Raw genomic sequence first — 144,179 nt, forward strand, 5'->3', positions numbered from 1 at the left:
GCTGTTGCTGTTAAACATTGTCTGCTTCACTGGGTCAGTTTAATGATGAAGGGATCGATCCAATATGTCTAGAAGGTTGATACGGTTAGAAATGTTATGTTATTTTACCATGTAAAAGTATTTTGTAGTATTTTCAAAATACAAAATACATTATTTTATTTTGATACTTGTAGCTGCTGTATTTTTTGTATATTTTGATACACGTAAAATTGAGGTATTTGATATTTTATTTCAAAATACATTATAATGTATGGTAACACTTTATTTTGATGGTTCATTTAAGTATTCTGTCTGCTTAATATCTTTTGATAGTGCTCTTTCAACGGACATTTAACTGACTATAATATTCTCTGCAACTCTCACATGGTCGCCCACTGAAGCTAAGCAGGGCTGCGCCCGGTCAGTACCTGGATGGGAGACAACAGGGGAAAGCTAGGTTGCTGCCGGAAGTGGTGTTAGTGAGGCCAGCAGGGGGCGCCCAACCTGCGGTCTGTGTGGGTCCTAATGCCCCAGTATAGTGACGGGACGCTATACTGCTCAGTGAGCGCCGTCTTTCGGATGAGACGTTAAACCGAGGTCCTGACCCTCTGTGGTCGTTAAAAATCCCAAGATGTCCTTCGAAAACGAGTAGGGGTTTAACCCTGGCATCCTGGCCAAATCTGCCCACTGGCCTCTGTCCATCATGGCCTCCTAACCATCCCCATATTCAATTGGCTTCATCACTGTCTCCTCTCCACCAATCAGCAGGTGTGTGGTGTGCGGTCTGGCGCAAAATGGCTGCTGTCGCGTCATCCAGGTGGTTGCTGCACACTGGTGGTGGATGAGGAGCCCCATTCTTAACTGTACACATACCCTAGCATAAATGTTACTTGTAATTATAACATATAGCTTCATTTATTACCAAAAAATTCATGAATACATTTATACATTTTTTAAACATTTTTTTTCTATATATATATCATATACATGTATGTTAGCATTGCATGTGCATACCTCAGCATGTCATCTACAATATTTTCCAAATCGTAAGAGGTTGTAGGCAACATTAGCTCAAACAATGATTTAGGACGCTGATGCATAATATATAGGGCACGTATTATGCAAATGATAATGCAGAAGTTGTGTCAGGCTCCCACAGTGATGCTCATTGATTTAAACTGTTGCAATTGACCTTTTGCTTTCCCTCCTTGGTTGCTTGTACTTGCTCAGACAAGCCTCGCAGAGCATTCTGCAACTGAGTGTGATATTGCTCATATATACAGTAGTTCTCTCACAAATACACACATAACTGTGATTTAAAACCTTCATGTTTTTCTTTCTTTTATGAAACACAAAGATTTTTTATTATTTATTTATTATTATTATTTTGTAAGTTTTAGGTGACACGGGGGCTCAGTGGTTACCTAACTGTAAGAAGGTCGCTGGTTCGAGTCCTGGTTGAGTCAGTTGGCATTTCTCTGTGAAGTTTGCATGTTTTCTCCGTGTTCGAGTGGGTTTCCTCCAAGTGCTTCGGTTTTCCCCACAGTCCAAAGACAAGTGTACAGATGAACTGGATGAACTAAATTGGCTGTAATGTATGAGTGTGTGAATGTGAAAGTGTATGTGTGTTTTCCAGTACTGGGTTGCAGCAGGAAGGGCATCCACTGTGTAAAACATATGCTGGATAGGTTGGTGGTTCATTCTGCTGTGGCGACCTCTGATGAATAAGGGACTAAATTGAAGAAAAATGAATTTGAAGGTAAATAAAGTTTTAGTTGTATTTGTCCACACATTAAAGGGCACCTAGGTTACCCCCTTTTCAGGTCTTTTGCGTCTCTAGAATGTGTATGTAAAGTTTCCGCTCAAAACAGATTTTTCATGATACCTTTTACAAGATCCTGTTTTATACATTTTTCCACCAGGGGGTGGTTTTGTCGTACTGTTCCTTTAAGGCGAGTCCTCCACGCCTACTGTTTCTACGTGTCTTCCCGCGTGCCTTAATCTCCTCTCTCGGCTGCGTCAGACAACAGACAGATACAGGCTAGTCTCCACTGCTGTATGGATATCTGTTATGTTATTGTACAAAATAAACCTGATTTAACATCCACAAACCGGGATTGACGCGTCTTCCTTTATAATTGTTCTGACACGAGGCTGTGCTGATGAAGTAAAGCTGAAGTAAATCGCTGTAATTAATTACACACGTGCACTGTTTTAAAACATTTTAAACATGTGAAACTTACTCTTGATCACATTTGATGATGATTGCTGATCCTAGCGAACTGAACAGACCTTTTATTCCCGGTTGCTTGGCGCACGTCTGGTCTTTTTGACATATACACGTGACTACCGTACTGGGACATGTTAATGCGCGCAGCTGTCAATCAATTCGATGGGCGGGGGGACTGCACTCCTACGTCAAGTTGCAGTCGGTCTGAAAACCTCTCCAATTGGGCCACCGTTTTTATGTTGTTAAATTGAAAGAAAAGGACTGGGTGTGTTTATATCACCCCGGTATGATGATCTATACACTATATATACACATATGTCTTTCCAAATAGCTTGAAAAGTAGATTTTTCACCATAGGTGCCTTTTAAAAATAAATAAGGCCAAAAACAACAATGAATGCCACTGGCTTTAATTCAGCATATTTTATATATTTTTGTGCTCGGCAGTAATTTTAATATTTGACATGATTGTTAATACGAGTAATTTCCTTTGTAGCAGATGTAGGTGTCTGTATATTCTCCTGAGAATGAGGGGTGAAATAAAGTTTATATCACAGCATGGACTCCTAATTAAAAATACAATGTAAATACGATTTGGGTTTCTGGTGTTACTCTGTACCATTTATCCACACTTCCACATACTCACTGTACATTAGAGAAGCGTATTGAGATCTAATGTAGTCCTATTTTCACAGCTAATGATTCGCACTATGAGGGAGTGCTGTTTTTATTAGCGATTTGCTGTTGAACTAGATGTATTCTGGGGGGGTGGGTGAAAGCTTCAGGGGGGAGCCATTTTAGGTTGGTAACATGATTTTGCGTGGCCCCTGGGGGCCAGAGGAAATGGTTTCCGTTTGGGAGCAAACACGTGGCAAACTACTCATGGCTAGCCTGAGGCTCTAAGTCTTTATGTAGCATTCATCATATCTGTGAGCCCACTGACACCATGCATCATAACAAATAAAGCAACTACAATACACCACAACAGATATACGGGGGGGGGGGACTGAAATTGAGTGTAGAAATAGTGATAAAGCTAAAAAAAACAGGAGAGAAATCGAGATTTAGAGATGAGTTATGGCAGTGATGAAGAGTAAGAGCGAGGACAGGCATTGTTTTCAGTCATTTATTTCTTTAAACAGTTTTATTTAGCAAAAATCAGACAAAGCGAGAGGAATTATGAGAGGAAAAACTGAGTGAGAACAATAGATTGGAGGCCTGTAGTCATATGTTTTCTCACACTGTTCCTTCCTCTCAATGCTGTGTGTAAACCGCAGCGTGTGTGATTCAACTTACAAAACTCTGCCCTTCAGCTCCTCTGAATATTGATGATTCTCAAGTTTTCTACCATCAGTGAGGCTGATTCATTGCTTCCAGCGTCATAACCAAACAGAAATCATCTTTGATCTGCACATTTTGAACAACATGTCCCAACATAGATTTTTCTCGCTGCTATTGGTAAACTAAAACCGATCTTGTCTCTCCGAATGCTGTTGTTGCAGTAATGAAGCAGTTCATGGAAAATTTAGATACTATCCTCATGTGCTTGTTTATTTTATTCCGATGAGTGCTAAATGATTCAAACAACCATGTACAATTTAAAAAAGCATGCAACATTGATTATAATGTAGTTTAGATAGCTTTGTTGATTATAATAATAGTGTCAATGATTGTAATCAAGGAGGTTTATAATACCTGGAGAAAGCTGTCCATTATCATCCCCATTCATGTCAACTGCAGCTGCTTAACTAATGCAGGGAAATATGCAATTAAAAAATCTGTCTTTGAGTCTGTCATTTAAAAGTAAGAAAGTGATATTATGGCAATCATGTTTTGTTTCATTATTTATTTCATTAAGAATAAATGGGTGTAAATTAAAAAAGAAATTGCAGTCAGATGATGTAATTACGACAGCTTCCAGCAGGGGCTAATGCTAAATCTTGAAATACACACCTTACTTTTGGATGTCCCTCATATTTGATACACAAGGATCAGTTCATGGGTCTCTCTGTATAAGAGCTGATGGTCTGAATGGGGTGTATTAAAGAGGACCTATTTTATCCCTTTTTTTAAGAATTATTATATGTCTTTTGTGCCTCCAGAATGTGTATGTAAAGTTTCAGCTCAAAACACCCATCAGATGATTTATTTTACCTTTCAGAATATCGGAATTTTCTACTTTGAACACTAGTAGTGTTTGTTGCCTGTGCCTTTAATGCTAGTTTACCCCACCCACTGTTTCCACGTCCCTGTCATAGTGTGCCTCAACTCTGCCTCAGCTGTGTCAAATAAACAGCACAGTGACAGACATAAAGGAAGCAGATCTCACGTAAAGTATGTGAGAAATGCTACAGTAAGTATTTTACCATTGATTATTTGATGTGTTTGTTGTGGAGTTGCAACGATGAGCTACAAAGTTTACGCACACACAAACACAGCGAATACACACACAGTGCGCATGTTTAAATTTGCACTGTTTTTGCATGCCAAAAGTGACAGGATACACGTTAATATACACTGCTGTATGGATATTTATGTTAATGTACAAAAAAATTCTGATTTAATGTCTACAAACCGTGATGAAAGAGTCTTCTTCTAATGTCAGGAAATAAAAAAAAGAGACTTATTTTCTTTATATTAAAATAGATATATTTATTCAATTCCGGGGACCGGAATTGAAAACCACTGCTTCAAGAAAAGGTGTTAGACTGCTTGGTACTACAAACTGATTTTTCATATCACATAATATGATAATGTAATTTCTTAATTATGAATACACAGGTTTGTTGAGCAAACAGTTTCACTTTTTTCTAAACCCACAGAACAGTTAACCATAGATTCCTTCAAATCTTTCCTACAGGGTTTTGCAATTTTTGAAGAGGTATGAGTAAAATAGCGTCTATGAAAAACTTAGCTTGACATTACTTTCATGTTTTGTGGAATGAACCTCCAACCTATCCAGCATATGTTTTGCGCAGCAGATGCCCTTCCAGCCACCATCCATCACTGGGAAACACCCATACACTCTCATTTACACATACACTATGGCCAATTTAGCCTACCCAATTCACAAATAGAGCATGTCTTTGGATTTGTGGGGGGAAATTGGAGCACCCAGAGGAAACCCACGCAAACAAGGCGAGAACATGTAAACTCCACACAGCAATGCCAACTGACTCAGCTGAGGCTTGAACCAGGGACCTTCTTGCTGTAATGCGACAGCCCTACCCACTCTGCCGCCACGCTGCCCTTGTAAAACAAAATGTTAAAATAACATTATGTTTATCACAGACCGTATTTTACTCATTAATTATTAATTGAAAACATCCGTTATTAAACCCCATAGGAAAATCTTTAGGGCCCACTAGATTAATTGCTTTGACTTCATTCATGCACAACTTTTTATCTAAAGTATCTTGCATGTTCACAGAAAACAGCTTACTTCTGGGATTAAATAATAAGGTGAATATTTCACCCACACTTGCAAGAATAAGGATATTTTGGTCCATGTGATGAATTTTGTCACCAGGAGGGCCTTTGAATGTCTGTAGAGTTCCAAGAATTATTTTCTGAGTTTAAGAAAAAGGTTAAAAACCCACTTGCCTTTCTTATCTCAAAGAATAAAAACAAGCACCTTGTCATTGATAATCTTTTACTATGGTCTGGTCATTTGGTCTGTTCTGAGCTCATTGAGAAATCTGTTTAACACTGTGTGTTTGGACCTGATGAGCCAAACTGCACTCAAGTCAGTGAGACAGATCGGTATTAAGCGGAGCGCTATGGGAATTGATGCTGCAGGGACTGTGCTGGGGTCAGCGTGAAGCAGATTTTAAGTGATGTGATGTGGGAATTGCTGATCCGCACGGGCCACATTAGCGTCTGCCCCTGAGGCTTCAGCACTGTGCTCAAGGTCAAGACACCGGACTGAGCTAAGAGCTTTCAAAACATTCTGTCTTACTCTCACATGCCTTTTTTCTTGTTACTGTCTCACTTACTTGTTCCTCTTTCCATTGCCTCTTTGCAACTTCACACTGTCCTCCCTATGTTTCCAGTTCATGTTATCCTTCTGTCCTCTATTACTTGAGCACTGGATTGCTTAGACTCTAAAATCAGCACTGGCTCATTGTGAACACCTACCCTTATGTACATTTCTTGAGAGCGTGAATTATGTAGCCAGAGCTACATATGGCTGCATTTCATCTATAAAACAAACAATATTGGGTGTTATGAGGCCACCCACGGCTTCTGCTTCTTTTTTTGCAATACTAGCTGACTGCTTACCTTCATGTGGACAGCTTTTCCACTGTTACCAGTTTGCACAGGGGCTCGCCGTTCATCGGCAGACATGAGATGCAGAGAACAGTTGACAGCGATGACAGGATTCAAGTACGGCGATTGTCGGTGGCGCAGTGGGTAGTGCTGTTGCCTCACAGCAAGAAGGTTGCGGTTTCAAGCCTTGGCTGGGTCAGTTTCTGTGTGGAGTTTCCTTGTGTTTGTGTGGATTTCCTCTGGGTGCTCCAGTTTCCCCCCACAAGTCCAAAGACATGTGGTATAGGTGAATTGAGTAAGCTAAAGTTGCCATCTCATTATGAGTGAATGAGAGTGTATATGTTTCCCAGAGGTGGGTTGCGGCTGGAAAGGCATCCACTGCGTAAAACATATGCTGGATAAGTTGGCATAATATGCAAATTTTTACGAGATGTGTAATAAGTCTCTGATGTCCCTGGTGTGTGTATGTATATGAAGTTTCTGCTCAAAATACCCCATGAATAAAGTTTTATTACTCTTTGAAACTGCCCCTTTTAGGTTTTGATCTAAATTGTGCCGTTTTGGTAACTGTTGCTTTCAAATGGTTTAAAATAGCTGTTCTCACTAAGGGCTGTTTATGCAGATGAGTGACAGATTGTCAATAGTGACCAGGGCTTCCGCCCTTTGATTACAAGTCCAAAGGGAAAATGTTAATCAAAGTGCAGACTCTTTTTATCTGATTTGATTATAAAAAATATATAATTAATTAATCATTACCATCAGAGGCTGACTAAACCCCTTATAAAAGTGATTTTTTGCATAAAATATACCCCTTTAAAGTTTATGTTACAAAATGTACCTTATATGCTTTTTTGGGGGTGTCACCTTTTATGTAGTGTGTAATGTAGCAGATATGAAAAGTCTGCTAAGATTTGAAGATGAAGGTTTTTCAGATTTTTCAGTTGCCGGCAAAAACCAATTCTAAATGACCTGATAAGTAATTTCAGTATTACTTTCAGCATAAATCTATGCAACAATGTACATGTTGCCAGTCTTTGATCTTCATTGGTTGGCAGCTAATACTTTGACTCCCTTTCAAACACAGTAGCTGTAGCTGATTTTGGCTCAATTTGTCAGCATGTCGGGAAGATGCTGTAATCTGTGCTGTGAAAGTAAATCTACTTTGTAAGCATAAAACCCGACACCATTGTTACAGTTTGTAAAACTGTACTGTATATGGAAGTGATGAGAAAGCCTCCAGAGCTTGAATTTGTTATTAGCATTCAGATTGTGCTGTCAACAGTTCACCAATCACAACAGACTGGTCCATCTGACCAATCACAGTAGAGTAGGTTCTCGGAAGTGGTTTTGAGAGAACAGATCCTTATATGAACGTTTCAGATGTTGTATAGGCAAAAATGTGATGCTGCTTAGTATACTATGAGAAAATGATACCTTGAAGGAATGTAAACCTTTTGTAGAACCAATAAAATAGCTTAACATGGGCGCTGTTCACTGAAAGTTTCTTTGAGGAAAAAAAGTTTATTGTGCGGCGAACTGAAATGCTATAGGAGTGAAGATGTAATGGAAAAGTCATACTGGAGATAGTATATATATTCAGCCCAGATATAAGTGTTATACATCGCCTCTCTCAGTTGTTACTAGAGGACATGGCTGAAAACACATTTTGCTTCTTTAGCACCATAACCTTGCTGTGCATCTGCTGTGTAATCAAATCATGGCTCTGTCTCAGTCTCCAGTGCAGAGAAAGCAGTGAGCCATCCTCTCAAAATGTGAGAGAGATGAGAAAAAAAGATGGTAGCCTCTAATGGAGACTGGGAAGGTAATATTTGAAAGGGCTGAGCCAATGTTGGGGAGTAATTAACTAAAAGTATTGAACATTTTTCCGTAGTGTGATAGCAGTTCAGTTTTTCCAGTGACTAACTTTTCCCAATAATTGTGAGCAGATGCTACAAATGCTGTTGCTAAATTCACATTTTGTTGTACAGCAGAGCGAGCTGATGATCAATCCTCTTTGTCATGTAATATTTATTGTTGAAATGTATGATTCATTGTAGCATTTAACTGTAGTGAATCAGACAAGTAAATCAGGGAGTTAGCTTTAGGAATCAAGAGTGTATAAAAAGACCTCTGTCAGATGCATACATGTAAATGTACTGCTTTGACTTTAGCAGTCCTTTGTAGCTTATTTTATATGAATAATTAAATAGTTAACCTAAAGATATTATATTTAGCTAATAGCTCGTGAGACTACATTTTGTTTACTCCTTAACAGTGTAACCTGGTGTTTTGCTTCCCTGATTTTCCACTAGTAATCTTACATCTGTTTACTCTAATGATAGCACTCTTTATAGATCTTAAGGGGTTTGAGTAAAAAAAAAAATATATATATATATATATATATATATATATATATATATATATATATATATATATATATATATATATATATATATATATATATATATATATAAATTGTAAAATATCAGTATATGAGTGCTGGAAAACACTCACAAGCACTAATAGACTACAGATTCGCCATTTCATGGACTACAACTCCATACATGTACTCCGCTCACCCACACATGTTTCTGATCCTGACTGATTGCACACAAACTACCGGAGGATTGTCGAGGACTGATTACGCTCACTATTTAAGCTGCACGCACAGACACCTCAGGACTTAGCTTTGCTATATTGTAATGTTTTCGTGTCTGAGTATTTTCCTGTCTAGTCTTCTGTGTTTCGAGCCTCGCCTTTGTTCTTCCATGTATTGATCCTTAGCCCCATAGCCTGACCCTGCTTGACTATTTTGGATAACCCTTATTGTACTGTTTTGAAACCTGCTATGATCTCTGCCTGTATGACAATCCTGCTAAATAAATGCTGCATTTGCATCCCCTATTCTGGTGTTCATCATCGTTAATCCACAAATGTTACAAATAGCTTTTAAAAACACTATCGGTTGGTTTTAGGGAGGGGTGGATGGAGGGAAAGGTCAGTCAGTCAGTCAGTCAATAGATAGCAGCCTCAGGTGGATTTGCATGAGAACAGCAGGCACAAATGGCACTTGCGAGTCGCGACAGAAATTTAAGATCTGAAAAACATACACAGCGGCCTCTGGTGGATTCACAATGAAAAAACAAAAACTGTTAAAAAAAACGTAGCTCAATAGGTTGTTTTCAATCACGGTGACGGTTCTGGTGATTCGCAAAATTCAGATGGAGGGCAGGAAGTAAAAAGCTGAATGGGAAACATAGGGGAATGTCCTTATTATTGCAATTGATACCATATTTCAAAGGAGATATGAATAGAAAATGACCACAAATGTTAGGCATGATCCTTATAACATGAAGAGGGCAGAGTTTTCTACTGAACTAAAATATATTTGCCTGTCATTGATGTGGTACATACTGTATAAGCTATTACGTTACATGACAAAATACTATAGTAAATACTATAGTGTTTGAAAGCATACTATAATTACTTGAATTAAACTGTCGTAGTAATTATATTGTTGCTGTTGTATGACACAACTGTTGAATAAACTAATTATTCAATAAGCTTCAGTTGTCTAAGTTACGCTACAATTATACACCATTGCAATGCACCAACATAGTTTACACTAACGTTACAGTGTTTATTACAGTTTTTCAGTTTACTATGTATTCTGTTGCATTCATTAACAAAGAGTTGCAATATACATTTGACTATGTAGTTCAAAAAAACATGTTTATTATAAATTAAAAAATTTTCTCCATGACGATATCTTCCAGACAACACAAAAGACACAACAGACGCATAGTCTACATTGTTTATTTATTTTTGCAAGGGGGAAAAATGGTTCACAATAATAACTGTCTTGTTTTGTCTCAGGGGCATTTCTTTTTTGTTCGATCGACAAATTTACCATCAACAAACATTTACCGCTGCTGCACATATAGATGTTAACATTACAGTTGTTTATTCCACCAAAACACCAGTAAAGACATGGGTTATTCCAAAACAAGACAAATATTTCATTACAGCGATTACATGGCAGGGTACGTTTTTTATATTCTCCTGGATTTTGGTGTGTAGTGTGGGGGTGTTGTATCTGATTTTTATATAACACATTAACATATTTATGCACATAGCTTTAGGCCGGTAATCCTTGTCGGTGCTGTCAAATAAATTATTGCGTTCAAAAAAAGTTAGTCCACATGGAAGTATTAAACGAATGTGTATTGCATGCCACATTTTTTATGTTTTCCAGTCAGTTTCATGAACTTTCCTTCTTTGTAAGTCGATAAGAGCTGTTCGGCATTTCTTATTTTGCCTATACAAACAATTATAAACAACATAAAACAGAAACATTTGATGTTTTGATAGCGATTCCTATGTAGAAGAATCATTTTCTGCCCTCCATCTAAATTTCGCACGCATTCAATGATATCATGTGAAAATAACCTATTATTGGCAGTTTGAGACATAAAAAGAGATTTTATTCATCATGGTTTAAAATATTTTAAAACTACTAAAAATGTCAAGTGACTATTCAAAATCAAATGTTGTCTGGCCAAAAATCAAGGTCCTGTAATTATCACAAAACACAGGAAACTGTTAATAAATATATATATATTTTAATGATATTTATGTTTCATATAATACTAAACAATGCTGGAAAGAGTACTGAAAAATCATGAGCAAAAGTATACAATTTCTAACAATGTAGTGCAAGTAGAGTAAAATTATCTGTTGTAAATATAAGTATGAGTAAAAAGTAGATCTTTTAGAAGTACTCAAGAGTAGTGATAAAATGAGTATTACGCTGTAAAAAGTTGCGGATGTATGTAAACAAAAATTATGTAGTGCCTTAAGTTATTGCTCAGCAGGCACACAACGGCATAAGAAGCTAATATTAGGTTAGATTTAGGTTGTGATGTCGGATGACCAAAATTCAATATATAGCCAGCATCTGAGGACAACATTATTTTGATCTTAAATAATGGCGTGAAATGACGTTAATATTTGGTTGATTTTAGGTTGTGTTAGAAAGTAACCAAAATCCAACATCGAGCCAACATCTTAAACCAACATCATATTGACGTCAAATACCAACATTTATTCTTCAGGTACATCTGATAGATGCTAAAGTGGTAACGCCTACACAACGTCAAACTATAACACCATTAGACATTGATATCTGGTTGACTTTAGGTTGGATGTTTTCTATTCCCCATAGACAAGAAAAAATAAAGTATCGGCCGCAGGTTGAAGGAAAGTAGTAAAGTAAAAGTACCAATACAGCAATAAAAATGTACTCAAGGGAAAGTAAAAGTACACATTTTTAAAACTGCTTTAGTAAATTACAATTCCTAAGAAAAACTACTTATTTACAGTAGTTTGAGTATTTGTAATTTGTTACTTCACACCACTGATACTAAGCTATGAGATTACAACCTTTGAGCTCTCAAATCTTCCGCTGGTTTGCATGACAGAACGGCGCTGTGAAAGTGAAGCAGCAGCTCTTGTCTGATGTTGCTGGACAGATGTTTCAGCATGTTCTGCGCTCTCAGATTCTCTCCAGTTCAAAAGGGAGCACACTGACTGTTCGCTACCGCTTTTCAGATGTCAGTTATCCTCCCCTCATCTCCTTTTCTTTCTCCTCTTATGTCTTTTGCATCCAACTAGCTCCATCTTTCCCTCAGCAAACCTCTGTCATTTCGCCCTCTCTCCTTCAATACCTACTGTATGTAGCTCGGGTTGCTCTGATCGCTGTATCTCTTTTTACACCAACCTGTCAGCTCTCACCGTTGCCGTGGCGACACACCATTGTCATGGCAACCTAGATGAACTGGGGGGGGGAGGCAAAGCAGGACCGAATGCAAAGAAATATGAAAGAGAGAGACAGGCAGAGTGTGGAGAAAGTCGCCAGTCTTTTCTCATTAAACGATAAAGGCAGCACGCGGCTTCTAATCAGCCTTCCACTGCCAGTTTATCAGCACAAAATATCAGGCCGCCATCTCCTCTGAGTAAATAGCAAAGGGCCAGTCCATTTGCTTGTATAATGGCCACCATTATTAATAGTGATGCCAGTATTAACTCGCACCGTTGTGCCTTGTTTTCTTCACAGAGCAAGAAGCGAGCAGACGGCCGAAGAAAAGCACTCATCAGGTCTGGTTAGGAATCTTTTATTTTCCATTCCCCCGTATCCTGTTGAAGACAGAGGTGGCAGGGGTTTCAATCGGCCCTTAACAAGAGAGACGGGATGCAGGTCAGTGGTTCTGTATAAATACATTTAACCCCATTACCGGCCGGTGTGAACGTGAATACGGGGATACTGATTCAGCAGCCAGCCTTAAGTCCCAAGGGAAACCCATCACGCACACACATAAACGCACATCGCCTTACCTCTGTGCCAGAATAAAGTGTGAGCCAGGCATGGAAAATCAATGTCAGATCAATTTTGCTTATTTCCCACAGCTGGAGCGGCACACATGGCTCAGCAAGCTTGCTCTCTCGCTCTTTTTTTTCCTCCTTACTCTCTTTAAAGTGGCCACTGTATGTTGAAATAGTGCCCTAATAGAAATGCATTAAAAAAACTTCCGAGCCGTGTACTTGAATGTGTGGGGGAGAAATAAAAACAGATAAGCTATTACAAAGATTGATGGCAACACTGAAGGAATGAGTCTATTCGCTGTCTGGCTCGCTTGAAGTTATGCACAATGCTTCCTCACAGAGCTGCTTCCCAACAAGGTCCTTCATCACAAAAACACCTTTGCTTGCTTATTGTGGTAGGACCTCTGCGTGACATTGGATCAGGTCGCCTTGAAGACTCTTCAGTTCTTCTCTGATGTCCATTTGAAAAGCATGACGTTAATTGAATCCATGCGTCTAACGAGGTCAGGACCATCTAGCTTTGATATGTTAACAAGGTCATCTTGAAGGACAGCAGAGCTCATGGGTTCAGCTCATTTTGTTAGCAATCAAGAGTCCTGAAATCAGCTCTCATCGGGTTCGATCTGAATACCATGTGAAAGTATGCATTATAGCCTGGTGTATATTGTTGTGCATTTTTATGAACATATATCTGAGTTTCTAGCCATTTTAAAGCTTAGTGTACTGGTTTAAAACATTTATCCCAGTATCACAGGTAAGGCTTAAGTGTAGTCCTTGACTACATTGCTTGTTTGAGCTGTCTTCACTGAAAGTATCTAAAGTGCCATATTTTAAAATATGCTAATGCAATTGTTTTGTCTTTTGTATATAGAAACAGCCTAAATACCCTAATTTAACAAAGGCCTAGTTCTTGGTTAAGCTTAACCATGTCATTTCACTCGGCAGCCATCTTTGAAACACAGTATGCTCGGGCATTCTGTCTAAATAGGAAAAAATCTAATAATATCTCTAAAACTGTTTGCCAAGCTTATGATTACATTACATATTTGGAACCACCAATAAAATTAAACAGCATCTGTCCCATTAGTTTTGTTTCTAAACGTCCGAATCAAACAAAAATGGCATATTTGTAGGTTGCACAAGCTAATGCGCATGTGCACTCGAAAGAAATGAAATCACAACACCAACCTCATTTATGGCCATGTTACATTTTCCTCTGGAAAATGCTTTGCTAGATTGGACTTCTGAAGTAATCCACAACTTGGTCTTGATGGCGAATCTCTTCCAGAAATGACAGCCACTCTTTGTTTTACAAGTTTGTGGGAAATTGAGTAGTTGCTGTCATGTGACATGGCTTTAACACGTGTTAGTTTCATACAAATTACAAAACCAGAAAAAAAAGTTATCCAAGTGCACTTGGTTAATTAAAAGTACAGATTTTAAGCTTAATTTGGATATATTTCTTATGCCTGTGAAGCAAATATTTGCTGAGATTCCAGTTTGTTTGTTGACCACCAAACTGTTGTAAAAGCACACATGGTTAGAAATGTCAGTCTATAACAATCGATGATTGGCTCTTGTACTAGTAGGTGGGGCTTCATTCGCCATGTTGACCATTACAATTTTCCCCATTCTAAAATATACGAGTGAGCATTGTACTAAAATTTTTTGAATTTACTTTTTTAAGTTTCTAACCTTTCACATATAGATGTGTGTTTTTAAGACAGTCCTTGTTCACACAGATATCCACAAAACCAAGCAAAAAACTGTATTATTCATGCCAGACCAGTAATTGATGATGTCACTTTATAAAGAAACATCCTGATCATAAACACCTACAGTTCTGTAGTCCGCCATTGTTGTTTTGGTTGTCAAGTTTTTGCACATTTATTTATTTAACATGAAATATGCATGATGTACCATTTTCATAAAGTTGCACTTTGATCTTTGAAGAATTTTCAGGAAAACAAAAATGTGAATATAAATTTCAGACTTTGATGTCTCGGCAAATCGAAGCACAGTTTGGTATACTGTTGAGATCTCTTCTAAAGAAATCCTTGATGAGACAAGATTCTTGTTCTCTGGAGAAATATCTGAAAAGTCTCTGATAAGAAAAGTCTTATTTGTTCTTCTTTCAATCTCATTGCTATCTAATGAACAACTAAGCATCAGCCTCTGGTATTTTGGTACTGACATGAAAACAATACCTCAGGCAACAAATAAACAACCTTGGGCAACTCATAAGAGCTTTCAATAGATTCAGTAATTAAATGTCAGTGTGTATACTGTGTATATACTGTACACCCACCCACACACACACACACACACACACACACACACACACACACACACACACACACACACACACATAAACATAAATAGTGTTATACAGTTTTTTATTTATTTGAATATATATTAAAATATAGTTCATTCCTGTAATAGCAATTTATGCATCATAACTCCAGTCTTAGGTTTGACATGATCCTTAAGAAATGTTCTACTATGCCGATTATTATCAGTGTTGAAAACAGCTATGATGCTTGATTTTTTGGGGGGAGGAAAGATTAATTTTCTTCAGGATTCTTAAATTGGGAAATTGTTCGAAATGACAGTGCTTATTGTCTCTTCATTGTCACTTTTGATCAATTAAATGCGTCATTGCTGAAAAAAACTTCATCTCTACCTCAACATGTTTGAAAGATTTTTCAAACATGTATTGTATCATTGCACCTTTTAGTATCTGTGCACCACGCAGACTTGTTGAAGAACCTATCAGACATCAAACTGTTGTATTTTTCCACACAGTTGAGTGCATGCATCGTGTGCGGTCACGTCTGCTTTCTTACGTAGTTGGGTGGAAAATGACAGCTTGAAGTATGTTGAATCGGATTTGTTTGAATCCTCCTTGGTCCTCGGCTGGTGATTTTGTTTCCTTTTATGGGTGGAGAACGTCGGAGGCCTCTGCATGTCGGGGAATGGAAGAAGGGCACGGTTTGTTTGGACTACAAGAGAGGATGAAAGGCTTCGGAGGTCAAGTGGTGTGTTCACACCAGAACTCCACTGCAGCGACTTATGATAATCTGCAGAGCGTGAAAAAAGGAGCAAGAGAGGGAGGAATAGGGGTAGAATAGATGGGGAGAAAAAAATAAGAGTGCAAGAGAGAGAGAGAGAGAGATCTGGCAGGGTTCATTTTGTGGGGGCTGCTGTTGCGAGCTCACTTCTGCCGATGTGCTTTGCCTTTTAATGTGGCTGTCTTGAAAGAAGACAAACTCCCTGTTTGCTACCCTGCTTTGTAGGGAGGTAATTATGTTTGCACGCACAAAGGAATCGCTATAATACTAAAATACACCAAAAGCCCATTCAAAAGCGCCAATTTATCCCTTCTACACCCCCTCACCCACACACATTCGCAAACACTCTCACATGCCATCTTTCATTCTCTTCATAACTCTTAACATGCCAACCGTCTGCCATGCTGTTTGCCACTGAACGATTTGGCCAGTTTGTGCCCACTTAAGGTTTTTCCTTCTTTTTTTCAGCGTTCTCTCATTTTTCTCCTCCGATGAAACATGAGTACTTTCCGGTCATTCCAACCAGCCGGTTAATTACAATAAATTAAGCACTCTGATTTAATTAACCTTTTTAGAATTGGTTTGATGGCATTGCAGTGGGTGGGTTTTTACATCCTGTTGACATTGTACGCAGCAGCGAAGGACATCGTTCAGTTTTGCGTGAGGACCATTACAGGGCCACATGATAATGACATGGCTGTGAGAACTGGAGATGCTTCTAGTCATTGTTGTGAAGAAAAAGACACCAAGATTGAAACACATCTTGCAGCACATTCAAGCTGTTTAGAAAGAGGGCGGTCTGGGATTCTGTTTGTGCAATATGGTTTTCATTGATATATACGCAATGCAGCAGTGAGCTGAGCTTTTATTGATTACATATAATGTATTTACAGCAATAAGCAGCTGTAAGTGAACAGATTTTTGAAAATGTCCCATGGTTTGGACAAAAGTAACTTGATTATAAAACAATATAAGACTCAACTGAGTGAATTCCATTCAATACATGAACAGGGCTTTACAGGTTTATTTCTGTGTTGTTTAAAAATAATTTCTTTACTATTATATTATTTATATTTTAGATTTAGATTTTTGAGTTGGTTCATTTTGTTAGATGCTTTTGTTTTGTCTATAAATCATAGTTCTATAATTCACAGCTCTGCACAGTTTTGCTTCAACCCTAATCAAACAGCTCATCCAACTCATCAAGGTGTTCAAGACTATTAGAGACTATAAGGCAGGTGGTTGGAGCTAAACTATGGAAAGCTGTGGCCCTCCAGGAATTGTGTTAGAGAGTATTGCTCTAAATGCACATTAGGGTAATGTATTAAAAACACCAAAATGTTACATCATACATACTGTAAACTGTAATATAAACAAAAATATGTAATATAACTGTACAAACACTTAGTTTGTTTGAATAATATTTCAATGTTGTTGTTTTTATTATAGTTTATTTTAACAATGGTTTATGTATGCAACTCTTTAGCTCATAGTGGCAATGTCTGCCTCATTAAACAAACAAAAATTATGTAAAAACACTTTTAAAAAGCAGCATAAAATAGTATGAAAGGCCTGTCCACAAAAATAGTAATTATGATATTAGATAACATCATACATACTGTTTATCAGAAACATGCTGGAATTTTGATGCCTGCCACTTTAAATAAGAGTTTAGATGCAAAACCCTCTAAATGCAGGTGGCACAGTGATTAGTGCTGTCGCCTCACAGCAAGGTCACTGGTTCTTGCCTCAGCTAGGTCAGTTGGCATTTCTGTGTGGAGTTTGCATGTTTTCCCCTTGTTCACGTGGGTTTCCTCTAGGTTCTCCAGTTTCCCCCAAAAATCTAAAAACATGCACTAAAGTTGAATTGGCTAAGCTAATTTGTCCGTGGTCTATGTGTGTGAATGAGAGTGTATGAGTGTTTCCCAGTGATGGGTTGCAGCTGGAAGAGCATCCTCTGCGTAAAACATGTGCTGGATAAGTTGGTGGTTTATTCCTCTGTGGCGACCCATGATTAATAAAGGAACTAAGCTGAAAATAAAATCAATGAATGAATGCCGATTGTTATTTTCTTCTAAATTAGCAATTTTCTCAGACTCTTGTGTGTAGGCTCAGTAATTTTATGTTTATAGTGACAAATAAGTTCTTTTCATTGCCTTTAAAGTAAAATAACTGAACATAAACATAGGAGTCTGAAAAAAATGCTCATTTTAGAAGAAAATTTCAGACGGCATTTAGAGGATTTGCATCCTCTCAAATGCTCTTACTTAGGATGAATCCTGAATCTGATTGACTGTCAATGTTTATCATTATCAGTTATTAATGATAGGGCTGTGCGATTTGGGAAAAATATTTAATTGCGATTTTTTTTTTTTTGACAGATATTGCAATTTCAATTTGATTTGAGATTTAATTTTATAGTCAAGCTTCAGCTCAATAATCTGTATTGTAGCTTCTTACTGCTAAAATTCAGTGAGAGGAACTGAAAAGATTAACTTATTTTAGTAAACAACTCAGAAATTGTACTTTGCTTGCTATTAGATTGAGTGTCACTGGCAGTACTTTTAGTTGACTTTTTATCAAGGCTCCTCATATGGCTGTCTGTGGTGCTTTTTTAGGTGCTGGTTTTTGAATTTCCTCTAGCTGTGGCAACAATTCTGCGACAGCTTTTACAAATGACCAGGTTTAGTTTGGTGTCTGTGACTTTGAAACCAAGATATTCCCATAATACTGACGTGCTGTTTTTTAAAATATATATAATTCGTCTATTAATGCTTCTGAAGCGGCAGATTTCAACATCCGACTCGTTCGTGCTTTCCTGTTTGTTTATGTTTTTTTATTGTGGGCATTCCGCATAGTTCACTTGCGCAATTCTGATTTCGCAGAACAAAAGTGTGCTCACTCAAATGGCTAGTAATAAGACTGTCAAACAGACGGCAGTCACGCATAAATAATATTTCATATCGCAGCCTCTTGTGATTAGCTACTCGCAATGTTTCAAACTGGGTTTTCAAATCAATTTTAATTAATTGCACTGCCCTAATTAATGAGCTTTTTAGAAATCAGTCAAAATAGATTCCAATTTTATTAACGATGTGACATGCATTCTGATATTCTTTCATATTTAGAGAGATATTTAGAACTGTTTCTTTATTATTGTTGTGAATGAGCCCTGAATGATGAGAAAATTTCGATTTTTAAGTGGTGTTTCCCTTTAAGATGCTCAGTCTGCTCTGCTTTGTTTTGATTTGTTTTTTTTTCTGTATTTTTGATAATTAGACCTGTGCATAAATTTCCATTCTCCGACATTCAACCACTTGTAATCTCCTAACAGGACATAAACGATGAGGTATGTCTCTGTGGCTTTCACGTGCACATGGGCCATATATTAAATTACTGACGTGAACCTGTCTACTCCTGTTACACAAACATACCATTTTGCTACTTGACTGTGACACAATTTGCATCAACTGCCACACTAAACAGATGAAGTCTGTTGTGAGAGCTTAATGAATAAGGCTGTTCTGTCTCATCCCAGCCTCCCCCTCTGATATCAATCTACAGCAATAATATCTTCTCATTTACTCAGAAGGATGGCTGCGGGACCCCTCATCTGTCGGACGGTGGGGGCCGTGCATCTTCCTCCCCCCACGTGCCTGCGCGAGGATGATCTATTCTAATCACATCAATTGCACATTACTTCACATCCCATAATGCATCACTCCTCTTTAGCCAATCCATTGCATATTTATCACATACATGCTTTGTCAAAAGCACGCGTTCAAATGCAACGATAGCAGGCTTGTCTGTGGGTGTTTGGGATCCAAAAGTGCAAAAAGCACAACCTGTATGTCCACGCTGCGAGCAAAGGGGTCTAAAGAGGGCTATTGATCGGTGGCCGAGTGACGGATTGCAAAATAAAAGCTTGACAACCTCAACCCAACACCCTCCAGTGCCACCTGATCTTCAATCAGTCGAACCGCGCACCGCAGGACGCCACCAGCTACAGGCGTGCGAGCTGCAGGTTTTATTACCCCCCCTAAGAACAGTCGCAGGTCTAATTGGCAAACTGCGTTCCAATATGCATATATCACGGCAATGAATACTTAAGCAGGGTTGTATTTAAGAGACGCCATGCGCCCAGAGCTCCCCTCTCAAAGCCGAGACATCAGCATTGCAGATTTATGCCGGGCCACTGTGAGGGAAAACATAAACACGCGATGCATTTGATGAAATTTGTCCATTAATGTAGCCCGGCGAGGGGGGTGGAGGCCCCTGAGGTTCATCATCAGAGAGAATCTCCAGTGATCTCCAGGCTGCTTGTTGTTGCCGTGGAGTGTGTGTTGGCATGGCGACAGCAGCGTGGTACATGCACCCCTCCTGCGGCTAACAATAGCCTCACCACAGTCTAATCATGACTCAGCCGCTAGGCACGAAATTAAAGAAAAAAAACACAAATTAGTTACATGAGGAAGAGGGGTAGAAGGGGAAGGGTGGCGATTTCATGTAATTCAGACGATGGCAAGAATAACAGTGCACAAAAAGCCATTATGTTTGTTATTGTTGATTCAGGCTGCATGCTATCAGATGGGGGAACAGTGCCAATTATAAATGCTTCTGCGTAGTCTCTCCATTTCTCTCTCTCTCTCTCTCCTGACCACTCTGTCTATCCGTCTCTCTCGATGCAGATGCTTTTTATGTGGCAAAATCCAATTAGTGAGCGGTTTAGTTATTTGATAAACACACAAAAAGCAGGAAAGTACACTCTTGCTTTCTCTCGCACACTTATGTTGGTGGACATTTCCGTTCCTTCTTGTTAGTTCAGGCAGGTTTATTTTAAACCTTCTGTGTGTTCTGACTTAATCTTGCATTGGGAGACCTTTCAAACTGGTGGCATAAGGTCTGAGCATCCTCTTAACCACTTTGATTTTACCATGGACCGCCCACAAGGGCATATGACTGACAGGTAAACTAACTAGTCATGTTTGGTTCCAACACGCTTCGAGTTTAAGATGTGACCATTTGATTTAGTTCAATTCATGTTTATTTTTATAGCACTTTTTACAATTTAGATTGTGTCAAAGCAGTTAACATAGAAGTTTTAGTAAAGTCCAGTTTTCAGAGTCGAAGTTTAGTTTAGATCAGTGTGGTTTAAATTTCCCTACTGAAAGTACAAACACTGAGCAAATCCATTGACGCGCAGCTCCACAAATCCCAAACCAAGCAAGCCTGTGGTGACAGTGGTGAGGAAAATGTCACCAGATTACCAGAATGATGTTCAGTGGTGAAAAGAGAACTGAAAAAACATGCTTAAGTAAAAGTACCATTACTTACCTAGAAATTTAGTACAAGTAGAGTAAAAGTATCTGTTGTAAATATTACTCAAAGTATGAGTAAAAAGTAGACATTTAAAAAGTACTCAAGAGTGGTGAGAATTACGCTGTAAAAAGTTGATGCATTTACAAGTAGTTTGTGAATGTTTGTAAATGTAACATTCTGTAGTGCATTTACTTATTGCCCAGCAGGTACCGAACATAATAACACATTAATATTAGGTTAGATTTAGGTTGTGATGTCAGGTGACCAAAATTCAATGTTTAGCCAGCGTCTAAGGACAACGTTATTTTGATGTCCAATAATGACGTCAAATGACGTTGATGGTTGGTTGATTTTAGGTTATGTTGAAAAGTTACCAAAATCCAACATCTTAAACTAACATCATATTGACGTCAAATACTGACATTTATTCATCAGGTATAACAACCAAAATCTAACGTTTGATAGACGTCATAGTGGTAATGTCCATATAAAAGTCAAGCTGTAACGTCATTGAACGTTGATATTTGGTTGATTTTAGGTTGAACGTTGGACATTGACGTCAGCCCGTACGTCTTTGCACGTAAAGACTTTGGACATCTTCTTGGACACCTTTAATGCTTCCAAACAGTTTGCTGCAATTATAAATCACCCATGTCTTGAAGTACTGTAGTTCATCAAGATGCAATTTAACTTCTATGTGCGATTTAATTGGACAGGAATTACAGGACTGGTTTTTCTAATTCCTGTAGACAAGAAAATATTAAGTAGTGACTGCAGGTTGAAGGAAAATAGTGAAGTAAAAGTACCAATACACAGAGGTGGGAAGTAACGAGTTACATTTACTTCGCTACATTTACTTGAGTAAAATTATTGGGTGACCTGTAGCCTACTTTTTGAGTACATTTAAATTTGTGCACTTTTACTCTTACTCAAGAAAATTATTAGAGAAAAATCAGTATTCTTACTTCGCTACATTTCGCATTCCATAACTGTCAAATGATGATAAAAATGATCCATATGTTTTGTTTGCAAATATAGCGAGGGGCTGCAATGGAGAGGTTATGTCGCGTGAGGTTGCTATAGAGAGGCATCTCCCACTTTCGGTTACGGCACACGCGCCTGTATTGAATGATGGTTAATGAGGGAGATGTGCAAGTTATACTGCAGTCACGCCATGGCAGTCTGTGCTTCCGAGAAGGACGGTCATGCTGTCTTTGTCGTGAGTTTATCAGACCTGGTCACCCGGCCTCAAATTCAGTCTGTTTTCACTCCAAGATGTCAGCAACAAGCCTGATAATGCGATGCACGCTGTACTTTGAACTGACATCGCAGCATATACATGAATTCCAGCTCTAACCTGAAAAAAGTAGTGGTAAATGTCATGAATTATCTCAATTTGAACCTATCAATGGTAAATTTGCAATATCGGGTGGTTGGAAAAATCCACCCCTCAATGACAAAGGTCCAGAATTTGTCCCATAAATGAGCTCATTTGTCTTATTTTGACTGCTATGCTATCATAAATAGTTAAATTAATCCATTAAAAAGGGCTTTAAGACCAAGGAAAATCCTATATTAAAATTTATGTCAAAACTAAATTTTGTTATCCATGAATTTTAAATCAAATCAAATGTACTTTTTTTTACAAGAGAGGCTAGAAAAATTGTGAAGCTCTTTTACTAATAGTATGTTTTAATTTTTTTTATTATTCAAATAGCCAAATTCAGACTGAAGACAGTTGAATGCTCTGGCTAGTTTGTAGGCTACAGGCTACAATAGGCTAAATCTTTTAATTTAAAACTTCATCAGATCCCTGTTTTTTTCTAATGATTTTTAAACTAATAAAATTGTATTTTAAAAAAAAGTATTTATTCATTTTTCTTTATTCTAAATCTTTAGGAAATATTTTGGTACATTAATGTGTCATTATGATGACGACCAGGCTAGCTACGGCCCTGCTATGGGATAACCAAGTAGCTGTTTAATGAAATAACAGATTTTTCCAGTACACATAGTCATTCACACTGTTAATCATCAAAAATATTATTATTTTATAAATACTTTTTAACATAAAATCATAAAATGGTGTTTATATATATATATATATATATATATATATATATATATATATATATATATATATATATATATATAYACAYATATATATATATATATATATATATATATATATATATATATATATATATATATAATGTGTGTGTGTGTGTGTGTGTGTGTGTGTGTGTGTGTGTGTGTGTGTGTGTGTGTGTGTGTGTGTGTGTATGTCTCAAGTCATATCTAGCTGATGAACAAATACCTCTATTAGATTAAACCAAATGCCTCAAGCAAAACTCTTGTATGTCTTTGAACAAGTTTATTAGTGATAGCTAGTTATTGAACAATTTGTTTCATTTGAATATGATTAAGGAACAACAAGAATGCAGAATTTGACAAATCACAGAAAGACTTTTTTTATGTGATGTGAAACATCTTATGAATTAGACATTCATCTGTTAGACATGACATCTGAGGCTGAGACTAGTGTAATAATAATTGTGAGTGTTTTTGGGGGCTTGAATTTACAGGATTATTGAAAATAAAACCCTAGGATGCAAACAAGATTTTTCCATCAAAGAGTGCCTGCATCCCTAGGCTCACTCTTTTTTATCTTTTATTCCTCTTCTTTCCTGTTGTCAAAATTAAAGTACACAGATTTTCCATGTTGAACATAAAAACACAAACATCAGCAACAAAGTAGTTAACCAAACTATTTTTAAATCTTACACTATATCTGATTCAACATTCTTTACAGCTAAATTTACACTGACTGTGTTGTCACCTGCATTTACTCAAAGATGTAAGTACTAAAATTTAGGTTGATAGAGGCTCACATATTACTTGTATTACATATATTTGAGTCAACTCCATATTCTATTTGTGATTTTCATCTGTAACCATACTGACTGTTGATGCACACTTTTATCCATAAATTCTTACCAACAGAATCATATAGACTTCATTAAAGAGTAAACCTAATACACTGAAAGCGTTTGTAGAATAAGTTCTTGCTTTTGGTGACAGACAGTGACAAGAATTCTATTCGCACAGCAGGACTACAATTGTGTGGAATATATTGACAACTATAACTTCAAAATGATAACTGAAAACTTCAAAACAGAAGTTATTTAAATTGATATTAATATTTAAATGTAGATTAAGTGTAGATCTCTGTCAACCATAAAAACTACTAGAAAATCAAAAAAGTTTTATGGATTTTTCTGATAAAGTAACTGATATAATACAATGTCTGTTTGTTTTCTGCTGAAAATGTGATGAATATTAAAACAACAAAACATCAAGTAATATAAAAATAATTGTAATAATTTGGTCATCTTCGTGTCATTGCAAAAATTATGACCTTTGGTCACACTTTATTTTAATGGTCCATTTTAGTTACATTGCATCTACATGCACACTAATTCTTTATTAGATTTAGATTATAAGTAGACTGTTAGGTTGGGGTTAGGGTTAGTGTAAGTTGACATTCACTTGAAATGTTTCTTATAGTCAGTTAAATGTCTGTTGAAGAAGCATATCAACAGATATTAAGCAAACAGTCTACTAATATTCAAATGGACCATCAAAATAAAGTGTTACTTGACTTTTTTTCTCAATAAAAATATACTTTTTTTGCGGTGGAAAAATCCACACATAAGTCATTGACAACCAAAGCTAATACTCTTTTTATATTATGCAGAAATAAGACATACAGGTTTCTGAAAGTCACAAAGGTTTTGGATGATGACAGATTTGTCATTATGGGCTGAACTCTCCAATTTTTCACATGTTCTTTGTACCATATTCTTACAATAGGTGTTTAGTATGTATTTTGAGCTGCTAAAATGTCAGACTGCACACAAACCATGAGCTCTAACAGGACAAAATACTTGCGTGAAAGCCTGGTGTTCAGACACAATCCGAGCAGACATACTAAACTCACTCTCAGCGCCACAAACACAATATTCTGCAATCACGCCAAGCAGAGCATCTCGCCTTTGCCTACTCGCGCAGAGTTCGCTCCACATTAACTTCCTCAGGTTTCATGTTAATGAGGGATCCTGTTCCCATTTAATAGCTGGCTGTGCTCAAGCTTGCACTGAAAATCAATTTCCAGTCATTTCCACAGAGCATGTCTGCTGCAGTCTCTTCAGGAGTAACAGAGGCCCTACCGACAGAGAAAAATCCATTACGGAGAGAGAGCGGGAGGAGGAGATATGTCCAGACAGAAAAACAGGGAAAGGGGAATCATCGATGAGAGAAAAGAAGCTGGGAATGAAAGGATAGCGAAAGAAGGTAGAGAAAGAAACGTTGAACATTTATCAACCAGCAAGCCAAAGAAAGAAAGAAGATGGTGTGCGGAGAAGGAGGAAAGAACAGAAAAAAGAACAATCAATTGCAGATCTGCCAGACGAATGGGATGTTCGGAGATGTTAAAGGCACAGATAAGATGCTCAGATTGATGGGAGGAGGACAAGAATGAAATTCTCTGGGGAGACGAGAACACAATGAGGAAAGGGAGAAAGAGAGAGAGAGTCCTGCACCTAATGACACATAATAGGCCCGTAACACTTAACAGCAAACAGTTCCATTCCACAATGCGGCCACATAGCCGAGGGCATTAAATATTCATTTCCACCTCTTGAGATGCCGGTAAGCTGCGTCATCAGTTTGACAGTTGATCATTATAACAGCCTCAGCAGCAGGACACTGGAGAGACAGCCGCCATGAGAAACACACTTTCACTTTAGGCTTTGAGCACTAGCCTTTGCTTAACTGCGACTTTGTCCGGCAGCCAAACATTTTGCAGTCATTGAACCGTAAAACAACTCTAAACAAAGTAAAGCTAGTGCAGTGGAGATTGGAGAACAACCAACAATTTCTTACTTACTATTTGACATTAAACTAACAGGAACAAAATAGCTGTTTTATATTCTAATGCACAGTATTAAAAAACTTGGGTGACACTTTTCAATGTTGTTACGAATTATGATGCATTAATATGTAAACTAAACATTGCTTTATTATGAACTAATGATGAGTTAAGGTGCGGACTAATCATGAACTAACTTTAACTACAACATGATTCACAAAATATCATTTGTAAATAACGGCTACCTGAATTTTTTGTTGGTACATGTTGTTAATTAATGTACTAATTAAAGAATTGATTAACTTTTAAGTTTAAGCTTAATGTAATCAGCATGAACTCATGAGCTGTTAATGTATAGTTATGTCATGACTTTAGAGGGGCACATCAGCATGAACTCATCCTTAGCTACTCATCAACTACTGTGTTTGAACTGTTCATGTTGATGTTGACAGAACACTTTTCTATTGTTTTTCAGTGTAAACGCACTAGTTGGGCGTACATAAGGAGTTCATGAGTAGTCAAGGATGGGTTAATGAAAAGTAAAGTCATGATATAATTATATACTAACATACCATGAGTTCATGATGGTTAAATTAAGCATAAACTAATGTGGTAATTAATACACTAATTAGCAAACAATCATGTACTAACAAGTAATTAAGGCAGCCGTTAAAGTCAGTTCAATTGTTTAGTTGACATTAGCACATCATTATTCATGCCCTGTTATTGTAAAGTGTTACCAAAACTTAAATGAGATATCTAAAAAACACTGATCAGTATAAGAGAACTAACAGATTTAAAAAGTAATTGGTGTCAATTTGGCATCTGGTGGTAATTTTTTTAATTACCAGAACAGTTGCTATATTTAATAGGCAGTTAATTTTCCAGTTTACACTAGCTTTGTTTTTATTTACCTATCTTTATGATATAAAAAACGGTTGATGGAAATGCCAAGATGTGCATAGATATTGAAAATGGGCATAAAAAACGTGCATAACTGAGTAGGATAAACTTTTATTTTATAAGAAAAGATGTGCATAAACTACGATGGAAACACTTTTACCAAACAAATTCCAGTATGTGCATTAAAATAGTCATGTGATATTGTTATAAGAGATCATGTGATGATAAAAATGTGTGTGAATGGGCAAACCACCAGGCTGAGCACATCATAAAACATCTAAAATGCTGTTTCGGTCATTCTAAAATGCCAGTGTTATAATATTATTAATGACCTCCAGACTTGTCAACAGCATCTGCGTCTGATACTTTAAAATGCCACCACACGTTCATTGCGTGTCGGCATACTGCTTCTAAGGCACAAGTTATTTAATAGCATCTCCTAAATTCTGTTTTTACTTTTGATATTTGGCACCAGTTAATGAGGAAGTGACAATTTTGTTCTCTTTGACTACTTTTATGGAAATGCTGCTTTAGTCACATGTCTTATATGTGATATTCCAGTTATGCAAATTATTTAATTCACATTTTCGGATGGAAACATAGCTACTGACTTTGATAAGATAGTGAGCTGCTCCAGTGACAAAAGCCTTGTGACAGTAGGTTGTCCATGAAGCCCAAAGGGATGATCCTTTCAGCCATACAGTAGCACAAAATGTTTGTTGTAACAAATCTGTAATTTTATATTTCATTTTTATTTCTATAGCGCTTCTTACGATCTAGATTGTGTGAAAGCAGTTTAACATAAACAAATTGTGGAGCATTCTAGCTAATGTGGGATTAATTAATTACAAATGTGGGAGAAGACAGGATAATGCTGAGAATCTCAATTTCTTTCCATACCGATTCTGCATAACTTCCAATGAAGGGTCAATATGACCTTTTTAAATTTTATACGGTTCCTTTTACAGCATAAATGTTGTAATGTAATTAAAATATAATCAGTTAAATAGACTTCAGCATTCATTTAGTTGTTGATGAAAAGCTGTTTACATGCACATGCCCTCCAAAATTAACAGGCTAGAGCAGAAACTCCATTGAAAATACTGAAATGAAATAAATAAAGACACGTTGTGGGAAAATGTCATTTAATGCAGTGATTATTGTGCAATCTGAGACCCCCTTTATATTGTATATCAATCAGGCAGTGGAGATTATTGTTCTTTAAAATAACATTCCTGAAACGTGCCAATCGTTTGACAGGTTACTGCAAAATTAAAAGTCCTTCTGCATAAACCCTATGGGAAATTGGTTCAGCACTGCAGCTGGAATTGCTTGCAGGTTTAGTTCTGGACAGGGTAAGGATCTAGCATACAGAATCTCCGTATTTAAGAGAATTTTGACCGAAAGTTCACTCTGATTAAACCTCTCATCGACAGAAATAAGGAAAAGACTTGTTTTCATTTATTTAGATCCTATGGGGAAAACATTGTCAAATTGGGGACAGAGCCAAAGTGTGTAAAAGTGAAAGGTGTAATGTTTTAGGGGTGTTTTTTTTTTTTTTTTTTTTTTTGCAGCAGGAGTTGGGCCATTTATACAGATACATGGCAAAGAGAATGAAAAATTTTATTAGAAGCTACTTCAGCAACTTTTTGTTCCTTCCCTGATTCATCACCCAATAAAAGCAGTTCCTTAAGGCTGACAACATTATGAAATTATGATTTGGCCAAAAATTATGAAATGGCCAGCCAGGATCCTGAGCTAAACCTGAATAAATCTCTGCAAAATCATTGGCAACAAAGTTATGGCTAAGATAACCACTACAGTCAGCAAATTGTAGAAGAGACTAAAAAAGAGCTGGCGACATAAAGAGCCCACCTCAGGGCTCCTAACTTGCCATTGCTCTGTGCACCCTTTCCCACCACTTACAACACTTCTGTTTGAAAGGCTAGTGATGTCCTGTGAGAGACCGATGATGTTCTGGGAGAGACTAGTGTCCTGTGAGAAACTGATGATATTCTGTGAGAGAGTAGTGTCCTGTGAGAAAAAGATGATGTTCTGTGAGATACTAGTGATGTCTTGTGAGAGACTAGTGTCCTGTAAGAGAATGATGTCCTGTGAGAGACAAGTGATGTCCTGAGAGACTAGTGTCCTGTGAGAGACAGATGATGTTCTGTGAGAGACTAGTGATGTCCTGTTGCTGTAGATGTGCTGAAGTAATTTAAAGCTTCTACATCTCCTACTAATCTCTGACGGTTGTAACCTTTTTTACAGGGGTTGACGAATGGCTTTGGTTATTTTGTAAAACACTGCTTTACTAATGTGGTATAGCCACAACTAAATATTACATTACTTTGGGGACAAGAGGTGTTTAAATTGTTTAATTTTGAAGCTGTGAAAAAGTACAAGTACAGTATTCACATCAGTTTTATATGTAACGTGTATGCAAAATCCCTCTCAAAGATTATCAGAACTGAGGCACATTTGAAATAATTGATGACCATATGCAAATATTTTTCATAAGGGCTGGATAAAGAGGGAAGTGAACTCATTAAATTAAAATTAAAGTGCAAATGTGGAAGATGAGGGGTGACTCTAAAATTAGCACAGGATTTTCTGTCCAGCGCTTTATCTGTGCAATGAATGAACCTTTGTCGCCGCAAGAGAATTCGTAATAGAGCAAACTAAAATTGAGGAAAGCAATATTAACAGTAGACTTGGTTACGCTCATCATAATCAGTCTCACACACCTCTCATTTTGGCTCTAATTAGTTAAAATAGCTCCATTATGGTTTAATAAATATCTATGTTAATATCTAGTGTCAGTATGTGTGACTTCAGGATGTGAGCTCAGGTTTTGTAAGGACAAAATATGTGTTCAGACTCACTGTAGTGCTTTTAATGTATGTTTATTCAATCATTTTCTTTACGGCTTTGTCTCTTTAATAATCAGGGATTGCCACAGCAGAATGAACCGCCAACTTATCCAGCATATGTTTTATGCAGCGGATGCCCTTCCAGCCGCAACCCATCTCTGGGATACACTAACACACTCTCATTCACAGTGCTGTCGCCTCACAGATAGAAGGTCGCTGGTTCAAGCCTCGGCTAGGTCAGTTGGCATTTCTGTGTGGAGTTTGCATGTTTTCCCAGCGTTTGCATGGGTTTCCTCCAGGTGCTCCAGTTTCTCTTAGTGAGGGTTTAGGTGTGCTTTGCACTCACACAAGTGTACCGTGCCAAAGCCCAAGTGAACCGTGCCCGATTCAGAGCGCTCACACTTCTCAAACGATCCGGGAAACAGGCCTGGCCACGGTTTGGATAGCATAGTGTGAGTATGCCCTTAGACTTTATTGCAATCTTTAGCTCAATGGACAGTGAATTTACTGAATAACACAAGACATTCAAAAGTAGCAAAAACCTTTCTTTATAATCTATATACACCATGTATAGCTCTGGGCTTAGAAAGTTCTCAAAATATAATTTTATCCTACATTTTTAAAGGAAAATTAAGCTGTAGGTTATATAGGTGGCTATTAAGTGCAACGCTTCTCTATAAAAAAAGTTGAAAAAACAGCAACAAGTTCTGAAAGAGATCAAACCTCAGCTAGGTAAGGAAAAGTACTTCAAAAGTAATATAACACATACTTTGCATAAAAAGGAAGACAATTAGTTACTTTTTTGTGGGAGTAACTCAATATTGTAATGCACTACTTTCAAAAGTCACTTTCCCCAATACCACCTTACTAATTAAAGTTAAGTAACTTCAATTAGGCTGCATTTAACTTGGGGAAAATATGTATACAACAAATGTGTATTTATTTATTATAGTATATTAATATTGTTTTCAGATAATAGCTTGCGGTGTGATGCGATGGTGCAGTAGGTAGTGCTGTCGCTTCACAGCAAGAAGGTCGCTGGTTCGAGCCTCAGCTGGGTCAGTTGGCATTTCTGTGTGGGGTTTGCATGTTCTCCCTGTGTTCACGTGGGTTTCCTCTGGGTGCTCCGGTTTCCCCCACAGTCCAAAGACATGCGGTATATAGGTAAATTGAGTAAGCTAAATTGTCCATTGTGTATGTGTGTAAATGAGAGTATATGGGTGTTTCCCAGTAATGGGTTGCAGCTGAAAGGGCATCCGCTGCTTAAAACGTGCTGGATAAGTTGGCGGTTCATTCCGCTGTGGCGACCCTAGATTAATAAAGGGACTAAGCCGAAAAGAAATGGCTTGCAGTTTTTATTATTTACTTGCCATCCATTTATTATTTTCCATCTATAATCACATTTCAAAAAGATTTAGTCAGATTAAATATTCTTATTTAGAAGATTTAAAGCCAAGGTCTTTAAAATTGTGTCTGTCACTTTAGTTTCATTTATTACTCACTAAATGGAAGGTGAAGTTCTTTTAATTTTATTGTAAGCTTTAGTATGCATGCTTTTTGTATACTACACATTTAGTTGAACTATTTAGCTTCGCAACATGTCAACTAGCAGTCATTAGACAATGTGCTTTCTGCTTAAAGGTTTGTTTTATTTATGGTTTTTCAGAGACTTTCTTACTTACTCCCAGAGCCGTTTATATCGAAATTGATATTTAACCGCACCACTTTGGTCTTTCGTATCTATTTTTTTGGGGGTGGGTAGTTAGCCCAACGCTCAACCCACAACCTGGAGAACCAGGACATACATTTGTACACTATGGACAATTTAGCTTACCCAGTTCACCTATAGTGCATGTCTTTGGACTGTTGGGGAAACCAGAGCACCTAGAGGAAACCTCCGCCAACACGGGGAGAACATGCAAACTCCGCAGAGAAATGCTAACTGACCAAGCCAGGGCTCGACCAGCGACCTTCTTGTTCTGAGACATCAGTGCTACCCACTGTGCCACTGTGGCACCATTTTACAAACCCAACATTCAACTTTCACTTTGCTAATAATCTATAAAGAAGACACTAATTCCCAAAAAAATATCTAAAGGGGGCCATAAAATTTGCATCCTGTGCACAGTGTACATAGAACCCTCAGTAATCTAGAACTGCATATTCCAGGCAGTAATTATCAAGAACAGTAAGAGTACTTGGGCTGCTTCCTCTTTAATGAATGTAGAGAACTCAAAGTGAGTGTGTCAGTGCACTTCCTGGCTCACAGCAGGAACTCAAGAGCCAGAGCTAATGCAAGTGCATGTACTTTATGTGTGTGTTTGAGACTGCCTCTTAGAGACCCCTTTACACAAGTGTCTCACTAGGCCATTCACACTAGTGTTTCTGAGCCAGAATCTGCAAGCCATCGACCCTGCTGTGTCCTAGCTTAACCGCTTGTCTGTCTGCATCTCACTAACACTGCTGCAATAGAACCTGCTGTTGGGTATCAGGCATTAGTCTCTAAATATGGACATGTATTTGATCCCTAGACGTAATGATATCTGAATCTTTCAAACATTGTTCACATTTGTGACCTTGAAACCTCAAATATGATTCATATTATCTAAATTTGGAGTTCTAATATTGTGCAATTTATAAAAACCTGGTTAAAACCATACCTGCCAACACTCCCATCTTTCTCAGGAGTCTCCAGTATTTCAGACCCATCTCGCTTTTTGTCATTTCTCCCGGAAAACTCCCGGAATTTCACCCCTTACCCTGGTCCTCAGATTTTTGGAACAAAAACACCCCCGGATCGATGAATATTCTGATGGCAGCGGCTGTTACTTGGTGAGCAGCGGCACCCCTTTCAGGCCGCTCCGCTCCAAAAATGATACATTTTCATATGAATGAAATCATTTGATTGTGTGCAATTTAGCCACTCTTTTGACAATACATAAAATTGTTGTTTTCTCATGTGATCAGACTGGTTAAAAACCAGTAAACGGGTTGCGCCTGACTATGTCACACCAGGCTAATAGTGTTGAGAGTGAAGAGAAAAAAGTTTAGAAAAGTCACATTGGTATACAAAGCTATGTTTAGACTTCAGCCAAATCAGATTGTCTCAAATCAGATCTTTTCAGACAGACTTTCTATTTAATTTCAAGTGATGGGGTAAGATTTGTGTGTCCAGACATAGCCAGCTTATCTGCATATGGCCATGAATGAGACAAGCATTCGAAATGGACAGGAAAATTGGAGTAAAGAACAGTTGTTTTGCAGAATTGTTTCAGCATTGAACTTTTCTTATGCAGTAAATGGACACTCTGAACCACACCTGGTATTCATATTGTGATTTGTCGTGTTGTAGTTATTGCCAGCATGTTGTGTCACCAGTTTTGAATTTGCCACTCTTAACACGACTATATACAGTTAAAGTCAGAATTATTAGCCCCCCTGAATTATCCACCCCCTTTTTATTTTTTTTTACCCAATTTCTGTTTAACAGAGAGAATTTTTTTTTTACACATTTTTAAACATTATAGTTTTAATAACTCATTTCTAATAACTAATTTAATTTATCTTTGCCAGGATGGCAGAGCATAATATTTTACTAGATATTTTTCAGACACTTCTATACAGCTTAAAGTGACATTTGAAGGCTTAACTAGGTTAATTAGGTTAACTAGGCAGGTTAGGGTAATTAGGCAGGTAATTGTATAACAATAGTTTGTTCTGTAAACTATTGAAAAAAATAGCTTAAAGGGGCTAATAATAATGACCTTGAAGTAGTTTTTTTTTTTTTTTTTTTTTTACTGCTCATATTCTAGTCGAAACAAAACAAATAGAACTTTCTCCAGAAGAAATCATCATACTCTGAAAATGTTCTTATTATTTCCTGATTAAATTCAAAGGGGGGATAATAATTTGATTTCAACTGTATATAGTGTGTGAAAATATTATGCCACAAGTATTTACACCTGAATAAGTAAATTGATTGTTTTAAGTTTTATTTGTATCTTTTGGTGTAGTGTACAGGCCCATAGCCAGCCTGGTAAAAGGGGTAATTCATTTTTTTTTAACGTAAAACTTCACAATTTCTAGCTCTTGTAAAAAAGTGCATTTGAAAATTCATGGAATCAATAGCCAAAACAGTATTCAAATCAATTTCAATATGGGCCATTTTTGGTGCTTCCCACCTTTTTATTGGTCATTTTTTATTTCAAGAATAGGGTTCAAGATTTAGAATAAGAGTTATTTGTAAAATGTTTTCTCAATATAAAACAATACAGTATAGCGAAATATGACTTCTCTTTAGTCAAATTGTATGTTTTTTTGCACACTGGATGTTGGACTCATGAAAAATATGCGTTAGCACTGAGCAAAACTGATTAGCTGAAGTCACACCAGAAAGCCTTTTATGGGTTATTTTCCGTATTTATAATGGCATAGAAGTCAAAATAAGACAAATGAGATCCTGTATGGGACAAATTGTGGACCTTTGCCAGGGTAGGTCTTCTGAACCACCAGAATAAGAATAAGCATTCTCAATTTAAAGAAGAGTGTCTAGAACAGTATACAGTACAGTACTGACTTTCAATCTTTGCCGGCAAGTTTCCATTTTGCCACAGTTCTTCTGGATTTAGTCCATCTCAGTTTGTTGTTTCTTTATGATGATGGTGAGATCAGATCTGTGTGGAGTGCTGGCTGCTGGTATGTGTGGCATGCCTGATATTAAGCAAATACTCTCATGACTCTCTCATTGGCCAACGGTCCAAATGTGTGCACATTGTGTCAGTAAATGCATTATATAAATCAGGTTGTAATATGTGGCAGCATGTTTCAAATGATGAAAAAAATGCTTTTAATACAGAAAATACGGTAAATATAATATAGCACAGCATTATCTTCCTATAAAACACTAGGAGCCACATTGTTTCTTAAAATCCAGAATTGTTACAACAAAGGTGCTAATGAAATGTCACAATAGTCTCTTAGACCTTTCCATGTACAGTAACACTAGACAGTAGAGCAAACATGCCCTTTAGTGCTGATGTGAAACTGCAATTTCTTGCCTAACATTACAATTTTCATTCATTCACTCATTTTCTTCTGGCTTTGTCCCTTTATTTATACTAAACTAAGCTGAACTTAGTCTCTGAAAACTGGACTGACATGTTCAGCTGCTGTGAAACAATTTACATTATAAAAGCGCTATAGAAATAAACAACAATTGAATTGAATTGAATTGAATCAGGGGTTGCCACAGAGGAATGAACCGCCAACTTATCCAGTATATGTTTTACACAGCGGATGCCCTTCCAGCTGCAACCCAGTACTGGGACACATCCATACAATCTCATTCACACACACTACAGCCAATTTAGTTTATTCAGTTCATCTATAGCACATGTCTTTGGACTGTTGGGGAAACCGGAGCACCCAGAGGAAACCCATGCGACCACTGGGAGGACATGCAAACTCCACACAGAAACGCCAACTGGCTCAGTTGGGACTCGAACCAGCAACCTTCTTGCTGTGAAGCGACAGTGCTATCCACAGAGCCACCATGTCGTAAAATTACAATTTTGTTCATGGAAAATATGTCAGAAAGACAATTTCAACCAATTTCAACAAAACCCATCATAATTGAATGTGAAGTGAACCTTAATGTACTAATAGAAGCATTTGACTCATTCACTTCCAATGGGAGTGTGCTGTTCTTGGAAATGTATTTTCAGTGAGTCAGAGTCAGCGACATGTCCATCATAACACATCAGCCTTGAGTCTCTGTATCCCAGAATCCCCTGTGCTCTCATTCATTCTCTTACTGTGCCAGTGAGCTAAACTCCAACCCCCCTAAGCTGAAATGCTGTACCCCCCTCCCCTCCTGAAACTCACAATTTTTATATATGCTCTAATATAGCTGGCGTACAAATATTATGTGGCTGTAAAAAGCAGATGAAATGCAGCATGACTTTATTTACCCAAATAAAATGCTGCAACGTGTCTGATTAAACTCGTAGATCAGGTTCGGTTCTCTGTATTCATACTGGTCTTCCGCTCTCTTTGCACTTGTTAATTAGCGTATTAGCGAAGCTCCAACTATAAAGGCTCGTTCTCCATAACAACAGTCATTTAGCGACAGGACCCTTGTTCTATTACAAAAGAATAATAGATTCACAAGGACACATTTCCGCCAACATACTCAAGATTCATGCCCCAGGTATGTATCTGCACGTGAGAAACCCAGACAACAGACATCTGGTGCCATAGACATCCCAAGGCGTCCCTTATCAGCCGTTTGCAAATGCTAAAGCACCGCTAAACCCTTTTCGGCTGTTGAGAATCTAATTTCCGACTTGCTTCAAAAATCTCTGAATATCATTTTTTATATTGTATCATTAAATTCCATCCTAACACACATTAACCTTAAGATTATGTTCCAAAATAACTGTACGTTGTATTTTGGATGTTGGTAATGCTTCCAAGATTCTTAACTAACTTAACGAGCAAGCCCTTGGGCAACTATAGCTTAATTATTCATTCATTCATTCATTTATTTTCTTTTCGGCTTAGTCCCTTTATTAATCAGGGGTCACTGCAGTGGAATGAACCACCAACTTATCCAGCATATGTTTTAGGCAGCGGATGCCCTTCCAGCTGCACACTCTTTCACACACATACCAATTCAGTTTATTAAATTCACATATACCGCATGTCTTTGGACTCTGGGGGACATCGGAGCACCCGGAGGAAACCCACACGAACACGAGGAGAACATGCAAACTCCACATAGAAATGCCAACTGACCCAGCTGATGCTCGAACCAGCGACCTTCTTGCTGTGAGGAGATTGTGCCACTGTGACACCCTAGTTTCATTATGTAATAATGATATATGTTTCTGTTTTACTGGTATCTTACCAGCATGACTACACCCGTCCACACCAGCATCACCAACTTGTAAATAAATTTTTGTCTGAAAAGAATTTTTACAAGAATGCTGATCAAATGGTTTTACACTTTAGCCAACTGTGATTTTTTTTTAATTGATTTTAATTCATGTTAAATGATTATTTCACCCAAAAAAATTTTATTATGTTACTTAATACTTACCCTCAAGTCAATCCAAACCTCAGATACCTATATCACAGCAAGAAGGTCGCTGGTTCGAGCGTCGGCTTGGTCAGTTGGCATTTCTGTGTGGAGTTTGCATGTTCTCCCCATTTTGGCGTGGGTTTCCTCCAGGTGCTCTGGTTTCCCCCACATTCCAAAGACATATCCTATAGGTGAATTGAATAAACTAAAATGGATGTAGTAGTGTATGTGTGTAAATGAGTGTGCATGGATGTTTTCCAGTACTGGGTCACAGCTGGACAGACATCCGCTGTGTAAAACATACTGTATGCTGGATAAGTTGGCAGTTCATTCTGCTGTGGCAACCACTGATGAATCAGTCCCTCTAAGCCAGGGGTCACCAATCTCGGTCCTGGAGGGCCGGTGTCCCTGCAGGGTTTAGCTCCAACTTGCTTCAACACACCTGCCTGGATGTTTCAAGTGTATTTGATAAGACCTTGATTAGCTTGCTCAGGTGCGTTTAATTAGGGTTGGAGCTAAAATCTGTAGGACACCGGCCCTCCAGGAACAAGTTTGGTGAACCCTGCTCTAAGCTGAAGGAAAATTAATGAATGAATAAATGAAATTAGAGAGCTCCCTCACCCTTCATAGACGAAAAAATTGGAGGCAGAAATGGAGGCAGAAATATTGGCTATTCTATGTGACTTCAATGGTTTAACTGTAATCATACTTTTAGAACACCGTGTGCAAAAAAAAAAAAAAAAATGTGTTCACTAAAGTTTTGTCTTCCTCATCAAAGTGTCTGGGTTTTTTGAGTTTGCAGCATAACACGCAAGTGCATTTTAGGGTGAACTAACCCTTTAATTGATTCATTCATTTTCTTTTTGACTTAGTCCTGGCTTAGTTCCTTCCAGCTGCAACCCATCACTGGAAAACAGCCATACACTCTCATTCACACTACAGACAATTTAGCTTACCAATTAACCTATAGCGTATGTCTTTGAACTGTAAGGGAGACCGGAGCACCTGGAGGAAACCCACACAAACATGGGGAGAACATGCAAACTCCATTCAGAAATGCCAACTGACCCAGCTGAGGCTTGAACTAGCAACCTTCTTGCTGTGAGATGACAGCGCTACCCACTGCACACTTAAATTTATAGAATGCACATTTGAGTTAGATGTCAATATTTCATTACTTCTTGATCATTTTAGACCAAAACAAATTCTACTTCCTTCAAAAAATTCCTGTCACATTTCTCTCTCTTTTGAACTAAACAGATGATTTTTTTAATAACTTGGCAGTTTTAGCAGCACAGAAAAGGTAGAATTTCATTGTCGTTATATTCATATGTTTGTTTTAAGCCTGACTCACATTGTGCATTAATTTAATAATTCTTAACAATTGTAGCTTGTCAGACTCTACGAATATGATCCCACATCACACTTTAAGATCTCAGTTGTCATAATGTTAGTATATTCGGTGGTTGACTGGTACCACTACTGCTCCTAATAATATTTAGTTATAATTTTAAAAGGTAAGAAAAAAAAATAGAAAGACACTTGGTTTTGCTGCTGCATCTACAGAGTACATATAGCGTGTGTTTGGAAAAAGTAATATATTTTTTATTATTTTTGTCTCTTTTTCTTTTTATTAAACAATTGTATTTGTATTGCTTTAGGTGATATTAACCAAACTTCTTCTCTTTAGTGTAATATGTTTTGCATACCAATGAAGCATTTTTGCAGACCTAGATGAAGCTGATAGAAATGCAAAGACCTGTTTGTCTAAAATTAACTTCCTGTGAGCAGAAATGTGTTAAAACTGAACAGAGAATATGTGCAATTGAGAAAGTCTTATGCTTATAACGTTGTGCAGAGTATTTGTAGAAAAAGAGGAAGTTTGTATGGGTGCAGCCAATGGAGGACTGATTGACAAGTGACAAATTCCACTAAACTCCACTTGTTAATATCAGCTGCATATAAAAGCTGGACTCAGAAAATTAAAATTGTTGAGCACCTCCTGAATGTAAGTCTTGCATTGCATTAGGGATTACCAAAGTTCTGTGAATTGAATTATTCATTTGTATCCAAATTACTGATTTTTGACATTGAAGAAAACCCTCTCATGACCTTTTTTATTGAACATGCATGAAATTGATTTAATATTCCAACAGGTAATATTGTAGATGTTACTCTTCCTCATCCTCACAATCAACATTCTCACATTCTGGCATTTGAACATTCTCTTAAATCCCTAAATATATGCATCAGTTGTTATTTTAAATGTGAGCTTGCATTTATATTTATTTGAAGGCACGTTTTTTATTTTCACTTATTCCTATTTTTCTCTTTCTTGAGGTCGAAGTAGCCTATTTCATAACACCGATGTAACATTATGCAAGTCTAACATAAACAGCAGTGTAATTTCAGGGCATTTTGCAAGAAGCATGTTTACAACAGAAGATACCATTTGATGTGAATAGTGCTTTGTGCCTACAGATTCCTCCAAGTATTGCTCAGTCAGCACAACAAAAAAGTATAGTTTAGCTAGGAGAGAAGATAGTGTGTACAGAAGTTTACCACTTCTTAAAGTAGTGGATGCAAAAAACACTAAACCACTGTTGCTCATAGGTTTTCATTATTTTTTTCTGTGCATGTGTGTGTATGAAGAAACAGCTGAAGTGTTTAGAGTGATGGACAGAATAAAGCGATTTTTATGAAATTGGACATATTAATTCAAAGTGAAGGAGCTTAAGTCAAGCAGAAAAGCTTTGCTTAACTAAAAAAGGTGCTGTGATTGTCAGTTGTTGAAAGTAAGACTTTGGATTTGAGTCTACCCATCTTGACCGTATTCATGTTTTTTCTTGTAATAAGTCTTTACTGCATGATGTGGTCAAAACCTTCGTAAAATAAGATTATCAAACGCCTACATTTGAAGACAAAGATGTGAGTCCAAGCACATGTTAACCTTGTGATTTTTTTTCTAAACACTGCCTATTCTGTTAACATCTGCCTCCTCACTGAACATCATTTATGAGCATTTTGATTCTGTCATACTCTAATTCATCACTCAATGCTTCTACTTAGCAGACCTTGACAAGCGTTTTAAAATCCCCCCACGTTTACATAAAGACGCGCATTTATACAAAGCAGAGCAACCTTGAGTTAGTGAGAAGCGTTATCCCTCCTTCATAAAGACGTCCTATTCAAACTAGTTTTTTTTCCTCTCTCTCTTTCTCTCTCCACATTTTTGTGTGTTAGATTGAAGTACATTGAAGTTGCATTTTCTGGGTGGATTCCAGAAGGATGACAAGTGACAGAGAGAGCGAGAGATTTCAATGTGCAACAGCATTTTGTACTTACACTTTTATTATTATTATTATTATTATTATTATTATTATTATTATTATTATTATTATTATTATATTTCAAATATGTTTTCAAACGGTGCCATCAAATGATCGTTTCACCAGAATGCATTCACCTATATGAAGCTGCACTATTATAACAAATGCAAAGTCATATTAATATTTGAGTGTTTAGTTGTTTAAATGTGATGCAATATTAATAAAGGTAGCAGTCAACCATTTTCAGTCAGTCAGATTAATATTTGCAATGGTTTACTAAAGACACGACTGAGTTGTTCATCACGCAACACCTTTAGTGTCCTCATATGTAATCAGACAGCGCCATCTGCTGTTTGATAAAGAAACTTTATTCTGAGACCACAGTTTGATGTTTACAGTATATAAAGAAAACAGTTTAAAAGAAAGAATGACAAAAATCTAATATGTTTGACTTCTATTTAAGTCCGGACCCTGGATTTGTTGAAATAAACCGTTGCATAGGTCACACTGTCTGTTGGTGGTGTCTGTTGAGACATTATTTAACTAATTAGAAGTGAAAATATTCTTGGGAAAATTGGCTAAAGATCTGTTCGTAGCACAATAAGTGATCAAGATTCACTGAAAGAAAAAATATTGATATACTCTAATTACTTTACTAATCTGCACTCACCTCATTTCTTACATTTGTGTTTGTTATTTCTGCAGGGGAAAAAAAAAGCAATTATGAAATGGGGTTGAAATGAGATGGCATCATGTCATTCCTGCTTGAGAAAGGTCTTACCATGACTGTTTCTGCTTGTATGATGGTATGCTTCATGGCTTTTTTCTCTGATTCCCAGTGTACTTCTGCGCTTTGCTAGAATGAGGGGATGAAAAATAAAAAAATAAAACTTCTTCAGAAATCTTGTTCACAAAGGTCACCAGCATTATGCAAACGTTATGTATAAGCTTGCATGAGAATAGTTATACGTTTTGAGTAGCTCTTTATGTTAAAGTTCTGTTTCACATGCACATAGCCGTTGGGTAGTATTACATAGGTAATATCTAATGTATTATCCTAAACCTTGCCTAAACCCAGTTAACTTGTTCAATCCAGTACTTTTTAAGGAAATTACACAGTATGCTGGCAGTTAGCTCTCTGCAACTCTCACATAGTCTCTTATTGAGTCACACCGGCATGTACACATATTTAAACGACCATTTGCCAAATTACACTAACACATAAACTTTGTTGTCATATACAATTTTTAGGTTCTGATTTGTTTTTTAGTATAACTGGTAATATTTGTCAGTTAAATCATTTCAATGCAAATGCAAGCAATGTACATATAAAACGATTGCTATATTTCATTTATATATATATATATATATATATATATATATATATATATATATATATATATATATATATATATATTTTTTTTTTTTTTTTCCATCAATCTGAATACCTCTGTCATTCCTCATTTCACTGATATTGATATAGACTGGTTCAGATTCCTCAGCATCAGCTTGCACTGAAATTATTCCAAATACAACAAGACTTTGAGTAAAGAAAGAAAGAAAGAAAGAAAGAAAGAAAGAAAGAAAGAAAGAAAGAAAGAAAGAAAGAAAGAAAGAAAGAAAGAAAGAAAGAAAATGGCAATGGGATCGAATTTACTCTATTAATATAAACATACACAATAAACAGCATAATATATCAGCTTAAATGAGACCATACACTAAACTAAGAAAACATAGAAACTTAAATGCACAGACTGATTAGCATTATTAGCATTATTATGTACATGAGATGAAAATAATCATAAGATTTTTTTTTTTTTTTTTTTTTTTTTAGAGGTATACTGAAGGTGAGTGAGTGCCAGCTTTTTTGTACCTGATGTTAGTTTTCTGTAGAAGTAATACGAAAGAGCTCCAAGCAGAATCCCAAACAAACTCAACACAGTGGAAACTGTAATTTTTGTGTAATTTGCTAAAAGAAAACAGACCTCATTAGTACATAAAAGTGTACATTTATTTCAGCTGGCTTGTACCTGGATCACTTGAAGATGGGCTTGAACATTACTTTGTGTCTTGGTGTAATTTTTTTTTTTTTTTACTTCTGAAAAAATATATTATGCTTCATTTATCCTTTATGCTCTGCTTAGTTTGGTTGTCATTTGTTCTGTTTGGGGTTAGTGTGACCCCAAAATGTATTATATATATTGGACTCATCTTTGTCTTCAAATGTAGGCATCAGATAATGTTATTTTAATTATCTCAAGTTCATCAAACTTTCTCAACGTTTGTGACTTCAGATTTAAATGTACAAATAAATACAAATGTCCTTTTTATGTGTTTTAAAGTGTCTCTTAGAAAAAAAAGAAAAATAAACAAAGCCAAAAATGTTTTTTAAAGAAAAGAATTGTCGTTGCATGTTATTTATTTAAATTAACCAAATATTTTTTTTAAATCATTAAATTTAGGATTTAACAGAAATGTATTAAATATGTGAATCAATTCAACAGCATTATGAAGACATGAACAGGAGTGAAAAGTCATTGACATTTCCAATTCCTTTTCAGTTGGAGTCATATTGTCCAAAACATGACAAATATAACTTTTTTCCCACACCCGTGTTGTGTGTACATGTACACATTTGGTCTCACCCTTTCATAATTGTGTTTTATATTTTTTGATTATTATATTTGTACTACCAGGCTTTCATTTGTGTCAATTTTTCTGATTTATAATGATTTGGTTTAATTTTACAGACTTTTATAAAAAGGTGCTTTTAACTTTAGAAAGTTCGATTTTTAAAAGCAATATCTTAATTCTGAATATTCATCGCATCTGCAAACAGATGAAACAACATTTTAAGATAAGGTGACTTTCTCTTCTAACTCCCATCGCTAAGAATCCACAATTTATTCCATCAACATTAGATGGGACTTTTACACAATGAAAGGAAATGGGTGCACAGAGGATCATTTCGCTAATAGAAATCTAGCTTCGTTTAACCAATTCCAACATAAATTTTAAATTCCATTATTTTTTACAGATTAGGAACTACACACATGCCCATCCATCTTCATTGGAAAGTACATCCCTTTCAATCATTGACAAATGCCTTGACTGGTGTAAAGGTAGTAAAGAAGCATTACCAATAATTTATGAACAGCTGCAATATGTTGCATCCCTCTCCAAAATCTTAAAGTCTTAAAGAAGAGTGGGAAAAAAATTGTGAGTGCAAACTTTGGAAGAAATGTGGCCATCTGGTTTGGAGGGTATTAATAAATACTCTATTAATTCTAGACATTGTCTTATTTAGTTTAAAATAATTCATACATTATTCAAAAAAAAAAGTGACAGAATCTTGCTAAATATTTCACCTCTTTGCGACGAATGTAATTCATTTGATGCGGATCTAACTCGCAGCTTTATTTTTTGTTTTAAGATACAGAATTATTGGAATGGAATTTTTGAAGTTTCTGAAGTGCTTTCCAAGGTGTTGAAGTGAAACTCAAACAACTTGAAAAAAATTGGAATCCTTTTATCTGTTGCCTTGAAAAAAGCTTTGTGGAATAATGCATCAATTCTGTAATGTTTTCATGTGCTTTGTCCTAATATAATAATACCATATTTGTAATAAAAATGCTTTATCGTACCCTGTTGTTCAAGCAGGTCTTTGTAACAAGTTGGCTTGTTAGGTGTTTTTTTTTTTTTTTTTTTATGATTTTCGTTTTTTTTTTTTTTTTTTTTACTTTAAAGTAAAAAAGTTACTATGTTATATGTGGACAAAATATGTAAAACAGAGAATCCTATTCTTTCTGAATCTGCATCTTCAATAAAACTTATCTGACAAAAAATATTTTTGTTTTGTTTGTTTGTTTGTTTGTTTGTTTGTTTGTTTGTTACATTTCTTTTCAATTTTAGTCATTTTTACCACAATCACAACAAGGGTTTTTTATACAGTGGTTGACAAGGACATGATGTAATTCAATATAGTTTCCTGTGAGGATTGGGTTTAGGAGTATGTGTGGGGTAAGGCCATAGAACTAGCGATTATTACTGTATAAATTACTTTACGCAAATAGTCCCTATAAACCACAAATAGCCCACCAAAATGTGTGTGCGAGCGACGTGCTTGAGTGACCCCAGTCAATACAAGTAGGTGAATTGTGTACTGATATTACCTCGGTTTGTTGCAGTTGAATTTTTTGGTGATATTGTTGGAGCATTAGAGGTAAAGCTGACTATTACAGGCGCCAGAGCTCTGAGCTGATTCTCTGTAAAAACTGCACACTGCCAGTGCAGCGACTCTGTTTGATAGCTGGAGAGATTCAGTGTGAGATGCAATTTGTTGTTTTTCTCAGTCATCATTTTCTGTTGTTCCAGCACTCCTCTGTTTCTCTCCATCCTGAGCCAAACCAGCGTCACTGATTCAGTCACTTCAGAAAGCTCACAGGTGAGAAGCACAGACTGATTCCTCGACACAACACCAGGGGGCTCTACTGACACTGAAATCAACAGCAGATTTTTGCACATAATGCATTTATAAAACAATGGATTTGCATGTTCAAAGATCAGATGTAAATCATTTATTTTGTTCAGTAGAAACAAGCAAAAATACATATTAAAGGACCTAAAGATGTTGTGAGAATATAAGCCTCACTATCAAGTTCTTTTAATTAAATTGTGCCTGCACTGTACATTTGCTTAAGTTGAATTGAAAATTAGTTATCCCTTTAAAGAGCTCCATACAGTATAAAATGTTGACAAAGTAAGTAAGAATATGATTAAAACCTCTGATGGTGTGTAGTATTGTGGTTGTGTAGATGGTAGTTTCTGTAATGCACCTGTACGTGCCACTATAGTTGAAGAGGACAGGTGAGATGTGAAAGGTAAAAGCTTGACTGTTGTATGTGGTTGAAGAAAATCTTCCTGGTTTAATTGGTCCTTTGACTTGAACTTTTCCTCCTTTTTCAACTGTCATTAGATCAATCTGTGAATTAGGTCTCTTCTCCCACGTCCACCTCCAGCTATCATATTTCTTGCTAGACTTGCAGATCAGTGATACATCACTTTTGCTGGAGCTCTGTCTGTAAATAGTATGATTTTTGGTGTTTCTATGCGTGTCTGGAAAGAGAGTAGGTAACCCAGAGAATTTCATTAAATACACCACTGTTAGTACATTAACATTTTAAATATTTTAGGTTAAAATATTCTTTATGGAAACATTTTTATGGATTGTTATTTTTAGGCTTGCTAAATGTATACATACGTGTTTTGACAGTAAGCATGTGATTTGTAATAGTTTGTACACTTCCATCTTCGGTCAATCTGCAGTTATATTTGCCTGTACCATGTTCATCTACTGTGTGTAAGATGATGTAGGCAGAGTTGTTGTATATTAAAGTGGTGTTGGATGTTGGTTTTCCTTCTTTTGTCCACTGCAGTGTTGAGGATTCAGACAGAAGAGAGACATCACAGCGCAAACACACATCAGAGCCAGGAGAGACTTTGAAAGAATGAAATGTTAATAGGGTGAGAAATGCATCTTTATTACATTTAAAATGATGAAAATTGATATTGTTGTTTTTATTATTTTTTGCTCTGATGAAATTAAACTTACCTTCTTTTGGGGACTGAACAGTTTGACTTAATGGAAATTCTGTGTATGAAAAACAAGTTTTAACAATTACAAACCACAAACCTTGCTGAACAAAACTCCAGAAATTAGCAGAGGACTTTGCAAAAATACATTTTGTATTTATCAGCATTTCCTGAACATTTAAACAAACAGAGGCTTTATACTGTATCCCTTATAAATACACAGTTTTTATAAAATTGGTTGGTAACACTTTATTTTGATGATCTATTTCTGTCTGCTTAATATCTGTTGATAAGCTCCTTTAACAGACATTTAACTGACTATAAGAAACTTTTAAAGTACATGTCAACTTACACTAACCCTAACCCCAACCTCACAGTCTACTTATAATCTAATAATAATTAGTTGACATGTAGATGCACTTTAACAAATTCAACAAACGGATAATCAAAACAAAGTGTAACCATTTGGTTTGCTATTTATTGATGTAGTCATGTTTAATCTGCTGTCGTATAATATTTTACTTCAGACTTAAGTGCCTGAGGAACACTTCTGACCAATTGTTTAAAAAAAAAAAAAAAAACTTTACATTTGTTTTCAGTGAAACTGTTATCTTTAAATAGATTTTCAGTTTGAATGTAATGCCAGGAATGCTGTAATCTACAGATTATTGCACTGTACACATGACAAGGTTTTCTGTACAAAGACAAGATTGTTGTTCATTTTAAAATTATTAAAGTTGGTTAATGTCAGACTCACCAACAGCTTGAAATTTAGAACCAAATCCACAGATCAAAATAAAGGTTTTAAAAAATATAACTGACATGATTTTTTCCCCCCACTGCCTCGTGTAAACTGATGTAGTCTGAAGAGTTTAAAGAAAGAACTAGCCAGCAGCTTTTACTGGGCGGTACAATATTCAGATATCTGTCTGTCATAGAAAAGATCAGTCACCAAAAGAGTTTTACAGAAAACATCCGTTCTGAAAGATACTGTACTCGGTTACTACTAATATGTTCTGCAATGTGTTACAATGTTAAATTACAAGTAAACAAACATTCCACAAAGTCAACAAGGTGAGAATAAAATAATTGTATTTTATTAAATGTTCTGCATGCACAGGTATTGGTTCAAACTGCTTTGATTATTTTTTGGTTATCTTACCTAAATGAAATGTTTAAAAATATTACATTAAATTTAGACTGTGTGTTTTGCACATTTAGCAGGAAATGATTCGCTAAGTTGAAGTGATCTTGAGGTTTCACTCAGGCGCACGAATAAAGATCTAAAGTTTGATTAAAACTCACAACCACTTTTAATAAAGATCTGTTTTGAAACTTGGTTTCATTAAATGCATGTGAATAAAATATTTAGAATGTTATGCCCTTCAAATCTTGAAGACAAAAGTATTCTCTTACACTGATTTTATACTTTTCAGTAAAATGTAAACAATATAAATACTTATGTCACAATATACAGTTCAAGTCAGAATTATTAGCACCCCTTTGAGTTTTTTTTTTAACATTTCCTAAATGATGTTTAAGAGGAAGGAAATTTTCACAGAATGTCTGGTGGTAGTTTTTTCTTTTGGAGAAAGTCTTATTTGTTTTATTTTGGCTATAATAAAAGTATTTTTTAACCTTTTAAACTATTTAAGGGTAAAATTATTAGCCCCTTTAAGCTATATATTTTTAGTCTACAGAACAAATCATTGTTATACAACAACTTGCCTAATTACCTAGTTAAGCCTTAAAAATGTCAATTTAAGCTGTATAGAGGTGTCTTGAAAAATATCTAGTAAAATATTATTTACTGTCATCATGGCAAAGATAAAATAAATTAGTTATTAGAAATTAGTTATTAAAACTATTCTATTTAGAAATGTGTTGAAAAAATCTTCTCACTGTTAAACAGAAATTGTCTTACATGAGCAAACAAGATTGATCAGCTATAACTGATTCTTGTACTAAAATAAAGCTTTCATTCATTCATTTGATGTTTTTGAATCTATTTAATAGTAAATCATTAAATGTTCTGCTGAAGAGTTTCCATTGCCAAACTTAACTGTGCGGGCTGCATGTGTAGATGATTGTAGAACTGCAGTCGTCTATCTGAGATTTTCAGATAAATGTGTATTTATACTGTATGTGATTGACTTGAAACATTAGCAAATCAAAAAAACAATCTGAAAGGTTTATGATGTAATGTTGCATAGCTAACCTCTAAACTTGCATGACTGGTTTTAAATATGGGAAAACAATCACAATCACACACATACACACACACACACACACACACACACACACACACACACACAAGACAATGCGGTTGATTTGAGGCAATTTTGTAACTAATTTGTAAATAGTGGTTGACAAAAAAATGACAAATCCAATAATCGTAAATCATTTAGGTTAATCCAGAAAATATACATGCATGTGAAGCTCTGATCTTCAGTCAACAACATGACTGAACAAACAAACGAAACGGCACTGCTTATGATGTCTTATGATCAAAATAAAGTGGTATATTTTCCATCTGTTTGAATAAAAGAGCCTACTGGATAAAACTAAAGTAACATAAGAATTAATTAACTAACACATATACATTAAAGTTGAGGTAAGAAATGTTAGCTTTTCTGTTAATAGTCACTGAATGACTGTGTCCTCTCAAGCACTGAAGCTAAAACGGCTATTTAAGTAATGGAATACAAAATGTAGATAAAAACATATGTGAGTAAATGTTTAATACCTCTGACAGTGCGTATTAGGTTTGTGTGCTACATTATATCAGTCTGGAAAGACACAAGGTAACCTGGTGAATTTCATTTAATACATCATGGTTAGTACTTCTAAATTTGAAACTTTAAAAAATAAATGTCATTTTCATTCAACATAATTATTATCAGAGGGATAATAATTTTCAATTCAACTTAATACATAATTAATCCTAAACTAGATTAGGATTATTACATTATTATTCTCTAGGCATACCAAATGTATGCATACTTTTTACATTCATTTCTAACAGTTTGTATTCCTCCGTCTTCAGTCAGTCTGCACTAATATACCCCTATATTGTGTTTGTTTACTGTGTAAGATGATTTAGACAGAATTGTTGTATATCAGTGTGCTGTTGGACGTTGGTTTTCTTTCTTTCTGAAGGAAACAACCATTTCAAATAAGAGACACACAAGCAGCTAGTCTATTAGCACAATTACAGTATATTACCAGTTTCAAAAAAAATGCTCAGCATAATTGAGTACAGCCCATTTTGAAAATATATATTTTTATACATTTCTCAGTGAATATAGGCAATGTATTTTGGTACATTTAAACAAAAGATTTATTAAACAGATTTACTTATTCAAATAATATTTTTAAAATACATGATTCTTCATTCAAGCAAATATTGCACAGAATTCAAACAGGAAATATTCACTTTATTTTTCTAACTTTACCTGAGCAGTGCATTACTAAGAAATTTGTCTGTGAACATTTTAGATAAAATGTACATGCATAAAAGTTCTGTACTAAAGTACAATTTTATTTTCCTGTGTTTCTATTTGAATTATGTACACATGAATACAAGTCTTTTAAAATCTTATTTCTATGTGTTGGTTTAAGCAGCTGTATATACATAATATATTCGCTCATGTAGCTCATCATCAGAGAAGAGTAAGGGTTTACTAAACTGAATTTACTGATCTGGCGACGCAGTGGCGCAGTAGGTAGTGGTGTCGCCTGCCTGCAAAAAGGTTGCTGGTTCAGGCCTCGGCTGGGTCAGTTGGCGTTTCTGTGTGGAGTTTGCCTAATCTCCCTGCGTTCACTTGGGTTTCCCCTGGGTGCTCCAATTTCCCCCACAGTCCCAAGACATGCAGTACAGGTGAATTGGGTAGGCTAAATTGTTCATAGTGTATGAGTGTGAACGAGTGTGTATGGATGTTTCCCAGAGATGGGTTGCGGCTGGAAGGGTGTAAAAACGTGCTGTATGAGTTGGCAGTTTATTCCGCTGTGGCGACCCCAGATTAATACAAGGACTAAAGCCGAAAATAAAATTAATGAATTAATTTACTGATATTGAGGGCTCTCTTCAGTTTCACACGATCCTGCATAAAATCAATCTAATATGCTTCATATTTGATGTGTAAGAAACATTTTATTGTATATTTATAAAAAAGTGTGTAAATATATTTTTATTATTATTTTTCACTTATTTAAATGCCCTTCTGTGTTCATGTGTTGATACCTGTATGTATGTATGTACCCTGAGTTCCTTGTGTGTTTGCGCACAATTGTTGAATAAAGCTCATTCTGATTTTGATTAACATTACAAATATTTTTATTCCCATTTTTTAATCAATTTAATACATTCTTCCTGAAGGAATGTATTAAATTTACTTAAAAATACTGAATGGTTTGTGAATGAATGCATCAATGAGGTGATTAAATTACAATGAAAAATATATTATTAAAAATAATTATTATTAACAATTTTTTCCACTACACAGCTAAATGTCTGTGACTTTACACATCTCAAAATAATATACATTTAGGCTGTAAAGCACATAGCAATGTAATAATTTAGCATTTCCTTTTTTTGGATATTTTATTATTTGAAATGCTTTTATTTAAATATTTTTATATATTTAAAAGAAAAAAAATTCTAAATTTTTAGACTTTTGGTAAGTTGACTTTTTTCTTAGCTTTTTCATTACAGGAAATACTGTGCTATATTTAACACAGTTGTGTGTCATAAAACCACACACAGGTTTCCTTCTGTAATGTATGTTGATCAGATTATACCCAGAGATTGTGTGTGTGCATGTGTGCGTGTGGCATCTGTGCTTCTCATGCAAATTAAACCCAAAGATCACATGGTTCATTAGTCTTTTATTATGTTACAATGGAAAAAAGAACATGCTATTTTTTATTAAAAATATTTTGATCCTTACATTCAATAATAAACTCTATTCAATAATGAAAAAAAACAATATGAATAAAAAAAGATGTAAAGTTTTGCTTAAAAAAAGCTCACTGTACTTTAATAGCTGAGTAGATGACCCCCGCATTATTGTCCAACACCTGTAAATATTGAGACATAAAATTGGAATTGAACACTCAAATCAGAATGACATTCTGGCATATTTCTAACAAAAAGTGTTTCATTGCTGACCTCTGAACTTGCATGACATCTGTCAGCTCCTGGAAAAAAAATATTACAGTCATATATTCAACATGGATTTCTCAACTGATAGAGTTTTTATTTGGTTTACCCTGATTAGATGCTGCTACTGTCACTGAAGCATAATGGATGTTGTCATCGTCATCTTGTGATTTGAATCCACTGCCTGTATCTACATCAACTGAAACATTACACTAGGTGTGAGCGAAAGAAATTTATATGGTTACATGGCACACATGGTTTAAACACTTCCACACATGCAAGTTTAACAAAAATAATGCTACTTACTGGTTACTAGTAACACTATATATATTTTCTGTTTATTTTTTCTCCAATTTCTGTTTAATGGAGGGAAGATTGTTTCAGCACATTTCTAAGCATAATAGTTTAAAAAACATATTTCTAATAACGGATTTATTGTATTTTTGCCATGATGACAGTAAATAATATTTTACTTGATATTTTTCAAAACACTTCTATACAGCTTAAAGTGACATTTAAAGGTTTAACTAGGTTAATAAGGTGAACTAGGCAAGTTAGGGTAATTAGGCAAGTTATTCTATAACGATGGTTTGTTCTGTACACTATCGAAAAAAAATTAGCTTAAAGGGGCTAATAATTTGGTCCCAAAAATGGTTTTTAAAAAATTAAAAACTGTTTTTATTCTAACCGAAATAAAACAAATAAGACTTTCTCCAGAATAAAAAAACACTATCAGACATACTGTAAAAATGCCCTTGATCTGTTAAACATAATTTGGGAAATATTTAAAAGAGAACAAAAAAATAAATAAATCAAAAGGGGGCTAATAATTTTGACTTCAACTATATATATATATATATATATATATATATATATATATATATATATATATTTTTTTTTTTTTTTTTTTTTTACAACACTGCCTCACTTTTACTAGAACAATGCAGTTCTGTTGCATTACCAGTATCATTTGTTCAGAATGTGTTTCTTTATCTATTTGTCCACATTGACCTGCACTTTGTACTCCAAATTTAGTTCATTTCTAAAATCTCCAAAAACGTTTTTAATTTTTTAAATATCAATTTTATTTTAAGAAAACGTTTAAGTTTTTCTTTTATACATTTTTATTCAATCAGATAACATTTTAAGCTGTTATATGGTCATTTTATAATGTACGCTTTAGATGTTATACAGTGTGGCCCACCTAGAGGGATGTTTGCATTTCAACTCAGCTCATTTGTGAATAAAAAAAATGTAAAAACAAACAAACAAATAAATGTTTATATATTACACTGTGAAAAAAAGTAAAAAAACGTGTACCAATATGTTTAATTTCACATTTCACTGCAGCCAACAAAATTTGAAAAATTTGTCATAATGAACCATTTTCAACTTGCTGTCTATATCTGAGATAAGCTTACCTGTGTTTTTTAGACATTTAAAGACTAGAAGAGAGAGCAGAATCAGCACACTGACAGTAACAGCACAAAATACGATGATCACCATCTTCAGACCACTGTCCTCTGTGTCTACAGTACAAACATGATGATAATTACACCAAAATTGACCAGTGTCATTTTTACACAGCAACAAACCACTGTATTAGTGTCTCACATTTAACATTTAGATAATCAAATGTTGAAAATATTCTTAGAAGTTGAAAAATGCTGTATATTAATGTTTTACCTTGGTTTGTTGCAGTTACGTTATCTGTTGATCTTTGGTTTGATACAGTTATGATTTTTGTTGATATTGTTGGAGCATTGGTAATTTCTGAGGTAAAGTTGAGTATTACAGGCGCCAGGGCTCTGAGCTGATTCTCTGTAAAAACTGCACACTGCCAGTGCAGCGGCTCTGTTTTAAAGCTGGACAGATTCACTCTGAGTTGTAACTTGTTGTTTTTCTCAGTTATCCTGTTCTGTTTTTCCAGCACTCCTCGTTTTCTCTCCATCCTGAGCCAAACCAGCGTCACGGATTCAGTCACTTCAGAAAGCTCACAAGTGAGAAGCACAGACTGACTCCTCAACACACCACCAGGGGGCTCTACTGACACTGCACATAAAACAACGAGAGAAAGTAAAGTGTAGAATGCTTGATGAGGTCATTCAATCATTTTCTTGTCGGCTTAGTGCCTTTTTTAATCAGGGGTCGCCGCAGTGGAATGAACCGCCAACTTATCCAGCAAGTTTTTACGCAGCGGATGCCCTTCCAGCCGCAACCCATCTCTAGGAAACATCCACACACACACTCATACAAAACTGGAAACCGGAGCACCCGGAGGAAACCCACGCGAATGCAGGGAGAACATGCAAACTCCACACAGAAACACCAACTGAGCCGAGGTTCGAACCAGCGACCCAGCGACCTTCTTGCTGTGAGGCGACAGCACTACCTACTGCGCGACTGCCTCGCCCGCTTGATGAGGTGATTTCTTTTAATGGGAATAACAATTTTTTTTTTAACTATAAAAATAAACATTTGTTAAATCATTTAAATGTGCAGTATACAATGAATGTTCTTTCATTCCTGTTAGGCTCATTCCTTGTATTATCATGTGCTATCTCTTCAAATTTAAACTGTATTCCTTTTACGATCTCAATTAAAAATGTTGACAAAAACATATATACCTCTGATGGTGTGTAGTATTGTGGTTGTGTAGATGGTAGTTTCTGTAATGCACCTGTACGTGCCACTATAGTTGTAGAGGACAGGTGAGATGTGAAAGGTAAAAGCTTGACTGTTGTATGTGGTTGAAGAAAATCTTCCTGGTTTAATTGGTCCTTTAACTTCAACTTTTCCTCCTTTTTTAACAGTTATTAGATCAATCTGTGAATTAGGTCTCTTCTCCCACGTCCACCTCCAGCTGTCATAGTTATTGTTGTTAGTCTTGCAGATCAGTGATACATCACGTTTGCTGGAGCTTTCTCTATAAATAGATTTATTTGTCTTAACGTTTCCATTATATGAATCTGTAAAGAAAATAAGCAACTTGGTCAATTTTTGTACATAAATATTTGTTATTATTTTAATAATATAAAATATTATTTAATAATATATTATTTAAATAATATACTTAATAATACAATATATTTAATAATAATATTAAATAATATTATTCAAATAAATTACAGAATTTTTATGGAAAATATGGGAGTGGAAACACAAAAACATGAAAGAATATTATTATTTAGTCATACTACAAAAAAGAATATTTACGTGTTTTGACAGTAAGCGTGTGATTTGTAATAGTTTGTATTTTTCCATCTTTATTCAGTCGGCAGTAATATTCGCCTGTATTGTGTTCATCTGCTGTGTGTAAGATGATGTAGGCAGAGTTGTTGTATATCAGAGTCGTGTTGGATGTTGGTTTTCCTTCTTTTGTCCACTGCAGTGTTGAGAATTCAGACAGAAGAGAGACATCACAGCGCAAACACACATCAGAGCCAGGAGAGACTTTAGAGAAATGAAATAAAACCAACAATGAGAAATTGTATAAAACTTTATTACATTTAAAATAATGAAAAGTGATATTATTGTTTTTATTATTTTATCAGAACACTTTGAACTGATGTAAATTCTTTATATGAAAAACAATTAGTTTTAACAGTTCAACATCAAACCTTGCTGAACAAAATCCAAACACACCAAGTAAATTAGCTGAGGACTTTGCACAAATACATTTTGTATTTATCAGCCTTTCTAAGCATTAGGATAAACAGACACATGCATGCGCGCGCACACACACAAACACACATACACACAAATATATATTTTTTGTTTTATAAATAGATACAATATTACAGTAGAAAGAAAAAACTTAATCAACCTTCATCTTTGGTCTTGACTGCTTGCCTTGGTAGATACACTGTATTGGTTAAAAAAAACTATTAGAAAGTACAGTATATTGAATTATTACAGCAACTGACTGATGAAAGATTAAAATTGTTATTTTGGTGGTTGGTTTGGATTAATCAGTGACATTTACAGTACTGGCATGATTGTTGTTTCCATATAAAATGTTCATTTAAAAATAAATATTGCAGTAATCTGGCTAGATTTATGTACAGCAAATCAAAAATCTAATTAAAGCACGGAGCATTGTTAAAGTTAAATGTTCTGGTTTAGATAACTCAGATTTTCCTGTAGCTAACCATACCTCAGTTTACAGACAGAATACACCCACTAATCAGTAAAATAATACAAAATTAAGAAAATAAATATTGTTTATTTAGAATCTGGTTAGTAACACTCACCTAGTTGAGAGCTGTAACAAAATCCACTTAAAAACATTAATATCAAAATTGTGAAGTACATGGTGTTTTCTGTCTTTTTTAGAAAGAGGAAGTGCAGAGAAAGAGGAAGTAAAAAATATATTTTCCTTTCTTCTTTTTTTAAAAAGATGGACACAAGTGTGTTAGCTTTTCTTGCAAAGAGGAAACGTGTTTTGAAACAATGATGTGCAAATTTACAATTATATAATTTTTGAATGACTGCATCTACTGAAATATCTATTTATTACAAGTATATACTGTAATGTTTTTAAAAGGGATTAAGCCGAAAAGGAAATGAATGAATAAATGAATGCTTTTAATAATCAAGACAGATGTTAAACACAACATACAGTACTGACATTGTAGACTATTTGCTTAAGATAAGGTATTTATCAGCAGCATCATTTTATATTTGAAAACAGATTAACTGAAAATGGCACATAAAACATTTCACATAGCAAAGTTAAACTTAGATTAAGTAAGATCACAGTTATGTTTGTGTCTTTTAAATGTCTCATTGTGTTTTTTCTTCACACTTGCAGGGCTAGAATTGCTTAGGGCTCCCAAATCACTAAATCCGCCCCTGTATGTACGGATTAAATGCATTTATCTATTTTAATTTATTCATTCATGTATATAGACTTTTTTTATCATATGGAAGTTGTTTGGTCGATTTATTTTTTTTAACATTGTACGAATGTATGATTCCTGGGGATTAATTTGGATCTATTTTGTGTTATAAAGGGCTAAAAATGTGTAAATACTGCCCTCTGCTGGCTATGTTTCAACAAGAAAAAAGTATGTTTTATTGCGCGACCTACTTGAAAAAAAAAAAAAAACGTTTTAACATTTTTTTACAACATATTATACTCAAGTGCATGAAGGTATTTTCATTCTGAACAAACGGTTTGTTTTATATTTGTTTTATTTCACCATCATAAAAAACACATGTAACGTTAGCGTAAAAAAACAAGTAGCTTCCCACTTTAATTTCACAAACAGTGAATGAAAATAAAAACGTCAAACGAGACTATTTAAACTGAATTATGGTAGTAAAAAAAGTAAAATAATATGCAATAAAAAAAACGTTTTGAACTCTCGCGACAACTCGTGAATGACACTGGGAAAAGTAAACATAAAATATGGCGACTTCCGTAACTGCAAATCTTATTACAGTTCATATTTTGTTGTTTAATAACTTTGCCCAGTGGATGCCCGAGTCTCTTCAGAGAGCAGCGTTGATGAAGTGACATACGTCTGTCTGTAAACGGACAAATCTAAAGAAACGATTCGCATGAACATTAACTACAACGTAAATGAATCGACTCTTGAAACGCCTACTGTATTGTTATACTGCACGACAGAAGTAGTAGTAGTATGGGGTAGTACTGTAGTATGCTATTCAGAATAGCTTAAGCCACCTACCCACGTCATTCTCGATTATGACCAAAACCATGACTTAGCAGTCGTTTTGTTCCCACCCATTTGACATGAACTCGTATTCGTGTTTCGCCTCTTCAGTATCCAGTAATAATTAACTCTGCAGAAGTGCAGAATTAACTTTACTCTGAATGTTCGTCTAAAGACTTGCCGTTAAAGAAAAATGACTGAACGAATGTTTGAAGAGAAACAACATGCCTCCCTCTATCAACAATATCGATTCGCACCACCGGATGAGCTGAAGGAGCTTATTCTTCAGTATCTGGACAAAAAGGTAAGATCAGCCGCGAGGTTTTGTTCGAGGTTTTGTGTGCACGACAGCTGAATCAGTACGTTTATTAAGGCCCTTCCAAAATATGAATCGCCTACATTATATAGTTAAATAATCTACATGTTATGCATCTTGGTAAAATAATAGGGCTAAACTTAATTTACATTAATAATTATAATAATTCTTGTGCTTTTGATAATAAACATTCTTCGACCCATCCTAACGATGACATTAATTTAATAATTAACGTTAATTATTACAATTTTAAAGTTGCTTTAATTCTTGAAAAGAATGTGGTGTTTTTTTTTTTTTTTTGAAGGGATAGTTCATCTTAAAATAAAAAAATTGACTTAAGTGCCCTCAAGCAAAGATTTATAGTTTTGCATATTTTAAATAGTTATTTATTATTATTATTATTTTTTTTTTGCTGTACATTTTCGCTTCATTAATGTTTTTTTTTTCTTACAGTCGTTTTCATTTCAGTAATTCTAGTTTAACAGAATTAAACTAGAGTTAACGGAACATTTTTACTTAAGTAATTTACATTTGATCTTTTAAATTGTCTCAAATATAATATTCATTGATTAAAACAATTTTCACAGAAAGGAAAGCCCCATCAGCTGGCTGTGGATTTAGGCTGCGGGACAGGGCAAACCTCTCGCCCTCTGACACCATACTTTCAGCAGGTGGTGGGCATTGATGTCAGTGAATCACAGGTGGAGGAGGCGAGAGCAGTGCAGGGCTTCCCTAATCTCACCTACAGGTCAGTAGTGCATGCTTCTACTCTTAAATAAATACAATTTAGTAGCCCTTGATATTTGGTAAAGGTAATTTACGTTAGTTGATTATAGATTAAAATACAAAAAGAATGCCTTTGCAACGATACGCTGTTGAACATCTAACTGTTGCCCATGCTAAAAAAATGAATCAACAAAAAATGACAGTGGTATGAAAACAACAAATAAGAAAGCATTTGATCATAGTTATTCGGAAATGTTTGCACAAGCTCTGCAATTCACCAACATCATGTGTAAACAATATTATTTTTATTTTAATTATAGTCTTCTGTTACAGTAGTTTAATTATCAAGGTACATACAGTCTTTGACACTGAGTAGTTTTCAAAACTCCTTGGTGTTTTTAGCACCATGTGTTGTTGTTTATGCATAGCTGAAGGAATGCTTATGTAAAGCTTATGAAATAGCATACTTTAATACTTATCTTGAAAATAGAAAACAAAATGTGATTGTGTATTATAGTGCGAACAGATTACTCTTGTCTACTCACTATTATATTTATTAATGGACAGAGTAGGCACAGCAGAGGAGCTTCCCTTCCCAGATGCTTCAGTGGATCTGCTGACAGCTGCGTCTGCTGCTCATTGGTTTGATGCTGAACGTTTCGTCAAGGAGGCCCAGCGTGTCCTGAAACCTCATGGATGCTTGGCTCTCTTTGGCTATAATGACAGTATGAAAATACACCATGAGTCCTGTGGAGATCAACTTAATATCATATATGAGGAAGTATGTATATGTAGATATATATAAATTAAATAAAAATATATACATGAACATGTTTAATAATGATTAAAAAATAAAACTGTTTAATATGTGAATACAAAACCTTCATATTACTGAATGCATGTCTATCTGATATGTGCTCAGAGTGGTTATAACTGCTATCTCACATTAATTTATTCTAATAGCTGAAGCAAGAACTTCAGCCCTACACAAGCACTAAGGTAACTGGGGCTAGTACTAAGCTAAAGGACCTGTTTGAAGTCATACCCTTTCCAGATAAAGAGAGGTAAACCAGTGCACAACACACTTGGTGAATAATTAATTTGGTGTCAATAAGCCTGTACAGAAATATGCTTGTCACATTTAATTTTCTATAGATTTATTTGAGTATGTGTTGTATTTAATCATTAACAAATTACATTTCACACATTTTGTTTTAACCCTTTAAGTTGCTGTCCAACAGACAGCTCCTATTCTATTGCTTATTTATTTATTCTTGGTCTAAACCTGAATTTATCTTAACAAACTACATATCACCTGCATCTATCAAATCTCATTTTCAAGTCTGGAGACAAAAAGTGGGTTGACCATTAAATAATCTTTGATAAAAAATGAGTCTAATATTTTTAATTATATTCTATTGTGTCATTTAAGGATTGAAACTATTCCCATAAAGGAACAGCTGAGCGTCAAGAACATACTTGGCTTTTTTCAGACGTTTTCCATGTACCAAGCATATCTAAGAGCCAATCCAAAGGCTGCAACTGCACTGTTGGAGAAAACAGCATCACGGTAATTACATTTTCTTTTACTGGCATGCAACAGTGGTGGATTGGAACAAAAATATATATAACAAGTGTCTTCTTGAGAAGACGTTGGGTTAGGATCATGTGTATATTATACACAATATTGATCTGTTTATGACTTACTCTGTTTCAGAATTCTGGAAGAGATAAAAGCAACTTCAACAGATGCTAAAGTTGACTTTATGTGGGAGTATTACTGTGTGCTTGCATGTAAACCTGAGTGATACATGATTCAAATCACATGATACACCTCTCTTTTACTGTAATTACAGGTGTTCAGCCACTGTGGTTAAGAATGTTTAATTTTGCTTTGTTAATCAAGTTAGCAAATTTGTGAGTGAACAAAGCCTGTATTTTTCATGATTTCACATTAAAAATTCAGATTACAACCACTGAGTATTTGCACTATCCTAATGTTCATTCAAAATCATTTACTGTACAGAATACTTACATTAATTGTAATGTAGGCTAAACAATAAAATCTGTTTTTCTTATTTTCTTCTGGTTGTGTTGTTTGTTCATATGAAGTTTTATAATTGTTCCTACACAAATGTTTACTCCTTCTACACAACCTGACAAAGGTTATTGTCGCCTATCCAAGTTTTAGGAACAACAAAAAAAACTTAACTTCTGGTTGATCATTTGGTATCAGAAGCTTATATGAAAGGCAAAAACCTCTATATTGTGCTTATTTTAACTAAATAAAATTTGATCATGGCTTGATTTTTAATTATTTAATTAAGAGAGTAAGGTCTGACTTTGCTTAGACAAAAGTCTTGTCACTTAACATAAAGGATGTACAGTATAGAACATAAAGTCATGGTGCAGTGAAAAAAGAATTAATATTGTGTATGACTCACATGAGCTTGGATGACTGCATCCATACATCTCTGCAATGACTCAATTAACTTATTAATTAGAGTCTTCTGAAATGGCTAAGAAAGCGTTCTTGCAGGACTCCAGAGTTCATCAAGATTCTTTAGATTCATCTTCAATGCCTCCTCCATCTTACCCCAGACATGCTTGATAATATTCAACTCTGGTGACTGTGCTGGCCAACCCTGGAGCACCCTGACCTTCTTTGCTTTCAGGAACTTTAATGTGGGGGCTGAAATATAAGAATGTGTGCTATCTTTCTCAGGAATTTGCCCTCTCCTGTGGTTTGTAATGTAATAGGCAACACAAATGTCTTGATATCTCAGGCTGTTGATGTTGCCATCCAGTCTGCAGATCTCTTGCACACCCCTATACTGAATGTAACACCAAACCATTTTTCCTTCAAACTTGACTGATTTCTGTGAGCATCTTGGGTCCATGCGGGTTCCAGTAGGTCTTTTGCAGTATTTGAACTGATGATTGGAACACAGTTCAAACAATTTGTTGGAAAAATCTACCTTCCACTTTTCCAAATGATCAAATAGAAGTCAAGTTATTATTTGTTGCTCTTACAACTGGGATCGACGACAAGACTTTTGTCAGGTTGTATAGGCTTTGTTAAAATGTGAATAAATACCTCATATCTATTTCTACAAAATTTAACATGATCAAACATTCAAATATGACTTTTTTATTACTGTTATATAAAAAAATGATTTATGTGTGAACATTGTACACAGATTTTGAATGCGTTAAGCAATATTAACATATCTGTTGTTTTTAAATTCTTATTTGTTGTTTTCTTAGCCTGCCTACTTTACTTTCACAGGAGATCTAACAATTAAAACTAAATGTAGGTGGCTATCAAAATGATTTTGGGGTAACCTGAGTATAAAGAACAAAAAAAAAAAATTCATTCGCTCATATCAATGTGAAAATTTTACTTTATCCTCCCAGCAGGCATCTGGTTTGCATGGAAACCTTTAATCTTTTTCCAGTTATTTCTCGGGAGAAGTTGATTAAATCTGAAAGGACTTTTACTCTTGTCCTCCACTGTGAATATGAGGGGAAAAGTGGGTGTATGTGGGTGTATGTGAGGCACAAGTCCTCATTAGCAAACTGAGCATGTTACTTTTGCCTCAAAGGAATGTTTTAAAAAGCTTTGCACAAATGTCTCTCAATGAGGAAAAAAATAAGCAAAGCCTAAAACTTGAAATGGCTCCTCCCCTCGTGTCCTACTTTCCTTGTCCTTTTGTGTGCTGACAGCTCAGTTCCCTTCAGTTTTCTCACTCAAAGGAGACTGTACATCTGTCCAAAATGGCTGTGCGATTATTTGAAGGCAAAGAACATGCAAACTCATACTGGAAGTATCGCATTTCACCCTCAGAAGAGCTCATTGGCAAAGTTCTGCAATTTCACAGGAATAATGTAAGATTTTTGTAATGACTGTTTTTTCATTAATTTATGATCCATTCAATGTTATTTAGCTTACATTTGAAGCACTGCTTTATCTTCTTCTTCTTTATCTCCAGGAATATTCATCTAATGGCCTGGCAGTAGATGTTGGCTGCGGGTCAGGACAGGGAACGTTGCTCTTGGCACCACATTTTACACGTGTGGTTGGGACAGATATTAGTCCAGCTCAGCTGGAAATGGGAAGGAAACATGTTAACATTCCAAACGTTTCTTTCAGGTATGCAAACATGAAGTAGTTGATTATTGCTGTAATCTCTTGTTGCCGTTTACTGCCAGACGTCCAAAGGAAAACCAAAATAGTGCGATCGCCCCCTGGTGCTTGGCTACAGTAAATGTCGTGAACTCTGACCTCATAAATTGGAACATGAGCCCAAAGATTAAATGTACATATTTCACATCTATCTTATACCGACATAAGTTTGCCTTAGTTTTAATTATGCTCTTTAATATTGCTCCAGTTTATGAACATTATTTTTCATTTTCTTTATAATGTACTGTGGTTGTATATTTTCACTTTTCACATAATAATAATGATAAAAAAAACTTACCTTAGTAAAGCAAAAGTAAGCAGATTGTAGTCTATATGATTTACCTTATTAGTCAGACCATACATGGTCATTTTCACAAAAAACTTTTCTTTTAAACAATTTGGCTACAGCTTGACTAAAGGAGTGACGAGTGTTAATCTGAGACTCATAAACTACGTTCATGGTCTGTTCATGATGGATTATGTACCATGTTTTTGTAAAAATAGATCTTACCTATTTTTATCCCTGCTAATGTATCATATCAAGTAGACAAATTAATTTGAAATTGTTGTTGTTTATTTAAATGCATTTCATTCATTTATTCTTTTAGCAGATATAGACTATTTTTATAAAATATTTATTTAACCAATATGCATGTCCAGCCTCCAGCGTGTATTTCATCAAGTTCAAATGTTTCATATTTTACTCAAAAATATTCACATTTTTGCATATTTTATGTATGCAACTTTTCAGGTAGTTTGTATTTGTACATTTTTATGTAGGTTGTATATGCATTTTATTTTAAATCATTTGAATATTTATGTAACAAAACATTAAAATAATAGTTGTAATGTATATGTAGTTATATTTATTTATGTGTTGCTTGAATCTTTTATTTTAAAAAAAATATTTATTTACAGCAATAAGAGTAATTTTATCAAACAACTCTGGCACTTTTAGTCAAAAGTTAACATTAGATGTCTTAACAATTGCAACATAGAAATATTTAAGTTGTTGTATTTATTTATTTAGTGGTAATATATTTATTTAATGCATGACGATAGTGCTGGTTTGTTTAAGTTAGTTTCACCTATATACTATGCATGCTACTGTTTTCACTTATTTGACTCAAAGGGAGAGTCCAGCTGAAGAACTGCCCTTTGAAGATGGCTCTGTAGATCTTGTGACGGCCATGTCTGCGTTCCACTGGTTTGACCATTCACGTTTTCTTCAGGAGGCCGACAGAGTGCTCAAACCTCATGGCTGCCTCGCACTTCTCAACTACACACTGGACATGGAGCTAACTTATGGAAACTGTTCAGAAGCATTAAACCTCATTTGTAATGAGGTGAGAGTCATATATTTCTCACAATGATTGCCAACTGTCTGAACATTTGTCTGTGCAACAATGAGAACGTTTTGAAATCATCTTATATAGCTCACATGACCTGTACTTTATGAGCGACTGAAATGTTATCTAATCTTTTATTAGATTATACTAATTAATCATTTGCTCAACAAGCATTTTATAAGACACATAGTTCAAAGATCACAATAACATTTTATGCATGCAGGTGTTTCTAGCTTCATGAAGCATATAATAATTTACCTGGACTCTCAACACAGTAATAACCAATTCAGTATGAGTCAGTGCTTTCAAAATGAAGAACAAAACATGCTGTCTGAGCTACGGATTTATTCTGGTGCCTTGAATCATTGTCATGCTTTGTGACTCATGGGTGCCCTAATGTGCATCTCCTGCTTCAACCTGCAATTCACTTGTAAGAAAAAAACAGTGATCCATGCTACATGCTGTACTGTATATGATTCACCGTGTACTTATGTTATATTTGTCACATTGCAGTTTTATGCAGCTCTGCATCCTTTACGGGATCCTCATCTGGGTCCCAGCTCTTTTGAACTGTACAAAAGAACATATGACTCTCTGCAGTACCCAGTCAAAGAATGGTAATGTATTATAACAACATATTAACTTTGCAGTTAGTTGGTGAAGATGGTTTAAAGTGCAGTTAGGTTTGTTAAACTATAAAGTAGAAGCAGTGTTGTGATGTTATGATATTTAAAAGGTTGCTTGTTGGACCTTTAGTGTCTTATTTGCTTTATCAAATGGATGTCACAAAATAAAAATATTACAGATGAAATGTTTTTCATTTAAATATAATGAAGCCAAAAAAATATATATGTTAGATTAGTTGTAGACTGTTAGAAAAGTAAAATTAAGTGTCGTCGAACATTAAGCAGATAGTCTCCCGACAATCAAATGACAGTTAGTTGACATGGAGTTGACATGGATGATCTAAAGAGGACCATCAAAAGTGCTACCAAAATTTCAGTGCTGTTACTTCACTGTGAATAATAATATGGCTGGAATGTTTTAACAAAAAGTTGAAGCTAGACTTAAACAATTCTTGTCTACAGGCATGATATGTTTGGGGTGAAGAAGGCAGTCCCTCTCTCTGGCTACATTGGCATGGTGAAGTCTTTCTCCACATTTCAGACACTCCTAAAAAAAGATCCAGAAGAGGCCAGACGGCTCTCGCAGGACATTGAAGATAGGTATTAGAGTCTTTCCACAGCTCTTTATTTTTTGGTTTCTGTAATATATTATATAAGTGTTTTACACAATCTCTCTCTCTTTTATTTCCTCAAACTGTCTTTTTCCTGTAAAGACTGAAGCGTGCGATGGACGTGACATCCTCAGAGACAGAAGTTATCATGGGAGTTAAATACTTTTATTTTCTGGCACAAAAGCCTGCAAATGATTGATGCCTCATTTACTGTAGATGAACAGACCTTAGTATTAATCATACATTAATTCCTGATGTGATTGACTCACTAATTTCCATAACATTACGTTTTGTAACCTTCAAATTAAAGCAATAAATTATCTTCAGCAAGTACTGCAATTGTTTTGTTATGGTAGCATCTGTAAAAAAAAATGTAATCTTGTGTGTTACGACTAACTGTTTATTCTTCGCACACACCACACATTGAATTCTAATCATCATCTTTGAAAATTCACATTCACAACACATTCTTTATAGGTTTATAATTGTAGTTTTAGTTTTATTAAAAAGCTAGATTTTAAAATTGATTTTGAATGAATCAATAGACCCAGATAAAATGGTCCTTGTCACTACCCTTAAGCAATCATTTGAAATCGTTTTGTATTTAAAGGATCATCCAGCAGGGTGCAGTGTTGTCTTGGTCATGGAGCTGAGTGTGAGAATGAATATAGGCATGTCTGCGGCTGAAAATTAACGAAATTTGCTTATTTTGTTTATTAAATTACCTTATAGGCTACTTAATACATTTTGTTTAATTGATTTATAAGCCTACCTCTCACATTAATTAAAAATTTGTAATAATTTGCCCAATAATTTGCCCAATAGCCGCAGATGTAGACCCATCCCTGCTTCTGACATTACCCAACGTCGTTCATCGGTACTTCTGCTCACGGTGACGCCAACTACAATTCCACGGTGCAGTAATTAAACACAGTATCAATACACACACACACACACACACAAAGATGAAATAATTTATTTTTTATTACACTCCAAAATACGTCTCACAACTTTCCTGAAACATTTGATTAAACCACCTAACTCACAGCTAATTTTCTTGATATAGACAGGTATTTTGTGTTAAATAATGATTCTTGAGTCTGGTGAACCAGAATCTACAACACAGCGTCAACGTCTAGTGGTTTGTCATATTCTATGTCTCGGGAACTAGTTACAGGGATGCACAAATAGCCGGGTGAATGGATTACAGGATGTGTGTGTGTGCATGTGCGTGTGTTCATATCTCTTACCTAGAGAAGTAATTCACAGACCTATCACATGGCAGCACATGATACAGTGAATGTAAGAGAATATAGTGCCAATGCATGTGAGGAAGTTGAAAGGTTATACTGCACAGGTTAGTGAATGGATTCTTCTATTATACAAGCTCTACTCATTTACCAAATGTTCCCAATAAACAGCACACCACTTGTTACAAAACTGATTGAATGCACAACATTCTTGAATGCGTTATAGTAAATGGTAATTTGTGCTATTGGCTAAATATGGAGGCCTATTAACTTCAATATCAATATCTTTAAAAGGATGGTTCACCTTAAAAATCAAAACATGGAAGATATTGTTCACTCCTGGTGTTGTTCTAATGCTAAATGAACTTCTGTCTTGTTTGTATTCAGCACCCAAAATATAGTGAATAGCAACAAACTTTTAAACTCAAAAAGTATTGCAGATATTTTTACCACCTGTTTAGAGAGTATACGAATAAGGTTTGTTGTAAAACAAACTGAAATGTAATGCATTGTTTTACAAAACTTCCAACACTGACCTTTAGAGCCTTACACATTCACCCATAAACATCACATAGATTTGGGAAATCGAGATAAAAGAAGTGTGAAACTTAATATTCGTATAACCTACTTTCTTCTTTGAGGCAAATTTAACTTATCTTTCATCTTTTACTTTTGTCTGACATTGTTCCAATCTGGAGATATTCAAGAGAAGGAAATGCAACGATACTTTTTAAAGGGTTATATGGCATTGTGTTTCATGTTTTATAAATACTGATTTGGCAAAATGGTGCACTTGTGTGTTTTTCTGGAAAAGTTGGTGTGACCTATATGGCATTAATGGTTTAATACATATTAGTCCTCCAACATAATGTGTTCCACACCAGTCAACATTTTTGGTGCTGATAAAGTTTAGATGACTTGACAACTGAAATAACATAATTTAACTATCATTAGGTTTAAAAACTATTTTCTAGATTTTTCTAATTGTTTTTGTCTGTGGTATGTCAAAGTTTGTCCATACAGATTTGGTACTACAGTAAACCCGAAATGTTTTTCTAAAACACGTACAATTAATATACAAATACAATTAATTGAACATGTACACATAATGTAGACATCTCTTCTGTATAACTATAGGTTAAAATAACTAACTGTTAAAAGCTATTAGTTAGCCAGTTATTTAAAGTTATTAGTAAATAATAAAGTTATAACTTATAACCTTACGAATTTGATTGTAATGCAGTAATGTGCACCTTATACGTAAAGCTACTTTGAAACATAATGATTATTGTGAAAAGCACTATATAAATAAACTTGAATTGAATTAAAATCGGGGCATCTTGATCACCTCACCGAAAGAATGTTGCTTCTTTGAGCCTTGGCTGAATTAGTTGACATTTCTGTGTGGAGTTTGCATGTTCCCCTCGTGTTTGCGTGGGTTTCTTACGGGTTCTCCGGTTTCCCCCCAAGTCCAAAGACATGCGGTATAAGTGAGTTGGGTATGCTAAATTGTCTTTAGTGTACAGTATTTGTGTGAGGGCATCCGCTGCATAAAACGTGCTGGATAAATTGGCGGTTCATTCCGTTGTGGCGACCCCAGATTATAAGGGACTAAGCCGAAAAGAAAATGATAGAATGAATAAATTTAAAACTCTGGCTCTGTAAGAGGTCATTTTTCAACATACAAAGAAAAACAATTCTCAAATTCTGCCTTCACATGAGTCAAGTACAGAATATTAAAAATACTCTTGAAAGTTTTGCAAAATAAACACTTGATTGTTTTACACACATCCACCCACTTCAAGCTAAAGCATTCGTGAACACTGTGACAGTTTGCACACCACATTTTAATCCATTGCAAAATATTTTTTCTCCTGACTGAGCTGATGGGGCTGAGTTGTTGAGAGGGGTTGTGGTGAATCATCTGCCCCTTCACATTCACGGGGTCTGAGTCCTGGATTCACCTCCGCTGTAGCTCTCATATCGCTAAGACAATGGATTAATAACATCTTTGCAACACTAAAATTGCTATGAACAATTCTAAATATATAATTTTAAAAGGAAAAACAGACATTTATTATCCAAGAGCATTTGGCTCCATTTTAGTTATTGAACATGGCTTTTTAATATGGTGGGACTCAGTATGAAAAATTATGCTTGTCTCATAAGTGTTGCCTATAAAGCGCACATCTTTTAATAAAGCTAGTGCAACTATTTTGTTCAAATAAGCTCATTAGATTTAGATTTTAATGGTTTTTCAAATGGTTATACTTTTTTGAGCGAACAATTGTAGAACAAACTTTAAAGGTTTTGGCTGGGCCTTGATTTAACCCTGCAGGTTTTTTTTTTTTTTTTTTTTTTTTTTTTGCATTTTTTATTTATTTATTTATTTATTTGGCATTTTTTATAAAAACATCCTCACAACAATTAAAAAGAATATTTGAATTTAAAAAGAATGCATCTATTAATTCCTGGCTATTAAATATAAAGCAGTATTGGCCAATATATTTATATCTGTATATTCCTAGATTCATATTGTGGACAGGCAAAAATAAAAATCAATACATTTAAAGCTGTACATTTATTAGCATTTTACATATATTGTAAATCCATTCATCAGAATATGCTTAAAATGGCCTAATGATTAAGTGATTAATTAACTTCATACTGTGGGCTTATTTACTTGCATATGTAGTGTGCATCATAAATAAGACATATATTGAATTTGGTCTTACACATTAAGTCATAGATAAATACATTAAGGAACGAAGCCTTGCTGGAGGTCTTTAAATGTACAGTTAACATGACTCTATTTTTCTTAGTTTTAAAAGCATTTAAAAAGTACCTTTTTTTCCACTGAAAGAACCATTACAAGAGTTCACACTCAGCTGATGATTGATAATAAAGCTTGTTTGGCATGCTGTCCCAGAAGAGAGCGCTGAGATTAGAAGATCCTTGAGCCCTGGGCTCCCTCCCGTTAGCATTTGAGCTTATGTACCTCTTGTTGAACTCTCCTAATTAACTTTTGGCTAATGACAGATATAGGAATGGCTAAGGAGAGATATACTGCTTTCTAAGAGCTTGACTATGATGCCAATTTGGTATGTTCAGTTTACTTAGGTTACATGTTTTTTGAACTGTGGGAGAAATGAGCACTGGGAAAAAGAGCAAACTCAGAAATGTTGACTGGTATAGTAGGGACTGTAAATAGAGACATTCTTGCTGTGAGGCAACCGTGCTAATCACTGGGCCACCTTGTCACACATCTATAAAGGAGGGGAAGATTAAGATGAAGATATTGAGATAAGAAACTCTGGTTATTTAGTGAGTTAGGAATCAACTGATTGGTGAATCAATTGTACGCTAATGCAGGACCAGCCGTGGACAATCATAATCACATGATCCTCGTAAAATTACTTTATAAATAAACTTCACTTGTGGAATGAAAATGTTGCAATTAAATACTTGCAGCCACATATGCTAATTAAGTGCAGTCATGTGAATAAAAGACTATACTTGAAATTATCTTCTAAATTAGTAGTTCTAATTCCAAACTATGATAACTATAATAATTTCAAACTTGTATTATAATCAGTTTTGTTCTTGGAAAATGAAATAATATTGCAGAATGTACCAGACCCTTTCTTATTACACGAATTCAAACTTAAAAGGGAAACCAAGACTTTCAGGTTTCGAATTGAACAATTCAATTTTAGATTTTTCTTGCCCCAGTTAGTTCTTATGATAATACATGTAAAAATATACATGTCCATATTGTTTAGAAAGAACACTTATTGAGCTGATTTGCAAGAGAAAACAGTTTTACTGAGTGACTGGTTCAGAGTTTTGCCTCATCAGCCTCAGGACAAATGTGAAACTATTACATCAGTCACAACAAAGACAGCACATTATTTCTTACAAAAAAAAAATCTTTGTCCTGGGGATAAAGCATTTCAGAGTTACGATCTGTTCAGAAGTCATCTAAACATGTTTATTTATGAAGTACATCTAAAATAAATCTGATTGGCTGCAAGTTTTAAAACAGCTATGATGAAGCATGCATAATTAATTAGAGAATAGCATTATTCATATGAAGTGACTCACGAATGAATATCAACAGATGAACCCTAGAATTAGGTTTTCAAAGTCACATTTATAATTTACTATTTAACCTGTAATTGCATTTTCACAAATGTGTATTTCCATTATCAACATAAATCATGAGCTGTGCAGGCAGAAACAGGTAAAATGCCAACCATGATCAGTTAATAAAAAATAATATGAGGTTATGACTGTAAGTAACAGCATTAGTATTACATTTTATTCACAATTTTTATCTTTTGCTAATTTTATGTAACAAAGTATATTTTACATGACAAACAACTGAATAAGTAATGCATTCAGTTATAGATTACACATTTTAAAGGGTGCATTCAGACTATGTATTAATATATTTTAAAAACTATGTTACTGTTTTATTATAGTATTGTTTTGTCAAACCTTTTTTGTGCGAAAATAAAAAAAGAAACCATAAAAGCTAAAAATATATATTTTTAATTGATTTCAAACTATTTTTATTTAAATTTTGACCACATTAATTTAAAATGATGAAAAAAATCATGTGACGGATACATTTATATATATATATATATATATATATATATATATATATATATATATATATATATATATATATATATATATATATATATATATTTAATTTTTTTTTAAATCAGTTCCCTCCTTGCAGATGTTTTAGGTTTTGCAGAAGTAGCACTTTTAGCAGATCTGATGGTGCAGAATACCATCATATCAGATTAGATGAGAATTGTTTGTCATGAAGAGCGATAGTTCCCATGGGAAGCAGGACCTCACGTTCATATATTTTGGCAGGGTGTGAAATGAAACACACTCTTGAGTTTCTCATTGCTCATAGGAGGTAGTTGTGACCTCAGGCTCTGGTTACTACTTCCCTACTATGTACAATTTATTTTGTTTATACTCTTCCTCTCAGAAACAATTCATCATATAATGTATAATAGAAAAAAAACTCCTTGGCACAGCCTGCCTCTATTGAAAGTTATCTGATGGAAAACTAAGGCAGAAGGTTTTTAATATAATCTTATAGGAGTCTTGACCACTTTAGTATAAATGAGGCTGATCAAATCAGACTTTTGAAATGACTAAATTAAAATTTAAAGTAGAGATCGGATGTGCCATCATCAGACTATTAATTAATGTAAACATTTTACAATACGGTGATCTCAATCCAGCAACCATACGCATGCTAATGTATTGTTATTTCAACGGTCCTTAATTTTGCTTTGAGTGACACGGTGGCACAGTGGTGTCACGTCACAGCAAGAAGGCCGCTGGTTCGTGCCTCGGTTGGGTTTCTGTATGAAGTTGGCATGTTCTCCCCATGTTTGCATGGTGCTTCGGTTTCCCCTACAAGTCCAAAGACATGTGCTACAGGTGAATTGGGTATGCTAAATTGTCTATAGTGTATCTGTGTATGTCCTGGTCCTCCAGCATGGGGGTGGAGCGTTGGGCTAATGACCCACCTCGTAAAAATTAGATTACAAAACACTAACATGGTGTGGCTAAATATAAACTTCGTTTTAAAACAGCTTTGGGAGTACGTAAATATTTTTGCTGTGGAACTCTCCTACAATAGGTGTATGTTTCCGTGGTTTAATAAATAACAATTTGCTAGTTATTTATTGCAGGATCAGCTCTTTTCTCACAGTGTCTGAAATGGTTAATTCAAGGATCTGGTTTCTCAAAACCCCTCCTTTCTGAGAATCTCTCCTTTGATTGGTCAGATGGCCCATTCTTTTTATGATTGTTCTACAAGATACAGAAAATTGGTCAGAAATTTACATTACTATTACTATTATTAGCTATGGAGGCTTCCTCTGCAATTGTAAACAATGTGAAAGACAAAAGCATAAACAATATTTAAGGTGTTATAAGTTCGAGGCTTAGTTCTTATATATATATTTTTTTTGTAGTGCATGCAAACCAAATTTGTAGCTTTATGCAATAAATTTTTGTGAATATATTGTAAACATCACAAAGGAAACGCACATTCAAATGACATTCAATTGATTTTGTTAAGAAACTGAAAACAACATAATCTAATAAATCCATTCTCAATGAGATTAAGATTTTAAAATGTGCTTTTCATTTTCTCACTCTCATCTACATCAAGGAGTAAATGCTACTAGCATTTTGAGAGAAAAAAACATCTAAATTAAATGCCTCTGACTACTTGTTGTTACATTGGGGTCTTAAGAAGCAAAGCAATCAAACACTTAACCAAACTAATTGTTATCACAATGCAACACAAATTGACATACAGACTTAAATGTATAATCAGGAGACAAACGTATTGATTTGGTTTTTGCTTGTGAATGTTGCTTTCTGACTCTCAGAATGCTGTTTGATGTCTTTCATTTTCAACACCATCTCATGGTTATTCGTAACTTTTAGATTTACTGCCTGATTCGATACAATTCGTACAATCTAATTTGTATGAATTCGTACTATCTAATTTGTACACTTTAGTACAACTTGCTCATCACACTCCTTTTGAAAATCGTACAATCTGACAAACTGACAAAACGTAAAATACCTAAATTTTCTTGTGAAATCAGGCTGGCATTTTATGGATCACCAAGGACCCCGGTTTCAGCTAAAAATCTTCTTTGATGTATTAAGGAAAACAACCTGATTAATTTTTTTGGGGTGAGCTACCCTTTAAAGGTAAAATATATTCTCACCACAGCAGTATGGCTAGTTTTAATCTGCTTTTTCTTTTCTTTTTTATTAGCATGTCTAAAGGCATTAATCTTACTTAATTTATCACTTTAATAAGCAACACAACCACCTTGATCTTAATTGCCAATGGCAATAGATTGTCCAGGACAATAAAGGGTTTGTATATTGATAATGATGAGCCAAGTAAGAGTTTGCCAAAAGTTCATTAAAACCACAGATATAGGCTACTACAGTCTGACATATTTTAAACAATCAAAAAGCAGGTAGTTTGTGTATTGTGAATAGAATACATCAATTCGTAAAAGCGTTGTCTGCAATTATTCTGGCTCTAATTGAGGATTAAATAGGATTTGCATGTTGTATAATTGCTTGCCTTGTGGATCCTTTTTAAAGTTTGTTTTCTGTTATTTTTTTCTTAAACAGAACCCTAATGACGGGTAGACGAGACAAAAGGTCTGCTGTGAGATAATTGGGAAATAATGGCACACTGATGCAGAACTTTCACACCTTGTGCTACACAAGTACATCATTGTGTACCAGTCACAATATTGTCTTCCAACACTTAGGCGTCCTGCTGCCCCTTTGTATGTGAACTTTTGAACCATATTTTTATTTTTGTAAATGTACTGGATTTCTCCCTTTTAAGGTAGTGCATGAACTTTTCTGCACAGACAGACAGGTTTAGACGTGATTCAGCTTTTGTTAAGAGTTACACATCTTTTGTTCATTGGCCTAATTTGTTGGTCTAGTAGACTTGTTTAGTAATTTTGCCAATTAATAATACTCAATGGAATTATTTATGAATGCATGCTTTAAATCGCTTGTTATGGTACACATTAACCTGGATTTGAACTTTTTGGACATGAGTTCATGAGTTGTTTATTGTGCTAAAAGTTGTGTTCTGTTGTTGATGAAGCAGATGTTATGTGTATTAAATTCTAACTGTGTTTTGTGTTGTGTGCACAATTGCACTCTATTTTCTTGGTCCCCTTTAGACATGTAAACATTTTATTTTATTTTATTTAACAGGAACAATGCTCATTAATCAACAGTAAAACTGTAAATAAAGCCAAAGTTAGCCACCAGGGCTAATTTTCATCTGTTGCCCCATGCTAGATTAAAAAAAAGGCAACCTAAAATCAAAAAACACATTATTACACATACAGTAAAAGTTATATACATCAATATATATAATTAAAATTTCATAAAAAGCTAGAAAAAAGAATTACACATGATTACAAACCTGATTTCTTTAACTTGTATTTAAATGTTGATGGATTCGTAATACCCGTTAAATGCTGATGATGGTCCAGGATCAACATTAGTGAATTCACACTGTATTTAAATGATGATGGTCCAGGATCAACATTAGTGAATTTGCAATACATTTTTAAATTGATTTAAATTATTTTGGAGGGGTTTCACCTTTATTGGTTAGGAGAGTTGAGAGTATAGACAGCTAAGGATTGTGAGTAGAGAGAGAATGGATTGGCATAGGACCTTGAGGTGAGAATTGAACACGGATCACAATGAACATCAGTGTCATCATGGTTCAACACACTAACCACCACCAATTGGAGCTGACAATTAACACTGTATAAAAAATAATAATGATGTTCCAGGATCAACATTAGTGAATTCAAACTGTATTTAAATTATGGTGATGGTCCAGGATCAAGAATGGTGAATTTACACTGTATTCAAATAATGATGGTCCAGGATCAACAGTTGTGAATTTACACTATACTTTTAATTTGATTTAAATTATTTTGGATGCGTTTAAACTATATTAGTCATGAGAGTTGAGAGAACTAAATCAACTAAGACAACTTAAACAACTAAGGATTGTGAGTAGAGAGAGGAAGGATTGGAATAGGGCCTTGAGGCGAGAATCGAACACAAATCAAAAAGAACATAGGTGTCATGGATGGACATACTAACCACCACATCATTGGAGCTGACAAATAACACCTTATGCAAATAATAATGATGTGCCAGGTTCAGCATTAGTGAATTTACACTGTATTTAAATGATGATGGTCTAGGATTAATATTAGTGGATCAGCACTGTATTTAAATGACGATGATGGTCCAGGATCAACAATAGTGAATTTATACTGTATTTAAATTATGATGATGGTCCAGGATCCACAACAGTGAATTTACACTGTCTTTAAATTATAATGATGGTCCAGGATGAACAATAGTGAATTTGCACTGTATTTAAATGATGGTGATGGTCCAGGATCAACACCAGTAAATTAACACTGTATTTAAATGATGATGGTCCAGGATCAACAATAGTGAAATTACACTGTATTAAAATGATGATGATAATCCAGGATCAACATTAGTGAATTAACACTGTATTTAAATAATGATGATGGTCCAGGATCAACAATAGTGAATTTACACTGTATTTAAATGCTGATGATGTTCCAGGATCAACAATAGTGAATTTACACTGTATTTAAACGAAGATGGTCCAGGATCAACAATAGTGAATTTACACTGTTTTTAAATGATGGTGAGGGTCCATTATCAAAACTAGTGAATTTACACTGTATTTAAATGATGGTGATGATCCAGGATCAACACTAGTGAATTTACACTGTATTTAAATGATGGTGATGGTCCAGGATCAACACTAGTGAATTTACACTGTATTTAAATCATGATGGTCCAGGATCAACAATAGTGAATTTACACTATTTAAATAATGATGGTCCAGGATCAACAATAGTGAATTTACACTATATTTTTAATTTGATCTAAATTAATTCAGAGGGGTTTCACCTTTATTAGTTAGGAGAGTTGAGAGTATAGACAGCTAAGGATTTTGAGTAGAGAGAGAATGGATTGGCATAGGACCTTTAGGCGAGAATCAAACACGAATTGCAACGAACATCAGTGTCATGGGTCAACACACTAACCACCACACCATTGGAGCTGACAATTAACACTGTATATAAATAATGGTGATGTTCCAGGATCAACATAGGTGAATTTACACTGTATTTAAATCCTGATGATGGTCCAGGATCAACATTAGTGAATTAACACTGTATTTAAATAATGATGATGGTCCAGGATCAACAATAGTGAATTTACACTGTATTTAAATGATGATGATGGTCCAGGATCAACATTAGTGAATTTACACTGTATTTAAACGAAGATGGTCCAGGATCAACAATAGTGAATTTACACTGTTTTTAAATGATGGTGAGGGTCCATTATAAAAACTAGTGAATTTACACTGTATTTAAATGATGGTGATGGTCCAGGATCAACACTAGTGAATTTACACTGTATTTAAATCATGATGGTCCAGGATCAACATTAGTGAATTTACACTATTTAAATAATGATGGTCCAGGATCAACAATAGTGAATTTACACTATATTTTTAATTTGATTTAAATTAATTCGGAGGGGTTTCACCTTTATTAGTTAGGAGAGTTGAGAGTATAGACAGCTAAGGATTTTGAAAAGAGAGAGAAATAATTGGCATATGACCTTGAGACAACAATCGAACACGGATGGAAATGAACTTCAATGTCATGGGTCGATACACTAACCACCACACCATTGGAGCTGACAATTACTACTTGTATATAAATAATAGTGATGTTCCAGGATCAACATTAGTGAATTTACACTGTATTTAAATGCTGATGATGGTCCAGGATCAACATTAGTGAATTTACACTGTATTTAAAAGAAGATGGTCCAGGATCAATATTAGTGAATTAATTCTGTATTTAAATGATGATGATGGTCCAGAATTAACATTAGTAAATTTACACTCTAATTAAATTATGATGGTCCTGGATCAAAATTAATGAATTTACACTGTATTTAAAAGAAGATGGTCCAGGATCAATATTAGTGAATTAATTCTGTATTTAAATGATGATGATGGTCCAGGATCAACATTAGTGAATTTACACTGTATTTAAATGATAATAGTCCAGAATCAACAATAGTGAACTCACACTGTATTTAAACGATGATGGTCCAGGATCAACTCATGAATTTACACTATTTAAATGATGATGATGGTCCAGGATCAACAATAGTGAATTTACACTATTTAAATAACAATGGTCCAGGATCAACAATAGTGATATTACACTATATTTATAATTTGATTTCAAATATTTTGGAGGGGCTTCACCTTTATTAGCTAGGAGAGTTATGAGAATCGTGTACGGAATGCAATGAACATCAGTGGCATGGGTCAACACACTAACCACCACACCATTGGAGCTGACAATTGACGCTGTATATAAATAATGATGATGTTCCAGGATCAACATTAGTGAATTTACATCGTATTTAAAATCTGATGATGGTCCAGGATCAACATTAGTAAATTTACACTGTTTTTAAATGATGATGGTGGTCCAGGATCAACACTAGTGAATTTACACGGTATTTAAACGATGATGGTCCAGGATCAACTCTTGAATTTACACTGTATTTAAATGATGATGATGTTCCATGATCAACATTAGTGAATTTACACTGTATTCAAATGCTGATGATGGTCCAGGATCAACATTAGTGAATTTACAATGTATTTAAAAGAAGATGGTCCAGGATCAATATTAGTGAATTAATTCTGTATTTAAATGATGATAATGGTCCAGAATCAACATTAGTAAATTTACACTGTATTTAAATAATGATGATGATCCAGGATCAACAATAGTGAATTTACACTGTATTTAAATGATGATGGTCCAGGATCAACAATAGTGAATTTACACTGTATTTAAATGATAATTGTCCAGAATCAACAATAGTGAACTCACACTTAATTTAAATGATGATGGTCCAGGATCAACAATAGTAAATTTACATTGTATTTAAATGATGATGATGGTCCAGGATTAACAATAGTGAATTTACACTGTATTTAAATGATAATTGTCCAGAATCAACAATAGTGAACTCACACTTAATTTAAATGATGATGGTCCAGGATCAACAATAGTAAATTTACATTGTATTTAAATGATGATGATGGTCCAGGATTAACAATAGTGAATTTACACTATATTTTTAATTTAAATTAAATCGGATCGGTTTCACATTAATTAGTTAGGAGAGTTGAGAGTATAGACAACTAGGGATTTTGAGTAGAGAGAAAGGATTGGCATATGACCTCGAGGTGAGAATCAAACACGGATCGCAGTGAACTTCAGTGTCATGGATCGACACACTAACCACCACACCATTGGAGCTGACAATTAGCACTTGTATATAAATAATGGTGATGTTCCAGGATCAACATTAGTAAATTTACACTGTATGTAAATGATGATGATGGTCCAGGATCAACATTAGTAAATTTACACTGTATGTAAATGATGATGATGGTCCAGGATCAACAATAGTGAATTTACAGTGTATTTAAATGACGATGATGGTCTAGGATCAACAATAGTGAATTCACACTGTATTTAAACGATGATGGTCCAGGATCAACAATAGTTAATTTACAATGTATTTAAATGATGATGATGGTCCAGGATCAACATTAGTGAATTCACACTTTATGATGATGATGATGGATCAGGATTGACAATATTGCATTTACACTGTATTTAAATGATGATGATGGTCCAGGATCAACAATAGTGAATTTACACTGTATTTAAATGATGATGGTCCAGGATCAACATTAGTGAATTTACACTGTATTTAAATGATGATGATGTTCTAGGACCAACAATAGTGAATTTACACTATATTTTTAATTTAATTCATTTTGGAGGGGTTTCACCTTTATTAGTTAGGACGGTTGATAATATAGACAGCTAAGAATTGTGAGTAGAGATGGGAAAGATTGGTATAGGACTTTAATGTGGAATTGGAACACGAGTCGCAATGAATATTAGTGTCATAAGTAAAAACGCTAACCACCACACCATTGGAGCTGACAATTAACACTATCAACATTAGTGAATTCAAGGATCGACTTGAGTTCACTAATGTTGAAAGATCAACATTAGTGAATTAACACTGTATTTAATTGATGATGAGGATCCAGGTTCAACAATACTGAATTTACACTGTATTTAAATCAGTAGGAAGTGTATTCCAGAATTGACTGGCTTTACTGAGAAGACTTACCATGCAAAAGTTGTCTAGACTGCACAGCACTGTCTCCTCTAGTATTAGTTCATGTTGCTCTGCCATTATTATTTTTCTGTGTCACAACTTCACATAATGGATGTGGAGCATATCCATTTAGAATATAAAAAATCATACAAGCATCAGCCAATTATTTCATAATATTAAAGCTTAATGTTTGATAATGTTTATTTATTATATAACAATACAAGTAGAACTGTAATGCACCACTCTTCATCTTTTTTGCCTCTGATTTTTTTAAGCTGCTGTGATTGGGAGGTTTTTCAAAAGCATCTGACAAGTCCACACATGATAATAATTTTTAACCCCTTTAACTGCCGCTCTACCAAATGGTTGACCATTTTTCACTATTTTAAATAATGACTGTTAAAGTCATTTAAAGTTTTAAATAATGGTTCACACACAGCATTGTTGGTTTAAAAAACAATCAAACAAACTTAATTCTGTTGCACTACTACACTTGATTTTGGTTTTATTGTAAAAAAAAAAAAAAAAACATGTTAAATGAGAATCTAAAATTTAGCATTCAAAAATGTTTAAATAAATGGTTTTAAACTTCATATTTTCAGATTTTTCTTAGTATATGTATTTAGTCTGGTACTTTAACCATAAACCGACATTTCAACCATTTAGTAGAGGCTGATTTTTTTAAAAATTATGGGATGTGTTGAAAAAAAATGCATTGAGTGTGTTAACAAGTAACATTAGTAGTTAAGAATTTTTTTGGTGGGGTAGTTAAAGTTAAAAGACAAAATCTTATGTTTTTCTCATAGCTCCCAGTCATTCTTGCGGCATATATGCTACCCAATAATTTTTTCTCTGGTTTCTTTGAGCATTTGTTAACATAATATGACTACAATTTGTGCGCAGTTTGTGTGCAGGCCAGGGACAGAAATGACCAAATAAAGCAAAACTGCAATTTATGGCATAGAATAAATGATGTACTCATGAAAGGCAATTTTAGTCAGAATAATATCCGTTGAGGGATCTTCATAGCATTAGCAGATGTTAAACACGGTCAACTCATACTCCCAATGACTATTTGTCATGTTGAAAAGTTATTTATTGTCAACACCATGTCAAAAGTTAACTAATAAAATAAAGGGTTATTGTAAAGTTGCACTTAAACTGGCATTCATGTCTCGCGATTACAGATTACAGCCATCATCGAACATCTGTTTTTTGACAGACCGTTACCATAGAGTATAGAAAGACTTTAGTTTAAGGACTAATTCTCACTATTAACCAGTGGCTTATTGTCTTTCTTTGATTTAGATATTGAATGTTTATTTACACTTAAAAAGTACATATTCTGCATGACCTTATTCTACACCCCCATCATTCCCAATACCTAAACAAAACTTTAACTATTAGAATTATAATTAAGGAGCACATTAGAAGTATATACAGTTAGGTCCATAAATATTTGGACATTGACACAATTTTAACATATTTGGCTCTATAAACCAGCATATTGGATTTGAATTTAAGCAAACAAGATGTGCTTAATTAAACAAACAAGATGTGCTTTTGCAGACATTCACCTTTAATTTGAGGATGTTTGCCTCCCACTTGTTGAGGGTTCAAAAGTAATTGGACATAATAATAATCATAAATTAAACTTTTACTTTTTAATACTTGGTTGCAAATCCTTTGCAGTCAATTACATCCTGAAGTATGGAATGCATAGACATCACCAGGGGCCTCATGTATCAACGCTGCGTACGCACATTTACAGCTTTGTGCGTACGCAATGTTTTAGTATGATTTCCACGCAAGTCTTAGTACATGAGGCCCCAGATGCTGGGTTTCATTCCTGGTGGTGCTCTGCCAGGCCTCTACAGCAACTGTCTTCAGTTCATGCTTGTTCTTGGGGCATTTTCCCTTTAGTTTTGTTTTCAGCAAGTGAAATGCAAGCTCAAACGGATTCAGGTCAGGTGATTGACTTGGCCATTGCATAACATTCCACTTCTTTCCCTTCTAAACCTCAAGAGAACCAGTTCCGTTGACAGCCATACATGTTTGTTAATAGAGGATGTTGGGCAGCCAGAAAATAGAGCATTACAGTAATCCAGCCTAGAAGTCATAAAAGCATAGACTAGCTTTTCTTTTAATAACAGCTGGCTTGTAAGAGTTTGGAACATGGCCTATAGATAAAGAAGAGTTGATAATGTTAAGAAGAGGTTCTCCTATAGCAGGCAGCAATTCTTTCAGTAATTTTGTTGGAATTAAGTCCAGCATACACGTAGCTGGTTTAGAGCTATTTATAATTTTATCTAGCTCTTCCTGTTCTATGATTTTGAAGCACTGTAGGTTATTATTATTATTATTGTTATTATTATTATGACTCAGTGAAATGTTTATAGGATTTGGAGTATAAGCCGGTGCAGAAAGTTTAGCATCTCCTATTTTCTGTCTAAAGCCTTCTATTTTATCACTGAAAAAATTCATGAAGTCATCACTACTAATTTGCGGTGGAACAATTTGTTCCAAGGATGACCGATTATTTGCTAATCTAGATGAGTTTTTTTTAAATGAGATGGTGTTAAATAAAAATCTAGGATTGTTATGATTATTTTCTATCAGTTTGCGCAGGTGCTTGGCCCTGGCAGATTTTAGAGCCCACCTATAGCTGGATATACTGTCTTTGTACGCAATTCTAAAGACCTCTAAATTAGTTTATTTTCCATTTATGTTCCAGGGCACGGGTTGCTGTTTTGAGAGCGCGAGTATGACTGTAATACCATGGTTTAGTTTTATTCTCTCTAGCCTTTTTTAATTTGATGGGTGCCAAAGTATTTAGTATGTATCAACGCTGCGCATCCACAAAAACTTTGCGTAGGCCAGGTTTCACGCTCAGAATCGCTCACGTTTGGATTTACTAACGATGAAATGAACTTGGGAATGTGCGCAGCTCCACGCCAGCTGCATGCCTGGTGTACGTACCGTTCTTGTGCATGTCTGTTTTATTTCCATTGGCGACTCCTTGAGACAGTTGTGTTAAATTGCACTCTACAAAGTGTCTTTGAGCCGTGCAATGGCAGCTGTATGAGACGGGTTCATCCGCATGTCTAGCAGGTAAATAAGGTTTCCATACCATGCAGTTGATCAGTTAAACATTAAAGCGCAATTTGCAGAGTTCGCAGTTTTTCCCATTGTAATCAGAGCAATCTACTGCACACACATTGCTAAAAAGGCACCATCTGAAGATGAATTTGCATCCATTAATCAGAAACATTTCCTTTCAGTAAATGTGCAAATAAAATATGATGCACAGACTTATCAATGATTCCTACTTGTCTTTCTCATGATGAAGAGCATAGGCAAAATTTGATATGAAGCTGGGAAAAAAAAAGAATTTTAAAAGAAATTTATCAGATACTGGATTTGAACTCATGAGTTCTCATTGAGTTCATGCTCGAACGTGTCAAAACACGTTACCATGCGTTTTACAAGCTACGCCACTTTCTCTGTTATGGACACTGCAAAAAAATATAAATCACACTATTTCTTTTTTAAAACCACTGTGTGCGATGTTTGTTCAGACCCAACTGTGTTAACCGCATCAGCTAAACGCTCCCACTCTATTTTTTTCTTTTGTTATTAATTCTGGAGGACAAACTTGCAAATAATACTGTTTTTCTCTGATCTACCTCCGAAAGCAGCACCTCCAATTAACATTCTGTTCAAAGTTTCTCTTCTTGCTTGCTTTTCCCATTGCTTTTTCGTTGGGTTTTTCCAAAGTAGAGTCATTCGCATATTCATACGGGGGAGGAAACAGGGAGGGGTTTTGCGCTCGTGCATGTTGCGCTCAGTTTCACGTTCATTCAGATGTACAAAGAGAATATGCGTGGGATTCGGCGTACGCAGTGTTTCATACATCAGAATTTTTTACTGCGTACGCTGGTTTACAGCTTTGTGCGTACACAATGTTTTAGTTTCAATGCAATTCTTTGTACATGAGGCCCCAGGTCTGCATCCAGACCCCTCTTGACACATATGTAAACTGTTGTACATCCTACAGCGTTCACCTGATTGGATGTAAATACTCTCAAATTAAAGCTGACAGTCTCAGTTTTGGTGTATAGAGCCAAAAGTATTTTGTCAATGTCCAGATATTTATGGGCATAACTGTGTGTGTGTGTGTGTGTGTGTGTGTGTGTGTGTGTGTGTGTGTGTGTGTGTGTGTGTGTGTGTATAGTCTGCTGAAATGAAACTATTTGAATATTCAGTATTAGTGGACATGAGATGACAAAAAAGTTGGTTGTTTGTGTTCTCTTTACAGAGAAAGAAAGTTGACACAGTCTCATCAGCGGAAGGTGATTGATTCCTCACACTCTCTTCATCTTTTCACATACTGGGGGTTTTTAGTGACAATCTTAGGCTGTTTCGATAAGTTTGCCCTAGATTTTTCTTTTCAGAAATCTTTCATCTCTCATGCTTGTACTGTGGGAACAGCGAGGTTTCCTTACTGCCGGAGTCAGCAATTTTACCATCACATGTGCAGCCGAGAGCCCTTCACTTCAATAAACACCACAGCGGGAGGCAGCGCTTTTAGAGTCAGAACTCACATTGCACTCTGCGCTGGGGTATCATTTTCTCCCTAAACATTAAAAAGCTAAAGCTCCCTCGCTGAGCCTCAGGAAATTCACAACCCTGTGCAATTTAAAACCTAAATCTTGTTTAAAGGATACGGTAATTTGTTTCTCTGGCTGACAGAGCTGGTGGCTGTTGAATGGACTTGTGAATGAAAGAGAACATTTAGTTTGTTTTTCTCGTTCTAGTTTTGTGGACCTGCTGGGTGAGCTAATGGGAGAAATTCAGCAAAGAAATGTAGATTTGAAGAGAAATATAATTTTTATTCAATCGTTTTGAAAAAGAAAATACTCAAGTGAAGTACTAGCAAGCTTTATTGTGTTTCTGTTATATGTGGAGATGCAAAAGAGTAATGTGCTGTGCATATTGATACACATATTCTTTTGAAAAAGTAGTTGGACTTGTGCTTTGTATTAATTTGACAGTACCACATCAGTGGCTGTAAGAAACATTTTGAATCCAACACCCAAACTTAAAAGGGTTGGTATGCTTTTGTCTTTGTATGTCTAGCAAACAGATACAATTAAGGACATGAGCACTAATCTATGTTTTGCAATATACAGACTTGCTTATATGAAGTTTTTTTTTATAGTTTATTAAATAATTATTTTGTATAAATCATCCACAATAACATATTTTTATTCAGGAATGAAGTTACATTATCAAATATTTTGTTAACATCACTGTATCTTTTTAGTTTTCTATATTTTATGAGTGATAGTGATTGTAAAAAGTAATCGTATAATAATTAAATTTGCAAAAAATAGTTTTGCGCCTATGCATGTTCAAATGTGTAATACACACAGGGTGTACACCAATACACAAATATCTTTACGTGTAAGGATTAAAATGTTACAAAAATTTTACTAAATAGATTTAAAAAACACTACTTCATGTCAAGTTTAGATTTGTCTATCTGTCGAGTTTTGGAGACACATAACACCACATGAGGCATAAGAATAGGATGTGTGTTTGGATATATAGATATATAGAAATAGTTTTGAAACAAATCTTTGCACTTAACAAGCAAAATTAAATATGTTAGCTAATGGATGTCTTAAGTGGAGTGCGTACAACACCGTTTTCTTATCCACAGAAGTAAAGGAGTCAACTACAGAGTAAAAGTAAAGTAAAGAGAAAGTAAAGAGGCTAAAGGGAGGAGGCTTGTGCTTAGTAGTTTAGATGAAGAGTTAGAGCTTAGAGTGTTCTTGCTTGTGAAGAGCTCAATTTTTCTTCTAACAAAATCCGCTATGTAAATAGCAAATGTGCCAGGAGTGACGCAACTGAGATGAGAGATGAGACTCTGATTAGTTTAATGCATGTTATGCTCAAAACACAACAATAGTCAAAAGACAATAATCATAAAGAAGTGCTTCTAATACAAAGATTCTGACAATTTAAAATAAAAGCTAAATGGGAAGGTGTGGGAACAGATTCAAGCCTTTCAGATAGCAGAGAAAATAGAAGAGAAAGGATTCTTACCTTCAGGATATCTTAAAGTTTTTTTATTTTGTCAACGTATTAATTACCTCACATTCATTTTACTAACATTCACATGTTAAAGCTTGTTCCCTTAACTTCACATTTCAAATGTTTAATTTGAACGGTCTCTTGCAGTTATTACTTAATTTTGATGATCCCCTTGAAATATTGAATGAACAATCTAACTTTTCAACTACATAAACTAGAGTAAACAGACCCACATTTTCTATTCAGTTGGTTGGTGGTCTTTACCTCTCTACAGCAGTTGGATGGCTGGGTAAATAAACCAACAGTGATGAGTGCTGCATTTTTAACACAAAGCTTAATATTTTCCAACTCAGCAGAAAAAAAAGTGTCAAGTGCACAGTGTTTGACAGAAAATAGATTCTCTCCTGTATGGATTTTTTGCAGACACCTTTAAGAAATAGCCAATAGAATGAAAAAAGTGAACTAAATGTTTAGCCACAGACTACTTTAGAACCTTACAGAATTACTTACAGTTAAATCTTTTTTAGAAGATGTTTTGTACGTGTGATAGAGGGTAACACTGTTTAGGGGTACGCTTCATGTTTTTTTGATGAATATTGAACAAAACATTAGAAGGCTCACCTGCACAGTTCAGAAACCTAACCTCAGCTCAGGGGGCTGGCTCAGGATAACAGGGAATGCGATTATCTCTGCAGGAAACGTCTCTGGAGCACAAACAACACCCCTAATTCCCACAGGGGTCTTTGCGGTGCCAGGTTTTACACCATTATTTATGCTTAGTTTTTTTGCAGCGAAGATACAAACGTTCAGATGGTCTCGAGAGGCACAGCGAGCCTGGTGACTGATGAATGTGTCTGCTCACCTGTGTGCACTTCCACAAAATGTGCATGTTTTAGATGAGGAAGGGCTTATCTGCTTCAGTGACCTGTCACATTTTGTTCAGTGTTTTTGTATTATAGTTGGCTTGAGTTTTAGAATTACTAAAAAATGCATTTCTGTTTTGCTAGGTGCTTTTAAATAAAGCATGAAAAGTCAATCTTTGTGTAAGCATTTCTCTTTTTAAGAGTCATATACTTCTGTTTTAGCAGTAGTTATTTTTCACCCCAGCTTTGGAAAATTGCTGCAAAAGTAAACTTGTTCAGCTGCAGAGGGGGTGGGGGTGGGGGGGGGGGGGGGAGGTTAAATTTATGTTGTATTCAGATTCAAGCAGTTATGTTTTACTTTTATTGAGTTTCACTGAATCTTCCTGCAAATTCATGTTGCGGTTCACTGCTACAGCTGACAAAATTATAGATATAAAGGTATACCCTGCTTGATTTTGTTATAGCTTCCCGTAGGTTAAACAAGTCATTCATACCTGTTTTTACGAGTTACTTGATTGAATAGAATATGTATTTGACGTGCTGTCCAGGGAGAGGTCTCTTGGAAAGACACCCTAACTTGTATTATTCAGCGTTTGAGGACAGAGAGGGAGATAGGGGTCCAAGCACAGTGTATAGCCAGGCTCTAGAACGCCCCCTTAGATTTAGGTATTGAGTTTAATAGTGTAGATTTGGGGTGGTTGAGGGATGCTGAAGTCAAGAGAAAAGAGAGGTATGACGTGTTTTACTATTTATATAGGGGTTTGGTCTTAAGCTGATTGGATAATAGAATGATTGTCAATAAAGAATTAGCCTCATCAAAACTGATCATGCTTCTCCTGAAACTTGTTCATTAAACATCACTTATTGAACTGTAAAGACATGTATACACTCAAAGTGAAAAAAGAAAAGAAAACTACACAAAAAAAGTTGACTCAACTCAAAATTTTAAGGCAACTTGCTGCAGAGCTTTTTTGAGCTTTTTGAGTCAACTTTCAACCCATGTACTGCTCTGGACTCGATTTAAGTTCAGCAAACTCAAATATGTTCTGAAGCTGCACTATAAAACCCAACAGTCAACTTAATTAAATGACATGAGTGTAGTTAAATTGAATGAAAGTTAATTCTACTCATTTGAAAAGACTTTTGAACTCAGTTGAAGCTAATGAGATAATTAAAGAGCTCATTATTTCAACTTAAATGGATTAAGTTCACAGTACTCATTAATATTAGTTTTTGAACTATCGGTTCCTTAAATGGTTTGAGTTACCTTAACTTTTTTGATTTTACAGTGTGGTTACCTTAAAATTTTAAGTTGTCAACTTTTTTTTACAGTGTACTTTGTGTCAAAAACTATTTGACACACTGACTTTCACAAAACAAACACAGTAGCAATCTTTAAACATGTCTTTCACTTCCTGCAGATTCAGCAGTCCTCTGGTGGAGCTCTAATTAATAGTTATAAACCCTCTTCAGATTTGTTGTTATACTATAGCCATTTTTAAATGCACTGAGAGATCTATACACTAAAGTGTTTTTGTAAATCTCTCCAGCTTTGCCTTCTGTTGTTTTGCTGAGCTTGCAGTATCAGAGATTTAATAGGTAAATAAATCATGCTGCACCTCATTAACTATGAAATATTTTGGTTGTAGATGGTCAGGTTATGTATTATGTATATCATAATTCTCATTAAACATATATATATATACACAGTATGTCATTCAATGTGTGAAGCTGTAGTTGCACTGTAAAAAATCCAGGGTTGCACACAATTTATTCACGTTGTCCTAGCACAAACCAATTAGGTTAATTGGTTTTGACAAATTTAAGTGGATTTCACATAAAACAATTAAGTTGGGCCAAGATATCTTAAGATTTGTGTTGTGTGAGCTCATTGTAAATACGTGTTTTTAGCAATAATTGAGAATGTGGAGTTGAGTACTTTTTTGGCAATGTGTATAATGGAAATTCTGTTTTTTGAAGTGTCTATAAGTGTAAAAAAATGAAGAAAATAACAATTTAATTTATTAATTTCAGTTTTTTTTTTAAACTTGATAAGTGAGAAAACAACCAAATAAAAATGATATTTCAGGGCTGAATTCACATGTGAAACTTTCTTTAAGAAAGTACACAAATGCGTCTTTTAAGCTAGACAAGCTTGGTTTCAATTCTTGTTTTTTTCTATATGCCCAAACAAAATTCAAAACACAAAGCTTTCTCATACTTTGGACTCTCTTTGGATTTTTCATGAATTCACAAACAGTGGAATGTAGTTAAATGTTGTCAATAACTGTCAATAATAAGTCTTGCTGAGTAAAATTAGATGGCTATCTGAATAAAGAACAGTTCAAGCCAAGAACAATAATGATAAATAAAGCATGGCTAATGCAATCATGAAAAATAAAGCATGGCTGCTGCAGAAGACGGACCCAGAGGGTGTTTATGGTTGGCGTGTTACATGAGCAAATAAATGGTCCTTTAATCAGAAATGCAAGCTAAATTAAAAAGATTTTCCAAAATTCACAGACAATGGGGTAAACAAAGAGAAAGACTTGGAGTGTTTTAAAAGATATATGAATTTGATGGAGTGTTGTGTTTTAGTCAAGAAGCCAAAAATGCTTCTTGGCACGCAAACTAAACCATAGATTTGACTGTAAATTAACTGTTTATCATACTGAAATATCAGAAAAAAGTAACCTTATGGTAAACATAAGTGGCATTGTTTGAAAATATGTACATAAACTGATATGCAAAATTCATTCATTCATTTTCTTGTCGGCTTAGTCCCTTTATTAATCCGAGGTCGCCACAGCGGAATGAACCACCAACTTATCCAGCAAGTTTTAACGCAGCGGACGCCCTTCCAGCCGCAACTCATCTCTGGGAAACATCCACACACACACTCATACACTACGAACAATTTAGCCTACCCAATTGATATGCAACATTTTGTTGATAAACCGGGAACAATAGCTCAGAAGCTATATATGCTCTGAATACACAGAATATTTATTCTGTTTTTGTTTTGTTCCCCCTTTTTGTGTGTTTAAACTGTGACACTGTGTGAAAGACAGTCCTGCCCTACAGGTACTGCAAATGTTCTTCTTCAATCTGTTTCTTCTCTTTTTCTTTTAAAGAGCTGCTATTGCTTCACTTTTTCACATTCCACAAATGAATAATTGAGGTCTCCGCACAGACTCATCATTATGGTTCCTCAGAGTGGGAAGACTGTCCCACACGTCTCTGAAGATCTGCCAAAACGCTTCAGTGAGATGCAGAGCAGGGATTTCATGCATTTAAATGTAGTGAACTTGGGGATTGTGACTGCAGAGCTGTCACTGCGGGCGGCTTTTGTGGAGCATTGTCGTTTTGCCGCACTGACGGTGCTAGTAATGGCTGAGAGCCCTCAAGCACCACATATAGTTGGATGTCAGGCAATGTTTGTTGAATGGCAGTGGTGCTGACGTGATCCAGTGCTGGTGTAAAGCAATTATGCTGTTTTTACACTTGACTGGGTTTCACTTTAAAGAGTACACAGATATCAGTGGGAGTATATTTAAAAAAAAAAATGAAATACAAAAGCACAAGCACAAGTCATATGAAGTCATTTGATGCCCAAGAATCAACATATATTCATAAGTTAAATGTTTTTCTTACAAAATATGTTTGGTCATTAAAGTGAGTATTATAAAGCTGCTGTTGCAAATGTTCTTAATTGCTCCTTTACCATATATTTGATCAAAATTAAAACCTGTAAACAAGTGAAGTAAATCTCATGTTAAAAATAAAAATATAATTTAAATCTTGGTTGAGTTCAGCTCCGGTTTTCCTGACAGTCCAAAGACATGCACTAGGCTATAGGTGAATTGAATATTCTGGTGTGAATGCAAGATGTATGGATGTTTCCCAATGCTGGGCTTGTGGCTGGAAGGACATCCGCTGTGTAAAACATATGCTAAATAAGTTGTTGGTTCATTCCACTTTGACGACTCCTGATTAATAAAGGGACTAAGCTGAAAATGAAGGAATGAATACTAAGTGTTCCGTAGGCTGCATAGAAATGATAAACCTTGAGCCTCAAACAACAAGGTTCCTTCTCTTTATTTAAATCTTGTTTAAACAACAGACCACAGAAAAAATATATGAAAAAACTCACTGTTGCACAACACCCCTAGTATCTGGATCATAATAAGCAGCGTTTGAGTGGCTACAACGTTTCCTAGTAAAATGACAACAATGCTGAACATGTTTCTTCATGGTGGGACTCTTATTTTGAAAACCGGACACAGCTCGTCGAAGAATGCTTGGAAAAGGTGGATGTCTGTTTGTTCAGCGGCATCCTGAGGATGCATAAGGTGTGTTTAACTCTTATTAAACTATTTATATTATGTCGTGAAACTGGCTGTATGCCTGTAAGTCTTTAATGAACAAACATTGTGTCTTATTCAGCCCTTAAATAATATCAATAAACTCGATAAAACAAAGCTTCTTGTCATCATTCTAATGGGGTGATGAGACAGTAAAATGACGATCTGTTTACGTAGAGTTTGTCATTGATTTCTGTCTTTGTTTCATTTACATTAAATCCACAAAATAAAAACCTAAACCAATCCCCACAACACATAACACAACTTGAAACAGTTGTTATTTGACAAGATATCTGAATATGTCAAATTCTTTTTTTGCGACTGAAGTGATTATTTTGCACGTGTATTTCAGAGTACATACTGCTGTGTGAGTGACTGATGTGAGCCACATGAGCCTCAGAGCAGAATATTCATGACCCTTCTAAATAAGGTAAAACAGTTGTCTAAGGCCATTTCATACACTGTAAAAATTATATGAACAATTATAATGATAGTATATGTTTTAGTTCATTGTTACTTATTAAACTAAGTTAATCAATTTTAAACTTAATTTTATAAGTTACTCAAGCTGTTTTAGGTCTGTTTAACATAATATAAGTTCAATGGACTCATAAGGTTTATTGATGTTTAATATATTGTCATGCTTAGTGTAATATATTCTAACTGCTTGATTGCTTGTTTCATTACAAGGCATTCATTGTGATGTTGTCTAGCTTTAATTGATTAAACTAGACTAAATGCAATTATAAATATAATGCAACAGGAGAAACATTGGTCATGAGAATCTTACGTTTTAACGTTTTAAAAGTTAAAAAATTAATAATTTATTTACAAACAGCAAAACCATTAAAAGTGATGATCTATCTTTCTGTCTATGTAGCGCCCTCACCGCCTGATGAGGGACAATAATGTTAATAAAATCACAGGAAACACGGAGCTGCTGCTGCTTCACGTCAGAGTCTGTGTATTGTTTTTTTTTTAAATGAATGCACTTAAAAGTATACTTTCACATTGTAGAACAACATATGTAAACATCTTCACAGATATTATATACACATATCACAAAATAATCACATACATATTCCCTGCACATTACTGCTATAAATTACTATAAAGTAATTATGTGATTCTTCCTAAATAAACTATTCACAGTTTAATTATTCTATAACACACACAAAGGCATATAACCGACCTACACATATATCTCTCTTTATATATACATTGTAACCAACTATGGGAAATAATAGCACTTTGTGACTTTATAATTACTTTTGTAACAATATTCCCTTTGTTAGTTGTTATGTTGATACATATAATATACATTCACTTGACCGTTACTACAGTTGGCATTTAAATCATCATATCATCATGTTACCGTTGGAATTACAGTGCAGAGCGTATATATATACAGTTAATACGAACTCTTTTATATATTAATATACACTATCAGGTTAATTTAATAGATGACACTTGTTGCTTTCACATCTCTAACGTATATTCAACACATTTTGATAACGATTTCAATATTTCATACCTGATGAGGGACAATAATGTTAATAAAAACACAGGAAACACGGAGCTGCTGCTGCTTCACGTCAGAGTCTGTGTATTGTTTGAGCAGCAAGCCCCTCCCCCTCATTAAGTATGAAGTAGAAGTAGCCAATCGGAAACATGTAAATCATAGCATCACATTACATTAATTTAAAATATTTATTTTCTATTTTCTACTTAATAAAACGAAATTTTACAGACTAGAAAGACAAATTAACTTTGTTTTTTAATTTCTAATAATTCGTAACCACTTCATCTACAGGGTGTCCACGGGGTCTTTAAAAAGTTCTTAAAATGTCTTAAATTTCAAAAACAAAATTTTAGGCCTTAGAAAAATCTTAAACTCACTGAAATATTGTGTTGTATGTCTTAAATAATATTAAACAGGTCTTAATTTTCCTCTGTCCAAGTAATGCTACCCAATTGGGCCGACATCCATCCAATCACCAGCAATCCATCTTAATAAAATCAGGGAAAGAAAACTAAAAACAATTGCACAGTTTTTCGTGATAATATCTATCTATCTATCTATCTATCTATCTATCTATCTATCTATCTATCTATCTATCTATCTATCTATCTATCTATCTATCTATCTATCTATCTATCTATCTATCTATCTATCTATCTATCTATCTATCTATCTATCTATCTATCTGTCTATCTGTCTGTCTGTCTGTCTGTCTGTCTGTCTGTCTGTCTGTCTGTCTGTCTGTCTGTCTGTCTGTCTAAACTTTCTATACATATATACTGTACATCTTATATTTTTCTAACATACATACACGCATTCTGTTCTATATTCTAACTGACCAGATTTGATCTACTTTTTTTATTTAAAAAGAAAAGCATCCAAACTTACACTTATATTCTATTTTTTTTTTTTTTACTTTTTATCGTTGTACTCTGTGTACTGTGTTAGACTTACTGTGACTTCTTGTAACAATTACTATTGTTAGTCATTTCTAAATTGTATTACATTTATTGGCCTAATTTTCAGTCTGCCAAAAGATTAAATGTAAATATATTTTTCAGAATCAGCTCCACCAATTTGAGGATTGCAAGAACTGAAGTATGCAAGCTATATGTAGAAATCACATCATTTTACTGTACCTCTACCCAGACCATCAGTACACCCAGGTATGTGCCCTTTCTGTAAAACTACAAGCCATAAAAAGAACAAAGAAACCCAAGACAAGGAGTCTAAAAAGTCAATAAATTCAATATTGTATTCTGACCTGCTTCTGAAAGTGCACAAAAGAAAGACCAATGGCCATGCTGTAGATGATCCTAAATAAATGAGTTTATTTATTGTTTTTGTGTTTCTGTCATGCTTGATGGCTGCTCTTATGATGAGCCAAGTATCATATATCAGTTGGTAATCAGAAAATAGTTGATATTGTGTGTCTGACAGTTGTTGTCTGGAACGGAAATAACTCTCATCCCTCTATATTAATAACTCTCGTCTTATTTATATACTCTACTGCCAGTTTATATTTGTTCACTTTTTCTCTTGTACTTCTCACTGGTTAATACTGTCTCCACAATATAATTTTTGAATCTATAGATCAAAGACGACTAATTTTTAGATTATGTCGAATTAAGGATGATGGATTTTGCATTTAATATGCATGTTCTCGAGTTCATCTATTAGCATAAGTCATGCATTACCATATGCCATAAATCAGTTTCTATTAAAGCTCGTATTTCTTGGATTCGCTGAATCATAAATTAAATTTTATTATTTGTGTGGATAGCTTATAAACAGAAGAACTGGGCTCAGAAAAAATGTAGCCTGTGACTGATTGTAGTAAATTGTTGTAAGTAATGTGTTAGATTGCAAACTTCAAGTAGTGTAATCTGTCTAGGAATTACTTTTAGAAATATTAAATATTTTTTGACATCATAAACATTATATGACACCGGGATTTCCTAAAACAATAAATTATCATTAAAAAGTATACATTTAAAATAATTTTAATTTAAAAAATATCTGCACTTCATGTGGACATTAATCGACAAAAAAAAAAAAAACAAAAAAAAACTGCAAATGTGTTTTTATTAATACCTGAAATGTTTAATTTTGAGGGACTTATATGAGAAAAAAATATAGGAAAAAATATTTTTGGTCAAAAGGTTTGAAAAATGGCAATATCTGCATTAAATAGTCTCATGCAAAAGTTTGGGCACCCCTGATCATTTTCATAATTGCAAGCCATAACCTGCTGGCCTTTCAAATCAGCAAATTAATTTTGATATGTTTTATACCCTATGGCCAAAGCAACATTTAAGTTCTGACATAACATTATTTAATCAATAGATGCAATGCCATTAAAGTCATAACAAAAACAGACTGGTGCAAAAAATTCGGACAACCCAACAAAATAATGACATCAATCTTTTGTACAGCCACCTTTTCTTGAAATAACAGCCTGTAGAAGCTTATAGCCAAGGATAAGGATAAGGATATTTTGAACCATTATTCCTTAAAAAATTCTCCAGTTTAAGTTTTACGCGTGCCGAGGGCGAAGAATCCTTTTCAAATCAATCCATAGATTTTCGATGATGTTCAAGTCTGGAGAATGGCATGGCCATTCTAGGACATTGTATGGTGTCTGACCATGAATTCCTTGGTACTGTGCTTAGGGTCATTGTCCTGCTGAAACATCCAACCCTGGCATAACTTCAGTCTTTTGACTGATTCTTGAATATTGCTCTTAGGAATCTGCTGATACTGGGTGGAATCCATGCAACCTTCAACTCTGACAAGGTTTCCGGTACCTGTGCCTGCCACACATCCCCACAGCATGATAGACCCTCCTTCATATTTGATTTTTGAAAAGTGTACCATGGACAGTGACATTATCAGCAGCAAGATGTTCTTGGAGCTCTTTGGAGGTGGTCTGTGGTTTGTCTGTGATTATTCTAACCGTTCTTCACTTTTGCTTTTAGATAATTGTCTTGGTCTAGCACATCTTTCCTTCACAAGATCTGTTCCGGTGGCCTTCCATTTTCCTACTGTATTTCTGACTGTGGAGATAGAGACTTGAAACCTTTCTGATAGCTTTTTGCATCCTTCTAATTCATGTTGGTGATTTTCCTAGTTTTTAGGTGATTAGGAAGTTCTTTTGAGGTTCCCATGTTGCTACTTTCAGGTTCACAATAAAGAGAAGCACAACAAGCAATCAGCTATCTTAAATATCTTTTTTCAGGATTGGCTGCACCTCTGTAAGGATTGTGAAGTTATATATATAAATCAATTTTTTTGTTGTAATCAATCAGCAGTAAACGACTACAGGTTTTGAAACGCACAAAAGAGAAGGTACCCAAGCTTTAGCATAAACTATTTTTTAGCTTTAATTTAATTTTACACATTTTAATACTGCTACACTATGGATTTCTGTCTGAAAAACAAGATCATCTAACTTTCTCTACAAACCGAACGGCATTTCGCTGCAATCTTCTCTTATAAAGAAAGTATGCAGCCACAGAGGGGTGCTCAAACCTTTGCATAAAACTGTAGTCAATAATATATAAGAAAATATAACAATGACATTGTCAACCTTTTTCAGGTTTAAAATATTTTGTTCTTTTTACATCGCCAGGGTGCTTGACAGGAGCAACCAGAGATGTCTGACATTGTATGACATTCAGAGACAACAAAGAGATCTATAAATTATGAATAATTTAGTGAGAAATTTGTAGTCTTGTAATCTAGATTGCATGCAATCAAATATTACCCAGCGCTGCTAATAAAGTAATGTGGTGTAATGTAGTTCATTTAAATGAATGATTTGCATTTAATACATGGCAAACTGGATTAAGCCAGGAATTTTTCTTTAAGCATTCAAATTATTCATTTATGGGCAATTTCAGCTCTCTTATAGACACCTCTAGAGCAAGCATTACAATGGTGTAATCACTCCCACCGCTATGACACTTGTTCTGCAGTCTACAAAGTATCCTTGACCTCCTCCATTATTTCATCAAGGAGAAGCCACACAGCCTTTCTGGACTGCACTCGTGTTTTGGCCACAAACGAGCTTCAACAGTTTTTACTCGTTATTCCTCTCCACTCCCCTTTTGTTCTATACTGAAAATGGACGTACTTGTGCAAACAGCAGATCTACAAGGTCATTACTTGTTCTCCATGACCGCATGATCCTTTATAAGAAATGTGTGTGCGGTGGGAATGACTCATTGTTAAAATCCTGGATGTATTTCTATTGTGTCTTTTCACATGCTGGTTATGTAAATATGTCACAGTCATTACACTTTCCTGCCTGTTTTCGCTAGCCTGGTTTGAGAGCACAGTCCACAGTAATATGTGGTTCCCTAGGTGTTAGTTAGGGGTTTATATGCAGTGCCATATGTGCTAATGTGATTAGTGTTACATGTGGGTCTCCACACTGATATGTTTGTGTTTGTGTGTGCGTGTTTAATGGGGTTTCAAGATGCGTTTGGCACCTGCCGTTTTGTACTTTCAATTATTAACTTGGCAGATGTCTTATGCAGAGTGACTTGTCTTTTATCAGTATGAGTTTTCTGGCAGGCAAGCACATGACCTTGACATTGAGGAGCTGCAGTAAGTGTTCCATGACTACAGCTTACGTATAGAGAAAGTTCTGGAGCAGTATTAGGGTTCAGTTGTTGATCCCATGATGGTAACTATATAATTCTTTAATATGCAATCCTTCTCTTAACGTCTGTAATATAGCTCTTTTACTATTTACCTGTGCAAGAAGACATGGAATTATAATAGTATTATACATGTACAGAAAGTCATTTTAGTAAGTGTAGAGCAAAGAATTATCAGCATTGCTACAGTAGCAGGTCTTCAGATCACTAATGAACAACATCTTACAAGGTCTAAGTCAGGATGCAAGGCCTTTTTACACTTATAATTAAAAATGCAACTAATAGTGTATTCAGCATATTATTTTAGTGATATTTCATTAATTTTCCTTCGGCTTTATTCATGAGGGTTGCCACAATGGAATTAACCTGCCAATATGTTTTTCACAGTGAATGCTCTTCCAGCTGCAACCCAGTACTGGAAAACATACACACTCATTCACACACATACAGTACACTATGGCCAATTTAGTCTATTCAGTTCACCTATACCGCATGTCTGTGGGGGAAAACGGAGCACCCGGAGGAAACCCATGCATACAATGGAAGAACATGCAAGCTCTACACTGAAATGCCAACTGAGCAGATGCTCTTCTAGTTTCAACCCATTACTGGGAACCATCTATACACACTCATTCAAACGCATACACTACGAACAAATTAGCTCATCCAATTCACCTATTCCGCATGTCTTTGGACTGTGGGGGAAACAGGAGCACCCTGAGGAAACCCGGAGAGAACATGCAAACTCCACACTGACCCGAACCAGCAACTTTCTTGCTGTTAGGCGATCGTGCTACCCACTGCACCACCATGACGTCCTGGATTTAGTTTATAATGATAATGATATATTTTTATTTGACGCATGATCTTTACATTGGACAAGCTAATAGTTTTTACTATTGGTAATTCAGGCTTTGTGAAACTTCACTGGAATCCAAAATCCAAAAGCTTATTTATTACAATTTAAGGTTGTGGGTCAAAAAACGTGTTTTGAGATATGTTTATATATAATTATCTATATTTATATTTGGGTGGCACCAGACTGATCTCACAAGTAAAAGTAAGTATTTTACGTTTAGTCAGTTTAGTGGCTAATTGTTACGAATTCAAGTTCAGTCGTGTGAAAATGTATGTTTTTTAAAAAGGAGGCGTGGCACCCAACCCCACACCTAACCCCAACCGCCATTTTGTGATGAGCAAATTGTACTTAATTGTATGATTAGATTTTACGAATTCATACGAATTAACCACTAAATCAAAAGTCGTCTCACAACAAGAAGCTCGAGTCAGTTAGCATTTCTGAGTAGATTTTGCATGTTCTCCTTGCGTTAACATTGGTTTCCTGCGAGTGCTCCGGTTTCCCCCACAGTCCAAAGACGTGCTTTAGGTAAATAGAGTGGAGGAACTATGACTTCACTTTGTAGGCTAATCGGCTGCTACTGTAGCATAAAACTGGTTCCCTCGTAAAAATCCCTATGGGATTTTCCCATAGGCTTTTTGAAGATTGCAAATAATAAGCTCTGTGTTCAAACACTGTTCATTACACTTACACGTTTTGTCCAGCCGGAAAATCCTCACACGAAAATACAACTTTGAGCACTTTTTGATCGTAAATCCAAACGCAAATACTGAAAAGCTAACATTAGGCTATAAATGGACTACAGAGCCATCGGGGCGCTCGTCTGTGACGTCAGCCCCACCCTGCTACAGACAACTTATCAAGCTTATTTTTAGAAATATTGTATGTGACAAAGAGTTGACCTCTCTGTTTATTATATTATAATCCACGGTATATATTATAAACAAATAAATACGCAAAAACACATAGACCTATGTGCCTTTTGGATCGTTTTTTTATGTGGGAAATATATGTTTTGCTTCATGATTGTTCTAAAAGTTTTAAAACTGTGTGTATAAATCTGCCTACATTATCATCAGACATATTTAAAAAAAGTGTATCGCTCACGTGCACACAGCCCGCTTATCTTAACAGACGACAGAAATGAGGCATGAGGGACAAGTCTATCAAATACCTGCAAGTTCCATCATGGACACAGAGCAACATTCAATATTCGTTTTTTTGTCACAAAGAACAGTGAAAAGCAGCCCATACGGTCACATATGATATACATTTTATGGAGGAGTGTAAATATGGCAGTTAAGACCGAGTTAAATGTGTTCAGCTGAAGAAAAAAAGATGAAAAATCACTAGATCACGTGAAAATGACAGTTAACATGCATGTATTTTTACACATCTATTCATACGTTTGCATTACTGGGAGCAGGAAAGGGACAGGCTGCAGCAGTAAGCAGTATCTTCATAATATTGTTTATTAAAATAAATGATCAACAAATGAATCTGTCTCAACAGCCTTTTCAAGTGAAGGAATTATCTACACACAATCTGAATTCCCAATTAGAATAATACTACAAACTATAAAATACTATTCATGAAAATACCTAAATAACAGACAAATCCAAATGCCCAACACAAGCGAGCTGTGCGCCAGACCATGTCAGCACGATGACGTATAATGTCCCCGACACCGCCTGTAGTCCCATTTAGCAACTTGATAGCAACCGTCTTTTTGAAGAAGCATAACCAATTTAAAAATTCAAGAGTGTGTGATGTGTTTTATGTCATAGAACAAAACGTGAAAGTATCTTGAGTTTGTGTTAGCCACAAACCTTATTTAAGCGATTTTACTGAAACCCTATTGAAAAAAACCCATTGACTTTGGGACGAGGGAACCGGAACTGCTAAAATGCTAACTCGCTTCCGGGTTTTTGCATACAAATTGGCGTCATAGTTCCTCCACTCTATTGGATCAACTAAATTGGTGGTGTGTGGATGTGAGAGTGTATGGGTGATTCTAAGTGCTGGGTAGCAGCTGGAAGGGCATCTGTTGTGTAAAACGTATGCTGAAATAGTTGACGGTTCATTCCACTGTGGTGACCTCTGATAAATAAGGGGCTAAGCCAAGGAAAAGTTAATATTTACTTTTTATTTTTACTTTTTTTTTTACATTAATGTTCATTTATATGTAATTATTTGTGGTGAGGTTAATAAACATCTTTGAGAGGTCAAATAAAGTGTCGTCAATGTTAAGTCCTATAATGATTTATACAGTTTAAAAGTTTTTCTCCATTATTTATGGGTTGAATTATTTCAGTGTGCATTTCTCATGCTTCACTGTGCAACCGTGTCATTTTACCACTTATTTGTCTTTAAATATTTCAATATTAATGATGGAATGAAGTTTAGTCACAGGTATGGGTTGCAACACTTGTTGAGACTTTGATATGAGTCTGTATAGAAGGCCTCTGGCCTGTTTTTGACCTGATGACGTACATGAATATTTATCAGAATACTGGTCTCCTCTGTCACTAACTCTGATATATGACACCTATGCTCTGGTGGAAAGCTGATTGATTATGTGTGCTGCATTACTAATTTATGGTTCTAAACTGAGGGCTTTAGGCCCGGGTTTCCTTTCTTATTTCCAGCGTTTAAATAATGAATTTCTATTTTGTGCGACTTGTTCATTGCCACATTTCTGTCACTCGGCTCAGATGAATTGCGTATATCTGACCCCTTCCTTTGTGCATTTGAAGGAGTACCCACTCTGTGCGGATCCTGACTGCAAGCATTTGGGTTCCATTATGATCCTCTTTTTCCATCTGTTATTTTCAGACGTGCACAACCATCATGTAAATTCGAACTCCACTTGATTCTCCACTTTTGCCAAGTCAAAACAGCAAGCTACTCATGAGAGCTGGATCACCATTACTCTTGCCCGTGCACTCACTTCCAATTTTCTGTGTTTCCTCACCGGGATCCTAACAGCTGTTATCTGAGCTACAGCCAAAAGCTGCTGCATTTGGGGATGCATTAAGCACCATGTGCGTGTTTAGTAGTCACTGCTGTACTTGAGTAATGCAGTCTTTGTCTTAGTAATGACCTGTTGTGTTGACCGTGGCCTGACTTTTGTTGATGCTGAGAGAAAGAAGATTAAATCATGTTAAACAGCTTTAACCCTCTCCATAAATCACAGAGGTCAGTCAGCCTAAAAGGATATGCTCTGAGTAATAAGATATTTCTTCAATAAACATTTGAACATTTAAACATTATAAATTAATCAAGCTTTGTTACTTAGAGGGGTCATGAACTAAGAAATCAAGTGTCTTGATGTTTTGACATATAAGAGGTCATTATATAGGTTGATTCAAAAAGAATACTACAATTTTGAAAATCGTGAACCCTGCAATGAAGAAGCTCTTTCTGTCATCAATTTAAGGAAGCTGTGAAGTTTGTTAAGTACTCCAGGTTCCAATATGTTTCTTTGATTAAATATAGATTTTCAAAATTGTGGTATTCTTTCTGAATCACCCTGTAGTATGAAAACAACCTTTAAGTTTCAGAACTTATACTGAAGACAATCTGTCAAAACGACAGGTTGTGGAGTGTGCCACTTTTTTATGTAAAAGTGTGTCTACTATGCCTACTATGCCTTCACTTAAGATCATTAGCTAAGAAACTTAGTAATTTGTCCACTTCAGTTTGCCATGGATTCATTTGCAACTAGGCACTATTTGATGCTGGATTTTCAGGAAGATTGACATTTAAAGACAACGCTTTGTGGACTATATTGAATCTGACATTAATGTCGCACCACCAGTTCAAATCATGACTGAAAAAAAAAGTTGACTAAACCTAAAATTTTAAGGCAGCTTTTTTGATTTGACTCAACTGTTAACCCAAGTACTGCACTTTACTCGATTAAGGTTGAGTTTTAAGTCAACAAAAATAGTAATAATAATAATAATAATCATAATAATTTATTTTTATTTTACTTTTTTAATTAATTTATTTATTTATTGCAGTGAGCATACAGAGGAACAGTACTGTTGGAATCAATTTCAATATTTTTTCCAGCTTGTGAGAGATCATCAAAATCAGTTCTTTTTCAAGATATATAAAAGTGTGCATGGTGCATGGTGGCTCAGTGGTTAGCACAGCAAGAAGGTTGCTGGTTGGAATCCTGGCTGGACCATTTGGCATTTCTGTGTGAAGTTTTCACGTTCTTCCCGTTTTCGTTCTTCGAGTTTTATTCTTCGTTCTTCGAGTCAGGGTGCTCCAGTTTCACCCACAGTCCAAAGAATTTAAGGTTGAATTAACCAGGTAAAGGTGAATTGAATAAACTAAATTGACCAAAGTGTGTGTGTGTGTGTGTGTGTGTGTGTGTGTGTGTGTGTGTGTGTGTGTGTGTGTGTGTGTGTGTGTGTGTGTGTGTGTGTGTGTGCGTGTGCGTGCGTACATACATGCATGCATGCAAGAATGAGTGTGTATGGGTGTTTTCCAGTACTGGGTTGCAGCTGGAAGGGCATCCACTACATAAAACATTTGGTAGAATAGTTGGCAGTTCATTCCACTGTGGCAATCTCTAAATTAGAGACTAAGCCAAAGGAAGACGAATGAATGAATTATATCTAAATATGCTAGGTGTAATATTGACAGTGAGTGGTTGAACTGGATTTTGCACTTCAAATTCAAAATGTTTTTTTATATTATATTATATTATATTATATTATATTATATTATATTATATTATATTATATCATGACACAAAGCACACATTTTAATGCTGAATAATTAGCTGTTGCATGTTTTCTACATTTCTACAAACATAGTATTTTTCTGCTTCAAAAAAAAACTGCATATACAGAACAGTTAAAGCAGAAGACAACAAAACGTCTTTGCACTAATAATGTACAGAAGAGTATTGTATTCTAGTGGTGATGCTAATGCTATAATTAGTTATGTTTTATTATTTGTGTTCTGAATGGGACTTTAATCTTAAAATGTAAAGATGAGACAAAAGATCGTTGTGCATTTGGGTGGGTTTAGAAATTTCTGATGGAAAAGAAGCTTACCATAAAGGGTTGGACTGACATGAGGGCAAATAAATAATGACAGAATTTTCATGAAGAGATGAGTTAAAAAAAAAAAACACATAACCCCTAGGGATATAATTCATTTTCTATTTCCTCTCATCTCATCATGTTCTAAATTCTTGGCCTGCCTCTAGTTACATTTTGCACTTTTTTCCGTGGCAGATGGCTGATTAGATTTGGAAAATGAAAGATTACAGCTAACCCATTGACTTCATATTAGGCATTTTCTGCAGTTTTCATTTGATTTAGCCACTCTTTAATGGATTTCATAGCTTTTAATGGAGTTGCCAGATAATTTACACTTTGGCTGAGGACACAAATGCCTCTGATATCGTTATCACTCTCAATGTTGTCTGTTTTCCAACATGTGGATGCAGTCCATTGGGATTTGTGCCTGTTGGGATCTGTAATGCTCAGAAATGTCCTTGTTTTATTTGTACAGGTTGTTTGAGCATACATGTTTTGCACGCTTGCATGCATTTTACCAAATGTGTTGTTGGGTGGCATTTATCTTTTAAAACATGCTTGGTGTCTCGCTCTCCTGAACAAATGCAACATGCAACATTTTGGCAATAAAAACTAAAATAAAAATAAATAAATAAATAAATAAACAACACTAAAAGTTTGGCGGATTATGAGTTGCTTGAGCGTTAACAGATTGTAATTAACATTTAAAGCCTGACTGTTTTTCTGGGTCACGAATAGATAAACATGTTGCAGCCTAAACACTAGTTTGCAGTACAAAAATCACCATATGTTGTTTGGAACAATAAACCTGTGGGAAATTATGCTCTCACCTGGTAGTCCATGTTTTACAACACATTGTTTTCTGTTCATGTTTTCAGACCATTTATTTCTGGAAATACAGTTCATGGAGCTACAGGGTGTTTCATTTAAACATTAAAATACAGTAACTTCCAGATTAGCTCTGCTCTCCTTTCCCGGTACAAATGAGGATTTTAAAATATATAAACCTTAGACTTTATGCAAAGATTCCTTGAAAATCGCAAGTTTAAATATTCAATGTTACATTAATTTGGAAATCATGTTGGGATTGTTGGCTGAAAGATTTATACAAATAAATCAAACTGATTATAAAATATTTTAAATGGCACACGCTGGTTGAAACTCCATTTTTTATGCCTCTCAACGGCTTAAATAACTTCTATTTCTGTTTATATGTTCTATTTATATTCATTTTCACTATGTACTATAATAATTGCCTCTTTGCATACATGCATGCTTGGTTGTATTTGAAGCCCAAAGCATGGTGGTAAATGTTTTTATCATCATATAAGAATGGGAGCAAACTTTATAAGATTCCATATGTTAATTTATTGGTCTATTCGTTTGCTAACCTGAACTCAAAATGCTAAATATTTGTACAGCATTTATTAATATATAATGTTAACGTCAAAGTGTACTAATTAAATTATAAAGTTGTGTTGAGGCTTTTTGTAAAGCGTTAACATGAGGGATCTATTGGCAGGGCAAGATGATATATGGTGTATTATGGAAAATAATAATTGTTGATGGTCTTTCAGTATTAAAATGATATAAACTGCTTATGCAAAAGATCAGGGAAACCCCTAAATATAAAACTGAGAAGAACATATTCTGGTTGACTGTAATCATCATAATCATCTTCTTAAGGAATGAATATACCATTATGCCAGTATATTAAAGAGCAGCATTAGGTTATATGTCTTCTCCAAGCCAAGACTATAAACTCATTTCAGTATACAGGTTTATGATAATAAAAACCTTTTAGATTTGTGAGCTCACATTCTTTGTCTCTCAATGCGCTCAATCTGCCCAGTTGGTGAAATAAACTCCCTAACTGCATCAGAACAGCAGAGTCACTCGGTGTCTTCAAAAAGCGACTAAAAACTCAACTATTTAGTCTCCACTTTCCTTACTAACATGAAACTCCCTCTCTGACTCCTCCACTAACTACAAAAAAAAAAAAAAAAAAACTTACTAATGCTTTCCTTTTTAGACTTTACACACCTGAAACTTGACTACAGCACTTATTCATTGTTGCTCTTATAGTTGTGTAAATTGCTTCCTTGTCCTCATTTGTAAGTCGCTTTGGATAAAAGTGTCGGCTAAATGACTAAATGTTAAATGTAAATGTAATGTGTATTTATATAGCGCATTTATTGTGTATGGCCATACACCCAAAGCGCTTCACAATCATGAGGGGGGGTCTCTCCACACCACCACCAGTGTGCAGCATCCCTTGGATGATGCGATGGCTGCCACAGGACAACCGCGCCAGTGCTCACCACACACCAGCTAATGGTGGAGTGGAGGGACAGTGATAGAGCCAATTCGGTGGAAGGGGATGATTGGGAGGCCATGATCGTAAGGGCCGATAGAGGGACTTTGGGCAGGACACCGGGGTTACACCCCTGCTTTCACGAGAAGTGCCATGGGATTTTTAATGACCACAGAGAGTCAGGACCTCGGTTTAATGTCTCATCCGAAAGACGGCGCCCACTGACAGTGTAGTGTCCCCTTCACTTTTACTGGGGCATTAGGACTCACACAGACCACAGGTTGAGCACCCTCTGCTGGCCTCACTAATACCACTTCCAACAGCAACCTAGTGTTCCCTAGTGGTCTCCCATCCAGGTTCTGACCAGGCTCAGCCCTGCTTAGCTTCAGTGAGTAACCGGTCTTGGGCTGCAGGGTGACATGGCTGTGGCCATGTAAATGTAACTGTTGAATTTTTCTGTTTATATGTTCTATTTGTATTTATTATCATTATGTACTGTAATGATTGCCCTTTCTCTTTGCACACTGGGATACTTGGTTTTATTTAATGCCTGAAGTATGGTGGTAAATGCTTTTATCATCAAATAAGAATAGGGGTCACATGTTAAATGGTTCCATAGGTTCATTTATTATTTATCAACTAAAAATTATAAATATTTGTGCTGCAATTATATATAATGTTAATGTCAAAATGTAATAATGAAAATACAAATTTGTGTTGAGCCTTTTTTTGTCAATGTTAACGAGGGATCTATTGGCAGCATGATGTGATAAATGGTGTACTAAAGGAAATAATTATTGATGGTTTTTCAGTATTAAAATGAAATAAACTGCATATGCAAAGGATCAGGGAAAACCCTTTTTTAAGAGCAACATATTCTGGTTAACTGTAATCATCATAATCATCTTATTAAGGAATTAATATACAACTATACCAGTGTACTAAAGAGCAGCATTAGCTTATGCAGGGCCAGACAGTATCTGTGGAGAATTTTTATTTATTTATTTATTTATTTTGCTATTTCTGCAGAGAATTTAGTAAAAAAATCTGTGGATTTATGCAGAAGAATTGTATGAGTATCATAACTAAAAGCTCAATATAGAGACACAATACTCAATAATGACAATGTGTAAAAAAAATGTTTTTTTTTAATTGTTGCAAATTTATTAAAAAATAAAAAATCTGAAAAATCCCATGTACATAAGTATATTATGTATATTTAATGTTTACAATGCAAATCCAATTAGATCCACTTATTTGGTGAACAAAGCAAGTCTATTGTGTAATATACATACTAAAAAGCAGAAAATATTACTTTACCAACTGTATTGTACATAAATCATATAAACATTTTAATATTACTCTTATTATATTACAGTAATGTTAGTGAAATTAATTTAAAAACTGAATAAATATAAGTTTACACAAATAAATAACTTAACTCAATTATGGCTAAAAATAGCACAGATACCATGCGGGCTTAGTTTCTTCTCTAAGCCAAGACTATAAACTAACACTTCTGTTGTATACAGGTTTATGATAATATAAACGTTTTAAATTTGTGAGCTCACTCATTCTTTATAGGCACAGCTTATGAGCTTTATTGTATAACACAGGGATGTTTTATTTGCCATAGGAATGAGTATTTTGCAGCTCTCTCATTGCTGCAGTCCTGTTTGCTCTGCCTTTAGCTGTAAACCATTGCAGTTTTATCTCAGATCTCCATATTCATTAAGATTGATTGGGTGGTTTTGATCAAGCGGGCTATTGATCTTGCTGTCACCCAGCACAGCCACCAATAAATTTATCACTGACTTTATGAAGCCTGTTAATGACATTTAATCAGTCAGTAAATGGCAGTGTTTACTGCTCTGTGGATTTACTGTGGGTTTAATGTGTCGTAAATTGCCTTAAAGAGCTCCGTAAATCTTCAAAACTAATTTCACGTGGCATGTGAACATGTTAAATTAATATTAGATTTTAAAGAGTAATCTGTGGAAAGAAATGAACCAAGAACTATTATCAGATGCAAAAAACTAACACAAATCTAAATGCTAGTTTTTCTGCTTTACAATATTCATAGAAACATTAGGAATAAACCTTTCAGCTATGTTGCAAAGAGCAAAAATTCTGAATCTTTCAGAAGCTTGAGAAGGAGGTGAAGATCAAATGTTGCTATCTGTAGCTCCAGACAGACAGACAGAAAGATGAATGTTCTGTTCCACTGATAGCGAAAAGGATGGTCAGATGTCAGGATCAGTGAGATGAAGGTAATGTGAGGTGTCTGAAGACTTGATGGAAGTGACTTCTTATGAGCCTTTGAACCCATGTGAAAACTGCCTCAGAAAAAGCTGATGGTGCAGAAATAATCAGTCAAAGACCCCAAAGGTCTGTCACCTGAATGGTTATAAAATGAGGAGATAGAGGTAAATATAGATACAGATTTGAGCTTTTATTTATTAGAGACCATTGAATGTGCCATTTAAATTGTACTGTAAGCTCAGTCTTTTGTAGCGGGTTATATCCAGTGGTGGAAAGAGTACAGAAAAACTCTAGTAAAGTACCATTACTTGCCCAAAAGTGTAGTGCGAGTAGAAGTATATGTTGTTAATAATACTCAAGTATGAGTAAAAAGTAGGCCTTTTTAAAATTTCTCAAGAGTAGTGAGTAAATAAGTATTACGCTGTGAAAGGTTGACACATTTATGTGAGATTTACGCAAGTTGTGAAAGCGTAATATTCTGTAGTGCATTTAGTTATTGTTTATGGCCATTTGGGGTATCCTTTATCTTCTCATCAGTGGCATGCAGTCTAAACAGTCTCTCGAATATTTTGGACATCTTCTTGGACACTTTTATTGCACCCAAGTGGTTTGTTGCATTTCTAAAGCTCTGTATATTATCTTGAGCTTGTTCAGTATGATGCGATTGACTTTGTATGTGCAATTTGATTGGACAGGACCCACAGGGATGATTATTCTACTCAGCCAATCTCTATAGTCAGAAAAAAATAAAGTAGTGACTGCACATTGATGGAAAATTCATTCATTCATTCATTTTCTTGTCGGCTTAGTCCCTTTATTAATCTGTGGTCACCATAGCAGAATGAACCGCCAACTTATCCAGCAAGTTTTACGCAGCGGATGCCCTTCCAGCCGCAACCCATCACTGGGAAACATCCACACACACACACTCATACACTACGGACAATTTAGCCTACCCAATTCACCTGTACCACATGTCTTTGGACTGTGGGGGAAACCGGAGCACCCGGAGAAAACCCACGCGAAGCCAGGGAGAACATGTAAACTCCACACAGAAACGCCAACTGAGCCGAGGTTCGAACCAACGACCTTCTTGCTGGGAGGCGACAGCACTACCTACTGTGCCACTGCCTCACCCTTGATGGAAAATAGTAAATTAAATGTACTGATACAGCACTAAAACACACTCAAGGGAAAGTACAAGTACACATTTTTAAAACTACTTAGAAAATTACAATTCCTGAGAAAAAACTACTTAATTACAGTCATTTGAGTACTTGTAATTTGCAACTTTAAATCTAATATAAATTAGTTGCATATTAGTTCTGGGAACTGTAAATTAAAGGTTCATACAATCCTTTCTACTATGCAGTTGAGTGCTTGATTCTTTTTTTTTGTTGACAATTGTTGTAAATTTAGCAGTTATTTTCAGGAAACACAGCTCTATGGAGGACGAAACCTGCAAAAACAATAAATAAATAAATAAATGAAAACACAATAAATGAGAAAATAAATCCATAAATTCCTCCGAAAATAAAATAATGAATAAATAAATAAATAAATGTATATAAAAATCCACATATTCATGCATGAATAAATATATAAATTAATTGTGCGGGCGGGTAAATAATTCAGTAAATTACAAAAATGTTGCGGCATAAGAAAATGCTAAACTGAAAGTTTATCCCCCCCCCTCCCCTGTTTAAACATTTATTTATTTCTAAATGTTTGAAATGAGGGGAAATAAGCTTTCAATTTAGCATTCTCTTATTCCCCAACATTTGTGTAATTTATTGAATTATTTACCCACACTATTAATTATTTCAATATTTATTTATGCAGGAATTTGTGTTTTTTAATGTATTTATTTATTTGCATATTTATGATTTTGTTTATGCATGAATTTATAGATTTATTTACTCATTTATTTATATATTTGCATATTTATTTCTTTATTGTTTTTGCAGGTTTTGTCCTCCTTACTGCTCAGGGCTCCAGACTAACTGAGAACAGAGGTCACACTAAAATGTTCATTTTAATCTAATTCAATTTGAAGGGTTTACATGTTTATTCAATAAATTGTTTACTTTATTTGTTTTGTGTTTCTATGTATTCATTTATTTCTTTATTTAAAATGTTCCTAAATAAAACATCCTGAACAATTTCTTGGGCTGAAGTAACAGTAGTATAAGCAGAATAATTCACTCCAGGCTGTCAATTATTATGCACTCCCGAGGTGTAACTTACTTTTGCTTTTGTTGGTTATTCATACCTTTCCTTATATGACAATAGAATTTTAAAATCAAGTTTGTTTGCACTGTTTAAGCTTATTTTTTGCTGTATTTGCACCCCCTAAATTCAGGTAATGGCAGTGGTAAAGGATACGCATCCAGGGAAAGTTCTTGTGGGATCAATGTGTAAATTTATGCAGTGAGATAGCAGTGAAGGATTGTGCCAGAAATGTCACTCAGAAGGATGTTCATGGCTCTTTCTGTCTCACTGTGAAAAGGTCTCTCTGAGTAGTTTCACAAAACAAAGCCCTTTAAGGCTTTTTAGCACATCACATCTGCTGCCGCACGTTTGAACTGAAGGGCTGACGCTATTAAAGGAGAGCCATTTCAATTGTACATATGCTAATGTCATTAAAAGCTAAGCTGAACTGTGTCACAGATCTAAGTATATGGAGGCCGATGGGAAATACGGACGGGCTGAAAAGCTGTTTTCCGTGCTGGCTATTGGAAGAGAAGTGCAGATGTTAAATTTTAGCTGCCATAAATTCTTGGTTTTGTGACAGCAAGCAAATTATGCTATTAATATTGCTCAGACTTTTCAACCCCATCTACTTTAAGTATTATACTTATTGAGTAATGTATCCTGCACTGTTTATATCATTACTATTCTTTTTTGGTAACACTTTTTATGTTCCTCTTTAGACATTCTGTTGAATATCAATCATTTTGTGATATGTGATTTTGTGTGTCAATCAATGTCATTGGTGTCATTAGAATATCAATAAATGGTGATGCCTATTTTTTATTCATAGTTATTATTAAGCTTTTCAAGTAAAAAAAAAACTGTCAAGTTTCAATATATTAGAGCAATTGTTTTATACGGTTTAAAAGTAATATCAAAAATACTTAGGTTGCAGATTTTTGTAATGGACAATGTCATCAAAAGAATAAAAAAAAATTAAAATAGTCAATCATCATTTCATTAAAATAACACATAAGAATAAAATATATCTACTATTGTTCTGGATGGAAACTTGACATTTTAAGTAAAATATAAACCATTAAAATATAAGCAATATCACAGTGCGATGTGGCTGTATATCGGCAATGGTGAGAGGCGTGCGTTGCTCTTAGTGCCCCATTAGTGAAGATATAAAGCTACATTCTAATTCTACGAGTGTGCTATTGCAAAAAATGTTTTACATTTTAAGATTATAAGGCTGAACCACATGAAATGACATCAATCTACAGAGATTTCATTATGATTCAGTTTCTGTAGTATAAATAAATCAATACAAAATACAAAAGAGAGAGATTGACTCAGAATGTCACTTACCTGATTTTTAATTATTTGTTTAGCTGTAGTTTGAAATTGTAAGGTCCAGCCAGTTGGTCCAATGGCGGTATCCACTGGTGGATGAAGGTTCACTGCATGTTCGGTCTTTCCAGTGCACAATGTTGATTTATATTAAACTTAACTCATATCTGACTCCAATTTTAGTATGAGGTGGTTTAGAATATTAATATATTTATCCTCGTTTTATCTGACTCCAATTATAAAACATTAAGAAGATTATATCAATATGTAATTTAGATAAATGTTTGAACCGTTTGTCTTCACTAGTAACTATTACATCCGTTCATTCGGGTGCTCATGTCGCTCAGAGGAATCGCCTCGGCCGAAGGCGTCCCTCACGGTCACACTCCGGTCAGTCTTGAATATTAAACAGAGGTAAATTGACTAATACTTTAGATGGCCGCTACCAGCGCGCTCGTTCTAAAATACTTTAGTTAGTCCCGCTTAGATGTACACCTTTGAGTTAAGACAATCATCATTTCTAATTAGAGGTTAGGGCATTAATATAAATGTACCCGACTACTGGACTCTATAGTAACTTTCACCAAGCCCATGGTTTCCCATATGAACTTAATTTAGAATAATATTACCTTCAAACAAAGGTCGGGTACCCAATCTAGGTTAGTCGTGCAACACCTTGTTGACCTAGACGGAAGTTATCGCCCTTTCCACCTAAGTACACATGAATCAATATCAAGAGTCAGCCGGATCGCTAAAACACAATTAGTGTGCCCAATGCTCCATCTCAATTGGATTTTAGTCCGTCTACTGACCTGACGCAAGACGTACGGAAACAAGGATACAGCGTAATCTACTTGAATTAATAATTACAGAGTGAGCAAAATATGGTCAAACATTACAATTTATTAGTCAGGTAAATGTATTATGCCAATTCAATCAGTCAATTCATAAATGATCAATACAAAACATCAAATTATCAAAGATAAATCCAAGATGAAAAAGATGCATTCCTGACTTTGAAATATACATAACATGGCGCAAGCCATGTTATGGGCTGATCTGGTTAGGCAGAATCGCCCTGAGTTTTTCTCAACCCTTACCTTAAATAATCCAAGAATTCCCTCAAGGAAGGGGGTGTGAATAACAAAAAAGGCATTCACACTTAGTGTCACACCCCTCACAGTGGTTCAAAAGATGCCTGAAGTTATATATTTATTGTTCTGATTATGTCTATTCTGAGAGAATGAGACCATTGTACCAATCGCACTGAGACATTTCAAATGATATCAAACATGATGGTTAAAGTCAGTTTGGTTAATTCTAGAACATTCAAACATTGAAATGACCATATGTGTGAGTTGGGGGGGATGAAGCTGAGTTTCAGCATAGTCAGATGCAAATGCAGCAGGAACTGGTTTTTCACGCATTCCCCCCTGGTGGGTTGTGGAGTCCATTGGCCCTGTCTTCAGCTCATGTTTTGAATTGTCAAAGACATCAAAAATATTTGTAATATTTCAATTCTTACAAAATTTACGCTAAGAAAATGCAGTTTTTCTTTCCTAAGGACCTATTATTTGGTCTCTGTCGCCGTCTTGTGGCGAAACCATCACTTCCTTTGGTCTGCTCATACAGGCTGATGACAGCCCATGCACTGAATCCGATGCTCTGAAATTATAAATATTTTAGAATAGGCACTGTCCTTATAAATAAACTGCATGATTGTTATCTTAACAACTATTCTTGACTAAAAAAAGCCTCAAAAGTACATTATGTTGTCCAACAGCAGCAATATTTGTCAAGCTGTAGGGTGTCCTCTGCTTGTCGCTGTAGTAATACACAAGGGTAAAGAGGCTGGATGAGTGCTGTTATTTGCAAAATATCACACAGCTTTCAGCCAATCAGATTCAAGAACCAAACTATATGCAAACTCCACATATAACTATATAAACTTTTATAGATACTAGAACACTATTCCAACAAACTTCATTTGCAGTCAAAGCAAAACTGATATACACATTTCTTGCATCATCACAGTTGATATACTGTAGAGAAAATGCTAATGAACCAACAAGAAATTAGTTGTTAACCATTAAACTGTGTCAGGCTGCATGGTGACTCAGTTATTAGCACTGTTGCCTCACAGCAAGAAAGTCGCTGGTTCGAGTACCGGCTGAGCCAGTTGGCATTTCGGTGTGGAGTTTGCATTTTCTACCCTGTATTCACGTGGGTTTCTTCCGTGTGCTCCGGTTTCCCCCACAGTCTAAAGACATGTGCTATTGGTGAAGTAAATAAAACTAAATTGTCCACAATGTATGAGTGTGAATGGGTGTTTCCCAATACTGGGTTGCTGCTGCAAGGGTATTCGCTGTGTAAAACATATGCTGAATTAGTTGGCTGTTCATTTTGCTATGGTGACCTCTAAAATAGAGACCAAGCTGAAGCAGAATGGATAAATGAATGAATGAATGAAGTAATGAATGAGTGAATGAATGAATGAATTATTGAATGAATGAATGAATGAACTGTGTCAGAACAAACTGATCTTAATATTATCAGATAACTTTATTTCATTTATTTATAATCAAAATCATGTGCACTCTGGTGGTCCATTTTTATCTAAAAGACTGAAAACCCTTGGTCTATCAAATAAGTAACAGTGATCAATTCAAATTTAAAAAGTGAAATCTTCATTTTCTTAGAGCTAAAGTATCTTATTAACCACAGAGATTCCTCCCATCCCATTCCTGTGACCTGTGTCTATATAACATCTGCTGCACTACACTAATCGCACATTTACTCAGCATAAGTGTCAGCTTATCAATACTGGAAGTTGGTCGTCCTCTGAATCAGCCGTGATTCATGTGAGAGGTTCAGTGGATCAGCTCATCTGAGGCTCTGACTGTACATCAAGGTTAATTAGCGCTCTGCAATGTCGAATCCCCTTCAAAGGCAGATAGAGAACATGGCTAATAAAAAGAGCTATTAACTGTGGCTCATTAGACCTTATGCAGCTCTTGAAGGAAAATGAACATCTAATTTAAGGCTGAATTTTAAACTTTCCCTGTCATTAGCTAATAAACACCTGACGATCATGATGAAATAAAAAGGGATGCGATGCAATATGCAATTACATGCACAATAAAATATGAAAAGATGGCTGGGTGATTATTATTATCTCTTGGCTACATCAACTAATAGAGCTGTTGCTGTCTGTTTTGTGTTTTCTCACTTATTTAGGGTCATTGGCATATTGATAATTGTTTCTGCAATTTCTTAAAGATCCCATGAAGTGCTTTTGAAATGTGCAGTTTTTTATTATATGTTTTGGTAATCTCAACTGAGAAAGGAAAAGAGGGTTGGCACTATTCCAATTCTCCCCCTTTGCCCTTATGTGAAGGGGTAGGGGTGTCCCAATTTTCTTAAGCTTGAAGGCGTAGGGCTAAGGGGAAGGGCTAGATAGCCCTTGAAACGGATATTTTTACCTAGAAAAAATCCTCAGAAAACACCATCTACAATGGCAGCATGGCTGCACACTAAAGGAGATGCACAAATTAGTATTTTTTGTCATTATCACAAATTTTTACAACAAACAAGCATATGTTTAAAAACATTCATAATGGTGAATATTAATTTCATGCTTTAAATAAAATAATAAAAAACGCTAAATTTTGCTATCTACAATATCAAATAATAACTCCTGTATAGTAGTACAACAACATACTTTCACATCTGACACTCGATGACACTCAAATGCCCTCTTAGAAAAGTCTAGTGGCTGAGAATGATTTTTTTATAGCGTCTGATATAGTGTTAATATTAATTTTCTTTGTTTACATACATGAATATGGCCACGGTGTAAATGCACAGCACATTTACGAGCTTATTGCCACATTATATCTTTATGATACCATGATATATGTCTTCTATGATTTTCTGAAGATAAATACCAAAAAATAACAGATCGGCATGACCCACGGCGCATGCCTTGCGTGTTGTCATACTTCTGCACGCTGTTTATGTTGCTCTGCAATAACACTTCCGAAACGCTAGCTGGCAGTAATGTTTTTATATTCCTCTGTGTAGAGTTTCTTTGCTGATGTTTTCTAAATGCTACCTTAAAGTAGAAGTTGCTCAAATCCGCTCATTTTGAGGCAGGTACCGGGGGACGTGCAGCAACTTTAATCATAAGGTAAACACAAAACGAAACTTTTCATCTAGACCTCCTTCACGGGACTCGACACTTGCAAACACTCGCTCCAATGGGTTTGTGCGGCTCTCTGTCCCACCCACATGCATCAGCACTACCTAGCCGACTAATCACAGAGCTTACGCTACGTGCCATTGCAATGTATAGTTACATTTTTTGGCCACAGTGAAGGCTATGCGTCCACGCGCAGGCTGCACCGGAGCATACACGTGCGTTTGATGCAGAACTATTAATCAACATTTAAGGATAAATTTTGAAGCCATTCCCCTTTCACACTCTGTTTCAAGGGCCAAAGGGTAGGGGTACAAAAATAGAATTGTGATCGGGCCATTGAGTAGCTCCTCCCCTTTTAAAGTCCACAGTTTCGTTTTTCTCACAGTGAGAGTGGTTGAGCTTAAATGCATCAAATGAGAAGTGCCTTGAAGGAGGCAGGGCATGACAGATAGAGAGCATTTGATTGATCAAGATTTAATGAGAAAGTATGAGGTTACATGAAAAAAGCATGGATCCATTTAAGCAGAAGTGGCAAACTGCAAGCTTTGGATGTTTAAATTAGTTTTATATCTTCTAAACACAAATTTTGTCGCTATTTAGCTAATAGATATTCTTTAAACTATCATCTACATTTTTTTTAAATTTTAATTTTCCCAGACCTTTCAGATATATTCTCAGATGTGTAAGTAAATAATAATGCATAAACATCTGAAATATAAAATTTATTTTTTTAAAGACATTGTTGACTTCCAGGAAACGAGGTTGCATAATCAGCAAATGCTTGAGTACAATTACTGTTTTCTCTTCTCAATTCTTTTTCATAGGTTTTTAAAATCTCATTTTGAGTCTTCGTGGCACTGATCGGCTTACATGAATTCCCTGGGCAGAGTTTGCTATAGAGTCTTACACCATGGAGAAACAAACAGATAACTGAGTGCTTGCATCTGAAAGAGAGAGTGGGTAGACACAGTTAGTAAAGAAGAAAATGAGCCATGATTTCTAATACTATTAGAGGTGTGGAGAGTAGAGCTATTACTTTTCAAAGCAATCTAAACTGATTTCCTGGCAACCACTAAAGTACAGTCAAGAAGCACATATTATTTAGAAATGGTAAAATATAGCTTAGTGCTTATTAATAGTTTATTGTTTTCTTACCATGTTACTATACATCATATTTATTACACAGTGACGTTGATGCTGATTTTCTGCAAAAAGTTGGGCATGACAAAAATGCTGATTTTGTTCAAAATCGGATCGAAGTTTATTTGACTTTATCTGTGTGAGAGATTTTGGCAGAAGATATGGCTGTAGTGCCAAAATGCATCAGTCCTAACACATCTGTATTGTCCAAAGCAATTAAACAAGTTGCTTGTGTGCTATTAAAAGGATAGTTCACACATTTTTTTTAATTCTACCATCATGTACTTATCATTTAGTTTTTCAAACCTTATTTTTGTTTCTTTTGTTTGTTTCCCTAGACTAAAGAAGATATAAAGATGAAATAATTCTTGCTGCTATCGCCCACTGAATTCCATAGTATTTTTTTCCCTATTATGCAAGTCATGGAGTGGCATCAGCTAACATTCTTCCAAATATCTTCTTTTGTGTTCAAAAGCAGAAAGAAACTCATAAAGGCATAAAACCACATGAGGGAAAATAAATGGTGAGGTAACTCATTTTTCGATGCATGATTTCTATAATCCATTCATTCATTAATTTTCTTTCGGCTTAGTCCCTTTATTCATCAGAGGTCACCACAGCGGAATGAACTGCCAAGTTTTCCAGCATATCTTTTACACAGCGAATGCCCTTCTAGCTGCAACCCAGTATTGGGAAACATCCATGCATACTCATTCACTCACGCACATATTGCCAAATTAGTTTATTTAATTCACTCTTTAGACTGTGGGGGAAACTGTGGCACCCGGAGGAAACCCACACGAGCATGGGGAGAACATGCAAGCTCCACACATAAATGCGAATTTACCTAGCCGGGACTCAAACCAGTGACCTTGTGGTGAGGCAACAGTGCTAAACACTGAGCCACCATGCCGCCCTCTTTTAATTCATTTTATATGCTCTTACATACTTATTCTTATCTAACTTATAAGTGTGTACTAGTTTATACATTTACATTTATTTCAGCTCTTCTTCAACCTTAAACGCAAACTATATTCTTTACCACAACAACAACCCTGCAAAACTTTAACACAAAGTTTTACCTTAACACAATCAATTAAATTCCCATATTTCTGAAAAAACACACACAAAATAACACTTATTTTAATATGTTTTCTCCTGACATCAATCGGACATCAGGCATGCTTTGAATTACTGCAGCTTGTAGGAATAGTTTACCCAAAAGTGAAAATTATATTATTTCTCACCCTCATGTTGTTCCAGTCCCCTGAGACCTTTGTTCATCTTCAGAACACTAATTAATATATTTTAGATTAAGTTCAAGAGCTCTCTGACTTTCCATAAACAGCTAGGTTTGTGAGATGTTCAAAGTCAGAAAAGGAACCAAATGTATTGTCAAAATATTCCATGTGATTCCAGTGCTTCAATTGTAATCATGCAAATCCCCAAGTGAAGTGACTTTTTTTTTGCCGGTCTTCTGCATCAGATCTGGGTGTGTGTTTATTATGTGCAATATGATGCTTGTGTGTTACCCTGCTGAATTGTCAAATGCGCACCCATGATGACCTGAAGAGAAAGAAAAGATAGTGGTAATCAAAATTAGTTTTTACAGGTTATTTGGCACCTACATTTGTTCTTGGAGCTTTATATGATTAAAGTTGAACCACTGAAGCCATGTGGAATCTTTTAGCAATGTTTGTGTGTTTTCTTCTCTTGACTTAAAAACAGCCATTGCTGAAGAGGGTCAGAGAGCTCTTGGATTTAATTTAAAATATCTTCATGTGTTCTGACGATGAACAAAAGTCTCAGGGGATTGGAAAGACATGAGGGTAATTAATAACCGAATTTTAATTTTTGGATGAACTAAACCTTTAAGTTCAGGTCAATACAATCAGATTTTTTTATCTACTAGGTACAAATAACTTTCCCTTATTTTTGAACAATGTAAACTAATTAATCGTTTAATTCAATTAAAACTTTTAAGTTTCACAATGTAGATAACAATGTTTTGAGTGTGAGTGTGTGCACTTCGTTAAGTTATTGTAACAGAACTTAATTAACTCATGAATTTAAAATCCCTATTATAGATAAACCCATAGAAAAATCATTGAATTGGTCCTTGTGGTTTTATTATTATGACTGCAGCATAACTTCTGTATGCTCTATAGAGTCATTTTAGAGTAGTCTTCATTATAATCAATTATCTTGGGTATCACTTCTCAAGGCTTTCTTGTCAACAATCTAAGTATTGTACCTTGCATTTGTCATGCCAGTGTTTACTGTCTTTTTTAAGTCTGTCTTTGATTGTGTTTATTAACAAAAAAACATTATGCTACTCCTATATCTACTGATTTCTGTTAGATGTTAATCATGAGTCGCATTATTTCAACATACTGTAGTGTAAAACCATTGCGTTCAATCCTAATGCCAGACTGTTTGCTTGCACAGCTTTCACATGCCTTTCTGAAGAATCATGTGACATTCAAGACTGTAGTTGCAGTAAATTCATATAAAAAATTTTATTCATAAATAAAATGGTTAATTTTTAAAATAAATAATATTTAACAGTTTGCCTTTTTATAGTTTTTGTTAATGCAGGCCTTGTTAGCAAGAAGCAACAGCAGAACTTCTTTCAGAAACAATCAAAAACAATCAAACCTTTACTAAACCTAAAAATGTTTACTTAATTTAAGTAAATTTTATATCAAATTATTTATTATTTTAGTTAGTTTTTATTATTAGTTTTTTATTTAATGTTAGGTTTTTTTATTTTATTTATATTTTTTTTAGATAGCTGCAAAAATGTTGAAAATAACCCATGTGTGACTGTCTATTCATGGAATCTTGTGCTAAAGAGCTGTAGTCATGTTTATTTTATTTATTTTTTTATTTTATGAATTTTATTTTGTCCTTTCATGTGTACGATCTCAAGGCTGCAAACCTCTTTTGAAGTAATGAACACGCTCTAGTCAAGGTATTATCTAGGCGTTAAACAGATAGAAAAGATGAAAGCCAGGCTCCTGGCAGCTTTGTCACATACATAATTTCATATTCACATTCATATTTTTGCATTCACCTTAGTTGTATTTTTTCAGTCAGACTTGGAACAAAAATTAGTTGACAAAAAGAAAACTGTGTGTGTGTGTGTGTGTGTGTTCCAAATCCAGGCTGTATCGCCTCATTAAATCTGCAGTAGTGAAGATAAGTGTGCTTGTGAAGCGCTCGTCTCACTGCAAACTCTTTCATAGTTATCTGCCGTGGCAGTCGCTGCTGATAAAGCTGTCTTGATTTCAATTCCCCCTGTTTGCCAGCTCACTTTTGCAGGCTCTCGGTGGGCGAGCTCAGATAATGGAGGTGATGACTATTTTTGGAAACTGGAGAGTCACCGTGGTTGTCAGCATTAGCGATGGTTCGGATCGGTATTTAGATTGCTCACGACAGAGCTGTAATCGCTGTAGCTGTTATGTCAGTCATATCTCTGTCAACATTTTCACATAAGCACTGCATTTTCACTTCCAGTTCGACTAATTACATTTTGCCGGTGAATGTAATCAATGCATTCTAGGTAAATGCATGCAGAGTCACTTTTTCTTTCTTTCCTTTATTCTGTATAACACAATTAGCTTGTAGGAATCATGCATTTTCTAGTTTTTTTTACAGTAAGCAAGATTCCCACAATGTGCAGGGTTTCCACGAGTCAAGGAATTTACAGAATATATTGAAATAGAAGGTCATTCTAACATTGAAGGTCAGGAAATATTTTAACTGTTTAACAGTCCAAGTCATAGAATATTATGGATGTTTGTTTTACCTTTTTTATTTCATTTTCAAGAGTTCACACTTAGCTGATGATTTGTCAATTAAGCAAGTTTGGCATGATGTCCCGGGAGAGAATCCTGAGCTCATAAGATCCTCGAGCCTGGGGTTCCCATTCATTTGCAGGGCGAGAGGGGAGTTTGAGCTTAGATAGATGTCGAGAACTCCCCCTGTTATTTAGAGCTGATAGCAGATTATAAATTGCTACATAGAGATATACTGCTGGTTAAGAGCTCGACTATAGTGTTTATTTAGATTGATGAATTCACTTATGACACACGTTTTTAGACTGTGGGAGGAAAGCGGAGAACCCTGGGGAAACCCACACAAGCTCAGGGAGAACATGTAAACTCTGCAAAAAAATAACAACTGGCCTGTTAAAGACTGTTGTGAGGCAACAGTGCTCCTAAGCTAGAGGAGTAAGGGTGGAAGGGGGATTCTTTAAGTTGAAGATAACCAAAGTAAGAAACTCTGGTTATTCATAGTGAATTAGGAATCATCTGATTGGTGAATCATGTGTTAGTTGATGAAGGACCAGCTGTGATCAATCATAAGCATGTGATCCTCAAAATTAGTTACAAATAAATTTCACTTAAATGTTACATTTTATTTGTCAAAATGTATTTTTTCTATACTAAGGTTTTTTTTTTTTTTGTCACATTGTTTCATGTGTTTTGCCGATGCTTAGGCCATTTTTCATTGCTATTTTATTCCTTCCCACTTGTCAAGCATTAATCAAATGCAGTCACCAGGCTGTACCTGTTAAAATACTGTCTGTGGCGGTTATCTACTCAACCAGACCATCATAGATTTTGCTAAAAAAATCTGATTATTGTGAGCTAAAATGACTGATTTGTTGACTTTTCTCAATATTTATGACAATATTTGCTGCATTTCTTGTTTTGTGTTTTACTGTGAAAATATGCACAAATTTACACGTGTACATAATTACATTTTATCATGACTTTTTTGGACGCGGAGTAGGCGCAGTAGGTAGTGCTGTCATTTCACAGCAAGGAGGTCGTTGGTTCGAGCCTCGGCTGAAGTTTGCATATTATCTCCGCGTTCGCGTGGGTTTTTTTCGGGTGCTCCGGTTCCTCCCACAAGTCCAAACACATGTGGTATAGGTGAATTGGATAAGCTAAAATTGTCCTTAGTGTATGTGTGTAAATGAGAGTGTATGTATGTTCCCCAGAGATTGGTTGCGGTTGGAAGGGCATCCACTGCGTAAAACATATGCTGGATAAGTTGGCGGTTCATTCCTCTGTGGCGACCCCAGATGTGTAATAAAGGGACTAAGCCAAAAAGAAATGAAATCAATTAATTACTTTTTTTTACCTCAATAACCACAGGGCTCTAATTCCTTCTAAATATATAAAGCCTATCAGTCATATTTGATAAATTAATGACTAAATAATAAAAAAAAAACATGAATTTTTATGTCTCTTCAAAAATCTGCAGGAAATCAGTTAATTAAAAAAAAATGCAAGCTCACTTTTGTGTTATTTGCTTGATTTTAGGGATGCAACAGTACAGTTAGCCCACGGTTCAATACATACCTCGGTTTTTTTTTTATTATTATTCTATAGGCAATAGGAACAGTGAGAGGTTAAAGATAAAAAAAATAAAAACGATTTATTGCAATACTCAATTTGTTTCACTTAAAAGCCAAGAAAAGTACACTAGTTCCTAGTGTATTGTATAAAAAAAAACTGGAATCTCACAGCTGCTGGTAGCCCTTGTAAAAACTGGGGAACACATAAAATCCTACATTTTGAAAATAAACATATACATGTGAAGTTAAAAAAGATAAATTGGCCATTTCAAATAAACATATTTGTACTTAAGTAAACGTAAATAAACCATTTTAATTATCTCGGTGCTGAAAAAATGTGAGACTGTAGTCCAGGGCTATTCAATTGGCGGCCCGCAGTACGAACCCGGCCCCCGAGGCAATTTGTTCTGGCCCTCCAAATAGTGTGACTAAGACATAAAAATAAATTTAGTTCAGTCGAAAATAGGCCGCTTTAGCTATGAAGTGTTGTGCGTCTGTTCAATTCAGCTTGAGCTACAGAGGCTGCGCAGAGCGTGAGTCACCATAAGCGAGTGGTGCGGACAGCCGAAAACATTTGAATATGTTTTGTAGAAAATACCTTTTGTACAATGCACTGTAATCATTAATAGTGATGCAACAATTAGCTGATTTCAATATTAACTGCGGTTTAATTTGTCAGTTAATTAATCTTAAAGGCTTCTCTAAGCCGCATTTCTGTTGCACGGAAAAGTTATGACAAGTTGCCAACTTACAAAATACGCACGCACACCGGACTAACTATAGCAGCGGCTGTTCCCATATCACGTCTTTTCTGCTTGAAGGTTTGTTATTTCTAATGTCAGAATGACAAAATGCGCGCACAAGCGGAGCAACGCGTGTGCCTCTATCCGAAAACATTAAACATCTCACGGTGAGAGTTGTGCGTGCCTTTCAGGGCAATGTCAAGCGCCCCCTAACTTTAGAGCATTGGATATTTACTCGCCGGGAGGAGTTTCCTTATCTCAGCTCATGGACTTACAGGCACACACAGTAAATTCGGGGAGATATAAAATGCACATAAATTATTTAAACGCAAAACCGAAAAAAAACGCAATTCACAAGCGCGTATTGAACCGTGGAAGTCATACCGTACAGTTCAATAATATATTGAGAACCGTGGCATACTTATTATATATATTAAGACTGCTTAAAAAGAAAGGATATTTTACATTTGGCTTAGGGTGGGAATCCTGGATGTGAATTCATATCCATATAGTGAAACTGACACATTTTATCACTTCATTGACGTTTTTGCTTCAGTCCTTGTACAGTATTTTAGCTGATTAGCTAAACATCTGCCATGTCCCTCATCTTTCTGAGCAAAAATGCTGACAGATGATGAGATTTTGTCTATTTCTCTATGATTGGCACTGCTTGGCCAGCCAGACTGTGTGCCGGAGGGCTACCTGGCCTAACCTCTACATTTTTAATAGATCACTCTGTTGACTTGTGTGTTTAGGATCAATGAGCTATGCAAAGAAAGCAGGAAGAATGAAATAAATCACTGCTCCACAATGCAATCTATCAACGACTGCTTTAATAGATGAGGACTTTCTATTTTCGAGATCCTATTACAATGACGATTTGAGTTTCCAGATTGACTTTTGCATTTAGATGAGCACTTTAATGTGTTTTTCTTTTCACACTTCATGACTTTATGATGCATTCCATCATTGAAAGGTTTATGCTGCGGTGGCTCCTTGGCATTGACCTTTATTAATTGATTTATTATACAACCGCAGTTGTCTTTATGAATAATGCGATATGATATTATAATTTAGCTTGTGTTATCCTAATACTTTAAATGGTGCTGCTTAAGTGTGAAACTATATTGCCTCTAAATTGATTAACTATTATAAAGATCATTATGTATTTAATAATCTGTCTGCTATATTTAAACATGGCATTGTGTGGATAGGAGAGGAGGATTGGGGGAGGTTTCCCTTCGGTGTGATTAACCTCTCAGCGCTGAGCGAGCGATATGGATTACTGGAAAGGAAATAGGGGTCACGGCATCTGCAGTCATATGCTTGCAGTTACACTGCTGATTGTTACTGAAACCAGGACTTTAAATATGTGCTTTTTTACAGTAAAGTCGCTTAGTTCTGTGGGGTGAAAAGTGCAAAGGAATGTGCTTATTAACAACAATGCTTTCCTGATTCATTCATTAATTTGTTTATTTTTCTTCGGCTTTGTCGCTGATTTATCAGGGGTGGCCACAGCAAAATAAACCGCCAACTTCTCTTGCATACGTTTTCCACAGCAGATGTCCTTTTAGCCACAATCCAGCACCATGCAGAGAAGCTTTCCTGATTTAATAAATAAAAAAGATCAATTTATAAATCCATTAAATTACATTAAATGCAGTTATACTTGAAAAAATAATACTGAGAAAACTGAGAAAATATATTAGATTCATACTACAAAAATGTTCAGCTTGTTAAACTGCAGAGTTTTAATTATTGTAATGATTTTAATAATAATAAAATAATAATGCAGTTCTCCACCATCTGTGCATCAGGATGCAAATTGTGGATAAACGGACTGTAAATTTGTTGAGTGCCACCCGAGAGAGAGAGAAATATTTATTGGCATCTTTAGTTAATTTATTGTGTATTTTGTGAAATTTGCCACATATGTTTGTAATGAGGCAATAAACACATGTAGACTACTGAGTGTTTAAGGCACGTTTAAGCATTTAAATCAGATTTATTAGCCCCCCTGAATTATTAGCCCCCTGTTTATTTTTTTCCCTAATTTTTGTTTTACGAAGAGAAGATTTTTTCAACACATTCCTAAACAATACTTTTAATATATAATTTCTGATAACTGATTTATTTTATCTTTGCCATGATGACAGTAAATAATATTTTACTACATATTTTTCAAAACACTTCTATATACAACTTAAAGTGACATTTATGATTTTATTCTAATTTTATTATGTCTGATAATTTTTCTTTTGGAGAAAGTCTTATTTGTTTTATTTCGGCTAGAATAAAAGCAGTTTTTAATTTAAAAAAAAAACATTTTAAGGTTACAATTATTAGCCCTTTTAAGTTATATATTTTATCGCTCGCGCTATTCACGCGGCTCTCGGTCCCGCCCTGACTCGTCAGTACTACCAAGCCGACCCGTCACAGAGCTTGCGCTACGCGTTGTTGCGACGTGTAGTTACATTTTTTGAGAGGTGAATATTGATATTTAATGGGCTTTTTTAAAAAAACAATTGTATCAAAAATAGTACAAAAAATAAAGATTTAAATGCTAGAAATGTGTTAACTTCAAATTTCTTTAGAGGGAGATTTTTAGTTTTCCTCAAAATAGGTTGATGTGGGCATTGTAGCACTTTGAATGCATGTAATGCCTGTTTCATTCACACTTGAGCAGAAATTCCATATATGCCTCACAAAAGTTGTAGAATATTCCAGGAAAACCCTAATATTATGGATGAAGGAATCCAGCTATTGCTGGAGTTGAATGAAAATAAGATCTGAATAAACATAAAAAAGGCTTAAACTGATCATTTACATGACTGTGACAATAAATGTAGATGAAGTCAGAATTATTTGCCCCCCTTTTAAATTTTTTTTTCTATTTTAAATATTTTCAAAATGATGTTTAACAGAGCAAGGACATTTTCACAGTATGTCTGATAATACTTTTTCTTCTGGAGAAAGTCTTATTTGTTTTATTTAGGCTAGAAAAAAAAGTTTTACATTTTTTAAAAACCATTTAAGGGTCAAAATAATTAGCCCCTTTAAGCTATATTTTTTTCCGATAGTCAGCATAAAAAACTATCGTTATACACTGACTTGCCAAATTACCCTAACCTGCCTTTAAATGTCACTTTAAGCTGTGTAGAAGTTTCTTTAAAAATGTCTAGTCAAGTACTTACTGTCATCATGGCAAAGAGAAAATAAATCAGTTATTAGAGATGAGCTATTAAAACTATTATGTTTAGAAATGTGTTAAAAAAATAAACAGGGGGGCCCGGGGGCATTAGGTATTTTCATAAGAAAGTCGATTTATAATCCGCTGCTAACTGACAAAGCATGTTACTGTAGAATATAGCCATAAAATAATATGCTAGATACATGAACTCACTGTGATTTAACTATTACAGAAACAGATGTGACTGGCTATATCATATCTAGATAAAGATGTCTATATATATATATATATATATATATATATATATATATATATATATATATATATATATATATATAAAGCAAGTACAATTTACATTTTTCTGACTAATTCGCATGTATTTACATTAATGTGCAGCACATTTTATTGATTACCTACAGTTATGTTATTTCACCAAAACTACACACATTTTCTGCTCTAAAAACAAATATTAAGCTTTATCTGTAACTTAGCTAGAACTATTCAGTTTTGCGAAACAGTTGTATTATTACCTCTTCAGCTTCAGCTGCTCAAAATAATGAATAATGTGCAGTGGCGGAATATTTTTAAACCATGTGACAACAGAGCCACTCCCACCTGCCGGTAGAAACAGGTACTGCTGAATGGATTACTCTTTAAATACCCGACACAAACGCTGCTTTAGGTAGAATATGCGTGATATACACGTGTTAATTGTCAGAACTTTGATAACAAAATAAATGTTATGCAACCTATTTTTATTTAAGTGCAACATATTCCAAAAGATCAGGGGCTTTTGACAATACATCAGGGGCTTAAGCCCCCAAAGCCCCCCCCTCGCAACGCCCCTGGCCGACGGCCAAGGTGAAGGGCTATGCGTAGGCGCCGTAGCATATGCCGACGTTTGACGCAGAAGTATAAATCAGCCTTTAAGATGTATATAGAAGTGTCTTGAAAAATATCTTGTAAAATATCATTTACTGGCAAAAATAAAAATAAATCAGTTATCAGAAAATACTTAATAAAACCATTATGTTTAGAAATGTGTTTAAAAAATCTTATCTCCGTTAACCAGAAATTAGGGAAAAAAATAAACAGGGGGGCTAATAATCCTAACTTGAATGTTTAAACGTGCCTTAAACACTTAGCAGTCTACATGTGCTTATTGCCTCATTACAAACATATGTGGCAAATTTCACAAAATAAGATTATTTTTAGAAATGAGTTATTAAAACTATTATATTTAGTAATGTGCTGAAAAAAAATCTTCTCTTCATTAAACAGAAGTTAATAATTTGGGGGGTAATAATTCTGACTTCAATTGTAGCTGCTAAAAAAATGTTGGTCTGCTGCTGGATCCTTCCTCATATAACAGGTAGAAGTCAATGGGGCCCATATTTGCTGGACATTATTTTTATGGAACTTTCAACAGCGCACATACATGGAGATCTGTCAAAAACTTTGAAGTCCTGGAATTATAGATTTAGATATTGTCAAATCTTTTGTTTCTACCTTGTAATGTACAGCTTTTTGTTTATATGTACTTTATGTATCGCATGATGCAATAGTTATTTTTTTTGTAATTTTTTTTTGTACTTCTACACTTTATTTGGTTTAACTTTGTACTTTTTATTTTTTTATTTTACAGAAATCTGTTATCATAAAAAAGTCTACTTGGATGGATATGTGGGGTTGTTTTATGGTAAAGTCAAATGCTGTATCCTTTCTACATTAAACAAAAACTGAAATAATAAAAACAATTGTTCACAAAAAATAGAAAGAAAAGAAAATGCTGTTGTGTAAATTTCCACTCAATACCATATTTTGCAAGCCTACAATTATCCATCACATGACTAACTAAAGTTAACCAAACTTATTGTGTCTATTCAATCTATCAGACAATAATCTCCTGCAAGACAAAATTTACTAAATCAATCCTCCTGGAAAGTACTTCATATATAAAGAAAAGTATGTATCTCTCTCATGTGGTTTCTTGTTTGCCTTTGTTTAAAAAGAGGTCATTTTTATGTTATGAATGTATGCTTTTAGCCACAGTAAACAATAGTGCATCATAATCCATTCTGAGCGGCTGTTTAAGTGGCAGGCTGGTTAATGCATTAGCAGATTTCACACATTAGAATGGTGCGTCTCTGTAAAGCATCATTAAAGCTTGCTACATGATTGATACTTCATAATACACTATGTGGAGAGGAGCTCTGCCGTTGTCTTTTATATGATAATTTATGCCAGTTAGAAGTTTCATTTTCACATCACAGTGTTGCATAACAACGTGGCCAGTCTTCACTGAACTGTCTGAAAGGTTGAGCTCAGTAAAACAGTACACATAGTGTTTGCAAACTCAGTAGTTATTTAGTGTTTATAATTAGTTTATTAATTAGACAATGACATACATTTATTACATTTTCTCTCTTTTTAAGTCTGATAGGTATTTGTTGTTAATTTAGTCAGTGCTGTCATTGTTAAAAAATGAAACTTTATTGTAAAGTGTTGCAAAGAAAGTAAAGAGTTGTGTGTCTTTAAATCTGTGAGATCTTGAATTTCATTTTAGCAATTGCGTTTTCCTATTAGAGCATGCAGTGGGAGATATGTGGGCCTGCCACAGTGGGTTATGTAAGTGCCAGCGGTAACAATTTACTCAGGACATCGCAGAAACAATCTGTGTCATTAAATGAGTTTCCTCTGCAGGTTCACTGATGCATCACCTATCTTTTTCACTCTCAAATATCACTTCCATTTCCTCCCCGACTGTGGCATTTTCATTCTGACGCATCTGTATGTAATTAAGCTTCAGAATAAACATTCCAATTAAAGCCTATTATACTTCTCTGCTTTGATCATCGAGGAATAGTTGCGTTGCTGTGCCATGAGGCAGATCCATAGAACTGTCAAAAGTGTTGTTGTTCTCATTAAATGCATGGCTGGGAGTCTAATTAATTAAACTCTCATCCAGAAACAATGACATTTAATTGACACATTCAGGTTATTTCTATGCTGATCAAATGTAATGTTTTGGTATCAATGTGTCATTTCAAGTTGACTTTTTCTTTTTTTTATGGTGTGTGCTTACACTGAAGTGATTTTTTTATTTATTTATTTTTGGCAAGGATGAGGCTGAGAACTCTGCTATGGGATGACTTGTCACTCAGGTGGCCCATTGTGATTGCATGGGCATGAATGTTTACTCATGCCCCACAGCTCCAACTTTAATCAGGGAAAATACAGCGCTGCTATCAGCCTGCATATTTATCTCTCGTTTACAAGAGCAGCTCTAGTTCTTCTAATGAGGACAAACAGAAATCTTGTCCGTGGTTAACACAACATAAATATTAAAAGAAGCATTGACCTTGATAAATAATGAAAGCTAATTTTTATATGGATTAAAAGTTAGTTCAAAGAATTTGAAAAATTCATTTAATTTATTGACTATTGCATTAAAAAAAATTAAGCATGCAGTCAATACAATTTCAGAATGGCTGTCAAAAGGACAGTAATTTAGTATAGTAAATTTTAAGACTTTTACCAATGTTTTAGGTTTCTACATTGGGATATACTCGATTCTGAAGAATAACAGACTTCATTTAAACATGAGGATGAGTAAATACTGTAAAAAAAATAGCTAATTTACTTGAAAGCATAATTCCAAAACAGCATGGAAATTTCTATGGAGGATTTATAGACAATGCACAAATTAAAGAACAAAGATGTTATGTCTTATTTATTACATACTGACCAACGCAATAAGTGCAGCACAAATTAGCATATTGACAATTAAGAAGAGCCAAAGACCTACAGTATGGAAAGGAGTATGGATGCAGACCTAGTGCAGTTGCAAGCTGGTCTGCATACAATGCTTTTAAAGCTCACAACAAACCCCATCTCTAACCCTACCCCTAACAGTGACATCACTAGCTCCATTGAGTGCATTGTGTCTGGCACTGCATATGTGAGACATGCAGTCTCAGCTTGCAAATCTAAGACTGCATGCAGATACTCTTGGACCTATGACCAGGCACAGTGCAATATGGCCATTGCAATAACTGCAACCACTTGAGGCTCAACATTTAAGGCTATTTTAGGTGTTAAATAATGGTGCTAATACCCAGGGGCAGACTTAACTAATAAAGCGGGGTAAGCAGCGCTTATGGCCCTGGGTAATTAGGGGTTCCCAACCAATGCCAGGAAGCCTACATTAATCATATAGCTCTCTTATACATTTTCTTTCATCTGTTGTAAAATCTTTCTATAATTGTTACGTTTTTAACACTGGTGGCCCCAAAGAATAGTGGAACATTCCTTCTGTACTGCGCATGCGTGAGGTGTGTTAGCGGTTCAAAGACACTTCCTGCCAACGATAAGAGTAGAGGCAGGTAGAGTGTGCAAGAATGAGAATTTTGACCAAATTTTTTTGGGGGTTAATTTAATCTTCTTTAAATTAAGAAGATAAAGGTTCATTTAAATACTAAAATATATGAAATATAGTTTAAATATGTTTTTACACTTTTTTTTATATACATTTATTTAAAGGGCACCTAGTTTACCCCTTTTCCAGATTTTAAATAAGTCTTTAGTGTCTCCAGAATGTGTCTGTAAAGTTTCAGCTCAAAACACCCATTAGATTATTTATTATAGCTTTCAAAAGTTTGTGATTTTTAGCTCTAAACAGCTTGTTGCTGTTTTTGTGTACTGTGCTTTTAATGCTAATCCTCCCCGCCCACCGTTCCCACGTGCCTGTCAGTGTGACTCCACATTTCCGCCCTCGCCTGCGTCAGACAACAGACAGGCACGAAGGAAGCAAGTCTCACATAACGTTTGTGAGAAATACTACAGTAAGAACTTTACCAATGATTATTGGATGCATATGTTGTGAAGTTGCAATGATGAGTCACACACAACGTCGTTACAAAGTTTACACAAACACACACACACACACAAACACACACACACACACACACACACACACACACACACACACACACACACACACACACACACACACACACACACACACACACACACACACACACACAGAGAGACACTTGTGTTTAGCTTTGCACTGTTTTTGCACGCAAATGTGACAAGATACACATTAATATCCACTGCTGTATGGATATCCCTTACGTCAATTTACAAAATAAACGCACGCGATGTGTCTGGAGAGCAAGGAGTTATCCGGTGGTGAGGGGTGAGAAGGCTGCGGGACTTATTTCAGGACCAGAAGTGAGACCCACGATTTCCAGGAGATTATCACTCGCTTGTGGGCATCCGGGAGTCTCTATGGATTTGCGGGAGACTCCCGGAACTTCCGGGAGACTTGGGATTTCTGGCTTGTCCTGTCTTGTTGATATGAATATACGCGTTACAACAAAGACATGTTAATACGCAGCTGTCAATAAATTCATTGGGTGGGAAAACCACACTCCTACGTCAAGTTGCTTTCAGCCTCAAAAAGGGAGGGATTTGAATGCTATTTTAACTTCAGGAATTTTTTAAAAAGAGACTTATTTTGTTTATATCACTCCAATATGACTGTGGACACACTATACCTACACACAATTCTATCCAAACAGATTTAAAAAGATAATTTTCATCATAGGTGCCTTTTAAATAAGTTTAAACATGCAATTTATTTACAAAACAAAATAAAAAAAACTAATCTACAGCGAGAAAAAAAAAACTATAGAGAAAGAGATTGGTTTGAGTTTCAATGCTAGGGTCCCATACCTTTAATTGCTTAGGGCCTCTAAATTATCAAGTCCACCCCAGCAAATATCCAAAATGTGAAAAGTGCAAAGTAAATTGCATTGCATGATTACTTCTAATACTCTACTCACATAAAACTTGGCCAGAAAATTCCTACAAATTCGCTATTCTTTGCAGAGAATGTTTAGTAATTTAGACTTGTACTGTTTTAATGCAAATTGTTAGTAAAGTAGTCATCATTTTTAGATTATTTCTTTAACCCTTTAACTGGAATCATAACTGTTTGGCTTACATTTTGTCCATAGATAACCATTAAAAAAAAATAACAATAAGAAAAAGAAAAGCTAAATTTGTGTTGTGGTGTCAGGAACACAGTTTAACCAAACAAATTGGACTCCTTTTCAATGGAAGTTAAAGGGTTAAAGACAGAATAAATGGTTCCTAAAACACAAATTTGGCATGATAGTTAATTTTGTCAGTCTGTTCCATTACAGTTCATGTCTCGATTGAACATTCTGTTTGTGTGGATTCTCTCTGTGTAACGAGTGAACTTGTTGAGCTGAAAATTTTAATGTTTGCTGCATTAAGTGGTTTCCAGCGCTCTGCTTAGCCGCAGGTCCTGAAGCACAGGCATTCATCTACAATTGTGCACAGTGTTTCTCTCCATTAACTGACAGCTCTCAGAAACACACACTGCTGTCATTCATCCACAGCCCACTCCAGCTAAAGAAAATAGGCCAATGTGCATCACTGTTTCTAATATACATCTGATCACATTCAATTGGGTTTTTTAGCTTATTTTGAGAGAAAAAATGCTTTGAATGTGGCGGGTTTTGAACCCAAGACTTGCAGTGAAAAATAGTGAATCTGTCTCCTCTAAACCAAAAGTATTGAGTTTTTCTTAGTATTGAGTAATATTCTTAGTGTGTATCCAAATTAGGGATGTCCCAATTAGGTTTTTTGCCATTGAGTCCGAGTCCTTTGATTTTGATCTTCCGATACCGTAACCTGATACTTCTATAATACATAAAAAAAAAGAATAAAGAAGAGTGAAGAAACAGATCCAGGATGTTCCTTATTTTTTATTTAATTCTTCTTATCTTACATTCAACATTTCCGTGAGGTAGCTTAAACAATGAATCAATAAAAACCAAATTTTTTAAATTTTGGACTTAAGTGCAGCAGTAAATATATTTTAAACATTATATAAAAACAAAGCACCTCAAGTACTGCAAGTTTATATATCACACAGTTTGCTATAGCAAAGTTGTCGTCATTAACTTTATAATATCTCCAGACCGCAGACATAATCATTCTTTCTGCTTCAAGCTGCTTCTGTGCTCTATTTTGCCGGCATTTAACCAATAGCATCTCTGAAACAAAGCGAGAGTAAAGGGAGAGGTCTAACTGTGCCACCGCATAACAATAGATGCATTAAAAATAATGTCTACTATATATATATATATATATGTATATATATATATATATATATATATATATATATATATATATATATATATATATATATATATATATATATATATATATATTTGAGTCTATATATATATTTGAGTCTATATATTTGTATAGTAGTAATGTCCGATTCCGATTGAGTCTGAAACCACATGACCGGATCTGGGGCCTCATGTACGAAGACTTGCGTGGAAATCTTACTAAAACATTGCGTACGCACAAAGCTGTAAATGTGCGTACGCAGAAAAAAATTCAGATGTATGAAACACTGCGTGCCGAATCTCACGCATATTCTTTTGTACATCCGAATGAACGTGAAACTGAGCGCAACATGCACGAGCACAAAACCCCTCCCTGTCTCCTCCCCCGTAGGAATATGCTAATGACTCTACTTTGGCAAAACCCAACGAAAAAGCAAAGGCAAAAGCAAGCAAGAAGAGAAACTTTGAACAGAACGTGAATTGGAGGTGCTGCTTTCGGAGGTAGACCGGAGAAAAGCGGTGTTATTTGCAAGTTTGTTCTCCGGAATTAACAACAAAAGAAAAAAATAGAGTGGGAGAGTTTAGCTGATGCGGTTAACACAGTTGGGTCTGAACATCGCACTGAGTGAATTAAAAAATGAATAGTGTGATTTATATCTGTAAAATGTTGCAGTACCCTTAACAGTCTCAGTGGCGCAGCTCGTAAAGCGCATGTCAACATGTTTTGACATGTTCGAGCATGAACTCGGTTCAAATCCAGCGTCTGATGAACTCTTTCTTCTTTTTTTCCCCCACTACATATCAGATTTTGCCAACTATTTATCACGAGAAAGACAAGTAGGAATCATTAATAAGTTTGTGCATCATATTTTATTTGCACATTTATTGAATGGAAATGTTTCTGATTCATGCATGCAAATTCATTTTCAAATGATAGCTCAGTGGATAGCTCAGATTACATTGGGAAAACAGGCGACCGCTGCAAATTGTACTTTAATGTTTAGCTGGTCAAATGTATGGTATGGAAACCTTATATACCTGCTAGATGAACCCGTCTAATACAGCTGCCATTGCAAGGCTCAGACACTTTGTAGAGAGGAATTTAACACAACTGCCTCTAGGAGTCGCCAATGGAAATAAAACAGACACGCACAAAAAATGTGCGTACGCCAGCCAGAAAGCTGCCGTGAAGCTGCGCACATTCCCACGTTCAGTTCATTGTTAGTAAATCCAAACGTGAGCGATTCTGAGCGTGAAACCTGGCGTACGCAAAGTTTTTGTGCGTACGCAGCGTTTATACATGAGGCCCCTGGACATCCCTAATCCAAATGCAGTTTGAATGTAAAGTTATATAATTTAGAAAAAATTAAAAGAAGTTGTACATATACTGTATAGTTATATACTGTACAGGCACGTGCACACATAGGGCTCAACCTGTGCAGTAAACATGCCGTTTTTAGTCTTGATAGAAAGTGCCCTTCCAAAACGATCAAAAGTGCCCCCGCGACACACCCTCCCTCCTGCCCTTCAGTAGACAAGCGACAACACCGCTCTTGATTACGCGCGCTCAACCCCCCACCCCCCCACCCCTGCGCTTTAAAGTACGCGCGCAACAACACATCTGATGAGAACACGCGCGACAACACCGCTCTTCAGTATGCGAGCGACAAACCCCCCCCCAATCCAAAAAATGTATCCTGCACATGCCCTTTTGACAGTCTCTGCACGGGCCTGATACTGTATAAAAGTAAGAATATACAGAATTGTAGATGTCTGTGTTGGTCTATTAAAACTCTATGGACAGAGGTCCTTCTCATAGTGAAATTGATTTATATTGCTTATTTTAGACCACTTGCATTTAAGAATGCGGTGTAAAGGTTACTTGAATTAATGATATTTAACAAAAATCTTTTCAGAAAATAGTTGAAATAAGCTAAATAATAAAATAATCATCTGAAATTATTCTTTTGCACCTCAGTCCTGTTGGCTGCTGGCATTGTTCATTGGTCAGACATCAGCCAATAAAACAGCTTTACACCTGCCCCGCCCCTCACTGCTCGCGCATCTGCTAGTGCACAGATGAGTTCTGCTACAGAGATCGGAGATGTGTAGCAAAAGTCAGAGCGTGAGAGATTTGTAGTTGTACTGTTGAATCTGAGAGGTTGTGAGTGCCGACCTGTGGTTGTAGAGCGAAGATGCAATCAAATTTGCTGTGCACACGTGTGTCTATCATTTTGTATTTGTGAATGACATTTTACAAATACACAACTATTAATCTGCAACTTTCAATTCAAAACACAAGTGTGTTGATTGTTGTGTGTGTGTGCTCACATCAGAGCTGTGAGTGTACATTTCAACCTACACATACAAATATTATCACAAGTGCCCAAGTTTAGATTTGCAAGCTCTCGAGTTTTGCTACTGAATTACCTTCATAGAGAATTGTGTTGTTTCAGCTCATTTTTAAACAATTATTTTGAACAAACAAAAAATATTTTTTTGAGTGTATGACTCGTGTCAATGTCATTTTTCACATAAATAACATTCCTGCCCTTGTGTTTTTTTTTTACTGTAGTTGCAGAACAAGAACATGAAGAGTAATTACAGTGTACTCACTATTACAATCATAGCAGCAATGAGCAACATCAAATAAATGATCAAAGCAGAGATAATGATGTAAAAGAGTTTTGAATTATTCTGTACTTTTGATTTGCCTTTTAAAAGTCCTTTCTTTATTACAACAGTCCACCTTTAAATATTGGATTATATTCTAGAATGAACAAGAATCTTCAAACGTTTAACTCTTTTTTTATATTGTTAAAAATTATATTGTTATTAAAATAAATAAAAATAATAATACTTTCTTGGACACAATTGTTGTCATACTCTGAAAGCAATTCTGTAATAATAATAATTCCTTACATTTATATATTGTGCTTTTCTGGACACTCAAAGAGCTTTACACACATTTGGGAGAATCTCCTCATCCACCACCAGTGTGTAGAATCCATCTGGTTGACATGACAGCAGCCATATTGCACTAGACCGCACACCACACACCAGCTGATTGGTGGAGAGGAGACAGAGTGATGAAGTCAGTTATGATATGGGGATGGTTAGGAGGTCATGATGGACAGAGGCCAGTGGGCAAATTTGGCCTGGATGCTGGGGTTAAACCCCCTACTTTTTATCGAAGGTCATCTTGGGATTTTTAATGACCATAGAGAATCGGGAATTCGGTTTAATGTCTCACCTGAAAGACGGCACGCACTGAGCAGTATAGAGTCCCTGTCACTGTACTGGGGCATTAGGACCTGCACAGACCGCAGGTTGAGCGTCTCCTGCTGGCCTCACTAACGCCACTTCTGGCAGCAACCTAGCTTTCCCATGTGGTCTCCTGTCCAGGTACTGACAAAGTGCAGCCTTGCTTAGCTTCAGTGTGTGACCATGGGAGGGTTAGCTGCTGGCACTACCCTAAACATCTATAGACACAAGTCTATAACATTGCTTCTACATTTTCTGCTATACTATCCAAATTTTTTCAACCATCTTAGGTGCAAAATGTAAATTCAAAAAACATGTAATTTATATGTTAGGATACAATTGTAAATGTATTAATATTATTAGTCTTAACCCCTACCTTACAGCCTTCATTTATATTTCTCAAAATTCACGTTTATCGATGTCTCTGAAAATAGTGGGTTGATCTTATGCAGCTCATTGGACAGTCTAAAGCTGGGCATCTAATAAATATAATTAAGCAATTTTGAGCCCTCACCTCACCCCACTTATAGTTTGAAGACAACTCTTTTATTGCTTAGCACATGAGGATGTCATGTAAAACCTTGCCCTTAAAAATTTTAATCATAAAACTTAACCATATATCAAAACTAGCTCTAAAAAAGGTTGTTTTACTAAGAAATGACATTCTCACACAGTTGCTCTTAAAAGCAAAAGCTTATGAGCTTTGCGTTTTAACATTGTGTGAATAATACTCCAAGTTGTTTAGTTTAAGGTGAAGTAAGCATCATTTGTATTCATTAGGTGTCTGTAATGAGATATAATGAATCACGCCAACAGTTTCTCCTTGTGTCATGTTTTCATGGTAACTCTTATTTTCACACACTCCTACATCTGTATTCCTATCCCCCTTCTGGTTCCTAATCAGTCTCGTCCTGCCTTGCAACATGTTCTCAATGGCCCTCGAGGTGCCAAAGAAAAAAGACTGTAATTATATTTCTGATTTGCTTTCATCTTGTGCCCATCACTTCTGGATGGGTATTATCATTAACTTAATGACAAGTTAGATTCATGGCGCATGTGATTACGCGATATATGTTTTGAATCATGATGTGGGTGGACTCACTTAGATCAAGTTATTTCAATTGAAACGGCTCCTATTGAACCAACCTTTGAACTTTTATTTTGTTGAAATACAGCAAAAGGTCTTCAGAGAGCATTGATTCTCTAAGTTAACAGTGTTTGGTGTTGGGGTCAGTGTTTACCCCCCCACCCCCCTTAGTGCCATCAGACCTGTGAATCACGTATTCATGTGGTTTCCCCATGGGATTGTTTGCTATTGACCACACTGCTCCGCATGGTCGATGGATTCTAGGAAGATCTCTGTTAGCAATGCCAGAAAAAGCTCTTCATGAGACAAATCTGAAGCAAGTGTGCAACGATTATTTGTTTATTGACAGTAGCGAGCCTTGCTAAATGAGAATTTGTGTGGTGATTTTCTTTTAACAGGATTTAAACTTTGATTTGTATTTCCAGAAGGAAATTGTTGTGCTTGGAAGGCAGCAAAGCAGGAAAGTGTTTGATTAGCTTACGTTTTAAGCTTTGGTTCTGCTTAATTAAAGGTACGTTTCCCTGATGGATTTGCAATCTGCTTGTTTGAGCCAAGGAGTTCTGGTGTAACTGGAGTGAGAGAACCTCCGGCATTCATCTCAGTGGCAGTTACTTGGCAAGATGAAAAGAAGAAAAATTTACTGATTTAGAATATATACCTCACGACTGATTTTCTTTGCAAGTAAATAAAGGAATAAGCATGAATTTTTCCTTGTCTAATGTTTTTGATGTTACAAATGAAAAACTTGAGACTAAGGCCTTGACAAAGTGTACTACAAGCAAAAAAAAAAAAAAAAAACTGCAGTGTTGTTCATTTAAAAAAAAAAAAAATTCATAATAAAGGCTTTGAGTAAGTTTTAGGGCCAGTCTAGAATGTAGGTTTGGTAAGGTGCATTGTTGGCGCGTTGCTATTTTAGGGAACTAAGGAAAGTATGTTTGGATATAACTCAGTTTTTTGATTGCACTTCGGTATTATTGCTCATTTATTTGTCTGCTGGAAATTAGAACTGAATTTAGAAATTGTTTTTTCACTCAACTTTTTTCACTTCAAGGTCCACCTTTTTCTCCGAAATCTTTTTGAAGGCCCAAACTGATTGTCTAGAAAAAAATGCTTATTTTAAAGCTGTATTTATTAGTAAAACATTTAATTTTCCTTTTCTGCATTAACTAATCATTCCCTACATTTTTCTACATAATAATATAAAAAAAAAAGAAATATTGTGTATATATGTATGTGTGTGTGTATATATATATATATATATATATATATATATATATATATATATATATATATATATATATATTTAAATATAATATAAAATCTAATAATACATAATACATAATATAGATAAAATACTAAATTCTTTACTTCAATTATTCTTTACAGCTGCAGAGTATTTGGGCCTTTTCTTCAGTAAAAGAACATGACAGGACTACAGGAGATAGCAAAAAAAAAAAAAAAGCTGCTGCTGGTTTGAATTAGACTGACTTCTATTCATCTATTGATCTATATCCATTAAAATAAACGACCTAGCACTAACTGTAAATGTAAAATACAGTAAAAAACAAAAAACAAATAACAAAACTCTAAATCTGTTGAAACGCATTGATATGAAGGCGGCTTAGTTTGTAGCTGGACATTATTGGAGTTCGCTGACTGGATCAGTGAAAAGCTGTTGACTACTGAAACACCACCGAGTCTTGCTAGATCCTCCTGTACGGACGCATGTCAGTTACAAAATGCTCGCAAGACGTTAATTTGAACAACTATGCGGATGTTTGAAAGTGTTCACACAAAGAGAGAGCACACATAGTTTGTGAATTAATGGACTTGTGTGACTCTAACACAGTATGAATCGCAGAATTGAGGCATGCGCGAGCTGTTTATTATAACTCTAATAATATGTACCTTTACATCTACGTGACTGTTTTGTTAGACAACTGAGAATGTAGTCCCAGTTGACGTGCAGGGGTTGGAAATTTAGGCCACAATTATGTCTGTACTTAACAGTGAGGCTGTTTTTGCAGAGTCTGAATTAGCCTGTTCAATAAAAGAAAACGGGAAATACCATTACTACTATCATTTTATTATGACATATTTAATAATGAAACTAAATAATTAGTGTAATATTTAAGTTAATTTTAAGCTTTTTCGCAGCCCACCTGCAGAATCTCTGAGGCCCATTAGTGGGTCGCGGCCCACCGGTTGAGAGTCCCTGGTCTAATGCTGTGTTCACATGAGACGCGGAACACGCGGATAAATTTCGTCAAATCTGCTTCATACGCGCGTCATATCTGCTTCATTAGCACGTCAAATTCACTACAGAACAGACGCGGATTCGGGTGATGGGCAGGGCTTATGTGTGCCTGGTGACTCTAGTTTAGTTGCTAAATGGCTAACATGGATTTTATTAAGAAAATAACAGTGTTTATGTTCTTTATTAAGGCTGAAAAACAGCGTTGATATGTTTAGGGCTGTGTCTGAGTCCACTACCTTTCAGAGGTGCATCCAGCTCTGTGAGCTCTTAAACTCCTATTTAACCTGGATGATGGAGGCTTTCAGCGATGCTTCTGACTGAGCCGAGCCTAGTTTGATGAAGTTGTCTGTGTCAGCTGGAGGATTTTCCCCGGGACACCAACAACAGACCCTACGTCACAATCATGCCTCCACAAGAGCAAGCTCCTGATTGGTTAAAATGGCGTGATTGTCCGCTTAAGTTCAGATTTTTGAACTTGAATTTTGAGCTAACGTACCTCGCACGTATCGTGCCACAGGATGTCTATTCACGCTTTTGCATGGACTTGACATGTAAATCATTCGCGCTTGACCTGCCTTCCGCATCTGGTGTGAACACAGCATAATGGATGTCTTCAGTAGAGTGCGTAAGACAACATTTCCTTACTCTACGAAAGTGAAGGAGTAAAGAGAATAAGTTATCTTTATCCTCATGCTGATGGTCTGTTTAACTGTTTTCTCACTAGTAAATCATTCTGTTTTTGCTCTTACAAAGTCCGCCATTTAAATAGCAATTGTGCCATGGCATGATGCAACTCTCTCTTAAGGGAATGGTAGATGAGACTCTGATTGGTTTAATGCAAGATATGCTCAAAACACACCCATTACTCATTAAGAAAATAAGCACAACCCTGTTAGACCAGGCACCAGGACGCAAACTGTATTTTTCCATCCTTAAAATAGCAATAGCGGATTGCTTTTTGCGTTATGTGCTGTAGACTTTGCTAGATTGTTACAATAGAGCCCTGCAACCTTGATGTAGTGTACTTTAAGCAAACTAGTGAACAGCGGTAATGAAATTTTGTCCAAAATCAAGTTTGTTTGGAGAGCATTTCAAAAGTTTGGCAATAAGGGCTTTGAGTAAGTTTTAGTGTGAATGTAGTGGTGAATAATGGTTCATTTGTTAAAATATCTGTATTCACGTATCACACACAAAATCTATATGCGCACAATTAGTGAAAGAATTTTACTGTTTTTTTTCTTAAAATGTGTTTGTTTTTTAATATGTCTACCAGGCTTAATAAATAGCTTTACCAGATTGCTCAGCTTGAACAAAGAACAGATATAATTATTTTTTAGCATATTTTTATTGTTTTTGCTTTTTCCAAATAACAATAAGCTAAATATCAGACAGGGCATGAAATGGAAGACACACAAATAATGTAAAATAAAAATATATATAATAATTTAGCAAAATAAAAGAAATAAATTATCAAATCCAATCCAGTAGCACTATTTTAAATACTAAAAATGTATTCCAGAATTTGTTAAATAATTCAGCCCTTCCTCTCTTAAAATATGTAATTTTCTCCAGTTGTACAGTTGCAAACTTCTGAAAAGCACAGTCAGTTCAATTGCTATGTCAGTTTCTTTCCTTCAATTCGAAAGCAATACATTTTTAGCTATAGTCAGCAGCATTTCAGTAAGATTAATAGCTCAATTACGTTGGGGATTAGAGTTTGTAAAATTGCCCAATAAACATACCTCTGGATTCAATGGAAAATCAATTCCATGGATCTGTGATATGGAATTGCATACTTGTACCCAAAGCACTTTTACTTTAGGACACAACCATTTACCACCTTCTGTACCACATCTGAGGCAAAGGGTTGAAATGCTGTTGTTAAATTTGGATAATGTGGAAGACATTAAATTAAATTACCTGGAGTTGAAAGTCTTTATCATAAATGACTCCATGGACCAAATTCTTTTAAATGTATCTGGATAAGCTAAAGCTCTAAAAAAAAAAAAAAAAAAAAAACAACAACAAACAGACATCGTATATAACAATATAACATCGTATATTCTAAAACTATTTTTGTATAGTGACGTATAAATGTAACAAAGTTGCTGGTAAATCTTTGTTAATTATGTTATATTTTTACTTTAACAGTTCAAATAACGTTAAAACACCAGAATCAAAACAATGCTTCAAATGCACAATTCTCTTATCTGCTCATAGTGTTTATGTTAAATACAATGCAGATTATCCAAACTGGTTCACAAAGATGAACAAGGAGATAAAAAAAATCTATTAACAACTCTATTTAAAATCTATTATTTCATTTTGTGGGACATATTCAGCATATCAAGCAGGTATTATATCTGTATATAGTACAGTATATCATGTGGTGTAGTTCTAGTTAGATCAAAAATGATTGAGTTCAGTTTAATAGAAATGTCACTGTTGAATGATGTTTTGCTGAGGAGCAGCTCCACTGACCCCAACCAAGCAAACCAAAGGAAAGTGAACTTTTTCTATCTATACACAGCTCCCAACAGTGTGCTGTCAATAATTTCAAACTTCTTTTTTCTTCAAACAAAGAACAATAAATACTGTTACTGTAAGTTTACTGTGTAGGGCATTTATAGAGATAAAATGCAATGAGAAATTCACATCATAACTTAATTATTTTAACTTATCAGTATTATCACTGTATTGTTAAAATATTCTGTAAATGTTCAATTATCATTGTTCAAGTAATGATAGACATTGACATTTTATATTGAAAACCAACAAGCAAACTAATCTGCGCTGTGCACTTTTTTACTTGCATCAAGATAAGAAATGTAGCAATCATATTTTAATAATAATTATTTATTATATATTCCAATGTATGTTATTTACAGATAACAACTGCTTAAACTAATAACAAATGTTCTTCTAGGTACTTTAAATCAGCGTAACTGCCAGTGAATAGACTGACTGAATAATAAAGTAGGTTATTAGAGGATGCATTTTGTTTCTGTCAGGTTCATATTTAGTTAAAAGGTTAATAAATTATTACAGCTCAGATCAATGTTTTGCGTATAGTTTTAATTAGCCATGTAAAAAGTGGGATAAATGTAGAAGGAATAAAGCAGAGCTGTAATCAGGTCAAGTTAGGCCCGAGCTAGAGAGAATTCGGCCTGAACCCGACAAGTACATTTGGATTTTTAATAGCCTGAACCCATTTACAGCCCGACATTATTCAAATGTGCATATGCGCATGAATGAGTCATTTATATGTGTTTTAACAATTTATTCATAACTAACGCATAGGCCACTTAAAAGTTGGAACAAAGAAATAAAATAAATCCTCTATAACATTGTAACATCTCAGCACTCTTAACAGACCTAGGTACTGTACATACACTTAGCCTTTAAATTGGCAGTTTAAATTTTAAATTTAAATTGCCCTAAAATTTGGCAATAACGAAACAAAATTAAGATAAAGGCTCTGCAGAATTTATCTTATTTGCCACATTGAAAAAAAATGCTGTCTGCAAAATTGTTGCAAACAATTTTTGTGGTGATTTTAAACAAACAAATTACATTTAGTATTGTTCAACTTAATTTGTTTGTTTAAATTTAGCCCAAATAAATTCAATTCAATTCAAGCCCTTAACTTGAAATTTTTTAGTTAAATCCAAGGAATCATTTTTGAATAATTTTTTTTAGTGCACTTCTCTTCACAATCTGGCCTTGAGGTGACGATGAAGCTGAACAATAAAAGAATAATGCCAACATTAGCCTATATATTCTCTCTACATTATGCATTTTTAATGAATTAATATTTGAAAATACTCACCAGGATAAGCAGTTCTGCACTCACTGTTGGTGCGTCCAGCACCTCTGAACACCCATTCACTGCTGCTGCTACTGGCCGGGATGCGTATTGATCTGGCTAATTTTGCAAGGTTTGAATAGGATTCATCTTCCACCAGCCAAGAACATCCATTTCATTTACTATGACAGCAGTTTCAATATAGCGAGTGTCATTTTCCCTGTCAGCTTGCTGTACGTTTTCCCACTCTACAAAGCTCACTGTTTTTGACTCCGTCATCATTTGTTTCACTTTTGCAGGGATGGGTTTTGATGTTGTAACAAACGATTGATCGAACTTTCTTGCACTAATTGAAATGCATTGCATGACTGTTCATTAACCGTGCAAGCTGGAGTGCAAGCCCAAGCCTGGCTTAACCCCATCTAAAATGGTACAAATTAAGCCAGAACCCGCCCGAACCTATCGGGTTCTGTCAGGTTCCTTCGGGTTTGGGCAAAGATCTACAGCTCTAGAATAAAGTCCCATATAAAACAGCCCTCCACTTAATGTCAGGCTGCTCAGAAGCCTCCTGAGCTTTATTCTGGGAGAACAACCAAATAGATGTAATCTGATCGAATACTTGATTCTGATCGTTCAGACGTTCCAAGGCATCTTATTCTGAGATAACATCCACTGAATAACAAAGGTTCATCCAGATACTTTGAATATTGACCATCAGTAAATATGTTCAGCTTGTTTCGCTTCTGTCAGCTTTGCACTTTTTACTGTTTGGTGCCATCTTGTTACTAAATAATAGGCAGGTTAGTGTATACTCCATCAGGTACTCTTTTCATTCCACTTTGCATTTAATTAAATAATAAATCAAATATTATGGCTTAGAACAATTTTTTGTGTTTATTGTTTATGTTTTGTGGCAAGTAGCCGTGTAATTAGCAGGTTGAAGTACATCCAGGCAGTTGTTTTAATGGATCTGCAGTAGTTTACAGAATGATCTCTATCCCTACTTAATGTCTCTGAAAAAAGACATACTAACCGTTTGATATAGTAGTTGGAAAGCTGAAACCCTGTTTAGAAGTAATCATTAATATCAATATTTGCATACACGTAAAAAAAATAAACAAAGGAGGCTGACATCAACGGTTTTTTATCTGTTTTTCAACCCTTGTATTGTAAACCCTGTTGTTCAACCTTTGTATCCCCCTCAAAAAAACAACAACAAAAACAACAGCAGCAAAAAGATTGGCTTAAAAGCATTGTATTATTCATAAATTCCTTCAAACATCTGTTGTAATTATTCACTTTAATCATCTTAATTTTTAATATAAACAGTCATAAAAATAGCCTGTAATCAAGCCCTGGAATTTCCACGGCCTTCATACAATGTTAATTTGGTGCTGCTTTGTTATTTCAGTGTCTGTTATGAATGAGGAAAATCAGCCTTCTGAGACACACAGCTGTTGATTAATTAAGAGATATTGAGAAAACATGAAGTCAAGAGCAGGTGAATGCCCTATAAATAATTTATTTACTTTCTGTGAAAGGTTCTCTTTCTTTAACTTCACCCATCACTAACTGCACTGCCTTACCGGACTAGATACTTTCCGCTCTATTTA

General features: G+C 35.2%; 3 protein-coding genes and 3 long non-coding RNA genes across 12 annotated transcripts in view; 4 read left to right on the forward strand and 2 right to left on the reverse strand.

Moving 5' to 3' along the window:
* Positions 1-12,339: 12,339 nt before the first annotated feature.
* LOC141376146 (uncharacterized) lies at positions 12,340-48,128 on the forward strand. The gene is made up of 3 exons (XR_012385455.1): positions 12,340-12,491; positions 12,593-12,733; positions 45,800-48,128. It is a non-coding gene; the product is annotated as an uncharacterized lncRNA (long non-coding RNA).
* On the reverse strand, positions 40,683-46,883 carry LOC101884718 (uncharacterized). 2 transcript variants are annotated; one of them, XR_011016750.2, is made up of 10 exons: positions 46,714-46,883; positions 45,976-46,014; positions 45,625-45,861; positions 45,147-45,479; positions 44,537-44,860; positions 42,238-42,333; positions 41,813-41,878; positions 41,146-41,220; positions 41,035-41,063; positions 40,683-40,888 (listed from the first exon to the last, which is right to left on the reverse strand). It is a non-coding gene; the product is annotated as an uncharacterized lncRNA (long non-coding RNA). The 2 variants fall into 2 exon arrangements; XR_012385446.1 differs by having other exon boundaries at positions 45,200-45,479; positions 46,714-46,821.
* A 2,696-nt stretch (positions 48,129-50,824) lies between the features above and the next one.
* LOC100537744 (uncharacterized) lies at positions 50,825-56,205 on the reverse strand. Of its 2 annotated transcripts, XM_003199231.7 has the most exons (9): positions 55,371-56,205; positions 54,944-54,982; positions 54,334-54,570; positions 53,745-54,086; positions 52,804-53,169; positions 52,539-52,646; positions 51,227-51,316; positions 51,127-51,155; positions 50,825-51,035 (listed from the first exon to the last, which is right to left on the reverse strand). In XM_003199231.7, the coding sequence occupies exons 1-9, from the start codon at positions 55,429-55,431 to the stop codon at positions 50,985-50,987; spliced, it is 1,323 nt and encodes a 440-aa protein (XP_003199279.2). In that variant the 5' UTR covers positions 55,432-56,205; the 3' UTR covers positions 50,825-50,984. The 2 variants fall into 2 exon arrangements, with proteins under 2 accessions (XP_003199279.2, XP_073768878.1); XM_073912777.1 differs by lacking the exon at positions 54,944-54,982.
* Positions 56,206-56,849: 644 nt separating this feature from the next.
* On the forward strand, positions 56,850-59,918 carry zgc:162396. 2 transcript variants are annotated; one of them, XM_073911946.1, is made up of 6 exons: positions 56,850-57,102; positions 57,702-57,862; positions 58,413-58,621; positions 58,804-58,904; positions 59,273-59,410; positions 59,558-59,918. In XM_073911946.1, exons 2-6 carry the CDS (start codon positions 57,799-57,801, stop codon positions 59,646-59,648), a joined length of 603 nt encoding a protein of 200 aa, XP_073768047.1. In that variant the 5' UTR covers positions 56,850-57,102; positions 57,702-57,798; the 3' UTR covers positions 59,649-59,918. The 2 variants fall into 2 exon arrangements, with proteins under 2 accessions (XP_073768047.1, NP_001038247.2); NM_001044782.2 differs by having other exon boundaries at positions 56,864-57,102; positions 58,408-58,621; positions 59,558-59,916.
* A 1,619-nt stretch (positions 59,919-61,537) lies between these two features.
* On the forward strand, positions 61,538-64,945 carry zgc:162780. Of its 2 annotated transcripts, none has more exon segments than NM_001044784.1 (6): positions 61,538-61,728; positions 61,833-61,993; positions 63,159-63,372; positions 63,889-63,992; positions 64,464-64,601; positions 64,715-64,922. In NM_001044784.1, coding segments are annotated over 6 exon segments (825 nt in total). In that variant the 5' UTR covers positions 61,538-61,617; the 3' UTR covers positions 64,812-64,922.
* Positions 64,946-90,031: 25,086 nt separating this feature from the next.
* The window catches only part of LOC101884827 (uncharacterized), a 100,648-nt gene continuing 46,500 nt past the window's right edge, over positions 90,032-144,179 (forward strand). Inside the window, exons 1-5 of one of the 3 annotated variants that reach the window (XR_002457237.3) lie at positions 90,032-90,091; positions 90,456-90,533; positions 92,687-92,791; positions 94,373-96,975; positions 97,659-99,382. This is a non-coding gene — a long non-coding RNA (uncharacterized lncRNA). Of the gene's footprint in view, positions 90,092-90,455; positions 90,534-92,686; positions 92,792-94,372; positions 96,976-97,658; positions 99,383-143,977; positions 144,068-144,179 lie in introns of those variants that run through there. The other 2 variants (XR_012385448.1, XR_012385447.1) reach the window with 2 other exon arrangements.

This window comes from Danio rerio, chromosome 9 (assembly GCF_049306965.1).
Source record: "Danio rerio strain Tuebingen ecotype United States chromosome 9, GRCz12tu, whole genome shotgun sequence".
Taxonomy (NCBI): domain Eukaryota; kingdom Metazoa; phylum Chordata; class Actinopteri; order Cypriniformes; family Danionidae; genus Danio; species Danio rerio.

Excerpts from the sequence above, each read along its gene's own strand:
- zgc:162396 (NM_001044782.2), top strand. The coding sequence starts at position 56,992 with ATGACTGAACGAATGTTTGAAGAGAAACAACATGCCTCCCTCTATCAA. Across the intron at positions 57,103-57,701 it reads TTCAGTATCTGGACAAAAAG|AAAGGAAAGCCCCATCAGCT; the intron begins GTAAGATCAGCC and ends CAATTTTCACAG. Across the intron at positions 58,905-59,272 it reads CCCTTTCCAGATAAAGAGAG|GATTGAAACTATTCCCATAA; the intron begins GTAAACCAGTGC and ends GTGTCATTTAAG.
- LOC100537744 (XM_003199231.7), bottom strand. The coding sequence starts at position 55,431 with ATGTACTTCACAATTTTGATATTAATGTTTTTAAGTGGATTTTGTTAC. Across the intron at positions 54,087-54,333 it reads CACGCTTACTGTCAAAACAC|ATTCATATAATGGAAACGTT; the intron begins GTAAATATTCTT and ends TTTTCTTTACAG. Across the intron at positions 51,317-52,538 it reads TAAATGTCTAAAAAACACAG|TTGATGTAGATACAGGCAGT; the intron begins GTAAGCTTATCT and ends GTAATGTTTCAG.